General features: G+C 39.9%; 1 protein-coding gene and 1 long non-coding RNA gene across 2 annotated transcripts; both read right to left on the reverse strand.

The window, feature by feature from the left end:
- Nucleotides 1-8151: 8151 nt before the first annotated feature.
- On the reverse strand, nucleotides 8152-10910 carry LOC118166581. Its single transcript, XR_004750590.1, has 3 exons — nucleotides 10691-10910; nucleotides 8776-8862; nucleotides 8152-8284 (listed from the first exon to the last, which is right to left on the reverse strand). It is a non-coding gene; the product is annotated as an uncharacterized LOC118166581 (long non-coding RNA).
- Nucleotides 10911-21128: 10218 nt separating this feature from the next.
- Nucleotides 21129-64005, reverse strand: UGT8 (UDP glycosyltransferase 8). The gene is made up of 6 exons (XM_035325630.1): nucleotides 63627-64005; nucleotides 45218-46041; nucleotides 27643-27785; nucleotides 25628-25704; nucleotides 23916-24135; nucleotides 21129-22308 (listed from the first exon to the last, which is right to left on the reverse strand). Exons 2-6 carry the CDS (start codon nucleotides 46037-46039, stop codon nucleotides 21945-21947), a joined length of 1626 nt encoding a protein of 541 aa, XP_035181521.1. The 5' UTR covers nucleotides 46040-46041; nucleotides 63627-64005; the 3' UTR covers nucleotides 21129-21944.
- Nucleotides 64006-144179: the final 80174 nt, after the last annotated feature.

A 144179-nucleotide genomic window follows, 5' to 3' on the forward strand; every position in this document is an offset into this window, starting at 1 on the left:
CACAGAGAAAATAGCTGCAATGTGCAAAATTGTGGTCATCTTGGGAGACCTGCCAAATTGCTGGGGCTCGGAGCTCCAGATCCATCCATCCTGAAGACCTTGGCTACAAGGTAGCTTCTGTGTCAGATAAAATCTATCCAATGACATTTTATTTTAGAAAGTGCCATCCATCCAGAGTAAATGAAACTTTTCTTTATAATCTATTTGGTTCATCTCCAAGATGTGGCAGAACACCTTGTACATGGGGATATTAGCAAAAACATCTTCCGTGTCAAAGTTTTCTTATTCCCTCGTGAGCTTCTGCTGTGAACGTCACAAGGTCCCATTTCATGAGAAACATGAAATCTCTGGTTCACATTTGTATTTAATTATACATCAACTGTCTTCCTGACTTCTTCTTTTGTAAGAGAAGAGTGACTTAAATTACTCCTGTAATGGAGAAGTGAAGTCTATTTACTTCTTTGTTGTAATCAGGAATTTGACAAAATATTTTTTCAAAGCCTTCAGCCAGTAAAATTATTTAAGCCATCAAGGTTTTGGCCAGGCAGTGTAAGGCAGACTATTTTCCTCACTTAGAGTAATGGCCGGAAAACCCTCCATGCATCATTATTTATTATACACCTCATTTACTTTGATGCAATGTTAATACTAGAGCAAAGTTCAAAGCCTGTGCAAGTCACATTTTCTTACACAGGAAAAGCAAATTTTGCTGGGCTGAAGCATCAGGGAAGGTATAATACAACCCTGGCAGGAACAGATAGTGCATGGACAAGCTTGAGGTGTTCCCCCCAGGATGGTTTCTGTCCTCCCACATCCACATGGGTGTCCCTACTGCCACGCATGTGGGTCTTTCCAAGCAACACCCAAACAGATGGGGAGCCCTTGCAGAAATTTTTTTCTTAAAAAAAAAAAAAAAGGGGGGGGGGGGGGGTGCGGGGGGGAGGGGTGGACAGAGAACAAGAAAATGGACACAAAATGACTACAAGTGCCAGAAGCCCTTGTAAGCAGGGGCCACCAGCTGGCAGTAATCGCCCTGGTCCATGTGCGACTGCGTGCCGAGGAAGCTGTTAAAGCACCGACTGCTGGCAGGAGAAGCACTGACCGTAACAGCCTTGTTTCCTGTTTACTTCCCCCAGTTTTCTGCTACTGATTGCTATCAATAGACAGGGCTGGGCAGAAATGTTGCCAGGCCTAGCTTGATAAGGTTTAGCTTTCTGTGTACACCAAGAGTCAGAAAAGAGCAGAATTACATTATTTTAATATATGCATCTGACTTCTCCAAACTGTGATCTATTTATCTCTGTCCACTTTCATTCTGTACAGGCTGTCTCCTTGCCTTCCTTCATTTAAAACTCTGGGTCTTGATTTATCTGTTAACCAAACTATAGGTCATGAGCACCATGGAGCAGGATTGTTTTTGTTTTGTTTACTTGTAGAATAAATAGAAAAAAAAAAAAAAGATAGTTTTCTTATTAATATAGTAAGATAATAATGAAAAGACTTGAAACTCACCTGTGCAGAACCAAGGTACAGATATGCAGCACATTACAGGCAAAAGACTTGGTAATGTTTGAGACTGGGATGAGCAATTGCCTCTAGCAGAAAGCTGAGGAGAGTAGAGTCCCTCCTCTCATCATCACAGAAATGGAGAAAAAGAGAGCTTGAAAAGACTGCAAGAGGTCTCCCAGTCCATCCTCTTGTCCCAAACCAAGGTGAGTTGCACCTACAGCATTGCAGAAAGGTGCCTTGAATACTCTGTTACTGACACCAGAGCCCTGCAAGCCCATGCAGTTCCTTGATGTCCTTGACGTTATGCAGCTTTCCTAGCTGGAATCTTTCCTGCTGCAAGTTCAGCCCATCATTCCTTGTCTGATCCCCATGGTTCACCCGGGGCGGTACCCCACATACAGGTAAAAGGCAACACACTGCTGCATTTCCAGCTCCTCCACCACTCACAAAGAGCAGTGAACCCACCTGTTTTCCCATGTGGAAAGTTTTGTCAGACTTTACATCACGCAACAGCAAAAGACTAAGGCCAAGAAAGGAGATAAAATGCTCCACAGCAAGACAAGGAGTGAATCTTAAAGCCAGTCTAACAGAACAACTTGAGAAAATGGGGCACAATTCAATCTAACATTGCACATGTAGGATTATGCTGAGCTATGAGATTTGACATGTGTTGAGGAACGTTTTCTGCCTTGTATTTAAGTACAGCATATTTCATACATTTATCCTTCCTGAAGATGAAAAAGATGCACTACTCTATATGTCATTTGGATAACATCTGTATTTCTTGAGGGCTTTTCTAAAGCAATACCAGACTTCTGTGCCCTTTAACCTCCTTCCTATAGCTTTTTTGTGTGTTTGTTGGCTTTTTGTCTTTGTCACAGAGGATTTCTTATCTATTTGGGTGTCTTCATAAATTGAACATGTACACGGCAATGGAACTCCAAGAAATGAAAGGCAAAATAACAAGGCTGCAAAACTATATGCTTAATTTCACAGTCCAGTTCCTCAGTATGGAAGATAGAAATGTCTCCCTCCTGCATCCTCCAGCCTCACAGGCCTCTCTTGTATTGCAATTTATACCCATCAAGCACTTGACACGCACTTTTACAGACTAAGTTTTCAGCCTGAAGCCTATTAAAATGCCATGACAATGCAAGATTTATTAAAAGTTAAAAACTAACAAACAAACAAACAAAAAGTCACCAATTGCCTGGCCCCACACGGATTCATTGCAGGTAACAAAAGTTTAGTAGCTGAGACTTAATACACACAGATACATATCTATGCCCTTCTGAAGATTGACTTTGCTTCAGAAGGGTCAGGATTTCACTTTTGTCATCCAGGAACATCTCTGCCGAGGTCAGCAGGACAATGCCGTGGCAGGAGAATTAGGCCCTGCATTTTTTCATATCTTTACATCCTCTCCCAAACACAGCAATGGACCTGCATGTTTGCAACTTGTGTCTTTGCTTTTCCAATATGCTGTGTGGTTATTTTATTTTACTTTTTGTGAGTTAGAAACTAGCCCCTGGAACTTCATGCTGTCCCTAGGATGTGTTTTAATCTTCTTTGCAATAATTTTCCCTTCGTAAGCAGTCACGTAGCACAGTCTGATATGGGTAAACATCTCACTGTATTAATGAAGTTTGAAACAAAAAGCATTGCTAGAATAAAAGCATGTGACTGCAAACAAAATGAGGAGGAAACATGTCCTGGGGGTAAACTCATCTGTCACATGAATCATCTCACAATAAACTGCACCGATATGGCAGGATGGTTTGTATATGGGTTAAATCAAAATAAGAACTTGGAATTAAAACCCTTCACTCCTCTGATGGTCTGATTCATTTCTGCTGAAAAAAGACCTGAGGTGCTGTTTAAGCTATAAAACCTGCAGTATCTTCCCCCCACTTTGTGGATTTAAATGCATCTGAAATCTCAGAAGAATGATTAATCATGGCAGATTCTCTGCATTTTGCCTCAGAAAGAGGATCTCTCTAAATCCTGGCTGTTGAGATCGAGGCATGGAGCACAGACTGCTGCCCAAAACTGACAAAGCCCCCAAACGCAGCAGCCCCAGCTCTGGTTTGGCCAAATCCTGCAGCAGCAGCAGCAGCCACCTTGCTTCGCCCAGAATGCAGCCCACAGAGACAGCGCAAACTCTGCCCCCCGTTAGCACCAGCTTCATCTGGCTTAACACTAGACTCACTAAACTATGGCAGAAGTTTTCCCCTGGTATAAAATAACAGAGCTTGAGCAGGGCATTTCTCAGAAATAAAACATTCCTGGGTACTTTATAATGAGCAAGAGCCGGCCAAACATACTTCCTCTTGAGCCTTTGAAGTATTGCTCACTTTTTTTCCCCCTCTTTTAAACTATTGCAGAATCCTTTTGGGTTGATGATGAATGTCACAGAAAAGCAATTCAACAGTGCCACTGCTGCTTTGAACAACCTTCAAAAGCACCTTGAGGAGGTCAGTGTGTTAATTTATCGGGAGCAAAATATTATTTGCAATATACATTGAATTTCACTCCACAGCTTATTTTCATCTTTCCTGAGTAAGGGCATAGGGAAGATATACACTAAAATCTTGAAACAGCACCTGTCCTTCTGTATTTAGCACGTGACTTTACAGTGCACTCAATACAATCTACTCTATTTTTGCATCTGACAGCAAGGGAAAATACTTAGAGAAAATGTGCTCATTTCTCAGTTAGGAAGCCAAGGAATTCCTCAACACACACACAAAAAGATGAAGGTGGCAATACAGCTTAAAAACATGTGCCTTTGAGAGTGAGGATCCAGCATAATTAAGGGGAAAGATGCAAGCTTTGGTATCTTAACACCGACCGTCAAAGGAGGCAGCACCGCACCTAGCTGTTCTTCCTAAGGCTGAGAGAAACTGAGAACTTGCATTTGTGCATGCGTGCATGGACGTGACTCCCCTGTCCAAAAGAAATCTCTGCCTGGCTAAGTTTCTGTAGCACATTACTTTGTCATGAGTAACCCCATTTGTGACTGCATTTACATCCAGATCTTATTTTCTTCATATCTATAATTGAAAGCCCTGCAGAGCTGTAGTAGATTAGCAAAACAAGGCCCCATCCTCAGCAAAACACAAGGGCTGCAATTTCATCCCTGAGAGTTGGCTGCTCCACTTGAATTGTGCTTTTGTGCTTTATGGCACCAACAGAAACATCCCCCTGAATTGCTGCCTTGTATTCGGTTTCAGACAGCACTCAGTATTATCCAGCTTTTAGCAAAACGGCATCTGTGAGCGTATCCCCAGTGCACTGGGAGGAAAAGCCTGGATGGGGCTGGAGGAGAGAGAAATGTTTTCTTTTTATTTTTGCAGGACTGGAGTCAACGTTATTTAGACCTCAAACTTGCACATCAGCAGCCGCATCACTCGTCAGAAGCCACAACAAGATCAGGTACATCTCAGGTCAACAGTGTCTGCCACAAGGTGCTGCAGGCTGATGCCAGCTGATTATTTTGGATGAAGCAGACTGGAAACAGGAGTGATACCGTAAGTTTATGCTTCAGAAGGATGGTTGTGATTCATCCCTCTGGCCTGGAAGTTCACCCTGAGCTGTGATTACTCAGGAGCAAGTCTCAGTGAGGATTTCTCACAAGAGAAAAGGCTCCTTCACTCTTTGGAGACGTGGCACCATCCCAGAAAACAGCAAGACCTGAAAACCACATCTGGAGCCTGCAAGGTTTACAATCTCTTGGAAAAGAGGATTATTGCATATTCTGCTACAAATAAATATTATCCTTATCTTTCACCAGCCTTCAACTCCAAAGTCAAGCGTATTAGCTGTGATGATTTTTGCATCTGACAGCAAAGGCCTAATTCAGCACTCTGAGATTTGTAAAACCCAGTTAATTTCACTATGTGAAATTAGTGAGAAAACTAATCCCCTGTACCACAGCGGTCCATTGCCAGAAAGGTGATAATACATGGACATGATGAACACAGAGAGCTCCACTTTAATAATAGCAGTTGTTCACTTGTATGATCTATACTGAATTTTATATTTATTTTACAAGCATATCAACTCTACAGAAAACATTACTGGCCCCAAGTAAGCAGAACAAAGCACTCCCCAGACACTGACCACAGGGACATCTCATCTGCCAGCAGCAAAACCAAAGCAGGGCTGTCTGTACACACACATCCCATGCTGGGACCCCTAAAACCTGCAGTGCACTGCTCTGCAGGGGGCTCCAGCTTGGGGAGCAGGGAGCGAGCAAGAAGAGAGCAGGACATTGGCAAAGGGCTATGTAAACTGTAGGGACAGGGACAGAGACAGGCACAGTGACAGCGATAGGAATAGCTTACTGCAGCAGTGCTCAAATTCCAGCTGAACTATCTAATAATAATATATAAAAAGGGATATATAACCACATCTAATAAAAAATTCCTGCAAATGAGGAAGTTCCAGCCTCTGGGGAGATGCTAGCAATGTAGTTTGGCTCCACATCATTATATTTATTATTATTATTATTCATTTTATTTAATTAACGTGTGTGTTGTTTTTTTTTTTTTTTTTTTCATTTAACTTTAAAATTATTTACTGATCGATTATGCGATTTTTCTATTGCATTTCGTTTTCCTGCCATGTGCAGCCGGGTGGGCAGCAGAGGGGCCGGCCCCTTCCTTCCCCGCGCCCTCCCGCGGCGGCGACGCCAGGTGGCAGCGCAGCCCCGGCCACGGCCGCGCACGGCAGGGGGGAAAAGAAAAAAAGAAAAAAAAAAAAAGAAAAAAAAGAGAGAGAGAGAGAAAAGAAGAAAAAAAGCCATAAACCGGCAATTCAATAAAAGAAGGTTGCAAGATTGCAATCGTTTGAAAGAAGTAACAGAGAGAAGCAGCAAAGGTTCCACTAGGAAATACATATGGGGACTGTTTCGACACCAAAAGCTTTATTTCTAATTTATTTCCAGCCCCAGAAATGCCCAGAAATAGAGGGTGGAAGGAGAGGGGCCCCAGGGCTCCCCACGGCCATCCTGCCCCAGGGTGAAACCGAGACGTATTCCCTTCTCCTAACTGTACCTAGAATCCTGTCCTGCACCTGCACACTAAAATTAGAAAATGAGCAATTTAAGCATTCCCTGGCTAACTTATATCCCTCTATTTTTGCCTCAACATTATTCTTCAACTAAAACACCTCCCCGAGCCCTTTTGTGCTGCGCCACTGCAGAGCCGCAGCTCCTCCTCGCCTTTGTGCCGCGGTTAGGCTGGGCCAGCTTTGTTCCATCCCAGGAGCTAGCCTCTCCTTTCCTGAGATTGATACTTCCTCATAAACAACTTCGGCGTCAACAAATTCGCTTCTGCTGTTTCAAAAAACACTCAGTTGTGAGTTCCCAGCCATGGCAGCTCCGGAGATCTGAGGAGAGGCCAGGAGCAGAGGGCCGGGCACAGGCCTCGCAACCAGGCTCCATGGTCACTGCCTTTGGGATGTGGCCAGTTGGAAAATGCCTATATGCCACACAGGTAACAGAGAAATGGTGCTGAGGAGCCCCAGATCGCTACTTTTGGGGTTGGTTTTTCCCAGGCAGTCTGTGTGGGCAGGACATCAATGGGAGGAGGGTAGGCAAAGGGACAGAGGGGTCATGGCAGCCCCTGGAGCAAGGGTTTTGTCAACACGTGGAGCAAAGAGCAAATGGCACGCAGGTGACATATATGGCTGCGCGAAGCAACGCAACCTTGACCCAGATGGAGGTCAGGCCTCTTCAGCTTTAATAGTGACTATATTGCGGCCCATCTCATCTTTATAGAAAAGCTTTCTTGAGACCTCAGTAACCTCACCTGCCATAAATACCTCAGATACCGTAACTCCCCAGCAACTGCCCCTGGACCACGTGGCCCAGTCCACCGCTGGTCGCTGAGGATTTCAGGGCTCATTTCCTGACAGCTCCTTCCTCATGTAATTCCAGCAAAGCCAAAGATTATATCTCGTGCATCGCTGCTAATATCCTTCTTGCAGAGCTGGATGCTTGCCAAGCACTTGCTTGGCTACTGATCTTGTCTGAAGTTTGTTAAGCAAAGAGCCAAGTGCAAGCTGTGGCAATCTGACCACAAAACCCAAGCAGCACAAAAGATGCACTCATTATTCAACACCTCATTGCACAACCTAACAAAAACGCAGCACCCTTTTCCCCTTTTCCCACCCGTGTAACCTCTCCATGTTTTTTTTTTTGTTTGTTTGTTTTTTTTTTTTTTTAATAAAAATAAATATTTCACAACATTGGTGCTGGGAAGGTAGAGGTGAACTTCCAGTTAGCAGGGACTTTTCTGGGAGGCCACTGTTTCTCCAGATTTCTTATAGAGACCACAGTGAAGCCAAGTATGAGGAAGAAAACACAAATAAAGGCAGCAAGGAGAGGGAGAGGGCAGCAATGCTCCAGTATTTGTTGTCCTATCTGTGTTCAGATAAACTGAATAGGGCTGAATTGGACCCCAGACTCTACTTGGCACTGGACCAGTTTTAGACTACGCCTGTGAGAATGACTACGGAGAAGGAAAGTACTTATGTTTTATTTTTTTTTTTTTTTGGGGGGGGGTTCCATTTAACCAGAAATGCACACAAATTAAATAAGCAGTACACCAGTTCACTTTGCGTGACTGGTATCTCTAACTTGATAATGATCTCTCTAGCGCACCACGTGACATGCCTGCTTGTAGCCCTGCGTTGTGTAGGGACTGGACAAAATGTTCTTGCAGATCCAAGCAATCTTGTTCAAGCAATCCCAGCTTGAAAATGGATTGCACTGCAAACCACACAGATATGGGAAGCTTAAAAGACACATGTATAAAAAAAAGATATGTGTTCACATACATATCTTCACTGGAAACTGAAGATGGACCTACAACGTTGTCTTCATTTAATCAGAATCATGGTGATTCATGTAACTTTGTCTAGCATATTGTTTAAATTGATAGTTGACAGTCAGAGAGTTAAAAGCTTAGGAAATGACATTGCTTACATAAAAAACTACCCTCCTGAAGCCCGTGAGCCTGAACAATGAATGATACTTGACCTGACGAGCAGGGTAGCCTCCAGTTGCACTCACACACTGTTCATGCTTACAGCTCTGTTATTCCCCATACAGAGATTTCTCCAATGCTCCCAACAATCAGAAGAAAAAGGGTGTCTCCTCCCAGCAGCTCTGGGTTTTTGGCAGAGCTAGCCCAAACCCTCCAACTCCTCTCCATCTAGGCACATGCAGCACCGCAGTCTTGGCACCCACACCGTCCTCACCATGCACCCAGTTCTCAAGGGCTGCTGCATGGCACAGGGCATCTGCCTCCTCCAGCATCAACCTTGACTAGGTGGCTGCTAACAACACTGGGGAAAAAACAGAGCAGTGCAGGGGTGTTGTTAGCACATTGGACAATAACGTAACACAATGAGTGAGTTAATTTCCAGGAACAGTGCATCATGCGAGGTACCGCATAGAAAGATCATGTTTTAATAAAGGTGGCACAGCAAGCTGATATGTTGTAGGCACATGCAAAAACAAAGATGTTGCACAGAATGGCGCAGGTCTAAAAGTCAATAAATAGCTCAAGAATGGCAGTCAGGAACACCCTTGGCAATATTTAGATCACAGCTAAAAGCAAAAGTGAGTGATGTGGCTGAGAGAGGGGGATCCATGAGGACCTCTTGCACAGAACATAAAAGCACCCAAGATCAACTGGTGTATGGTGGAAATAGTCCCTTCTGACCTGGAGTGGAATGTGAAAAATTCTTCATGCTGAAGTTTGTTATTGCATCCTGAGATAGCTTGGCCAGAGAAGGGTCACAACGTGTGCTTTTTTGGGAAGACAGGTATCTGAAGAAGGGCTGGAAGGACATCGCAGAAGCATGAGGCAGACAGAGTAGAAGGCGCTCACTGCCATGGTGGGACAGCCGTAAACCTGAAATCCCGTTAGCCTTCACAGACATGCTCCTCACACCATAAGATGGGAGAGGGAAAGAAGAAAGGGAAGAAAGGAGAAGGAAAAGGTCACATGCTTGCTCTTCCCCCTGTTATCTCTGTTCTGTTACAGCAACAGCAGCATTGCACTTATACCAAGGTGTGCCCACAGCTGGACATATGTTGGCTTATATTACACAACTGAAAGTGTCAAAATTACCCACCAGCTTAGCCCTTTCCTCCCACACCCAGTAGAACAGGACTGCCCAGAAACTGTCCTTGTGAAAAGACCCAGTGAAGAAGTTTGGGTAAATGCCCAAAGGGACAGGTTTCTCTCAGAAGATACAGCAGTAACTTTGTCTTTCCTTTCACCCCTGATGGGACATGCCTGCTAGGGAGCCTCATCTGCCCCCCAACACCATTTCTCTGTCCAAGCTATGAAGTCCCTTCAAAATACTTTCCAGGACAGCAGGTTGTATAGGCTGTGTTCACCCAACTAAGTTTCCTGATGGGCAAAGATGGAGAGGGTGAACTATAGCCAGGATCCAGGTGGATCATGCTTTCTCCTCGATTAACACTCCTGGGTCCATCTCCTACATGAGCCCCCTGGTCTCCAGGCTGATAAAGGTGCAGTATTTCTACAAAGGGACCGCTGGCCAAGACCAGTGCTGTGCAGTTAGAGTGTTTCCCTGCAGCTGGTTTCCAGCAGCTACAGCTGATGTTACCAACACGGGAACAGCCCTGGGTTGTCTGCTCTTCCTCTTTTGCTCATTTAAAAAAAAAAAAAAAAAGGGGGAAAAAGGGGGGGGGGGGAGGGGCAAGAAGCCATGGGGAAGGTTGATCAACATTTTGAGAAAAACAAGTGCTCACTTGACCTACTCACTCACAAGACATTGACGTCTGGCCACCCTGACCTGTCTGGGCACTATGATGAAAGGAAAGCAGCACCAGTCATAGCTAAGCAGTTGCTCCTTGCCCTGAAGTTGCCCAGAGGTCACCAGTGGGCAGGCTGGCAGCTCTGCCAGAATATGCCCACAAGAGGAGACAGCATTGCCCTGGCTCCTTTGCTGTGATCTGAGAAGATACTCACTGGAAGCCAGCAACTGTTGGTGGGACCTGCCTGTGGCCCTTCCCCACCCAAAGTAACCTGGCAGACAGCAGAGGAAGAAGAGACTTGGCCTCTCCCATGGACCTGCTCCGAGACCATCCCAGAGCTACCCATCAGCACCTGCTATCACCTATAGCAAGAAACATAACTCTTCTAGCATCAGTCCCCGTCCATCACAGATGAACTGCTCCATATCAACCACAATAAAATGCAGAATAGCTGCCTCCATCCCACCACCCAAGGAAGAAAAAGATGGATCCCAACCCCAACTTTCCCTTCTTTAGTACCTTTTCCTTTGCAAGTGAAATATCAAAAGACTCTGCAAAACCAATCTTTGATCTCCTTTTACTTTTTTTTTTCTTTTTTTGGTAATAAAATTTATTTATATTATATAATTGAATATTTATTTAATGTCACCTCTCAGCCTGTTGAGTATTACTGTCATTTTGATCATGTTACTAATAGTTAAGCATCCTTCCCAGAACTTGGAAAGCCTGGCAGACCCCCATCTTTAGCATGTTCCCCCTTGTCTCCCCAGCTGTTGCAAGTGAATGGTTACAACAAGCCTCAGCTGAAGGTCCTGGAGAACCTCCTTTTTTCAGACCAGCTGGACATGGTGCTTTGCCTCTCCTGTGAAACTCCTGTCTGGCCTGGCTCTCTGTCTCCAGGTACATAAACTGTTTAACAGAGAGTCTGCAAATTTTCTCAGGACCCTGAAAGCCAAGAATCTGAGGATTGGGTAATTACGAATGAAGCTGGTGGCAAAGAAGTTGGTCACAGGACTGGGAATAACCTGCCCTAAAGAAAGCTGCAGAAATACAGGGAGCAGGTATCCATATGCCTAAGGAAGCTAGATATAAGGCAGGAAAGGGCAACATTTCTGACTCCTGAAACCTGTTAATTCTATTGCTGGAATTGTTCCTAGAACTTCTCCAGGTAAAGGCAAGCCTCACCTCTTTAAAAGATCCTCTCACTGATCATTGAGGACAACTTGTTTATGACTTAAAGAAAGAGTTGTCATATAATATTACTTCAGCCTTCTTAAGTAAAAGCTTTTTTTATTCATGAACTTAAAAACATCTTACAGCAATCCCATGAGTGATCCCATGGAAAGGCTAAAATGTTTCCTGTTGGTGGCTTGAGGTGCTTGTCCCTTAATACCCACTAACTACATTCTTTTCTTATAGAAATCAAAGAAAAAAAATAAGGAAGCTGATGAGTCTTTCAGGAACCTAAGTGCCATGCACAGGTGTGGATTCATTTGCCTTTTTGGCAAAAGCAGCATCATATGGTCCTTCATTACATGCCATACCTTACACATTGCATTCTTCACTGCTCCATCTGTTATACTAATACAAATTTTGTAAGACTGTTTTGAAAAAGGAAACAAACAGGGAAATAACCTAGGTTTTGTTTCTGCAGGGTTATTTTTAACCTGAATCTTTTCACCAGTTTTGCTGATGGTGCAGCTCCACCAAAAAAAAAAAAAAAAAAAAGAAGAAGAAAAAAAAGAAAAAAAAAGAGGCAGCATGCTGTAGTTCATGGCTGGTAGCAAGGATTCCTTAAAAAAAGAACATAAAAAGCTCTTGCACCTGAGTGATGTGCTCCAGGAAACAAAAAGTTGCTGTCTTTGCTGTTGCCTGTGATCAATCACATTACAAATTCTGTATGATTTTGTCTTTTTTTAAAAAATCAATATATTAGATTTCTTTTTTTTTTCCAGTAAAGTAATGCAGAATTTTAATGCACGTCTTCTCCGATAATAGACAGACTTGTTATCTTCAGTGTCACCAAAAGACCCAACATCATGCCTTCTTCTGTATCATCAGATAGAAGCTACAGAGCTAAAAGCAGCAGAAAGTAAGGGCAAAATAAACTTTTCTTCCACAGGCTAGGCTCATAGCATTGAAAGGCGTTACCTGCAGTGAAGCCAAAAAAACAAACTTACAGTCTTAGATCTGAGCTTGAAAACCTTCCCCAGGGCAACAGCCCCCCTTGACTGGAAAGCCAACGAAGCCCAGAAAAGATGCAAGCAGTATGTAGGATCTGCATAAGCTTTCTGTACATGCAGAGTCATGATGGAGCTGCTGGGACAGCTTCTTGGCATAGTTACTGCGCCACCAGGAGTGTTATCTAGGAAAACAGTGCCAGTAGGACGGCGAAATGCCAAGAGGCCTTGGTAAAGTGGTAGATCAATGCTTAATATACACAAAAATTATACACACAAAAAATCTAGTTAGAAAAATTGTTGCAGTATAAAGGGAAGATACAGAAGCATGTAGAAAGACAGGCATAAAGGCAACATTGAGACTAGAAAAACAAGGCACCTCAGAGAAGAACCTCATAAATATAGGCAAATGCTTTAATTCCTTGTAGAGCTGCATGTTTTCTATGCATTTGTTTTCTTTATAAAGAGTTTTCTTGGTGGGCATCTGCTGGAGTTCGAAATCTTCTTGCTCTAAATCTCACAGGAGTCAAAGAAGAGAATTTATTCAAAGCCTGTATCTGAGATTATCACATATCTGATATTTAGCTTCAAGAAGTAAACAAGTTGTTTGTGTTTTGAATGAGGAAAACATTTTCTTCCTATGAAGCTCTCATAGGAATTCAGTAAATCTTTGCACAATGAATTTTGAAAATGTCCATAGAAGTTTTAGTGGTCCTATGAGAAGTACAGATAACAGAGGGAAAAAGAGGAGGGGGGGGAACCTCTATAAAAGCATCTGAGCATGTAAAGTGGAGATCTATCACCTCTTTCCTCACTTTATGATGGCTTAATATTTAGCCCAAACTTGCCAAACCAAGTCTGATGAATGATCTTTAAAGCCTGATGCACCACCACTGCAGATCCAGCCTGTAACTGAGAGTTCGAAGACCAAAGCTGGTGAGTTGTCTTCTAAGTAAGCGTTATCTGAGCCACCAGGGAAAAGGACAAAGCTTTGCAGGAACAAAGGGGAAAGTTGCTTCCCAATTTTACCTAGCTATTGCTTTTCTTATGTCTTGTAAAGAGATGGACACCTGCCACCTTTTAACCTAAGCAAGAACCTAAGTGTTATTACCCAACATGTTGCCTACAACATTGATGGCTCTTGCTAAGGCTGTGTTAAAAGGCAACATGGCAGTAGCTCAAATTAATTGCATATTATGCAATGCAGCATTTTAATTCTTGAATCATTTTTAAATGTGTGGCTCTTAAATTTTACTGGGTTCTTTGTCATTGGGAAAGGTACACGGGTGAATTCAATTTTGCCTTCCCGTACCATTATTTTAATACCTCACAGTTACAGTTTTGTTGAGGCAGTGGTTACTGCAGCTTCGTGCTGGTGCAATACAGATCAGGTACTAAGCTTTTTTTCTACCTTTTATTTTTCCTCAGGCTGAATGATTTCCATTCCTCTCTTTATTTGTTCATTCCCTGAACTGTCTTTTGTCCATTTTATCTGTTTAAAGTGGCCCAAAACCAAGGGCTCAGAGAAACTTATCATCAGTTTACTTGTGTTTGTTTACCCCTGAGCACAGGGCTGATACATACATTAAGATGTATGAGTGCTGAAGCTTGTTTCCCTTGCTGCTTGCGGCTTATTTTGAACTAGCCCATGGTTCAAAGTTTTCTTTCTCATATTTCACCTTTGTGCCCAAATTACTAAGCTAGATCAGCAGTTCCTATATGACCTTTGCCATTTCTAGTTTTGAACAATTGATGCAATTGTGCATTTTCTTGTAACACCAGTACAGATAAAGACATAAAACACTGCTTATATCTCTCCCAGGTTAATGATTACACTACACAGCCCAATCAGAGCAACACAACGCAAGAAAAAGTGAGATAAGGAATCCTCCCTGATTTCTAAAGAACCGACAGTTCATACCCACACACCCGCTTTCCTAATCTCAGCTTCACCCCTCCGCTTTCCACAGTGAAATATTTCTCAAAAAGGAGGAAAATAGCTGTATCTATTTAGCTACATTATCTCACAGTCTGCCCAAGTAATTTCCCAGTTTTATGAGAGATGGTAAGATTATTGTTATTATTATCATTTGGAACAGAGAATAGAAGCATAGATATTAAGATTTTGAGCATTAGCTTGTCCTAGATTATTCTTAAACATGAAGGAACGTAGTATTTATTTCCATGAAACCTGGACAATGAATTATCTAAACTTTTGATAAAATCTGGTTTTGTCACACAGTATGCAATTACCTGTCACAAGCAAAATGAGACAAAATGTTTTCCCTGCCTCGGAGAAGAAGCACACTAGAGTAACTCCCTCTCCCTCCCTGTGTCATCGCTGTGGGTAAGGAGAGCTTACCCGAGGCCAAGGAGCGCAGCCCTTCGACAGCTGCCAGGAAAGCAGCAGGATGCGGAGTAGCTCAGAGCTTCCCAGCTCCAGCCCGACATCGCCTCCCTCATCTGAGGGCTGCAGTCCAGCTCCTCCGGTGAGGAACATCAGTCCTCTGCGAGGCGGGGATGCAAGGTCAGGCCCGGCAGAGCTGTGTCAGACACGGCCTGAATGGAATGACTTTGCCACTTGGGCTCTCCACATCGACTTGTCCTCAGGACTTCCACAAGTCAGTTCTGTCAGTGCTGAAATTGCCCTTTCCGAACCAGGCCACACTTTCTGGCCACCACCATTTTAACCCCAACGAGCCTACTTCCCCCACCAGCCCACCCCCTCCTCACCGGAATCGAGGCTATGAACCTGCACAGCAAAATACCAACAGCCTTTGGGAAAAAAGGAACCTCAAAAAAAAAAAAAAGAACTGAGTTTGATCATCATGAAAATATGTATTAATATCTTCAACTGACAGAAGCCCTTGAACTTCCAGGCAAGTTTAAAAATGAGTAACAACAAATCATTTGGATTTGTTAACTAGAGGCCTTCTCCTTTCATCCAGCTCTGTCTCTGCTTGCTAGAGGATGGATTTATGGCTTGGAGTTGTACTGAACTGAGCACTCTGAAAGAGACAACCATATCAACCAGGGATTTTCAGTGCAGAATCACATAACACAGCAAAATACACAACTAACGTATGTGTGGTGTTCCTCTAGCTATGAAGACAGGAGCAAAGGAAAGCACTCCTGTGTCAGAGGATCTTTTCTCCCCATTGGCATCAAGTTGGAGAGTCGAATCTGGTTAGAATAAAAATGTCTGTATGGCGATTTTTTTCAAGACCATCTTAATTTATACTGAATTTTTGTTACATATTCCCTCCCATGCATGAAAGAAAAAGGAAGAAGAAAGGTGGCAGGAATTCTGCATCTCCAGAAAACTGGCAGTACTGCGACTACTGTGTAGTTGGGACATTCCCTTTGGAATGGTTTGCTTCTCTAGTAGGTACCTTGACATTTAAAGTTGTTCAAGTAACATTCTAGTAAAACTATAAGGAGCGACATAATCAAGCCAGATGCTCTACAGTTCAAAGTAAGTTCACACACACACACACATACACACACAAAAACAAAACAAAACAAACAAAAAACCACTCCTATAAAACAACATCCAAAATTATTTCTTTTTCCCTATCAAGCAGTGTTATCCAGGAAAGGTCTCCAAATCTACCCTTGAGCCATGCCCCATAGAAGGCAGAGCTTTGAAAGAACTTTTTTTTTTTTTTTTTTTTAAGCTGTTTCTGGCATATGGTGAGATGGGGTAGTACTGGAAACAAGGTCTGCCCTGTGGACTGAATGTTGGCTGTATCTCCTGTGAAAATAAGAGACCCAAGGCAAGAGCAAAAGGCTAGGAACCAAATTTGAGGTACATCGCAAAAAATGAAAGTGGAAGTTAATTCACAGACCTAATAGATGGCAGGACAGAATCAGAGAAATCTTACAGGGAGATGAAGACACTACATGAATGCTCATTATAATGAGTTAACAATGACATCAAACTGTTACAGAAAAGATGGCTCTCAGCACCTGGGCATGAGTTTGAAAATCATCAAGTTTAAAGATACCAGTGAGAGTGCACAGGACAACTGACTGCCAGAAATGTGCAAGCTCATTTGCAAACAGTAACAATGCTAACCCTAACTCTTACCTGCTTCCAGTTCTTGCGCCTGAACATACGATTATGTCATTAGCAACATATAATCATACTGACATTTAATATAAAAGAAGTATTTTTAAGAGAGCACTTTTAAACTCAATGAAAGTTGCTGTTTGTGGTTCAAACAGCAATTTGACAAACTTTATCCTTCAATCCAAATCTCCCAAAATCATGCTGAAATGTACAGCGCTGTTCTTCTAACGAGCAATTCCTGAATTGCCTCACAATGGTATTGCAAGAAAGCTCAAAATACAGGTTTTGGTATTCCTCATCTCTCAGTTTTTTTAGGTTTTATTTGATACCTAGATAATATAAGCCAAAGGCATCCTATTTGCCATAAGGAGCACATGAAGAGTAACTTCCAGCAAATACATTCCTAGTTTTCCTTAACCGCTGTTCCAGCTTCCAGCCCTCAATGAATGTGAAATACCATCTTTTCTGACAATTTTTGTTTCATTACACAGGAACTAAAATCATCCAGACAAAGATGTGTGCCAGAAGCCTATTTTGGTTACTTTACAATGATGTAAGTCAAATTTAGCAGCTTTGTTTAAAACAGGCAAAAAACCTAGAGGAATCAGTTTCATATAACTGATTTGTATAGTTTTCATTAGGATTAACTAACCCTCATCTCTGGTATTTGCCAAAGTGATCATGGACAGAAGGCTATCTCAGAAGATTGTTTTTTGTTTATATAAAGACTGTTTTCTCTGTTTAGTGCATAACAAACAGCATTGATCAAAGAGGCTAGTAAACCATTACATTTAGTGTCATGATTTGCTATGCAGCCTGGAGCTGCATATATATTTTTACCGTACCTAAACACTAATTTATATTCTGGCTGAGAGCTGATACCAATCTCTCCTGGATTTTTTTAGTCTTGAAAAACAAAAACATTTGCTTGCTATGGCAAAGAGTGATTTATTTTTTCTTTTCCATTTGCCCACAATACAGATTTGGAATATGTACCAAAAAATACAGGTAGGTTTGTGGCTGTTTTTTGATTGGGGCGGTAGATATGTGTAGCACGTACAGCTTTCATCAGGTGACTACATGCTGCCATTGACAATATTGAACTCCACACAGGAATGTGCTGGAATACATCTTCTGCATTTCGTGAGTAAAATAATTATCCCAATGAAGGGAAGGAGTTAGGGTCTTCCCGATTATAGCCAAGTCGCTCCTACCGCTGCTACCGGAGTAAATAATGTATTATTTGAGTATTTTACAGCTCTGTAATGAATAACTCACAGAAAACAAACATGGCATTTCTCTGAGAAAGATCTCTCCTACCCTCTTCTTCCCCTCAGACAATCTTCATCTCCATCCTTCCATCCTATTTGTGAACTATAAAAAATTGAGCAGGGGTTTTCAAGAAGCAAGTGCAATAGGGCAGTAGCTCTCACCTTCATTCTGTGACACACATATACCTTGATTACACAGAGCAGTGATTAAAGAGCAGTGATGTGACTTCAGAGACTTTTGTCCCATATTTCCATAACTGAATCTCCTGAAAGGTGCTGCCTTCTTTCTTGGAAATTAGAGAATATTTCCACTCCAGGGAATCCCAAAATATTTGGGAGCACTACTGTCCATTTTTCATATATATATATATATACACACACACACACACACACACGTATTGGTTGCAAGTATGCAGACCTTGTATCCCAATGCACAGGGTATTTCTTGTACAGAACTGGATTTGCTGTGTCCATCTTTGACCCCTCCCCTTTTCCCCTCCTTTCCTCCCCAAAAAACGCATGTTAAACAAGTAACATCTCACTGCAGGAAAAATTACAGTAGCATTATGTTGAAAATTGCCCTGTGAATGAAAGAACAATCAATCATACCTCTTGTATTTACCGGCCACTAGCCATCTCTAGCACTGTGCAGCAAGAAGATGAAAGTTATTTGACAAGCCACCAAAAACACCTGAAATTTACTGAACATGTTCATGTCTTCCAAAAGCCAGAGAAAATTAAGCACAGCTCACCTTTGTAACAGAATCAAATGCCTGTCTTCTGTTGCTTACCAATACAGCTGGGCACACGTGAGTGGGTTTATTTATATATGAAATTTAATACAGGTAACCCACACAAATTAACAGGAATAATTTAGCACCCTGGAAATAACAGGGTTATACTTTTGCTTAAATGTATGTATGCACATAGTAGAATTTTAATTCTGTCTGCTACAGGTGTACAGATCAGGCTGACTAGAGCAAATACTGTGCCCTCACCGAGCCATAGAATAAAACCAGAAAGCAATCAGCTGCATGAAAAGTAGTATCTTTCAATAAGACCAAAAAGATTAACACAGAATAGTATTAAAAACTTGGTCTTGCAAGTGCTCTGGGGAGTAAGAAATAAATATTGGCACATTTATTGATTTTCCTTAAACTCTGAACACATAACCATCTCTAGAACCTATTTCTGTAGGTGATAATTAAACTGTCCTGCTTTTATGGCTGCTTTATTCTTTAACAGTTGAGCTATACAAAAGAAATAAGAAGAATATCAAAGCCTATGGTGAGTGCCCAAGTCTCAAGCAACTCTGAAAACCTTTACGGCAGCGCCCCACATCTGCTACACCAGTTGTTGTGGCTACTTCTTGGCTGCTGATTTTGCTCATAGAGTATTTTTTTTTTTTATTATTGCTTGTTCCAATTACCTTACTCCACAGATACAAAGCTCCTATTTGGGAGAGCAGTTAAACCCACTGACAAAGCTGCATGAGGGCTATACATTACACAGCTCCGCTGTGCTGCACAGGGGCTTTGGCAAACCTGCCCCAGGAACAGCTCAGAAGCAACTTATTTTGCACCAGTTTTACACTCCCATCAGACATGTCTTGTGGCAGTGTTCCTCCCATACCACTGCCATTAACCATTTATTTCTTCTAATACAGATTCTCGTATTACTGCAGGGGTGAAGTGAAAAACAACTACAGCATCAGATCATACTCTGACTTACAAGAAAGGCAATTTGAACAAAACAGGTGTTTTTACAGTTTAGGTTGATCAGACTGACCTGTAAGTTTGGTAATAAGACTAATATTGTGGTAATTTCCTCTTCATGGAACTGAACTGAAATTGTTTCTGAATAGTCTCTATAAACGCATCTCATCTATCACTGTTCTTGGTTATGCTTGCTAAGAAACAAATATAACATGCATAGAAAAATAACATTCATGAACTAAAACATTTAAACTGACCTAAAGAAGTCTGATTAAGCATTCAGTCTTTCAAGTGATTCAACAATCCTGTAGGAAATAGATCTAAAAATATAATGTTTTGTTTCAAAGACATGTCATGCATCACTGCATATACTGAAAACATGAAATTTGTACATCTTAATAGCCAGTCACATACACACACACACACACACACTCAGGGTACTTCAAATAAACAACACTTGTCTGAATAAAAAATATACTCCCAACAGGTTTTCTCTATTAAATCCATGTTTATTGCTTAAGTTTTATCACAGTGGAGATTAAATTACGCTTAATCATCCGGTCAGTGCTTTTGTACCTTCTTCAATACCAAAAAAACATTTAAACCAAGTCATTCATACACTCGAAGTCTTATTGCCATCCCACCATTCATCGCCTCTGTGTGCTCCTTTAGTTGCCACAAACTGTAAGATTGTAAAAAGGTATAGCTAATAGACTTATTTGTAACACCATTTTCTTCAAGTATTCAGAAAGCAGTACAAGTAGCCGTACTGCATATTAGAAACATATCCGTACGGTTATTTATTGCTATAGGATAGAGGCTCCTGATGGAATGGTAGTGAAATATTGCATCACCGTGTATGAAGATGATCTCAGCACTCTGTTAGCATCACAACTTTTCCCATGTTAGTGAACAACACTAAGTAAAATGGGTTTCCTTCCTTCCTCTTCCAGGCATGGGATTTCAAACTAGAAATAAATAAAGCATACACTCACAACGTGTGTAGTGCAAATTCCAAGTAAACAGAATGACATGGAAATAAACGCATAGTTGCCAACTCTGGTTCGGCAGGGCCATGATAATTTATCTTTTTTAACGCCCAGCCTCCCCGCCCTTGGTTCACACCGCACCGCCACAGGAGTCCCGTGTCAGCTAGAATGATTGAAAGAGATTGTTGCAGAGAGGGGCCGGCTGGAGCAGGGGACGGGAGAGATGGCCACCACAGACCCCGCGCTCGCTGGGCTGGGCTTGGCCTTGCGCCTCCTGCCCGGCCTCGAGTCGGTGGCCAGTGGGCAGCCTCCTGCCCCACGGTCGCAGAAGTGACATTGGCAACTATGGGAAACATGGATTGCGTGGCCCAGACTAAGAGAAGGTAATAGTTTTCCAGATACAACCATTCAAAGAGAACATCTACAACATTGTGATTTAGAAAAAAAACGTAATAGTAATGAGAATTAATAGGAAAGACATTCAACTTGTAGTGTTTTCCTGTTTGCTCGTTTGTTTCCTAAACCTCACACGGTGGTTTGATTCTGCACTGCTCTGGGCCATTATGAAACGTTCTGTTAAGCACAGGGTGGATTTTTTGTTTCATTTTTTCTTAATTATGCATATCTACTTCCCACACAGCCATATTTTAAACTGAAATAAAACTCCCTAATATTTTCATGGCATAAATTACATATGCAGAGAAAGGCAACAAATACAATTTTGTATAAATTATGACTTATTGTAGGCTTGCTCAGTACCCTTTTCTCTGAAGTACTGGTAGCGAGCAGGAGGGTCATGCAGCTTATCAGAGAAGATAGTACACATCTTTACCATTTTTCTTCAGTGCTCATTTTAAGATTTTTTTTTTAATAACTGTTCTCATTCTGCAACGTACTATTTCTTGCAAAAGCATCGGGATTTTTTTTTAAAAACAGCATTCTTATACATGTTGAGCCTTCAACAAATGAAACACAGCTAGCACTAAGTTCTCTCAGCTAAAAGATGGATATATTAAAATGATAAAAAAATAAAAGGAAAAAACTCTGCAAATAAAAAGAAACCTTTCCTCATTTGGGACACATTTAGCTTTTAAAAACTGAAAATTCATAAATACGATCATCATATAACTTTAGAGAATTAAGGCTTCTAAAAACTTCAGTGCCAAAATAACCTCTCTGCATCAGTATTAAGAATAAAGTATCTTCTATTTTAGGTTGTGCTTGCTTTTCTTTCTTTTTTTAACAATGACTTTCCTTAGTTCCATAGAATTTTGTCATGTAATATTACATACTGTAGGGGAGTGTTAGAACTGCTTATTGACGTTTTTAAGTAGTTGTTAGACTAAGTTACAGCGATAAAATTTGATTACTGATCTGATTCATTACTACTTTACATGGGGTGGTTGGCTCATTTCACCTTTTTTTCATGCTTCATGTGGCCATTTCTTCTATACTTGCCATTTGGTATCCCGTTCTGGTAATGTCCATTAACAGTGCTATGTTCATCATTTGACCAAAGATGTTTGCTTTTTTTGCGGATAATTTTTGTTAGCCTGGCCAAAACATAATAAAATAAGGCAGCACCCACTAGTACGACAAAGGCAATATCCAGTAAGAAATACTGATAGAAAGAGATGCTGTAAACAGCGGCACGTAGATGTTGCGCTCCGTTGTGACGGAGGATATAGTTAATCCAGTACACAGTCCGGTTAACGGGATGACCGGGTTGGTCTTTGTGAATTTCAGACAGCCTCTGGGCCCGCTGCCTGTAGCTGGGTAAAAGAAACAAAGAAAATGGAACAAGGTAAAAACCATAGCCAGCGCTCTGAGCAATGCAAGCCTGTAAACACGTAAATGCACTCTAGAGGCCAAAGCATGTCGTTTACTGCGGTACTCTCACAACATACATTCAGAGGAATATACACAAGGGATGACCTCTCTGCATCAATCTTTACAGCTCATTGACAAAGAATTACTAAAAAATACAGACCAATGGATGAGCCAGGTTGAAATCCACCCTTCAGCAACAGGCCGTAGAAGCGATGAAGAACCAAACTGACCTGCTGACAGATGGGAATCCTATCTAATCTCAGAGGAACGTATTTGCCCTTCCCACTCAAAGTGGCAACATACCCTAACACACCGCTCCCTCATGCTATTGTGCAACTGTATTAGTAGGAAAACAGAACAAAGTGAGAATCTTGGTTTGGGTCTAGAGTTCCTCTTAGGTCTTGAGTTCAGCCTAAAACTGATTTTTCATAATGGGCTGCCCCCAGAAGCTGATCACATCAAATTCCTTCCCACTGCTGCAGGGTTGACGGGTTATTTGTGCAGGACTTGCCTTTTACTAGGGATAATTATACTAGAAAAGGCAACTGATGCTACCAAGATGACTTCAGCAACACTCCCCTTCACTGAGATTCTGCTGCTAACGAGCTCATTCATACAGATTTCTCCTTTTCCAAGGCAAGTGCTGCTTAAAAACTTTGCTCCCATGAGAGCAAGAAACATTGTCTTCACTATATTCTAAAATGTCTATTAATATAATACAAGAAGCAACCAGCTAAAACATCGCTTTTTTAAATCTAGAGATAGTCTGTATCTAAAAGATTGTAAATCGACTGTCCTCATACTTTAATATTACTGAGCAAATTGATTTGATGGGATTAAAAATAGTTACAAAACCCAATTCATGACCTTGTATTTATTCCACCTGAATGACAAAGAAAAGTTACAGAAAGGCTGGAGCCCTCATTCATAATAATTTGTTGCAATGACAGTGTTCTAACAAATGGCCCCCATGATCCCAACACATATATTACTGGCCAGAAGACAAAGAATTTTGGGTTTTGGTTTTTTCTTTTTTTTTTTTTCTTTTTTTTTTAAAAAAAAAAGTCATGGGACTTTAGAATAGTCACTTTGAGTACCTCCACATTTTCAGCTACAAATCAAACACATGATCTGACAATCATATAGGTATATTTTTCCCACAAGCCTCCCTAGGGAGCTTAACAGACCTAAATACGTTATTGTGGTATAAATCAAGACACAAAAAGAGGTGTTGGTCTACACCAACACCTAGTCAGGCCAGGTGTGTTTCTATAACCTTGCTGCCCTTCCCATGGCATCTGTCACAATGACAGAAAAGCAAGACAATTGAGTTTTGGTATGCTGATCAGTGAGCTTGGCATCTATACAGGAACACATTCAGTTGAGTAATCTTGTGAAATGGGGACAACTATCCAAATACTTGTCCCAGCTGTACACACAGTTAAATCCCAACACAAACTTTTTCCCTTGTGTGAAGGCTCTGCATATACGTATCTAACCCATAACAGTAACTTACAACAAAAGCAAGAAACAATCACTCATTCCATACCTGGGATCATTAATAACTTTTACTAGTGCTTCATACAATTCACTTTCAGAGACAGTCTTCCAGTTCAACAAGATTCCCATGCCTTTGGCCTGCACTCGGGTCATAGTATCGTAATGGTCTCCAAAAAGGGGAATTCCCACCACCGGGACCCCATGGTACATGGTTTCAAAAATGCTGTTCAAACCGCCGTGACTAAGAAAAGCTTTAATGTTAGGGTGACCTGAAAATAGAAGCAGCATGAAGACAAAAAGAAACTTTTACATCTCCTTAAGGTAAAGTTATCAAAGCAAACAGTACAACACATTTATCACTGGGTTCCTATGACTCCAATTCAGGAAGGTAGAATGAATCCAATTTGTTCTGAAGTTCCCTTCCACTTAAACTCACTCTGCAGAAATTTTGCATGCATTAGATTATTTCCTTATATACAAATTGAGAGGAAATGGCCAAGGCAAAAAAAAATTCTCATGCATACAAGTTGTGTAAAATTATTAATGGATTAATTAATACACTGTGTACTCCTGAGTAACTGCAGTTGGTGACTACAACTGTTATTTACCTATTTAGCATTACAAATGAACCAGGGAGAGAGCATTTTTCCTCATTGTTCAGATGAAATACAAGCTATTCAATGATAGTACAACTCATGTTGCATTGTCCCTAAAGCTTCACATGCCTTACTTCATGCTAGCAAGATATGACAATAATGACAGCAATATACTACTACTACGACGCAATGGAAAAATGAGACTGCCTCAGAGCAATTTAGTAACCAAAACAAATCTACCTGGTTTAGAAGTCATTTGCCTAATCACTACATTATGATAAATACTCTGGTTGACATGTACGTACATTGACGTGCACACATTCTTAATGCATTCATCAGCACTCATCATAGTACAGGAGTTATTTTGCAAACACAAATAGGCATCCCAGAGACAACACTAAGCATTCTGCAGTCCCTAGGATCCAAAATATTCAGCTACATTTCAACACACAAAGAAGGGAAAAAAAGAAGTAAATACATACACTAACAAGCTTTACCAAAAGATGAAAGAATATCAAGCTTCAGCTCTGCATCTGAGAAGTCAGTATCTCAGGATAGTTAAACAGAAAGGTTATTATCAGCTTGCAACACATTCCAAATTTCTGATAAAGATTTAATTGGAGAAATATATATTTTTTCTAATTATTATCAATAATAAACATACATCAGTATGTTCAGAGTCTGAAGACTTGTTTTGGCATGATGTGAACAAATTTCAATGTCTGGTCTGATGATTCTTCCATGAAGAGACCAGTGAAAACCATACCACACTTCTTCGTAACCAAGAAATTAGTAGTTACAGTCATCAGTTACCTAAAACAGCAGATTCTAGAAAACTTCTACTTATCCTTCATGATTATTTTTTATTTGAACTGCATAGATTGCATACAAGATTTTGCATAGCAAACACTCCTATTATTAAGCTAAACAGGCTTTGGAATAACTATGCTTTTCTATTCAATTGACCAAAGAAAAAAATTGATTTTTTTTTCAGGTAAAGAGAAGTAACATCAAAAAGGTGTTTCACTTCAACATCTTGTGTGAATTCTGTATTCTTGCTCTGTGACTACTACAATGACTGCTATTTCAATGGAATGTTGGTTGTTGGAAGAGCAAACTGAACTTGAGTGAGAATTATCGAAGTATCATCATTACAGATACTCACCAAGAAGGTCGTTTTGTGGTAACCATTCTATAAGCTTTGTATTGTTGCCTAGATTCCTTGGTTTGTTCCCTGAAAACCTAAAACAATAAAATCAAAATGAAACTAAGTTATCAAAACCTCAAAAATTTATGAACTCTAAGCAGAGAATCAAACGAAACGATCCATGAGAGCTGAGCACATTTCTAGTTACAAAGAGATACCATTTACTTACCACTAAAAGAAAATAGCCTCAACCAAGACACTAGATAATTAATAACTAATAACATGAAAATGTTTTTTCATTGCTCCATTTCCTTACAGCCTGGTTCAAAATTCAATGTTTTCTATTTACATAATGGCATTGCAGTTATTTCTAAAAGTGTATACAACTTACCATGGTGACTTACAGAAGGTTTTATAACCTCTCTGTGGCTCCAAGTTCATTACTTTACTGAAAACACTGATTAGCACTACATAACTCCACTAAGAACATCCCATCAGCACAAAAATAATAAGCCCTATTATCATTAACACAAGGCACCCCCTTTCAGTTAGCCTGTTTCTTATAGCTTTTAAGAACCGACACCATCTTGTTTTAAGAGAAATTAATACTACATGGAAAGGAAAGGGTGACAGCTCAGTTTGAGTCAAAAAGCTATTGGTAAAAAAAAGCTGACTGTAGACTGTAAGGTGCATTTCTGTTACTTGCTCATCTGCCTGAAATCTAATGGACATGTCTTGGTCACCTTAGGTTGTTGGAAAAGTTTTATGAACAGAATACATCCTCAAACTGTTTTATACATCATCTACAGTTTATATGTAAATTAAATATATTCTAAACAAAATAAAGAGGGGGAAATAAATTAACAGTGACTAGAGAATTTCTCAGTGGGACAGCTCCATCAGAAGACTTAAAAATACTCCTGGTTATTAAACAGCATTAGAACCATAACTTTATAGAGAATCACCTACAAATTCCCAATTACTTGAACCATATAGAATATATAAGCTATTTAGAAAGACAGATCTTTAAAAAAGGCAAATTCCTGACCTTAGATAAAAACAAATAAACCACATTACTGGTTTTGGCTCTAACTAGAATCACATAAGCAGGAGAATATAAAGAACTGCAAAGATTTCCTTGATTTGGCATCCTGACTTAAGAGTTACAAAGAGTACTACCTTTCCTATTCTCAGGAATGCCTAGTACAAAAACTACCTGCTTCCAACACAGATCATAGGTGAACAATCGGAAGAGCAGAAAAAACAGAGTAAAATTGGACTAAATTTCATATTTAGGTGTCTATTTATGGATCTCAAATTCCCACAGATCTGACAGAAAGCCACTCGCTCAGCTCTCCCAAAGGCCATGTCTTGCACCTAGTCCCAAAGACAATGTCCTGTTGTATTAATCATGCTAGAAAGAAACAGAGTTAAGTTTCTTTATCCAAAAAGCCCCTCAACAGGTAATAGATGATAAAAACAGAAGAAGAAATGGGAGAAGTGGGGGAAAAATGTTGCATAGACTGCTAATACAACTCTGAAAGTTCAGCAAGAACAGCAGTCAAATCATCGACCTGAATTTTGAAAGTCCCTGTTTTCAGAGGATGGGGGGGAGGAAAAGAAAGTAGGAAGGCTGGCAGGGGGAGCAAGCCTTGAATCCTTCCTTCCTAAGATTGTTTATCAGCAGAATGTCATTCTCACTCCCTACAGGGATTTCTTTATCAGAAGTGATGAGAGCATGTCACAAATGTTATAACCTCAGAAACTCTTTTTACTGTCCCTAGTCCTTATAGGAGTTGAACTCAGCACAGGCATATATAACCTTGCCTTATCCTGCCACAAAATCGTTGCTCTTGTTTGTTACCAGGGGAATACAGCATTTCTATATAGACCATCTTTCAAAAGAGTCAGGTCCTCTGTGCCACCCAGACTGCCTGAATTTCAGATTCTGCCTTAGATGCAACTCTAAAGATGGCACAATAGGAAGTGACTGTGCTTCAAATTACCCCAAGTACATCTGTCATCACACTTACCTCCAAATAACTCTCTGAGGCAGTCTTCCCAGAGCATGTGCTAACTTATTTGCTATGTCTTCTGACAGATATTTCACTCCAGCTCCAAACGAGACGAGGACAAAGCCATTTTCATTAGCACCATTCACCCATGTCTGGAGATCCTGTTAAAGCAAAATTTGTATTAAGCACTGTAGAAGCACAGGAGTTTACCAACTAAATAGACAGAAACAGATTAAATAAGCATTGCTTAGCACAATCATTTGATGGTCCCTGGTTACTTCATAAGGCAAGTTTCGAAAGTCAAACATTTTGGAAATTACGAAGTACAGTGACTCGGAATACAAGATATAGACTATGAACATCAAAATTCTGCCAGGTTTGTTTTAGCTTCCATATTAACAACTAACTTCCTGAGACAATTTCTTATCAGTTGACATACAAGTTTAAAAACAAACAAACAAACAACAACAACAAAAAAAAACCTCTGCATTTTAACACAGCAAAATATAAATAGATCTTGTAGTACCAGCCTGGTTGCAAAACACAGTTAAAAACATGAAGTCGGGGACTCAGTTGTTTGACTGAGTTGTTTGACTTAAAGACAGCGAGAGGTTATTTTTTTATTTAATTTATAGAAAAATAATAGAACAACTTGACAGAACCCAGAGCCTTGAAAAGGCACCTGCAGGCATCACGGTGCTCCAGCCCCTGGCCCAAAGACAGGGAAAGCAAGCAAGAGAGGACTGCAGCAGTGTTGGTGCCAGCCTTCTGGGTGATGAATGGATCCCAGGGAGCACTGTCACCTCCACCCACACATCAGCTCAGAAGCGAGTTACAACGCCCATCCAGCACGAAGCCAGAGGTCTGAAGTGGCGAGGAGCAGCTGTGGCCCGGCACCTCCAAGTGACCTAGGTCACCGCAGAAATTACAGGTGAAGTTTTCCCTGGGCTTGAAGCAACCAACAAGCCATAAAAGTAGCCTGAGCCTAACTGGCACAAGACGCTTGAGGGCTTGTATGCTTACCCACAATCCAGCCCAAATCCTGCCGGGCACCTGAAGGGCCCGGGGTTTTGCTGCACGAAAACCACACTGTGCTGGTCCAGGCACAGGTAATTCACCCGCAGCTACTGCTTCAGGCAAGCACAGTTAAGTTACAAAGGAGACAGCAAAATCTGAACCCTAGGGCTGACTTTGTGGAAGCAGGGTTTATGTAACTGATGAAAATGCAAGCCAGCAGATGCAACTACCTAACACCACCGGGGCGGCAGAGCTCTGCAGAGTCAGAGGAAAAACCATCTTAGTGTAGTAGATGGAGCAGAGCTGCAAGCTAAACAAGTACTCAACACAAGAACAATGTCATTGGGCTTCAGGAGCAAAAAAAGGTCCAGTGTACCCTTTGCTTGTCAAAACCAATTAAATTTCTAATACAACTGTTCACAGTGGAAACTAAAAAAATGTATATATACCACTGACCTACAGATATGTCAGTATGCCAAACGATATCTTATTTTTCCCAGGATACGACTTAATCCTAGTCTCATCCAAACTAAACATAAGCCTTCTCAGCACCAGTAGAGCAATAGGAAATGAGTAAAAGGAAAATTAAGCACTTGGTTCACAATGTGCCTCTTGTCCCGGTAATAAATAGTGGACCAGACAGTAATAGGGCAATGCTGTACTGTCGTATCTGGGTGCGAAACCACAAAAACTAGCAGGCACAACAAAGAACTGCACATCAGACTGGGATTGTACACTAGCCCAATTACACAGTGAAAAAAGAGATTTCCATTTTCTCTAGAATCCATGCTTCTTCATTTTTCTTCCTCCTCCTCCAGTGCCCTTTCTTTTCTATTTTTTTCCTTTGTCTGCAGAGGGAGGAGGAAGAAGGGAAAGGAGAGGGAGGGAAATGTCCATGACCTGCCTCGAAGCTGAATCATTTATTATTGGCTACACTTCTGGCACAGAAGTTTCCAACCGGTTTTGTGATTTAAAGTTTGTCCTTGAATTTTACTTAAGGACCTAAGGCATGCTCCAAATGTAATTATATTATAGTCGCGTAGCGGTTCAGCTACTTACATCTTGAGCTATTTCCTATCTGTTCTTTAAAGCTACAAAAAAAAATCCACTTTTGCAGGCTCCAAGATAAACTTTTCTGAAAAGCAATTGCCTACTATGTTCTAAAAGACATATCTGTGCCCGTTTGTAATATTTCATCAAGTTATATTCCAGGAGCTTAAGTCACCTATTATGAGGTGGACTTTTTTAGGCTCGCTTGTCTCCCAGTGCATATCCTGCATTCCCTTTGCTAGGAACCCTTTGGTAGGCAGGTTGCAATTTATTTCCTAGGATATGCTTTTAGTACGACTAATCTTTTGAGCTGGAGTTCCTTGTGGCATTGAAAATATAAGACAAAATACAAATTGTATCTGCAGATAGGCTCCCCAGCTACTATCAGCTTAAATTTAAACCAGGTCCTTCCTTTGGAAGACAGCAATGCACATATTAAGCCCACATAAATTTGCTGTGATGATGCATTGCAAGCCCCCGGGTCTCATAAAGCCCTAAAACCTGGCATCCCCTGGCACCACAGAGGTGACCAACAGCATGCCAAAGATAATCTTGGTGTTTCTGAAGGTGTGGAGTTCTGCCTGGGACAGGCAATGAGCCTGCAGGGAGCTGGCAGACGAGGGTCAGCAGAGCAGCACAGGCTGCAGGGTCTATGAGGAAGAAGTGTGAGGTTTGCTTCAGACAACTGGAAGGAGCCTCTTGAGGTTCCCTGATCTTCACATGGGACTTAACACACCGATACCTGCTGAAACCCGGAGGTAACTCCTATGCCTTGCTGCTAACTTCCTGACAGGCTCAAGAAGCCAGTGAGGGGAGACACTCCATCAGACCTCATCCTTACAGACAAGGAGGAACTAGACAGGAGCTTGAAGGTCAGCGCAGCCTCGGCTGCAGTGACTGTGAGATGGAGTTAGCTGTTCAGGACACTGAGAGGACAAGGAAGGCAGTAACAGGATCTCCTGGACTTCAAGAGAGACAGCTTTGGCCTCTTCAGGAAGCTGCTTGGAAAAAGAAAAAGAAAAAAAAGTGAGATACAGCCCTGGAGAGAAAAGGGCTTCAGGAGAACTGATTGATAGTAAAGCATCACCCCTTCCAAGCTCAAGTCCGGCTGGAAATGTGTTTGCTTTAAAAAGAAAAACACAGCACCCAGCACTACTGCTCAAGTATTTCTCATTCAGCATCAGAAATTCCTATCATTACTTACGCTTGGTCAGACATGGGGTTTCTACTAGGGACCAGGCCGTTGCAGCTCAGATATGGCTCCCAAGGCTACTGCTCCTGCTCCTTTGGGCCTAATTAGAAATTCCAGGAGACTTCACAACCCTGTGATCCTCTCACATAATTATATGTCATTACGCATACAGCGAGGACGTGTGAAGTATTTCATTGTAATGGCATTTCTAAAACAGCGTTTGAAAAGCCCCACGTCTGTAACACAGCTAATAGAATTACATTTCTCAGTACCTAATAAGTATTGAATAATGTAGGAAGAAAAAAAAGAGACTACGCCGTACCGTGGCATTCGAGTCACCCTACAAACAGGCTTTTGCATTTTATTACTGTGCAATAGCAAGGCAACCTGCTTTATGTTATTATGACTCACTTCATGGCCAAACTTTTGTAACCCTTCCCTTTGAAACATGTCTGTGGTTCAACAGGACATAGCATGCAATAAATGTATAAACATTACGAAAACCGTCTTTCCACTGAGGAACTCAAAATCTTGACAGGCCAGACAAGAACCTGCCATCAGGCTCCAACAGAACAAGTGTTTGCTGTCTTAAGTAAGATTATAAAAATTAACAGAATGAATTGGTTCATTTCGTGTGAATTGCAGCTTTTTGAAAGGACAGGTGAAACAGGGTTTGCCATGCTTTGAGCTGGGCAGGTGCGGACCAACTCAGATCCTACAGGGGTGTAACTGGTAAACGCAAGCACAACTGGCAGGGGACTCAGCTCAGAGGAACAGCCTACATGGCTACAGCGGGCTTCCAGACCAGAGGAGCATGATGCCTGCTCGACCCAAATCAAAAGCACGGGAACTTGAATTCGTCCTCAGGTTTTCTTCTACAACACAAAATTTTACAGGGGCAAAACTGCTCTGCGGCATCCTACAAAGGATCCAAAGACTTTCAACTCAGTTTGTCGTACTTTGACATCAACTTAAGGTTCTTCTTTCACTCAGATTTGTTCGAGTTTTTCTTAAGCTTTAATTCATGCTGGTAGCGAGAGGAATTGCTTGTCTGCCTCCTGATATGCAAGCTGCTTCCCCAGAGGGATTCTAGAAATCAGCACGGTGCAGGAGCTGCAGAAAAGTAACTGCAGACTTGTCAGAACAAGGGTTCTCCTTGCATATATTTGTATAATTTCTGGCAGAACACAGCATTAATTAAATAGGATCACTAAGCATTGCTAAAACTGCAGGAGTCAAGTAAAAAGGAGGAAATGAAGGGTGGGGGAACTGATATCCCCTCCTGGTAAAGCCACCTTCCCTTTCTCTCAGGTTCCTTTAACTTCCTATAACTATTTCTCAAGACAGTTTTCATTACAGATTTTGTAAGATAAAGTTCTAGCAGAACTGCATCCAAGTGAGTCGTGTTTGTAGATCTTTGGTTGCAAAGTAAATCTGCATGTCCTGCTACATTAACCGGGCCATGGTACAAAGGCTCAGTATTTTCTTCCCCTGTTCTTTGTGTGCCCTACAAGGTATGGAAGCTAAAAGGTAAAGGTATGGTAGCTAAAAGCTAAAGGTATGGTAGATAAAAGGCTGTATAAAAAGCAGTAGTAAAAAGCTGTCTGATCTTGGCACATGGAAGAGGCCACTCTCATTACTATATCCATGTACTTAACTTGTGCAGATACATTCCTAATATTTACTTTATGAAGCATGCAGCAGGAACTGTGATGAAAGATGAGCAGCCCAAAACTTTTGTTTTCCTCTAATCTTGCAAAACCCGAGTCACAGAACACAGTGATGCAACAGGACTTCTTTTTTGCCTAAAATTTCAACATACCTAGTCACTCTAGTCTGTAGTCACCTTCCTACCTGTTACTGACTTCGACCACATTAGCCCTAGCTCTCCAACTACGTGTCAAGAAATCTGCATCAGAACAGAAAACAGAGAAACCAGCTTGGTGCTCAGCTGGAGCGAAAAAGACACACATTGAGTTAGGTTCCAGTTATTGAGCTTGGGAGACAGGTAGCCTCAAAAAAAAGCACTGACTTACACTAGAAAACAACCGAAATCACCACTCCAACTGGCACTGTATGAACTCCCAAAACTGTCTATGAAACTAAAAGCTTGTATAGAGATCAAGGCTTACCCAGTGTGAACTTAGCTATGTCTTCTAAATCCGCTTACATTTTTGACCTCCAGCACACACTGTCTTCCTGATTCAATTACCCACCATATAAAAATTGAGCCAGAATAAGTCATTAGACCCACCTTTGTTTAAGAAAAATAAAGCGTTCCTTGTTTGGGCAGCATTTTACACTTCTCATTTGCAGCATGAAAGCTACTTCATTTTGCCCAGTTTAAATGACGTTCCAATTTGCTGTTAATTCAGCGTGGTTATTTTTCAATGCAAGGGAAAGATGATTAATAACCGAAATTGCAACTTCTGAGGTCTAAACCTACAGTAATGGTCTGGGGCAGGGGGTTATTACATAAAGAGCTGCATTATTGAGCCTTCTTCAACCTTTTGTTCAAACTTCAGCTGAACACAGATGCACCCTTGGCTTTTACGGTTAATTCAAACTTTACATACACGTGGTAAAGACAAACTAACTTTTCCAGTGAGTGTTGTAGAGTCCTTGCCCCCTTTTTTTTCCTTCAGATATAAGTATTTTCCGGTTTTGTTGCATAGAAGGAAAACCTCTTGCCTCAGTTACTTTACCTGCTAGCACAGCCAGCAATTGCAGACATTTCCTTCACTGAGGCTACCCTGCACTCTTGAAAACACAGACACTAAGAAGCACAGACTTTGTTTCCCCAACTTTCCAAACTAGGAATTAAACCCTAAACAGCTAAAACCCCCAAACCGCAAAGTACCTGACAGCAAGGTTCTCAGAAGAAGGTAGTCAATTCTGAATTGAGCTTCCAAAAACTTAAATCAGGCACTTATGCAAATTCCAGCTGAAGATAGATATTTTTTTAAGTTACACAGAAGAGAAGCTGATGTTAATGAAGTATTAACTTAGACACACAGGTGCATTCTGGGATTCCCCTGAAATTTTGTGAAAAGCACAGCTGAAAAGCCTAAAATTGGGGAGAGATTCACAAAACCCCCTTGAGTGAGGGAGGTTGTTCCCCCAGGCTTTCTCAGCAGAGGCTGGCCCAAAGGAGAACTGGGGGTACCTGCCTTGGCACCTCTCCTCCTCTCTCGTCTGTCCCCACCTCTTTGCTAGAGGCAGCATGAGCAAGCGAGAGGTCAGCCCCCATGAAGAACCAAAAACCTGTTAAGCCACCTACTGTAACAGCTGCTCAGTTTCTGGGGAGACTTTTGAACTAAATTTTCTAACTGAATTTTGGTTTTCATCCAATTATAGCTTTATATATTATAACCCCAACAAAACATCATCATCGAGTAAATACATTCATTATTCACTATTTTTACTGAAGTGATTAAAATCCATGCATGCTGAGGTATGAAACATTTAACGGTGTCCCACTTGCAATGCTGGGCCAAACCCTGTCTGGCCCTTGTCTGCTTTCATGTTCATGTCCATGCACATGTATACTCTTTGGGTAAACTAGTACAAAAGTAAAGGGCTGAAATAATAAACTTTCTTTTCAAACTACCTGCCAGTTGAGTCATATCTCTAGTTTCACATACACTGACTGCCCGATCGTGGCAGGCCGAGTCCCAAGGAGGTACCGACTCATGTTCAACACCACCCCACACCAGGTGTGCTTTCTGATCTCTTTTAAGGTGGGAGCTAAACACGCCTGTGGGTTTCACAGGGGGAACGGCACTTGCACAGCCCAGGCAAAGGCAGCCAGTCGCAGTGGCTTCCTGCTCCTTCCTTCTCTAGGGAGGGAGCTTACAGGGACTGCCTGGCCTCGTGCCCGATTCGTCCCTCCAGAAGTCCCACGTTTACCTTCAGAGCACTCCTTGAGCTTGTCATATGCATTGCACACAGGCTGCTTCTTTTCCAGTGTTGGCAATATTTATGGCAGTCAGAGCTTAGCACAGGCACAGATGCTACGACCTTGCCATGTTCTCTTTTCTGAGTTCAGCTGCCTGTGTGCAACCATCCCTGTACGACATGATGTTATGAAGAGTGAAGGGTTTTGCATGTACATCACTCTTTTCCTTAAAGCTTCCCTGTGCTTGTATAGGGAGAATAAACGCTTATTTATCTATGCTCTTCTATAGGCAGGACAGGGGATGGGGGAATAAATAAAATAATTTATTTTTTTTTACCATTCTCAGACAGGAATGTTATTGTGCTGAGCCCACTATGCGAGCTTTGTTCTGTTTGGTTTTCTAATTAGCTATTCTTAGCAGGCTTAGCTGCTAAATGCACAGCTGTGACTATAGAGTGAGGACCCAGCTGGCAGTAACCAGTGGTGCCTAATACTGAGCTTTGCTTCAGATAAACAAAGTACACAAATACAAACATAACCGGGTTTAATATCCGAAGCTTCCCCTGTTCAGCTGCTCGATTCAAATGTGTGATAGCACAAGTGTCTGTTCTCTGAATATGGTTGCGAACCACCACTCTCCAGCGGGGAGCACAGGCCTGCTATGCAGCGCCTGCTGCAAAACGCTGCTCAGGGTAGACAAAACCAGATCTATTTGAAAATAAATAAATAAAATAACCACATGAAGTGATCTTTAGAAGCAAGATACTGTGAAATGAACAGAAAGGTACAGATATTTTTTTTAGTGGCCTAACGTTTTTAGCATCTTCTAAATAGCACTTCTCTCATGGGAGGTATTTAAATATTGTATTAATACATTTTAACTTCATTTCAAATTTTATTTTAAAACATTGCTTCAGCACAGGCAGTTAAAGGCCATATATATGCAATTGTATGACCTGAAATATCACTGAGCAAACAGGGTCCTATCATATTGCCTGAAAGCTATGAAGTAACACATCTGCCCACAGCAAAGCCAGAGCAACACCATCACTTTGGGCAAAGTCTGACGTTTGTATTGACTTGCCATGAGCTTGCAAGTCAGCTTACACCTGATGGCAATATCTGCTGTGACAAGCAAAGGACACGAGACACAGCCATGAGCTTCTTTCTGCCTGCAGTGAGCAGAGGACAGCCCGCACCTCCCTGACTCAACACCACCAGCTGCCTGCTGGCTCAGCCAAATCCTCTGCATCGGCTCATCCGCACAACACGATGAAGGTTATTTTTTGGCCAACAGCCTTCCTGCATTTTAAACGCAATGACCACACGGCAAGTGTGCTGGCTCCACTGTATCGGGACAGCATTTGTATTACCAGGCACCATTTAGTGAACACCAGCCTTGCTGCTCCCAACCAGGACATGATCCTTCCCTCCCCACCACTTGCCTCTCAATTAATTGCATCTCAATTCACTGCAGATTATTTGTTCTTCTTCCTCAGGTACAAGCTGCTGTCGATCACCCACTTCTCTATGGGGATCTTGTAACTAAACTTACTGTTTCTGGTCTGTCCCCACCCTTCTCTCCCTTGATTCTTTCTTCCTGCTGTATGAATTCAAACTGAAACTTTAAAAATGAAACAGAAAAGGTCACATTTTTTAAAACTCTCAACAACCTATGTATCCCCTCTTCCCCAGATACACTGACATCGGCTGACCTGCATCACATACCATTAAACGGCTGACCAACTTCAATCTATTAATGAGACCCACTGTAAGCAAAAGAAGTCCCTCCAGTTGATTTTAATATTATTTGTTTGTATCAGCAATGAATAAGCCAATCCCCAAACCAATAATTTAGGCATAAAAAATGCATATCCAGATTATAGCAGACCAAATTCCTCTATTTTCTTGCTGGTTAAAGCCATCTGTAACGCACTCAGCCACAAAGCAAAATGTAACATCCGAGCTGTTTCCTACGAGGTCTTCAAGCAGCGGTGGGTGTGCTGTTGGCACAAATCACCCAAGAATCCTGCTGATAACAAAGTGCTTCCTTAATAATATTAGGCACAGATTCAGCCTTGCTGAGAAACAGATTCAGCGTTTTCTACCATTTCTCACTAATTATTTGGTATACACCGTATGTTTGCCTCATCAAAAATGCATTGAAAAAAATGTTTTTAAAACCTTGTGAAACTTTTCAATGTCTGAAGGGTTGCATTTTCTTGTCCCTGACCTTTGCCCATTTACAATCCAATACCAGAAGAATGTTTAAGTCCTTTTAACTTTGAAAAAGAATGAATTTCAGTCTCCAAACACAGGTACAAAACACAGCACCACAAGCCTTTGTATTTTATCCTGCATCTCAGCCCTCTCTAGAGTTACAAGCGTATCCAAGTGAAGCCTTCAAGAACACGGTCTACCCAAAACTAGAGGTCAACCAGAAAACTGCTGCACAAGTACTTCCCTGATGCAACATTCTTCATCAAAAATCCATTACTCACCGGACCTCTGGCAAACACCCTGGGAAAGCAACCTTGCTTTGCAAAGGAATGGAAGGCAATTGAAAACAAGAAGCTTGCCCTTCAAGAGAGGTTATTAAGACAGCTGCATACTGGTAAAGGGTACAATAAAGGTATCCTCACCTCCAGGATTCAAATAAAAAATATTGTTGGCACTACCACAGAAGCACTCATCTCTTCAAAAGTAAAATCTGCACGTTCCTTAGCATGCAGCCCCCTCATATGGTTTGTGAGCATGCACAGACACACTTGGGTTTATTAAACGCAAACCAACGTTTTGTCAATCCTGCCATTTCAGTAGTTGCATATATAGCAGAAAGAACAAGTTAAACTCCGTGGGGATTATTTTGTTGGTTGTTTTTAGAAAGACAGCTTTAGGTACAGAGAAATGCTTCTACTTTCACCACCTTTACACTTTCCACCTCCAGAACACTTGGTCAAATTGAACTTCCAGAACTACAGTAACAAGAAAATTGAAGAGAAGATGAATTTTAAACCTCAACCTCTGTGTTACAGCTACTGTCCTATAACCTCTTCCATAAATCCATATTATAAAGTAATTTAGGCAGGCAATTTTGTCCTTCACTGCTCCAGTACAACCCCTGTACTCTGTGGATGGCAGGAGATCTAACTAACCAGCAGCTTTGATTTGGATAATGACAAGTTGTTACTCATTTCTTGTTCAGGTTGAAAAGCCTTTCTCTCTCCTCCCTTCTCCTTGTATTAAAATATGTATGTGTATGTACACACACACACAATGTATTATATAAAACATACACATTTTTAACAAGACAGTCATCACCTCTTCTTTAACAGGCATAAAAACAGCTGGCTTCTGAGTCCGTGCTGAAGCCGCCATCTCTAGCCCTTCATAAATCCTCGCCAAGCCTCTCCACACACACGGACACCCCAGCAGGTACAACCACGGGGCCATAAACTGGGGCAGCTCCTGGGTCCCCCCCACGTCCACCTCCCAAGCCCAGGACTGTTTGTGGCAGGCACGGAGCGCAGCCTCAGGAAACCTGGTCAGGCACAACCGAGCTGCAGGAACTGGCAGCAAAGCAGCAGTGGAAGTTAATGTTTGATTGCAGAGGTTAGCGATGGCAAAACTTCATTTTGACATGTTTTTGTGACCCAAACCAGTTCTGATTTGGGTGAGGTACAAATCAATGCTTTGTTGTCTTTAGTCAGGGACTGCTTACCCTGCCCCTGGCTAAGCAAGGTCATTTGGACAGTCTTCCCAAAAAGTGGGGGGGTTGTCCAAGGAGAATTATTTGCAGCTTTCGTTCATCTCCCTGGAGAAAGGAGGAAGAGCATTCACTGACAGGATTACTCAGCCAGGTAATGAAAGCCTTAATTATTTCAGGACATTTGTATAGAGAATTTACTGAACAATGGACAATGAAAAAGGTTGCTGTACACCAAGTTTCAGTCGAACCTTAATCTGTTCCCCTAAGCTACGACTCCCTTGAAGGCAAGTTTGTAATGAGAATTTGGCAGACAGATGCTTTGTTAGAAGCTGAAGAGGTGTTACCATTTTTTTCCTAGCACTCTTCAAAAGGTCAGAGAAAAGGCGCTTGAAACCACATTGCTGAAGAGGTTGTGTACTACCTACTCTCAACTGCTAAGAACATTGGGGCAATGAAACCATGGGTGACAGTGGTGGGGACTTCTCCTCCCTCACCTGTCCCATCCTGTTCTTCCTCACAAGTCACCGATCCCTTCCAGGTGACCCTGCCACACTCAGACACTTCACTGCCGTCGAGGATGGCTGCCACCTAAAGCTAACCAGAAACAGGATCAATTAACACCCAAGCAGAATATCAGCCAAACACAAGGTATCTGCTTTACCTAAATAACTTTTAAGCAACTAGGACATCTGACAAGAAAAGTTGGCTTGATTGCAATTTTTTTTAAATCAATAACATTATTAATTAGGCTTGCTGGTCTTGAATGTCAGCTCTGAACACATCACTGCTCAAGCTGATGCATGTACCAAATACAAGAGAAAAAAACCTGCATCTGGAAATATGATCTTACCTTTTGTTTCTCCATGATATCAGAAATTATAGTATGCCAGAGAAGACAATCATGGAAATAAAACTAGCTCATTATTTGTCCTACATACAGCTTGGCCTTAAAAACTTGCAGCTGACACTCACCATTAAAGCACTGCAGATTACAAACGTGAATTAATTTTGTTGATTTGTGCACTTCAACATGAAAATGAATAAGACCATTCTAAAATCAGAAAACCTGTTTACAGTAATAGCTTTTATTAACTTTTTTTTTTTAAATGAAGGAAATACCTTCTGCTGCTTTTAATTTTCATAATTTGACCTATGCAACACCCACACTGAACCCTGAATTCTCCATTCCCAGTGCACGCAATCATTTAGCTAAAAAAAAAAAAAAAAAAAAACACATTATATGACTATCCACGAAACAAGACAACTTGCTTTTTGATGCAAGCACAGGACTGCTGAAGGCCAGGAATGAGGACTTCCATTCCCAAACACTTGCAGAGGTTTGGTATTTGCCCCTCAGAGTGCAGGACGCCAGCTTATGTACTCAGAGGACCTCCTTCCAAAGTTTTACTGGAGATACTGACCTGACTTCTGAAACGATCATGGCACCCTCTTTCCCCTCTCTTACTATGTACATGCTAAGACACATTTCTTCCCAAACTGGAAATGCAACACTACAGCTGGAATAGATGTGGTTCATCAACCTAGCAGTACTGCAGCATTTAAGACTGGAGATTATGACAGTGAAAAAAGGTAATTTTTATTTCTGATGGCTGTACCTAAAGAGCTCAGATTACGTACTTCCTTGTGTAGCAAAAGATCAATAGTCAGTGGTGATGAAGCTGTATGTGGAAATATATTTAAGGGACAGAACACATGATTATACGGTGCAGTACAGAATTCACACAGTGGCCACATCTTTATCATCCTCATAAGACTTTTTGCCTCCCCAGCTGATGCATCATGTGCATTTTAAAAGAGCTCTAGAATTGCTTCACGTTGCCAGATATTTATTGTCAAAAGTAGCTCCATAAGAACTATTTTCCCAGTCCTTTAAAACAAAAAATAATAAAAAATGGTACTAGCAATGTGCTCAAATCTAATGCTACAGTTTGCAAGAGCAAGCTGTAAGGAAATTGTCCTTAATATGAATGAAATAAAAATCTGATCTAAGAAATGCCTCCTTATTCTTCCACCAAACTGTAAAGACAAGTCAACTAACACCAGTCTAAACAGGCAACTGTCCGCAAGACTCAAAAAGCTTTTTAATAAAGATATTTCAAAGCCACCAATTTGTTACCTAGATCTAGATGAATATAGTAGCAAGATTAGATAAGAGATCTACAGGGAGGAGCAAATAAATTACTCTAATTACTATTTGATGACAACTATGGCTGAAAGGATAGCTTTTACTTCTGAAATGTGAGCATCCTCTGCAGCATAAATTTACTCAGGTAGAAGAGAATTAAAAAACAAACTGATGTTTGTTTCTCTTTTCATAGCAATAATAAGTGCCATTCAGTCCAAAAGTGCCTCAAGATCAGCAATAAACTAAAGCAGGATATTACAAAAGCAGTTAAGAGGCTTTAAAAGCTGTGCAGGTATGAAGAAAGAAAAGCTCAATTTGCATGTCAGACAGTATGCATGATTTTACTTTCAGTGATGTTTTTGACAAATGTTAATACAGATGATCTCACAGACAACTGTATCCAAACTGTGGGATCCAATCTATGTCCCAACACACCCGTAGAGACAACTGGTTGATCTAAATAAGTCTTTCAAAATAATGTTTACCTTCTTTTCTTGCAGCACAGTTCCCTCCTCATTTTCAGTGCCCTTTGCCCCTCCCTGACTACACAGTTGGTATTTCCTGACATTGCTGCTTAGAAGAGCCATAGGGTTTCTACCCTTATTCAAGGACGTATCTTATCAGGCTGATTAATGTCTAACTACCTAACAACCTACTCACAAGATACCGATGCCACAGTAGAGGTTTCCCCATTGTTTCTTAAAACGTGCGTTACTTCAGAACTCCAGTTTCACCTAGCTTAACAGGATCCCCCTGGAGAAGTGCTACAAGGAGGTGGCAGAGGAGCCTTTTTCTTCCTAGCTGCCATTGCCAGCTAACCAGAAAATACAGGTGACACCATACACTCAGTATTTTAAGTCAGCACTGACCTTAGAGACTGATATTTAGAGTCTGTCTCCAGCTTTGGGCCTTTTAAGGCAAGCCTACCCCTTTAAACAAATCAAAAAGCGCTATTTTTGCAATTACCTGTACAAACCATGGACTCTTTGCCATACATATGTAAGTTTCTATTCATTTATGGGTAACAAGAGCAGGCACATGAACTGTCTTCTCATCTTCCGCAGAGCACAGCACTCATGCAAGAAGCACTGCTGAAATCCATGCACTTTTACCAGTGAGCACAGCTCTGCAGCCACCACAGAAGACAACCTCTAACTATAGGGAGCATTGTGCCTACCCCGAGCTTAATCTACCTGCAGCAAAGACCAGAAGAACAGAGGAGGAAATCTGTCACTGTTGTAAATTTCAGTCACCTCCTGCCAGAGCACCTCTCTGCTGAGGGCCAGGCTAACCCCCTATACCGGTTAAGCTTTCAGTTTAGCATCCTCCAAAAACCATCTAGCTTACGTGCACCAAGAGTACTCCACAAACAGAGCCAGCATGCAGTACGCAGGAGCAGCTGGGGGATTTACAAAACCCTGCCACAGCCCTGAGTCAGAAATATTAGCGTAGATTAAACAGAGCAAAGCAAGAGTCAGGTCTCCCCCTCTCTGCTACACAAACAGCAGGCTGCCGCCACGGCCAACAGCTGCCCCCATGCCTCCCCCAGCAGACCAGGCCTGCCCCAGGCAGCCACCTCCAGCCCTCCTGAGGCAGGCCCTGGCCTCTGGGCAGCCCCCCAATCCTCCTGAGGCCGGCAGCCACAGCCTCTGGGCAGGGGGAGCCCTGTCACCCAGCGCTCCTTCCAGCCCAGTCGCCACTGCTGAGGCAGCTCCGTGGCCGCCTCAGCCTCAGGCACGAGGCAGAAAGCTGCCGAAGCCATTGTGGTGAGGGCTCCAGCCCCAGGACAGGACAGCAGCTGAAAGCAGCCACGGCACCAGCCAGCCACTTCTCATCTGACAGAGTACAGTGAAAGATGTGAGTTTTATCTAGAAAATGAATCCGATTGCCCAATTTACCTACAATACGTGCCACAGGAAGTGGAATTATGTATAGCAGCATAAACGTGGATAAGCGATATGATAAGAGATAAATGCTCTCATTTTCATATTTAATCAAAGCCCACACTTAATATAAGAACGAATTGCCCAGTAGCACTGAAAAGAAGGCAAAAATGTCTTCGTTCATAAATAATCACAATTGGCTTTTGTGTTTTTCTTCCTTTAACCCCACTGCAATAAATATTTGCCAGTACACACGCTACCTATAGGCCCACCTCAAGGTCACTGGCAGCCTGATTACACTGAAGATTCTACTTACGGTTCCGTCTTCTCCCATCACATTTCATAGCCACATTCATGGTTCCAGAGCAAATTCAGGAAGTACACAGAAGCGATTCAAGAAGGTTTAAAAATGTATATACATGTAAATGTTTGTATGTGTGTATAGACACGTGTATGTATATAAACATGCATTTTTATACACAAATAGGTATAGGCATAACCCTATAGTAAAACAGCAAAGTAAAACTGTTCTTTTCATATTCTTCCATCTCATTTTATAGAAAATTTCTGCTTGCTTTGGGGACAGTTGATTTTTCACCCTGAAGACCAATCCAAAGAAACCATAAAAGACAATGATGACAGCACCCAAATTTATCATGCAACAGAACAGACATTTTTCTTCTTACAGAAAAAGAAAATATCAGTTTGGAAAATGAACAGCTGAAATTCAATCCAGTCAGAAAGGCCATCCTGGAGAGAGTATGGTTGAACTTTGTTTAGACAGCACAAGACCACCTTTAATCTGCTATCTCAGGGTATCTGCGTGCTGACTAGTTAGACACTTTCTAAACACATATCTATACATTAAGGGAGAGCTTGTTAAAGAAGCACTGTTTTGTTCACTAATACAATTAACAGGCTACCTGTTATGGGGACCCATCAAATGAAAACCATGCAAAATATGATGTTCCCTAACCTGAATTTGTTCTCCAAAAAACAACAATAGAAGACAATTGTATCCTCCTCCTGTTGCAATACAAAGAGATATGGGTAGAGACCATGCCCTAAATGGAGGCCTAGAATTATCCTAAAGCAGCAGACCTTGCTCCAAGCAGGAATCTGCAGCAGCCATCTTACTCCCAAATCCTCATTTGAGAGTTCACCTTTTTTATCAACTTAAAAAAAAAAAAAAAAAAGACATACACATTTATATATATAGAAATCACGCTTATCACCATATTGATAAACACTCTTTGGAACCACTTTGATGGCTTGGGTAAGAACAGTAGTACAGTGCTGTTAGTACCTCAACACTTCTGTTTCCAGCAAGTTTGGAAAAAAAAAAGAAAAAAGCCAGAAGACTGCTTTCCTGCAAGTTAGGCTACCTACGGGAGTGCCCTAATCTGTGCCAAGACTACACAAAGTCTGCCCACTTCTGAATTTCTAGGAAGATTCACTGGATAGTAGCATACTATCAGACAAGCTCCTGCATGTTCAAAAAGCTCAGCAAGTGCTCAAACACAACGGAAGTTAAGCAGGGGAAAAAAAAAAAAAAAAAAAAAAAAAAGAAAAGAAAAAGAAAAAAAAGGGAATTGGTACAGCGTTCCAAATCCTGCAGCCTGAAGCAGAACTGTCTGATGTTTTCCTGAACTGGTGAAAAAAGGTACTGCTAAGTCAGAACAGGAAGTGTAAAGAAGAGAAAACAACCCTTCCAAGACCAATTGTTGGGGGAAAAACAGATGAAAAGTGTGCCTGCAAGTTCTCATGCAAAAAGCAAAGGCCAAATTAGTCATTTTCAGAAGCAAGTCGGCAAGTGGTGCAGATCTACCTACCTATTGCTCAGCCAGAAGTGTCTATTATTAATCAACTCCAAATCAAGATCTATTTGTTTATGTATAGATAAATAGTAAGTGCAAATGACATGATCTTCTGTGAAATTTTGTTCTGCCTGTCACACTCACTATTGTGTTCCTGCTGCACAAAGGCATTCTTGGCTATCAGGTTTCAAGACCACATGGTACACTGTATTAATCAAGCTTAATTATTAATCTGAGCAGCCAGGATTTCTGGAATCTATCCATCCACTATTACTATTTCAGTCTGAAGTTCATTACCTGATGGCAAATAAGAGTAAGCTTTTTTTATCCAAATACAGCACTGGTGCCTCCTAAGTCAACTCACATCATCTCCATTTGTTCAATTTTATAGTTTCTTCATGCATCTATACAGCTAGCTTAAAGACATTTTTTCCTATCAAACCAAAGGAAGCAAACTTTCCCTAAAAACACTAATATCATGAAATTAAAGATGGTATAACCTATTAATGGGCTTATTTAAGTGTAAATTTCTTCACCTGATCATTCTTCTATTTTAACCCACACTTGGTTAGAAGTAATTTTCAAGTTAGTGTATACTGCCTTCTCCTCTCCTCTATTATTAAGCACTTAACTCCAAAGAAAAATACCTCCTGCAACCACAAAAGACTAATTTTGATGAGTTTGCATTCCAGTTTCTCCCCCCGCCCCAAGCCACTTCCAACTACTTCAGGGGTATATTCATTCCCTCTGAGAAAAAACAAAACGAGCTCTAAAACATCAAGATACCAATCCCTTTTAAAATTCATTGCTTAGAACCGCCACTCATCATATGAGGTAAACCAGATACCACAGGAATTACTGTAAAGCTCAGCAAACCTTACTTCTGGCAGCGGGCTGGCCGGTTTGGTTAGGATTCCTCCCACATAAACAACATTTGGTAGCGTGGGTCTTGGAAACTCCAGTGCTACATCAGTACAAAGCATCCACAGGCTGGATCCATGAACCAAGTCATACATGGACCGTTCTGGCATAACCTTGTATTTCTGCATTATCCTTTCATATTTTGGCAGAACCAAAAAGCTGACTCCAAATCTTGAAATAAGATACACAACAGTATTTTTAATCCTCTCAAATAAGTTCATGTGATCTGTGAGTAGCGAGTTAAACTCTGGAACATAAGAGAGGGGAGCTGGAGCACCCACTTCTGCTGGATACCAAAGGCCAGTGGAAAAGACGGCGTACTTAACCCCTAAAAGGTGAGCTATAACAAATCCACACATCTCATTGGGATCTACCAGGAGCAGGTCAAATTTTTCCTGTTTCAGGGTACGCATGAGGTTTTGGTTGCCAACAATCATGTCACAGTTCTTGGAATAGTGGTCCAGGATATCGAACAGTTCCAGGGCCGTCAGTCTCCCAGAGAAGATACTCCTCATCTTGGACTGGAGAAAGTCATCCGAGGTGCTGCTGTTAAAGATCCCTGGGTAGCGCTGAAGTCTATAGTGATTAGATGGAGGAATCTCTCTGCCCTCAGAGAGGAGAAACACTGTCTGGTGACCTTGGTCATGCAAGGCTGAGGCCAGAGTCTTAAAAATATAAAGATGGCTTTCAAACATAATTGGCGGCACAACAACGATTTTGGCAGCCCTTGCTATCCCAACAGCGCTCCACAGGAGGATGAAAGCTGGAGTGTACGGCTTCATAGCTGAAACAAAAAATAGAAGCATTACATCAACAGAAAACAGGTTGGTACATTACCTAGAAATTAGGGGAAAAAACGTTATGTAATGTAACTCAGTAGACCCATGAAAGGTAATCACATCTCCCTATCTCAAAAATATCTTTGCAACAGTCAAGGGGGAAGAACAGAGCCGCTAAGCTTCAGAATACATGTGGTAGTGCTCATTTTCCAGCAAGGTCTGCTTTTTCCCCCCTTCCTCCCTTTCCATCTGGAACAGAGAGTAGACAAGACTTCTTATAGCACAGACATCGATAGGGCACCTGCAGTACACTGCAGGGGAACCGACACAGACGATGAGGCTGGTACCCTCCACGGAGATACTGCACACGTTGCTTCTGAATTATATATGCAAACCAACAGCTACAAGATCTTGTAGTCAGCTCTGAAAGCCAGATCCTGCTACGTTCGGGATTATATTTAAAATCACAACTGCATTACTGTCATCGTAATATACTGAGTGAATTAAGTATTCCTGATAGCACACGTGAAGACCCAAAGTCTAGAATTCCTCATTTATTCTCGCATCAGATCCAAAGGATGAATGTGTCATTTATTATTCCTTTCAGCATAGGATATAACACTTTTACAGATACATTTCAGTCTCTCACCCTGAACTGGAACTTCTAATATGACAATTCTTACTTTTTAGTTTGTGTTCACTGTACCGAGACCCACACCCCCCTACTGTTGACATGGTTATGAGCACTTCTGCTGCAAGTGCTTCTGATGGACACTCACAGCCTTCAGGCTTCCATTCTAATTTAAGGATGGCATTTTCTGCTGTTTTATTTTCTTATAAGCTAGTAAGAATTAAGAAGATAGGTTTTTCCTCTAAAATGGAAATTCATGGAATGGAAATGACATGGAAATTCAGGCAGTGTTTTTATTGGTTAGTGTAACACTGATCAGCCACATTGGGATGGAAAATTGAAAGCTGGCAGGAAGATGTTACCAATAAGAACCAACGCGACTACTTTAATCTCTCAAAAATTGCACTCTGTGTATGAGAACAAATGAAATAAAGGGAGTTATGCCACATACACAAACATCCACATCAACCTCCACTGAAGCACTTCTACAAGTGCTGGACTCTCCAGCTGCTTTAATTGGCACTTGCACAGATACTCAGGCATGAACTCTAGTCTACACCAAAAACAACATCACTTTAAAGGCAGTTCTTGACAGTAGCAGGCTTCAAGGGAATGGGAAAAGATTTTTCCTTGTGTTTTGGTGAATAAAGCCAGATGAAAACAAAGCTCATGACAAGCATGGAGAGGGCATGTCAGAATGCCCCTCAGTCACATTAACCCTCTTAGCACAGGGAATCAAGGACAAGCCAAACCAAACAATCTGCTCTTTTCTCATGCCAAACCAAACCTATGTGGAAACAGGAGTCTGTTAGAGTGTCCTTTAGAAATAAGCAGTACAGAAACTGATAATGCTACTACTCAGGCCTTGTTATCTCCTTAGTGTTCTCCTGCAACCCTCCTACAGATTGCTTAGTTTTTTTGTTTGTTTGTTTTTGGTAATGTTAGGTGGATTACCAGCTCACCAAAAGAGCACCTGAATTGTATTGCTACAATCTAATGTGGGTCTTTCTGAATTATGTCCCATTTTTTTCCTACTCCAGATTCTGCAGCTTCCTTGACCTCAAAGCTTTTGTAAGCACACGGAGTCTAACAAAGCTGCAGAATTACAACAAGGTACATAGATTATTTAAATCACATCTCTCGTGTAAGAAGTCTTCTTACTGCACTTAAAATCTGTTCCACGCTTGTCTTCAGAGAGCATTAGCCACCACCTAGGAGATTACTGACCAGCGCTTATGAAAATCCTACCAACTTATTACCACCAGCAGCCATGTGCCTACGCACACAGGTACACACGGGCAAAGATGTTTTTTCCTCCTTTTGCTGTAAAGAAGCCCACACCAGGAAGAGCCACAGTAAAATCTTATGCTACCCACAAGCAGGTAGTAAAGAACTGAAGCACGAAGAATTCACTGAGATCCTCCGAATACAACACATCCATGGGCTGAAGTACCACTCTGGGAAGAACTTGGAGAAGCTTCACTGTTTCTAGGCACAAAGCTCAATTTTACAAAGATAACACTTACGGGGAAGAGAGAGGAAGTTACCTGCTGCAAATATTACCAGTGGCTTTTAAAATCTTTACTGCGTTGCATTCTTTTCTGACTTTGGATGAGATCAAGTTGTTTGCTAAGCTGCCTCAATTAGGGTGTCAGAAGTGACCCTAAAACACCTCCTCCCCTGCAAACAGCAGTAATTAAACAAAACAATAGCCCTATTTATTCTCCAAAGTTCAAAAAAGCATTCTTTCTACGTGAGAAACAGCTTGCCTCTCCATTTTTTTCCTAAAAACTATTAAAGCTTTGACAAAAAAATGAATGATAACACCAACACTGAGAAAAAAAACGAGTCCAGTACTGCATGGCTTCATTACTTCTCACTGGTTACACTTCCAGCACAAATGCCACATCTCACAGACCACTTAAAGCATTAAATTGCCTTTTGGGTCCAGGCCTTGGCTTCCACTGGAGGCTTTCTAAAAAAAATAAAAATAAAAATGCAGCACCCCACGAGGCTCAGCTGCCCACCCGGAAGCTCCCGATTTAAGGATGTGACTACCCAGGCCCCTGCTAATTACCTCACTACTCCCCTTGTTTCATTCCCACCTGTGGGACTGACGGATTTTACAGGGCAGCAGGGGGCTGTGTAGGGGAAGGACGAGCCCGTCCCGGTGCATGGCTCACTGCGGGCACAGACACTGCGGGCTCAGCTATCGCCATCAATGCCGCTGGAGGACAGCATGCACTACGTAAGCTTGGTTTTAAATAAAAATGGTTGATCAATGAAATACGAAAGGAAAGTGATCAGTCAAACTTGGAAGAAAAAACTATTGATTACATCTCCTCATGCTATAAGCATTCCCGTGGTATAAGTTACTGCTTCTGTCAACAACAGGGATGTTACAAAACCATAAATGGATTGGGAAACGCAGAAACAGTTAATGTTTCTGAGATCACTGGGAATCAGAGGTATCAGAAGCCTAAGGGCACTCCGTGATCCAACCGGCTGCCAGATGCAAGAGCCCCATGCTGTACTTTGATCTCCTGACCTGACGCAGGCTCCAAGCACAGCACGACTTAGTGAGCATGCAGGTACAATACTTAGCCCAAAGGCGTATTTTCCACTGCTTCATCTCTGCACGTGCCACCAAAAGCCACCCAGAATTACCTCTGCACTTCCTTAGGATGCTTACAGTACCACACCACCTCTTCCGATCCCCGCTCTCACTGCACAGCGCTGCTTTAAATGAGAATACATTGAACGACAATCTTTATGAGCCTCCCATAAAGCACGAGCTAGCTAACATGGAAATATGTCAATATAATTACAACCAGTTATGAAACATTAGTTTTTCCTCTCCTGCTGTGTATTGATGATAACAGATGACACTCCTCTCTAGAAGCCTCGCAGCACCTTCACTACTCAGAACTGTTACAAAATGCTGGTGATGGAGCTCCCCTTTTCAACACAACCATCTTCCACAGGGACAGGAAAATATACGTACAGGGCCTGCCAAACCACAGAGGTAATAAACACGGGACACTATTAGACAAATGCCCACTAAGGGACATTTTTTACTGGAAGCAATGGCATTGACCTTGTATTGCACTCAACCGAAGTCTCCACCTGTGGTGGGAGCCCCCAGGATGAGGCCTCGTAACTTCATCCCTTGGCCAGCCCCAGGCTGGGAGCTTGCAAGGTCTGCATCGAGCACAAGCAAGGGCAATATGCAACAGCACTCAGTTCACCAACTAACCATGCTCCCAATTCCCATTTTGCAGACCAGGTAGCAGACACTGAGTGAGCTATCACTGGCAATAACACACAATTCTGTGTGTTCAGCTCCCTGCCATCAGCCAGGAGTTCTCTGGAGACCGTAGGTACTTCCAGCATGGCACAGAGAGCTGCTGATGCCCATCTTGATGGGAATTTCCAACTCGGCTCACCTCCAAGAGCCACAAGGCTCATTTTGATGCCAGCCCAGCGAAACTGGAACATGGTGCCTCTCCCTGCAACCCATCATCCACAAACTCCCGGAATAAGCCATCGGCAAAATATCTAAAAGGGATCAACATCCAGCACCACTGTGTTCTGCTGCTGGATCCGAGGGATCCTATGAAAAGGAATTGTCAAGTGTCTGTATAGTAGGAAGGAAAAAAAAAGCCAAAGCCAGAGGATGACATTTCTCCATCATAGTTAATAATATAAAAAACATTTTCTACCTCTGTCCTAAATCTTTCTGCCTAGAATTTTCCTGCATAGAATAAGATTTCCTTCTGGTGGCATATAATGGCCTTTTATAGCAGAAGGCATAAAAATAAGAAAGAACAAAACCCAATTTTATTATTATTTTTAAAATACTTAAGACAGTTACCACTGAATGGAAACCCTTTACTCCTCTCAGCCAAAAAACAAGAACAGTTATGGAGAAAAAGGAGATGTCAGGAGCAGCTTTATACAAGTAAAAGCAACTGCTGTCTGTAAGGAGTTCAGCTCTTGGAAGAAGTTAAAGAAACACCAAGAAGTTAAACATTAAACCTATTCCAATGGCTTCTCATAAAGTTAATGACTTGCATGCCGTTTTACAAATGCAAGAGAAAGTACAAGTTTTAATGTGGGCTGCAGAAAACCAAGCACCTACACAGAGGACTGTTGAAGGGATGTTTCCAGCTGATTAAGAGTTCTAATTCCTGGTTTATTTTTACGTTAACAGAACATGTTACTATTCACCCAGAAAGACAAAGCAGGACTGAGAACAGGAAATGTGACTGTGCAGATAAGAATTCCGCGTTTTATTCGTGAAGGCCCTACACAGGAAAATTTGGAAACAGAAATGGAGTGACGTTTAAGTTTATATGAATTATACAAAAAAGTCTTAATGCTTAAATTAGTATTTTAAAACTGAACTAATACTATGTTTGTATTTCAATCCTAAAAAATATTTTTAAATCATCCATATTCATAATTTATGCAAGTCAGTTACAGCACTGAAATACATACCGAAGGGAAGATTTACTGCCAACCCTTAACAATATGCTAACCACCCTGTAATTAAAACCCGGACTTTTCTCTGGTTTCTTCCGCTGGCTGCCTACCTGCCTATTTCTGAATCTCCCAGCAATACCCATTTTCAAGCCAGCAATACTGTTTTCAGTGTGGTTCTGTTTTTTTTTTGTTTGTTTTGTTCTTTGTTTGGGGCGGCCCCCCCCCCCAAGAGCAGTCCGTTCTAGAAGCCAAAGCAGCTCTCAAGCACCTTGGCACTCAGCACAGCTGGAACTCAAACTGTGAGAATAGATAACACTGCTCAAAAAAGCAAGCAGTACTTACACATAGTAGTAAAGCAGTACTCTTTAGTCACTAATAACATAACTCTCCCCGCTTCCAAAGAAGTGAATAAAGTTTACAGACGTGGAGTTGCGTGACAGGAGCAAATTTTTCAAGTCCTTTCGTTCCTTTCAACCTTTCTTTAGATTTGCTATGGTTGGCTGAGTTTACCTGGGCAGTTTGGTCAGAAGACTGGGACCTAGAAAGGTGCCCTTCATACCAAATAACAGCACTGCACTGACAGCAAAGGAGCAATCTTTCCAGCCACTGATCACTCTCATCTTACCCGAAGGTTTCCAATTTCTCATTACAATTTAACAGATACCAGAACGCATTAAAAAAGCAGGCTTACCAACTAGATTTTCACCTCTGCAAGCCCAAGTGCAAATGCTGATTAGCACTGAAATGACTAGCTGCAAGTGGGAAGCTAATGAGGTGCGTCACAGAAGTATAATTACCAAAAATGGGGAATTTGAGATTTATGTGCATTTCAGCAAACAGCACTCACTGCAAACTGCTAACAGAGTCCTTGTAACATACAGATTTATCACCTGAGCCTTGCTCACAGTATTGTCCTCTCTCTCTACTATCAATTAGTTATATAAAATTCAGCATTTCAGAAAGGAGAATAAAAACCTTACTTTTAGAGCTGTCAACTCATGAATGACCTGAATGTACTTGAAGAAAAGGCAGGAAAACAGAAAACTTTTCTGGACAAAGAAATGAGGCATATTTATCATTGAATAAACTGAAATACAAGTTGCAAATCTTATGCAGGTTCCACATCGGGATACACTGCAGAGCAGGGTGCTTTCCATCACCGAGTCAGATTTGACATCACCTAACCCACCAGCTCACATCTTGCCCCCACCTGGGGGCAAGAAATCAGAACCATAAGCAAGACAATAAGCAGGACAGCGTCACCTCAGCAGTCAGTCCCACTGAGGCCAATCACAGGTATCAACACACGCAACATGGTTTTCAGATAGTGTGCCTTCTAGCTGTAGAAAAAAAACATGTTGTGGAAAGCACGGTGCGTTAAAGGCTGCTCTAGGCTGTGGCTGAAAGCCAACAGGTTACTGAGAGCACCAGAAGCTCCCCGTAAAGCACTGGCAGCTACCGACTGTGGGTTACTACTGCTCTTCATAAAACTGAAGCATTAAAGAGGAGAAAGAGCGAGCACAGGTTATCTTGGGCAGTGGAGCGTGAGCCGGGCCAAAAAGCAGGTTGTTACCTGAAACGTTACCCACGTTACCCAATTTATTGGAGCCCCAGTGCTGCACTGCCTGTTCAAAATCCCATCAACATCCACCTATTTTATGTAAATCTGTTTGCTTTCACTGTTATTAAACAGTTTCACAGATAAAAAATGGTATCCAGCCTCCACAGGCTTGTAAACATTTCAGTTAAACAAATAGAGAGCCAAGCCCTACAGAGCCAGTTGCATGACCAAAGGCCCTGTAAGCAAAGCATTTTATCAAGCCCAAGATAGCCAGGAATGACTAACAAAAACCATTTACACTTAAGTGTAAAGCTGAAAGAGGAAGAAGATATTCCAAAACAAATAAATGGTTCTCTAACACTACTCACAGAATGATTCAGTAATAAAATATATGCAACCAAAGCAAGCCTCAGCTCTATCAGCCACAAGCAAATTGGTGGTATTAACAACAAAAATACAAAATATATATACACACACAAGCATGAATGCAGTGCATTACTTATACCAAGGAACAAATAAAATAAATGAACAAATTAAAAGCGAACAAATAAAAGAACAGGTCTTCCTTTCTATTTGTGATGTCCTCCAGGACATCACTTGAAAAAAAATAAAAATAAAATTTCAGGTTCCCCTCAAAACATTTTCTTTAACGTTTAATACCAGCCCACTTCAGTGTTTCTTGTCAAGCACTGGTATACAGAAATGCCACAATTTGAAGATACTCACTGACCAAATCATATGTAATAGCATATTCAGAAGAGGATCAAATCATCACAGACACACGAAGATTTTTAAATAAAGTGACATAGCAGATAAGGGTAAGACAAGACCCCGTTCTTCAGTCTGAAAGTTGACTCCTACACCTTTAAAGCTGGCAATTGCAAAACACACTCAAACCTATAATCCCACTCACTGTACTGTATGTATTCTGTAGGTAATAGGAAGTATGATGCCATAATCCTTTAGGAGCATTAAAGGAAATCAGGCCCACAAACTGACTGCAGGCAGCACACTGCAGCTTAAGATTAGGAAGTAACTGCTACTCAACACCCCATGTGCTCTCAGAGATGAAAGCATCAGAAATTTGTGTACGTACAGAGCCGTGGAACAGCGAAATACATTGTCTAGGAAGAGATGCTGTTAACAAGGACTGCAGAACTTTCAGATTTATATTCTTCAGTTTTTCCTATCATAGATCTTGCAACAAATTACTGAGGTAGTGCATGCTCTGGTTGTTGTTCTGTGTTGCAATGTTTTAGATAAGTATTGAGATTTGGCTTGTAACTACAGGCTCCTGTTTCAACCAAATGAATAAATTAAGATGTTATTGGAAATGATTAGAAAGAAATGGTGTGCACACAAACAGGGACCGCCTTTGCACTTACTTTGTGCAGTTTATTCAACTACTGCATTCTTTTACTCAGTGACTGAAGCATTTCCATGACTACAGGAGTGCCACATCTACAGCTGAGAGGAAGTTTTACAGACATGACGAGGTTGCTGTAAGCGTCCACCACAGACCCACTGTGTCACTTATGCAAACAGCAAAGCAGTTATGAAGGAGTCCACAAGCTATTTGATTTATGAAGCCCTTTCAGTGAGGGCTCGTGTAACAGGTTTTTGGGTTTTTGTAACATTTGTGTAATAGGTTTTATTAAAGACAGGGTTATACCTAAGCTTTTTAAGAGCTCTGCAAAAAAAAAAAAAAAGTAAATTAAAAATGTCACTCAAAAGGTGATATTCAAAAATACAGGTTTTAGAGTTAGCAGGCAAAACACTGAATAGACATGCTAGTAGGTAGATTTTATTAAAAAGATGACATGGGAATAGAACTCGTATATAAGACAATGCCTTATTAAGATGAACATAGACCAACAGTGACTGAGGTCACATTCCTGCTAGCACTTCACCACCGGCTTTCTGAAATAACTGCTGTAATTAGAAACTTCGTGGCCATGAAGAATAATCCTAAACATCTGAAAAGACTGATTATCTCTAAAAAGATCATCTATGAATATATTAAAAATTCCTACAAGACTGCTAAGTTATTAACAGTAATATATTCAATCTTTTAAACAAAGTCACTCATAAACCACAGCAAGACCGACACACCTCAGCATGATAATGCTGCAATATTGACAGCATTGGCCACGAAGAGATTCACCTCAGGATAAACGATTCATAGAATGGTTCTGGTTGGAAGGGACAGAGGCACCCGCCCAAATAACTGCATGAAAATGAGCTCCCTAAAGATTTTTCAGCCTCTGAAATACTCATGTTCCTAGGGCTAGCCGACAAGCTCGATCAACAATTCACAGCAACTCAAGAATGGATTTTAATAACTCCAATGAGAGCAAAGAGGGCAAGAGCAGCAAGTGGTCTTTTGTTCTGCTGTGTGCCGAGACATTTACACGGGACCTGCAGCCCACCGGAGGGGTGAGGCTGGAAGGGGACATGCAGAGACATCAGCAGGCAGCTCATTGTTTTGAGCCCGGACCGGAGGAAACCCAGCACATGTGGTGTGGCAGTAGAGCTGACGTGCTGCCCTGGGCCTCAATACAAGAAGGAAGCACAGCACAGAAACCTGAGGAAGCAGCAGGCTGCTCCGACACCCCTGCGCCTTCATCTGTGCAGATGGCTCAGGTTCCGCTGCAGTAACACCCCATATTATGCAGGTCTTTTCTGTGCTGTCTGGGGTTACTTCACCCCCAGCTCCTGTGCTGCCTACGCACAGCACAAGTCACCTGCTTTGAAGTGCAACACCTATATTCCTTGTGAGTGAATCTGTCCCTAAAAAGTGAGTGCTCTCCCAATGGCACGGTCCTGGTGTAGCTTATGGCAACACATGCAACACTGTGCCATCAGGAACTGAAGCTGTAAGTCAGGGAGGAAAACGAATAAATCCTGTTACCTGCGGAGAGAGAAGAGAAAGGGATGCCTCCACCAATGGGCCGAGCATTTCACTAGGAGGGAGGAAAAGTCACCCAAAAATCCTTCCCTTTCTCACTGACACAAGCTGAAATACTGGTTTCACTAAGCATCAAAAAAGAAAGAAGGGGGTGAGTGAAACCTACCTACTTTTAAACACTTATCAGTGCCAAGATTCTTCTTTGGTAAAATGACTCTTTAAAGAATAGGGTGGAAGAAACTGCAGTGCACTGTTGCAAACTTGATGTGATCAAGCCTAGGTAGGCTATCACAGAATCATCTAGGTTGGAAGAGACCTCGGGCAAGCATAAAGTCTGCCTCAAACAAACCTCACTATCTGAAACAATATATTCCTTCTAAACAAAGATTTTATGGGGATTTTATTCCAACCTTGATAATCCTTTGGAAGAGCAGGGGGATGCTTCATCTTTCACTACAGCTAGCTTCAGCTTGGTACAAGCTCTCCCTCTCCCTGGTCACGCCATCACATGACACCTAGAAGCACTGAGTAACTCTTTGTTCTGTTTGTGATTTCATCCTATAGCAAATAACTACATTTTAATAAGCCACACAAACAATCACAAGGGAAACCATGGCTCATTTGTTACTGCAGTGGGAAATAAAACTTTATTCAAAGTTAAAATACTTTATTAAAAATGTTTTCCTCTTATTCAGCTCAATTAATTGCATTGCTGGAGATCATATGCAGCAACAACTTGTACTCCAACGAGATCCAGCTTGGACAGTCTGTTCAGCATTAGGGTGCTTTGAAACGTTTGCATCGACAGGCAGGTTTTTGTTACTTCTTTTTTTAATTTCTGCTTTCAGATATGTGCATGCTTTGTGGTGTCCACTTTGAACCAACTCCTAGTATGAGTCGATAGTTAAAAGAGAAAAAATATGCACACAACTGCTTTTCTCCTATTGAATACAATGCTCATGCCCCCGATCTTAAAGGCCTATCAGAATGACAGAAGACAAAAATCAGCTCAGGAACCTTCTTAAGAGGTACAAACTGCACTCCAGCAAGGGTTAAGAAAAGACTCAAGCTTATGCAGCTACTGCATAAGCAATTTTAAATACACAGAAGCTTCCTGCCAGTTTCTAGTATCAGTAGTGGCCAAGAATTGTATTATATCTTCAGACTGTTTCCTTTCTGAAGCTAAGTTTTTTTTTTTCTCTTAAAAAACAAGATTGAGACAATCCAAGAATTAAGTATAACTTGTTAATTTACAAATATTAAAGAAAAATGGAACTTGGATCCAACCCAGAGTCAAGATAAAGATGCCTTGCAGCTCTAAGAACAAGAGTCACAGAGGTCAACCTGGGTATAAACCCAAAACAAATCAAGGAGCCATCCAGATACGCACCAAGTGCTGTACAAGTGCTCATGCACCTATCCTTACCCAGTGAAATTCCACCTTCAGGAAGATGGGATCATCTTAAACCACTTCTGGAAAGCAACTAGGACTTTTTGAACGCTACCACTGTGTAATAAGGAATAGCTGATGGTGGTTTATAACAAACATGCTCTCTTAACTACAGCCCTACTGTTGAAGTAACTTGAGAGTCTACAGTAAGTTAAAAATTATGGTAACGATGCAAAATTGACTATTCCATTAAAAAAGTGAGATTACAATAATTTGGAGTCTTCTAATCTTCTTGAGTGCTTTCACGAAAATAAAGTTAAGTAATAAGCTAAGCAATTGCCAAAGTATCACAGGGGAGAGAAATTAATAATATATCACTACAACGGTTAAAGATTGTAACTTAAAGCTGCTATATTTCCAAGGTAGACATAGCATACAGAAGAGTAGGATCCCTTTTACAACATCCTCAAGCTTCAAATGAAAATTCTCATAGTCAAATGTGGGTGAATTTCCATGCAAGTCCTCAGGATTTATACTAATAGCTCATGTACAGACTTCTAGACTCCACAAGCAATGGATGCCCCAAAGAGCAGGCTGACCTATCCAGTCACGTTACTAAAATCACCTCAAATTTTCCATCTCTCTAAAATGAAGAATTTCTGTAAACAAAACTTCCCACGAGTATTATATGCTCTATTTCATGTGAGACTTCTGTACCCAAGTAACACCATACATAAAGGCACAGCTCTGAAGGTTCAGTTTCTTTGACCTCACTGAAGTATCCCAGGGACAGGCAATAACAATCTTTCAATGACCAGCAAGGTTTAATCAACGGTCTAATTCTACAACAAGTCTTTCTTTGTATTTATATGGCATACACGTTTTATTTAGACTGCTGTGACCTCCAATTTCCCTCAGGTGTAACAGGCTTAGTGGAAGGGAACCCTAGAAAGAAAGAGAAGAGATTCAAATCTCATTTTACAGCAAGGTACAGAATAGCAGCAAGATTTACATGGCCTGTAGCTCACTTCAGAGTATCAGTGCAGCACACTCAGTGCATTAAGAACTGATGCACCTCTTATACCACAAGTATTTGCAGCCAGCACTACCCGTGGCCCACAAGCAATAAATAGAATTTCAGCTGATACCCTAAGACCACCAGGAACACACACACATGTGACTTGGCAAACATGCAGCAACCTGAGAGGTACAATGGTTTAAAAAAAAAAAAAAACAATAATAATGCTGTGATTGGAGTATGCACTTGTTTCTATCTTACCAATCCACTTGTTCAGATGTTCCCTTTTAGCTTCCTAGCCAAACTCCTTAGCTATCTGTTTGCTCTTACCACAGGGAACAGCAGCCACAAACTGCAGCTTAACAAGTGCCAGTATGACACTGGAAAAGGTTACCAGAGAGCATGTGGGATTTCCATCCTTGGATCTGTTCAGGATTTGGATAAAAGAAACAGCCACAGCTGACCCAATCTTATCCTGCATTGAGTGGAAATTTGTGTAAGAGCCTCCAGAGATCCTTCTAGCCAACAGTTCTGTAATTCTGTGCACCTGCTGACTCGGCAGGCACCACAGCCTTTCCTTCCCCCAAGGGAAATTCCTGCAAAGGCATCACAATCTGCAGCACATGCCCTATCCTGAGTACTGCCACTGCCAAACTTCACCCGCGAGATCTTCACTGGCAGCAACCTCCTGGTCAAGAATGCACTTCAAGGTACTGCCACTAAGGTCCAAGTTTAAGTCTCAGCACACCCATGCTATACAGAAGTAATTTTCAGCACTTGCTTACATTGTAAGTTGGCAAAACTGGCTTCCCAAGAAAACGTACAGAATAAACACTAACTACTTGCACGCAACATCTACATTCTCTAACGACTATCCCATAAAAAAGTTCTGAATCTTGTTAGTCTGAGACAGAACAAACTACTTCTGCAGTGCAGTAACAGCGAGTGAGATGGGGGAAAACAGAGTTAAGTACTCATTTGAAGGAGTATTTCACTATATCGTTTCCAGCAATATGAAATATTAATGTATTTGGCACATCTCCTGTGTTTGCCTTGTTATTCCTTGCATCTTTTTCCCATGTTTCATCTTAGACAACAGTATTTAATCAACTGTGATGGGGGTAGGAGGTACTTTTTTTTTTCATGATACAAAAGAGATTCAAATGAATAACTATATCTGCAGTCTCAGCAAGTTCAAGGAAAGGTGTAGCCGAGAGGAGAAATGCACAAGTGAGTTGAGAAGAGTACATTCCCTCTCCAGGTGCTGCAAGTTGCAGAGAGCACATCCAGCCACACTGCTGAGTTGTCAGGCACTGCGGGCTTCGCAGCTCTACTGCCCATTCCTCCTCAAAAGCAAGCTGTGCACCTCCTCGCTGCTAAGTTCTTGTAATGTTCAGAGCACTACTCCGGCCAAAATCCCTGTTCCTAACCCACATTTCATTCAGACCCATATGCTTCTTTCACAGTGTTAGCTAGGAAGTATCTGACTTTCCTCTGAACTTGAAATCTCTCATTTTAAACATTAAATCGGGGGGTAACACAGAAGTACTGAAAACAAAGTTAAGTACAAGTAAGTAGCAGTGCAACTCCTGGCCATGCTTTTGTTGAAAATCAATACAGCCCTTTTTTAAACACCCAGACTTTATGAATCAGTGTACTTGGCATTAAATTACAAAACCTTATTCGTGTGACTTATGTGAAAGTCAAATGACTTCCAGGTTGGTGAAAAAACAAAAAAAAAAACTCCAAATTCAGCAGATGTGAAGGCACTGATTAAAATGCAGCTACAACCTAGTCCTTGAACCAGGGATTTAATGTGTGAAGGTTACTACAGCTATGCAGTCAATTCCCATGTGTAACACAAGTATGAAATGTCAACTTCCAAAGGACTGCTGTTAATGTATAGGTGAAAACAATTTTTCTAGTTAAGTTGCCTTAATTTAAGGAACTCTACCTTTTACATTCACATTGCTACCTCCCCTTAAAGAGAGGGCTTTACCCCACCAAGAAAATTCTGTCAGTTTTTGTTCTTTTACAAAGCACACCATTTCAACAGGGCTCATTTCCAACTCAGTGGAGAACCTGAAGGTGGCTATTAAATTCCTGACTTCCCAGTAAATTCTCCCTTCAGTTGTTGAGCAGGAGGGGAAAACACTCTAAGATCACTCACTTCTCATGAAGCTGAACCATCCATTCACAGAAGGAAAGCACAGCAGAGAACAAAGAGGAAAGCTCTACTTGTTTTACTATAGGAATAAAGTTATGTGCACGACAACTGTGCTACTTACAAGAAACTGTAGTAAGGAGCAACTCTGACCCATAATGCTTAGAAAACTACACTGTCTTTCAACTCCTCTCTAACCCCTAAATCATAACTGTTATATTTAACGTTTTTTTTAAAAAGCAATCTTTGGAGTATTTTTTTTCCCCATTTTGGATTACTTCCCACAGAGAGAACTTTTTTGAACTGAGCTAGTAGCTATGCCAGTTGTAGAAAGTGTTAAATACTATTTCCAAGAGTTCAATATTCAAGCAAGGATGTTGCATGTGTTCTTTAGCCCCAGACACAGTTATGTGCATTCTAACAGCTAAACAAGTACATTATTTCATAAAAGCATCTGTAAGAATACCAACATATTTAGGGGTTGAGAACACATTTTAACATTGTATGTTAAAACATCACAATTTTAAAAGCTTCCAAAGGGACTCTACTTCTCTAGTACACTGGAGCCAAGTAAAGAACTGCAATAAAAAAAACCTTCCATGTAATCAGAAAAAAAGAAAACACATGATTTAGGAGCAAGAATTCTATTAAATGATGCTACTGTATTTTACTTCCTGGAAAACTAGCAGAAGAGCCCTCTAAAATGCCTATTCATAAACAACACTGTGGTCTGTATCAGAATGTCAGTTTTAAGCCCAAGATACTTTCCAAAAAAAAAAAAAAAAAGCAACCACCTATGCTAAAAGTTCTTAAAAGGATAAAACTCCAAGCAAGAGAGAGTGAATGATTTCAAATGCTTATCACGTATCAGCATTTGTCAGCCAGTTCTAGTCTCTCTTCTTAAATATCACTAATACTGAAAGGGCAATAAAAGCATTTCTGTTAAGTTAGGAGCTGCAGGGAACAGATTCTTACTTTAGTAACCATCTCTTCAATATGACCCTACAACAAATGTCTCAAGAGCTTTTAAAGCTGTACTGTGATTTTTCTAGTAAATACGCAATAAGGGACTCGTTCAAGATAAAAATAAACTGATGTGAGTTCTTGGTACTAGTCTAAAGCAAGACGCCTGACAAAAACAGAGATGTGGAAAGATGCGCCTCAAGGAGCCCAAAGTGGAAAACACAAAGGAAGTTAGGTGTTGGCAACAAAATACTCAGCTGTTCAAGTCAGAAGTTAACTCAGTTCAGGCTCAGGAAGGTCAATTAGAAAATAAAAAAGTCAGAAAATGATTTTTTTTATTACAGTTATTAGTATAATTGCAGAAGGCGCTTGAAGTGGTAGGAGTGTTTCAGCAGAGCACATCCTCCGCACAAGCCTCAACAGGCCTGTGCCATAAAAGGCCATACACAAACTGATGCACGGTGGCATCATTTTGGGGATACGAGGCTTGCCACAGCACCTTCTTACTCAAGGTCTGCATGTGTTGTAACACACCACAGGGAGAAGACACAAATTTGATTGTTTTTCTAGTCCTGGGAATAAAATATATTTCTAGAAATCCATCAAGTCAATCTGCATCATGTGACATTTGGAAGAAAATTCTCTTTTTTCTTTACAAACTAATTTATGTTGTTACAGTCCCAAAGCACCCCCAGCATTCATTTGCTAGCTCAAACACAACTCTCCAGGTGAATCCTTTAATACGCTTACCGTTCCAAATGGTCGACCAGGCTTAGAGCATAACCTCTCAAGTCTTTTAGATATGATAAATATGGCACCGAAGTCTCACAGACTACATTCAATTTCTCTAGACAGGAACTAATTTACCTAAGTGCCTTACAGGGGACCAATCCACAGTTAGAGCAGCATCCTTCCTGACCTTAGACCAAGCCCAAATCCAGTGGCAACTCCATTGAACTGCAACAGCAGCCTGCAGCCACGCTCCAGACCGAGCTGCCACCAGCACGCAGAGCTGACCCACTGCCCTCTGCCCTGCGTGGCACAGCTGAGCCCAGCCCCACACACAACCAGGAGGCCAGGATATCTCCGAGGCTCTTCCACCTGCAGGTCTCTTGGTCCGTATCCTATTTGGGAACAACCTAACTGAGCTCAGTGTGCTTTAAGAATATAAAAACTAAGGGGTATTAATGGAGACCCTAATGTGATTAGACATGTTACAGTGGACTCAGACTCACCTTAGAGTCCCTATACTTAATATACACATGACACAGTGAAATGGATTTCTTGTTTCAAGCATATGACTTCTCTTGCACGAAGGTCAAGAACAAAATGCAAGCAATGCATGCCCACTCCCCACTATTTCACAGATAACTCTTTCAACAAAGACAGCTCACAACGGCATGAAAGCCATTTGGAAGAATTTAAGACCCTAGCACAAACTTGTTAGTAGTTCTAGGAAAAAAAAAAAAAAAAAAAACACATCACTGCAGTACCCAGTCTGGATCAATGACTAGAGCAAGGGAACAACAACAAGGAAATGTGAAGTAAAGGTTAATTGCATACAGTGTTGTGTCAGTGCTATAAAACTAGCTCAGCTATAATACTTTAAGTGACCTTGGGTGATAATTGCTTGGAAAACCAAGCAGGCAGTTTCCAATAGGAAGCATAACTCAGGCCATTTTTAGAATAAAAATCTAGAAACAACTGATATCATGTTAATTACTTTGAAAACTGAGAATCCTAGTCACGGCATGAAGAGCAAAAATACTACTTTCAAGGTGTTTGCTTTGGGGGAAAGACCTTTAAGATTATCTTCTACTAAACTTATCCACTGCTGCTCTTCCTAGGCAATCCCAAAGAGCACACAAAACAGTTTTTTTTTTGTTTTATGATTTCCTATTGTTCCATACTACGATGAGTGTGTAAACAAGCCACGAAAGTCACGATACCGTTTAATACCTGTCCAAACACCGTGACTTTTATTGACGCACTCCCTTCGCCGTTTAACTCCTTCCCTCCTAAACCCCACAGAGGTGACGGGGCAGGACATCACCTGGCACCCACCGGGAGCAGGGCAGCCCAGGCCCCTCGTGGTAAGGTCTCCCGACCCCAAACACTTGCTGTGGCCCCCCCCCCCCCCCCCCCATTTAGCCCCCAAAACTTCTCCCGGGCGTCTGCCCTGGGCTGAGGAAGCCGGCGGCCCGTCCTCACCGCCTCTGGGGCGCTCGACGGGCGCCTCCGGGTGGCTGGGGCTGCCCCCTCCTCTCCTCATAGCGCCAGCCCGGGCTCACCTCAGGGACGAGGGGGAGCACAAGCCCCTCCTCGCCCCAAAACGACGCCCCTCGGCAGTTTACCAAGGGCACGGCGCTCCCCGGGGGACGCCGCATAGCCGCTGCTCCCTTCCCCTGCGGCTCCTGCCATCCCGCTCCCTGCCCACCCGGCACCCCGGGGTGCTTCCCGGCCCCCTCACCGCTCTCTCCTCGGGGCCGTTTCTCCTCGTCGCTGCCTCCGTTAACGCCGCTGCCCCCCGCTCCGGGCTCCGCTCGCCGCCCTTCAGCCCAGGCCCTGCTCCCCGCGGAGCCCCTCCGCTGCGGCTCCGCTGCACCTGCGGCGGGGCCGGGAGGAGGAGAGGGCACCCCCGCTCCGTCCTCCCTCAACTTCTCATCCCTTCCCTCCGCCTCGCCGCCCCGGCTCTGCCCTCGACCTTCCCGGAGCCGGCGGCGGCCCCTGGGCCAGACGAGCGGAGGCTCCCCCCTGGCCGGCACCGGCGAGCCGCTGTCCGGGTCCCCGGGCGCCCTGCCGCCCCATGCACTGCCCCCTCGCCCCGGACGGCGGGCAGGGGCTCCCGGCGGGGCAGGTGCCCTGGGCACGCCTCTGGCGGGTGGGACCGGGGCTGGGCTCCGCCAATCGGCCCCGCTGCGGCGGGAGGAGGAGGAGGAGGAGGAAGAGGAGGAAGGAGCGGCCCAGGTGGCTCCTCGCAGCCTCCGGGGGCTCCTCGCCTCCTCACGGGGCGGCTGGGTCCTGCCCCAACGCCCGGCTCCCTTCGTGGCGGTTGTGTAAAAACATGAGGCACAAGCGCTCACGAGCTCCTAATTTTTGTCTTCCCGGTGCGTTAGAGTTAATTACGGTTGGTTAATCGATCCTAGCTGCCTTGAGCGATGCACGGTCCCTTGTCCTGCCGAAAATGTGAGGTTCCTACTGCTTGTGACCCCTGCTTGGGGAAAGCTGACTAAAAGGGCATAGAGCACTTCTACTCCCTCTCCTCTGTCATCCTCAAACCTTACAGCAGGCTGCCAACTACCACCTGGCAAAATGTAAATGCTATTGGTAATTCTCCAATAATTATTTTTGTATGTGTCTGTGGCTTTATTTTAACTTACATACCTAACAAAACGGTAATTTTCACAGCTGACAGAACAAAATTCTGTGAGTGAACGGGACACGCACCCCCACCCACCACACACCTTTTAAAAACAATTTTTTCCTCATGATTGAGCTGCAAGTTAAAAAGTGTTTTTTGGGGGGCCTATTGAGGTAAATGCTCCTTCCTGATGAAGTTCCTATAATGACCTTCAAGGGAAAAGAAGTTTCTGGTAGCCTTTCTGATGTGACTGAAGATCAAGTTGCTCCTTTAAAAAAGTGGAGGTTTAAGTCCTATCAGCCAAAGCAAGAAAGTTAATGAAATTTATCATCCATCTTTAGGTAAGGTGGAAGAATGCCACGATAAGAAAACTCAACATAAGCTTTAAATTGATCTCCATTCTAGTAAAGACGGCTTACAAAAGGAAATGAAAGGTTAGTTTATTTAAATTAATCCCATGTATTTGGGACATAGAGCTTCCTACGATATTCATCATGGCACATCTTAAGAGCTCTTGCATTTCCCACATATAAAACCAATCATTAAAGTTACTCAAATCTCATGCCCCATATGACATCTAGTCAAGATTAAATCAGGTGTTAGGCTTTAGTGGGCGATACCCAGATCCTACAAGCTAATAGTGGCATTTAGCTTTAAGGTAGGTGTTGAGGAGCATCTACAAATCAGGTTCTGAAGTTAAATGCTCTAGAATCAATCATATAGAGACATTATTGTATTGAAAGTTTTTGTTATTTCCAGGCAAAATAAAATTCAAATTGTAATGCTAGTTAAAGGCAGAAGGTAATGGTTGAATAAATTCAGTTTCTCTGAATGTCTGAACTACTGTCTTATTCTAGTGATAATTGACTTAGTAATATCCAAATTAAACAAATCCACTTTTAGGTTAACAGTGGGCCTAAGACTAGATTTGAACCAAATGTAAATTTTGTTGAGGCTTCCCTGAAATGTATTCATATTTCCTGCATGTTTCTGAGTGTTCTTCTCATTTCTTCGTTAGCAACTTCAATAAAGCTGTTCTCGCTGTGGAAATAGAAATGCCCAAAAGTAGCTATTGGTGCAGTTATCTGGGGAATTTTAATAAAGTAACTTATCTGACCTCGGTAAAAAATCATTTAAGAGACTTTTCATGGAATTTCTTACTGAAAATGTCTCACAGCTATGGTAACATTTTGAATTTAATTACTACATACTATTTAATACTAACTAAAGAGAGAACGTTGCTTCCACAGTTCAGATCTTGGAGAGTGCTGTTTTCTGTTTGCAGAACTGTGTTGTCTTTCTGCTGGAGTTTATGTCATACTCATAAAAATACAGAAATACTGCATTAATTCCAGATTTGTTTTTCTTCAAATCTGGTTGATTAGACTGGACAATGCATGTACATTAAATAGAAAATTATGTCTCTTATGATTTTCTCCTGATTTGCACTGCTTTCTTGGTAAAAGAGAGAGTAATTTCCTAGATTTCTGGATTGTGATGATTAACGTACAGTTCTTTAGCTATTTTTTCCTAGTGTCTCGATTGTTTTGACTATAAATGCCTACTTTAAGGATTTCTATAGGGCAAAATAGAATTATAACCTTGTAACTTATGCAAGATAGTGTTAGCTAATTTTGGTTGTTAATTGATATGAGATCATAAGTAGCCAAACTAATTTATTTAAATAAGGTTTTTAGTTCTATTGCCTTACCAATTTGCCAGATGGATCTAATTATCTAAAATGTATATTATCTAATTTAATTGTAGTGTTGCTGGAGAACCACCTATTCCAGATCTACTTCTCACATCTTGTGATGTTTTTCACAGATGCACATGAGCCCAATAAAGGTGTACAGAAGAAGGGTCTGCCTTTACTGTAGGCAACTCTTGGCCTTATTATCTCACATAATTGACACTATCACAAAAGTGGTGTTTATTCTACTGGTATAGGTCGCTACCATAACCATATGCTATAGCTTTGAATGGTGGTTTCCAACAGACAATAAATATTGTTTCATCATGCTGCATTTTGTGGATTTTGTAAGTATGAAATGGTAATTTCTAATTGACTAATAGATATCTGGGTAGCAGCAGAACATGGGGCTTCTCTGTCATTTTTTCACTTAGAGGAGAAACGTGTGGCGCAGTTGTCTCTGTGCAGCCTGTACATTTACAAAACATACGTTCTGTTTCCTTGAACAGTAATTTCAGTAAAGGAAGAAGGAATCATTTATAAATAAAGTTAGGTAAGATCTTATCTTTGACTACTGCTTGCCTGGCAGTACTGTAACTTTCTGAGGAGCCTTTTCTCCTGAGTGTTTATTTGTTAACCATAAAGTCAGAACACTTCCATCTTTAAAACTGTTAAAATCATTAATGCTGCTTCATTGTTGTTATTATAAAGTACATACTATGGTTAGAGAAGGTACAGGGTAGAGTGCTTGAAGTGTGTAAGGGGGTAGGGCATCTGCCTTATGAGTAGGGACTAAAGAAGCTGGCACTCCTCTGTGTAGAAAGGAAAAAGCTGAGGTAAGATATGGTCAAGATTTATCAAACAGTGAAAGAAGTAGAGAAGATAGATACACAGCTCTTATTCATTAGGTCCTGTAATCTAAGAACAGGCTGATGCTCACTGCAGCAATTATCCAAACAGACCAAAGAGATTAAAGGAGCAGCTGAACTTGGTTATTTATTAACAACAGAAATTGTGGTGGCATACAGTTTCAGCATGTTTGGAAAGGGGGTAAGCATCTTTATGGCTACAAGTCCATAAATGACTATTACAGGGTAGGGTTGCACCTGTAACTGTGGCAGTACAATCAGTGTTTGACCTAGGGAAGAGAGAAGAATTGATTACTGGAGGTGGCTGGGCTCTCACGTTCTCTCTTAAGGTGTTTGTTTTTTGTTTTGTTTTGCTTTGTTTTCTCACTGGCAGAAACTGAGTGGTGACCTAGAGGGGCTTGGTTCACCCATAGTGTATTTCTTATGTTGAGAGCTCAGCTCAAAGGCATGTGAACTCATGAGTCAAGTTTTTTTATTTGATTTTTTTTCCACTAGCTTAGTATCAACTTTAAAAGAGATTAAAAAATTTAAAAAGTAAGATTTGAAAAATCTGAGGACTCTTTTGTTTTTTTTTGTTGGTAGTAAATTGAAGTTAGTGTGTTTCTACAAGGTTTAAGCTCTAGAAAATTAAATTGTGTACTTATTTTTGAGCACTTTGAGGTATTAAGTTAGTATAGATGTTACTCTGAAATGTAATATTCAGGTAGGAAGGCTGGATGTGTAGATATTTCTTAATTGCTTTTTTGTTGTTGTTGTTAACTACTGTGATATTTTGTTCATTTGTTTTACATTTAGCCATAACTCACCGAAATCAGTTCAGAGCCTGTGTAACTCTGTATATTGTTCTCACGTTGTAATGCTATTTGGACATCGCGTGCTTGAGTTCTTCTTTAATAGTGCAATAACCACTTACCCTTTTTTTAAAAAAAGGTAGAAATACCAAGATTTGGTGTTTGTGTTTATATTTCCACTAAGTTGTCTTCTTTCAATGATGCTTCTTCTGAAACTGAATTTGAGTATATAAAAAATCTGCACGTGAAAAGTCAGGCCCAAAGTTTTATGAGTTGAGTTATGATGCCTTCTTTAACTCTTTGGGAAGTGAAATGGGAGCCAAAAATTGAAAAGTTACTGGTATCATTCAAATGAAGTTTCAAATGACAAATTATTGTTACATCTTTTACCACGCTGTTTCATATAAACTCACAAACCATCTGTATGGCTTTAAAGATTGTATGTTTAGCTGTAGTTAGAAATGCTTTGTTATTTACAAATGTAACTCTTTATTTTTCAGGTTTCCAAACTGTGTGTGCAAGTAATGCCACTTATAGCCATTGTTATCCTGTTTAAAGAAGGTAAGAGCTATAATTGAAGAGAACAAATAACAGACACTAGTGATAGCCTTTTGTCATTTTAAAATATCAAAAGGTATTACAAAGTCAAATATTCAGAGTCTATTGTTATCCTGTGAGGCTTACTTAATCTACTTAGTTTCTTAAAGATGAAGAAGGGGTTACAAAATGCTGTGACTACTACAATGAAAAAAAAGTCTTCTAAAAGCATGGAGATGGTACTAATTTTTAATCCTAACAGATGCAGGCTGCTTTTTCAGAACCAAATAAGATTGTTCTGGTTTGTTAGCTTCATATTGTAATAAGTACTGAGTTAAAAATCTGACTGCAAACAAGGTGAAAATCCAAAAAAAGGAAAAAGCCTGAATGTGCTTTGGTTTTATACTACTTTGATATGTGATTTTAGGAAGTACTGGTTAGCTTACAGATAGAGTTAGAACTTCAAAGCTCACATGACAATAATCTGTGGTGCTGCGTTTGATGTTATCTTTATTATATAAGCAGAAAAGGCTAGTATTGTACGACAATAAATAAGGTACCTAATAGTGCTCAGAGGTTCTACTAAAACACCTTGCTGTTTGAGAAGAAAAAAAGGCAACAAACAAATGTATTACTCTAGTAGTATTTTATTTGGTTCTTGTAACATTTCCCACTAATAAGAGTATTGTCTTACTACACCTTCTAAAAAAAACACCAGACCCAAAAAGCTTTGTGAATCTCGTTTGTTCTCTTTACCTCACCTGAAAGGCAGGAGTAAGTAAGAGACCTAACATGTCCATCAGTAAGGACTCAAGGAAATAGTTAACTGAACTGAGATCCAGTTCAGTTAATTCAGTCATTCGATACTGGGGTAATTGACAGGGGTGTGGTATGGTGTGTTTGTGTGTTCCGTTTTCTGTTTTATAAATGGGTGTTCATAGTCTTAATTGTGGAGTGGCAAAAGCCTGACAAAACAAATACTTACTCATATGTGGTTCTACATTTCCTCATAGTCTCATGAAGGTGAGTAGATTTTTTTTTTTTGGTTCAGTTTTGAGAGGGTAAGATAAGATAAATAAACCACATTGGTCTCATATGTCTTTGTTAAAGGTCACACTTGGCAGTAGTCTAAAAAATATGCTGAACAATGTTTCAGCCTCCAGAAAACAGTTCAGGTCCTTCCTTCCAAGAACACACCTTCTATCACCTAGGACAGTTCTCTAGCTGCACTCATTCTCCTTGGTTAACTAATAATGACTGTAATTTTTTGCACCTTTTCCATTTGTCATAACAATACTGTTTTTATGATGAGCTTGATAAGTCTATGAAACATACAGTTCCTGCAATAGTAGGGTAAGAGTCTCAGTCCAGGAGGTCCCTTTCAGTCCCAAATTGTTGACTAGAGACTTAGAAAATGTGAGAGAGGGAGAAAAAAAAAAAAAAAAAAAAGAATAGGACTCTTCAGCATTCTTGTTAGGACATTTGTATGGGGAACAGGGCAAAGATCCTGAGTTCAAGCTTCCAGTGCCAGGTGACTGTTTAATATAAATACTCTGTCTTGTTTACACAGAAAGCTAGGAGAGGCTGTGGGGGGCAGTGATCCAGCAACTGATATAAAATAAAACAACAGTGCGATTAATCAAAACGGCTAGGGTAATAAAATATGGCCACTGATTCAAGTCCACAAAGCATGAAGAATATACGAAGTTTTAAGTGCCATAAGTATATCTCAGCAGCTCTGCAGTGCTTTAGTAAGTCAGCAACTTCTAGTATTAAATTCCTTGTGACATCTGTATACCTTCACTAGCAGTGCCTGTTAATCTTGTAAGCCTTGCATTGGGTGTGATGGGAAACATACCAAAATCACTCTGTGTACCAGCAACACACCAAAAAGAAGTTTACCAATGTTTAAGTAGCCACCACCAACTCCCAATGTCACGTATTCTAAACTAATTATTCCCTTGTATACCTGTGTTTCAGCCTGCAAACACCAGTATACTCTCACAGAACGTTGTACTGAACTCATCACCATCCATTTTAAAACTCAGCAGAGGAAATTTTTGTATTTCATCTAGAGAACTAGAAAGGCATTCCTTTTTGTTCTTCGGTTTCTAAAGTAGTAAGTATCTTCACTGATTTTTCTTGTCCCTATTTCGTTTTTGCATGTTGCAGTACATGCTTTAAACTACTTGCCATCTTCCTTGCTTTTAAGCAGCCCTGGTAACAAAAGCATTCTGTCAGGTTCTGTTCTGAGTGCTGCAGAAGCCTTTTTCCATCTTACACCTATTTTCAATCTCCCTTTTTATAGCACATCTACGTGTTACAAGCGTCATATTGTGTTTCCTTTCTTCCATTCACTTCTAAGAAATGTATCCATACTCTGCAATTCCACAATCAAAATCTATTTGAGGTGCCAGCCTCAACTAAGGTTCTCTCTTGTTTTTAACTGGCCATTCTGGAATACAAGCTGTGCAATTTTATACTGCCTCTTCTGTTATAAGTGGCTTTACAATTTCTTATAAAAACACCATGTAATTATTCCAATATTCATTCTGTATTTCTTTATCAGTTTTTCAAAGTATATCTGCTGACACTTCCTAAAATATTTTTTCATGTTCTTCCACCTATTCTGTGTTACCACTGGGCTTGAAAACAAGCAGAAAGTTTGTAGACCTGAACGTGTGGAATGATTCACTTAGGGCAGGGGATGTGCTTTGGAACATGCTGAAATACATTTTCTCCCCAGACTACTCTTACTAGTTAAGTTTGTAGTGTGGCCTTTTCTCATTTTTAGGAAGGGGCTAAATACCTGAAGGAGGATGGAGAATAAACTTCCAAGAAGATCAATTCTTGATTTCCCATTCTCCCAAAATCAGAGAAAAGAACAGTCGTAGCAGAGTAAGCTTCCAACAACCCATGAAAAAAATTGAATATTTTAATTACATATTTAACATATCTAGAGGTAGTGGAAATCTGTTTCCAGTGCTAGCATACTTACTATTTTTCTTCTAGACCAGTGGTATGAAATGAGTAATCATCGATATGTGTATTTGACTATGTTTTTCAGATGAATAACCCATGCACTAGCTTTTGAACTTACTTTTTGTATTTAATAGTTTAGATTAAATTCTCAACAGCTTAATGGCAAAAGGCTATGTAAAATAATGTCAATCAGAACAAGGAATTTATTTTTAAATAGGATTTATGTATCACCAATGCTGATATTCTATAGAAACAAATTCTAGAAAATCTACTGTAAACAATTGCAGGAATTAACTAATATTTTACATTATTGAGATACACATTATCCCTCCTTTTTGAATAAGCATTTTGTTTGCTTTTGTTTTCTAGGTATCTTTCCTCACTTTCTCCTTCTGGAGGGGGAAGTTTGTTTTGTATTAATCATCACAGTTTATTTTATTTGTCTTTCTACAAATATTTTGCAAAACATAGTTCTCTGAATATGGAGCTATTTAGCTTGTATCTTGTTTGCATCTATGAACAACGGAGAATGTTGTTAATCACTTTTAACAAGCATAACTGTAAATCTCCTACGCTGATTACTACTAAGGATTTCCTTGAAACCACAGCTTTTCCTATAACTTTATAGTTGAACATTGCTGTAATAATGTTATCAAGAATCTCAGGTGCTGTTTGTTACCTCAATTTTTCTTTTGATAAACTTTCTTAACTAATACAATTTGCTTGTGTTTGTTTCTCCCCTAAAAAAAGTCACAACCTTACATTTTCTGTTCCTTACTTAGGGAATAAGATGAACTGTATTCATTGATTCGAATGCAGCGAATACTTAGATTTTACATCTGAGGTACTTAATATCTAGAATGAGGAAATCTGAACTCTATTTCCTTTTGCTTGAAATCAGATGAGGAATGAGAATAATTTTCTACCCAACACTGTCATCTCTGCTTAGAAACAGTTAATAATCATGTAACCCTGTCAGTGCTTATGAGCTACCAAGGAAACTGAAATTGGACAGGATTAGTAGAATGAATAGAAAACTGCTGACAGAGGCATGTTGGCCCAAACTTGTGATGGAGGGAGAACAGATGAAGCATTTCTTTATACAGAAATCTTCTAGCTCCTTTGCAGTCATGCGCTGATGCTGTCTTACGATGATACATTCCATGTGTTGTCCTGCTCATATGAATGATCTTCTGCATGACCCTGGATGAACCTTTGGTGATTTAGTTGAAGCTATTATATGTGACTGTGTACCTTTATATTAAATTTCTCTTGGGAACTTTGAATAATATATGGAACATTTTGCTAAGGGAAATTGATCCTTCTTAGTTTTGTTCCAAGGCTGTGTAAATTATATGCAAGTGGATCAAGATATTTGGGGTAGTGATCCGTTAGACTGTAATTTTTCCCATTATCCTATTAATCTATTAGGAAAGAGAGAAACTTGGACAATTATCTTATGAGATTTTTGGCTCTATGTACTTTATTTTTCTACGAACAGGGAAGTGTACCAAAATCCATTATAGAAATGTTCTGCATTTTGGTTTGATTATTTGGAAGCCATGATGACTCTTCCTTCTGTGGAAGAGAAGTCCGGTGCTTAATGTTGACCCAGTAGGAGCTTTAGAATGAAGTCTGGAGATTCTGTTTATCTACAGTAGCTATGACCAGTAACAGAGTGATCCTTGGTCATGAGAATCAGAATAAATTAAGTTGAAAGGAATGTCAGGATGTCATCTAGTCCAGCCCCCACTGAAAGCAGATCATACTAGTTTTGCATGCTCAGGGCTTGTCCACATGAATTTTGAGCACTTCAAGGATGGAGGTTTCACAACCCATCTCTGAAACTTTTTCCAGCATTCAACCACTCTCATGGCAGCATTTTTTTTCCAGATAACTAACCAGAATTTTCCTGTGGTGATGATCTTCATGTCCATTGTCTCTCGTGCTGTCACTTCATCTCCAAAAAGAGTCTGGCTCACTCTTCTTTATACCATCCCATTAGGTAGACATCAGCCTTTTCTCATCAAGGCCGAACAAGCCCAGTTCTCCCAGTTTGGGAGTATTGGTTGACAGTCGGCTGAATGTGAGCCAGCAGGGTGCTCAGGCGGCCAAGAAGGCCAGCAGCATCCTGGCTTGCATAAGAAACAGCGTGGCCAGCAGGTCCAGGGAAGTGATTGTCCCCCTGTACTCGGCTCTGGTGAGGCCGCACCTCGAGTACTGCGTTCAGTTTTGGGCCCCTCGCTACAAGAAGGACATGGAGGTGCTCGAGCGAGTCCAGAGAAGGGCTACGAAGCTGGTGAGGGGTCTGGAGACAAGTCTTATGAGGAGCGGCTGAGGGAGCTGGGACTGTTTAGCCTGGAGAAGAGGAGGCTCAGGGGCGACCTTATTGCACTCTACAGGTACCTGAAAGGAGGCTGTAGCGAGGTGGGGGTTGGTCTATTCTCCCACGTGCCTGGTGACAGGACGAGAGGGAATGGGCTAAAGTTGCGCCAGGGGAGGTTTAGGTTGGATATTAGGAAGAACTTCTTTCCTGAACGGGTTGTTAGTCACTGGAATAGGCTGTCCAGGGAAGTGGTGGAGTCACCATCCCTGGAGGTCTTTAAAAGACGTTTAGATGTAGAGCTTAGGGATATGGTTTAGTGGAAGATTTGTTAGCGCTAGGTCGGAGGTTGGACTCGGTGATCTTGGAGGTCTCTTCCAACCTAGACTATTCTGTGATTCTGTGTGATTCTCACATGTCATGTGAACATAGACTATAAACTGAATTCTGCCTCTAGGAAGATGAACCAAAGAGTCATTTATCACCATCTGTAGATATGTTGCTTGCTGCTGCATTTTGTACCAGTAGAAGGAAACCTTTTAAGGCTTGTTTTCATTCATAGGTTCAAGATACAAGATGTTAGACTAGCTATCCATCCGTATTCTTTCCATCGTTGTTGAAGTGTGGATTTTGGGCATAGCACACAGATCTCTCACTCCATCAACCCACATCTTGGTCGTCTTTTACAAATTTGGGGTTACATTGAACTGAAACAGTTACCATAAGGATAGTATTTTGAGAACAAATTTAATTCATATGTTCATGGCTCAGATCAGTTCTTGAAATCTGCCAAAGGCTGGAGTGAAGACAGAAGTGGTTCGTCTCTTTGATTTATTTCATCTCTGGAAAACAGCTGAGAAAGCACTCTTGAAGGAACTCATTCCAATAGAGGCAATTTGAGAGGTGGAATTAAAAAAAAAAAAAAAAAAAAAAAAAAAGATGGGATTGGTGGAAATAAAGGCATTGGTAGCAGCAGGGCATGACTGGAAGTTAAGGATAGATCATGAAAATAAAAGAGCAAACTGTAATTACTGTGTGACGGGCAAATGGTCACAGAAATCACTGTGTACATCTTAACAGGCTCAGGGTTTTGTGGATCTAAGTCATCGAGGAACAGGAAATTACTTCTTTTTAGCTCCACAGTAATTTATTTGTGGGCAAGATAAGAAGAAAAAATAATACAAATATTGGAAGAGAGGAGTCCTGGAAACCATTGAGTTGCATTTCTGTGGAGTAGCAGGGGGAAATCATTGGTAGAAAGGGGAGGAGAAATTTGCACATCAGCCACTGTTTTGAATAATGAAATATTTATTCCCTAGGAGAAGAAAAACAGAAACAATAGAGCTGTGTTTATAGTAAAATGGTCATTTGTCCGGACTCTGATTTCTGGTTCATCAGTACCTCTTTGTGAGAGGTACTTCCGTGAAATATGCCTTTGTTTCAAATGGAATGCATACAGGGGCGTATAGTGCAAGGAGTCTCAGTTGGACAGGCTTAAACAAACAATAAGACAGTGCAAGGGCTGAAATTAAAATGTGTATATACTTTTATTTCTGTGCCATGTTCTATTCATTACCTGATTAAAGCACAAACCAAAACAGTACGTCTTGAAGCTTCCAACCAGATGAGTTACAGCTATGTTAAGTTCTTTTAAAGCAAAATGCAACATCTTTCAAAAGGCAATTACCACACTTTTCATTCTGATTGTTTGACTTGGTTCTAAATGATGGAAATAATCTGCAAAGCTCTTTCTATTTTTGTTTGTTCACAAGGACGAACACCAGTTTTTTTTGTCGTTTCCCAGACCACTGAGCCCAGCAATCCAGGGTTATACTTAGAGGTGGTAACAGAGATGACTTCGGGGCACTTTCAGTGCAATACCTCTATGTTCTCGACAGGCCATCTGCTTGCCCAGAGGCTGCAATAATTTTTCTTCTCTCCATGCCGCATTATTATTTGTTGGGAGCAATTAGGAACTGGGAATCTTGTATTAAAACATTTTTGTTGGTCGTGTTGTGATGGCAGTGTGTTTTAAGGCTTCCTTTCTCTGCCACAGAACCACAGCATAGCCTAGTCATAGCAGAAGATTTTGATCACAAGGAGACCTAGGAATAGGGATTTGTTTCTGCTTCAGTGCCTTTTTTCCTGCAGTAAATCTTTTCTCTTCCATTTGCTAAACATAAGGGTCAAGAACATTTCTCCAGATTCCTTGCCAGTTTAGTTCACGTTTGGAAACCAATTGGCTGCATCCCACCTTTCTGTTTCAACAAAATGAAAAAAAAAAATATAACAAAATTTAGCTGTTCATAAACACTGACAACCACGGGGATGAGCAGATGGTGTCACATGCTCTCTGGCATGGATCGAATCCTTCCTCTCACCAATGGGTCTTTAAAAATCTCTCTCTCACTCCCGGGGTGATGCTACCTTTCCTTCGCATCATCACAGTATACTGTGAAGAATACTAGTGTTGTCTTTCAATATCATTCAAAATATCAAGGAAAAGCAATGTTTTCTGATCATCAGCAGGTATGGACATACGTAAGTGCAACATCTTAGCAGATAAATCATGAAAGATTTGTCCTGCAATATGGTGGTTTCTGCTTGTTGGAACAGTTAGAGAGGAAGTTATAAGCTTGAGCCTCTTTAAATAGAAAGAGGTTTGAAATCCTTTATTTTTTTTTAACCAAGGAAAATGGCATATAATTAAAAAGATTATGAATAAAATAAGAGCTTTAAAATAGTTGATTTTAGAAATATTTTCAGCCTAATTCACATTCAGTTTTGAACTAACAGATATGTTTTGAATGAAACAAAATGAAACAAAAAAGTTGCTGTGTTTTAATTGTTGTGCTGTATGCAATACATCTAAAACGTTGGGAGCCAAAACATTCCTCAGTTTTATGCTTACATATTACAGCTATTTGTTACAACAAAGGCATAATGTTAAGATGGTAATTTAGACATAGGATTCATTATTAGCATTAAAGGCCTCACTGAGGTCTGCAATAATGCTGTAAAATTATATTGCTGTATAAGCTTCCAAGCACAGATGTGGGGAAGAAAAGGATGAAAGCTGCAGGTATCTCATCCTGTTTGGGTGAGGTGCAGTACTGGTGGAGTTACTTGTCTTTAAAGCATACAGCAAGAGAAACATTACTAACAGGCCACTTTATATCTGCTGTGCGATAAAGATCCTGTAAATGTTTTTCTTAAGTTATAAAAGAGGGTGTATCCTCACAGCATGAAACCGTGAGCTATCACAAGATCTTAATTCTTGTCTTACCCGTCAGAAGGGATCTGCTGGAGTTCATTTGCTTCTTTTCTGCCAGAACAGATGGCACAGAGGCAAAAGGTGCTGGAATAAGTGAGGTCAAGTCAGCAGAGCAGTCAGGTAATTGTAAAGACACTGTTTCATTATGTGACAAGTAAGGACATGATACTGATAGTGACTCAGAAATTGTTTTGTAATCCATGCTGTACTGCAAGTATTGATTAGAAATAACCCTCAAAAACTTGACTCCAAATTGTAATTAGGTGTGAAATATCATACAAACCCTGAGGCATCTGTGAAATGGTGTGCAAGTGGTATTAGTGTGGCTGTTGTGTAGAGAATAGCAACTGAGTTATACACAGGAGTTGCTGAAATGCTTTTAAGTCGCATAGTAAACATGAAATCAAACATACCTTACCCTGTGACTTCTGGTGTATAATGTGTGGTTATAGCTTATGTTGATCAAACCATGCATTTAAGGAATTACACGATTAGTGTAATCAGTAAGAAAGCATTGTCATCTGTTTCTTAAGCATCGTTGATGAGCTTCTCACAAAGTGAGTGTCCCACATCTACATAGCTGGAAACATTTACATAGATACCTTCCATACGTTGTATGCCAAATGAGTGAGTATGGTGCCTAGCACACGTAGATGTCACCATTTGGGGTGTTCTGCATGGTCATGATTGACTCCACTTTTAAAGGATATTGTGAGTTTTGCTGGGTCACGAAACTCTCTAAGTGCAGGAAACTGAATCTTAAATTACTCTGGTGTTCTTGATCATTAATGTTGCTTGCCTTATGGGAGTCTAAAAAAGGAGTGTTCGTATGAGAACAGACCACTTTTGGACTAGGGTCTCTAAGGCTCCTTATCCCAGAGGCAAAAACCTGGAAAACTTCTGGTCCCAGGCTTTGAGTAGAAGTACGAATGAAAATCTTTGTCCAGTTTGCCCTCGAGAAGTCAGTCACATTTCCATTCCCTGTAGGTTTCAAAATAAATTTTAAAATATTTATACACTATCACAAAATACTTTGTTTAAAGGAAATTGGTATTTTTTCAATGCTAAAACTTCTGAACATCCCCAGCAAGTCTTCTCATGTATAGGCCTTAATCTTGCAGTCTGATACTGGCTTCTGTTTACTTCAAGACTGCCGTGTAGTTTCACTAGTTCTGACCAATTTTACAACTGCATTAACAGACAAGAAGATACATGTGTGTGTATGTATATTCTCTATGTATAGGCCAGTCAACCAGTCACACAGGCTTTGTCTAGTACAGAGGATTTGTCACTCCTAGTTAAAGTGGCATCAGAATTCTTTCCCAAGAAGGGCATTAAAGCTTGTCAATTCTGTTACAGCTGTGATGTAAAAAGTGACCATGAAGGTCTGTGGAAATTGTGGTGACTTTATAGGGGGTATTTATTGTGCGTAGAGAGGAACTGCACAATATGGTGGTTTTTTTTTGTTTGTTTTTCTTTTTTTTTTTTTTCTTTCACCAGACTTAGGCAACAAAATTCAGCCAGACTGGGTTTATGTTATTTCTCATGTCCTTTTGGTAATGGTTGGCCAAGCACGTGCCCCTGGGGAGGCTTCAGAGGATGGTTCTTGATCATTAATGTACGTTTGCCAGAAAGTGCAGCTATCCAGGAAATTTTATTTGGCTAAGAGTGCAACAGTTTCTTGGTGCTGTAGGTGCTTGATTTACTCGTCAAGAAAACTACAGTTAAGGCTCTGACTTGTCTGTTGTAGACTTATCCCTTGGAGTTTAGTGGTTGTGTTTACCTCTCAAATTTTGACTAATTTGGGGTCTGCAGCAATGCCAACTAGCACTGAAAATCAAGGAACTGTACTACTATACTGCTTTTCATGCACTGCTGCTGTGAAAAAAAAAGCTAAAAGACCTACTATGGTATTATTATTATTTCTACTAGCTAACATTTCATACAGTTGCAGATTCTAATAAGGTTAAAGACCAAATAAAAAGCAAATCAATCATTCAAGGTTTAAGAGACTCGTGATTTATGATTCTCTCTTAGGGCATTGCATTAAGAAGTTAGTTAATTCTTCTGTGCCATCAAGGCAGAGGTGGAGTAATGAGTGTTGATGTCTTATTTGTGTTTGCAAGTCAGCCCTCTCATTTCGTGTGATTTCTTCTTTTGGCTGGGTTGACTTTCATCGCTGAGGTAGTTTGAAATACCTGACTGATGCTTGTGCCACAGTGCGGTGGTTGGTGAATAACCTAATTTCCCAATCATAGTTGTAGTGATGCTTTCTTTTTTTTAAAAAAAATAAAAAATAAAAATGGTGAAATTAGGATGGGAATTTAACCACGGAATGAAGAAACTGGTAGTGACTTCCTAGAATCACAGAATAGTCTAGGTTGGAAGAGACCACCAAGATCACCGAGTCCAACCTCTGACCTAGCGCTAACAAATCTTCCACTAAACCATATCCCTAAGCTCTACATCTAAACGTCTTCTAAAGACCTCCAGGGATGGTGACTCCACCACTTCCCTGGACAGCCTATTCCAGTGACTAACAACCCGTTCAGGAAAGAAGTTCTTCCTAATATCCAACCTAAACCTCCCCTGGCGCAACTTTAGCCCATTCCCTCTCGTCCTGTCACCAGGCACGTGGGAGAATAGACCAACCCCCACCTCGCTACAGCCTCCTTTCAGGTACCTGTAGAGTGCAATAAGGTCGCCCCTGAGCCTCCTCTTCTCCAGGCTAAACAGTCCCAGCTCCCTCAGCCGCTCCTCATAAGACTTGTTCTCCAGACCCCTCACCAGCTTCGTAGCCCTTCTCTGGACTCGCTCGAGCACCTCCATGTCCTTCTTGTAGCGAGGGGCCCAAAACTGAATGCAGTACTCGAGGTGCGGCCTCACCAGAGCCGAGTACAGGGGGACAATCACTTCCCTGGACCTGCTGGCCACGCTGTTTCTTATGCAAGCCAGGATGCTGCTGGCCTTCTTGGCTGCCTGAGCACACTGCTGGCTCACATTCAGCCGACTGTCAACCAATACTCTCAGGTCTTTCTCTGACAGGCAGCTTTCTAACCACACATCTCCCAGCCTGTAGCTCTGTTTGGGGTTGTTGGGCCCCAGGTGCAGGACCCGGCACTTGGCCTTGTTGAACTTCATACCGTTGGCCTCGGCCCATCGGTCCAGCCTATCCAGATCCTCCTGCAGAGCCTTCCGACCCTCAATCAGATTGGCACACGTACCTAACCTGGTGTCATCTGCAAACTTGCTGAGGGCGCACTCGATCCCCTCATCCAGATCACCGATGAAGATGTTAAAGAGGACTGGCCCCAGTACTGAGCCCTGGGGGACTCCACTAGTGACCGGCCTCCAACTGGATTTGACTCCATTCACCACAACTCTCTGGGCCCGGCCATCCAGCCAGCTCTTAACCCAATGAAGTGTACGCCAGTCCAAGCCATGAGCATTCAGTTTCCTGAGGAGAATGCTGTGGGGAACGGTGTCAAATGCCTTACTGAAGTCAAGGTAGACCACGTCCACAGCCTTTCCCTCATCCACTAAGCATGTCACCTTGTTCTTTGTGAGATAGTGGGAGGACTTCAGTGAGGCTTAAATAGAGGATTAACTCTGTCCGTCTCTACAGGGATAAACTTCCTGTTTGTCATGCATACTTTTAAACATCTCCTTCTAAGAGAGAAGGAAAGGGTTGTAGATACGTGACCCTGCGTAACAAACCCTATAGTAACAAGCTCATGTGGAGGGACCTGTGCTGAGCATCCAGATTTCCTGTGTGATGTTTGAAGGGCATCAGGCGCTGGGTGCCACACAACTCTCTGGTTTTCAAATGACCCTCCAGCCCATCTAGTCTACCAGCCATCTGTATAGAGAAACTGCCTTTGAAGCCCACTAAAGATCTGAATAAATATTTCAGTTCTTCTTATCACTGGTATAAGAACAGATGCTTGATAAAGACAATTCCCTTCTTAATCTTCATGCTTGATTCACTCTTAGGCAAAAATCACTGGATCATGTCATAGGCTGAAATTTGCCTTGGCAATCCATGCAGTTTTCGTCTATTTACAGTGGCAGGACTGGATTCTCCCCCAGCCATGCCTGTAAATGTCAGTGCACTGATATTTAGGTGTCATCTACCCAAAACGTCATCAATTGAAGAGGCTTTAGCTTTTGCCTATATGCAGACCCCTGGATTCATGAGTACAATTTGGAAATCATCTGTACGTGTGACTAGGAATGGTAAGGGCTTGGGGAGCTGAAGAAAACAAAAATTGACCACTTATACTGTGCATGACTACTTAGGAAGAAGGTTTCTTAATAGCATATACATCATTTTTTTTCCAGCAATAGTTGCCTGGAGGATGGGAGGTATAGATTATGTGTCAAAATGAATATACAAATGTCACAAATTACTGTGATGCAGCCATGATTGTCTAAGTATTCTATAAGGAGATAAAGATTTTTTTTATTCCAAAAATTTTTACTACTTTGTATAGTTTCCCTGGAAAGATTAGGAACTTCATGGACACAGAACACTGGCTGTTCTCTGCCTTTTGAGATACACCTCGAAAAGATGGTATAAGTGAACTGTGGACCACAGATGAAGCAGTGTGTTCCAAAAGGGATATATTAGAAAAAAGCAGAAGAGGGGAATTTCAGTTCAGAGCAAGAGTACGCTGCCCTCTTATTGTATAATTTTACATAGTTTGGATCAGATAATATTACTACTGGACTTTATTTCATTGCATACACAAAGTCAAACTCTTTTCTTTGTCAAATCTGTGCTATTCCATTAATAGATGAGCAGGAAGATCTGTAGCAAAGTGAATGTTTGTAAGTGCTAAACCCAGCTCAGATGCGTGGTAAGGCTCATCATGGGATGAGTGTGAATCCTCATTAAGGTAAAACTCATCTGTTAATAAAAATGTATCTCAAAGAATGCTGTGTGTTGAACATACGTGCATAATAAAAACATTACAGAACAAAATATTTGGGGGCATTTAAATCATACTGGAAAATGTGGTATCTTTAACAGCATTTTATATCAAATGAAGCATCGGAGGTATAACTGACAACAAAATGTGGTAAGATCAGGGCAAATCAACTCTGTCTCTCTACCTATCTACTTTCACTCATAAACCAAAGTTTTTACAGGTCCATCTTAGCCAGGTAGAGAAAGCAGGTTAAAAAACTGCTTTGTCTCACCACAAGTGTATAAAACAGCTGAATGAAAGTGGTTCTGTAAATAGAAGTAAAACAACAGATGAGCACAACCTTCAAATTACTGGGCTACAAAGGAGTAAATGAACAAAGATTTTATTACTGAGATTATTGTAGAATTCAGTCTGTATTTTTTTTTTTTTTACTCTTGCTGACTTAAGAGAAATATGAAAATACACGGCAATTTGCAAGAAATCTATATAACTTCTGTAAGCTGAGATTCATAATAAGTTAATATGGGTATAATGTGAATGAGAATCCCTAGCATTACATATTCCTACTGTATATCCATTGATGTTGTGCTTTGCTATAAATGTTTTTAAAAAGCATTGGACTTGGAAGCTTAATTATGTATTGAATTAGTATGTCCTTACTCAAGTCTGTTGAACTTGAGGCTGCTTGAAGTTTCCACAACAGAAAAGTGATCCTAACAATGAGTAAGTCAGGGTAGTTAGAGTAACGTGATAAATCAGGCTAGTTACAGCAGTGACTATCTTCCCAGCATGCTGCTGTTTGCTTGGTTGTAGCAATGTCTTCTAAGAGAAGTCCGTGATCCATATCAGGATTTTCCAACTGAAATCCTGTATCGTAAGTACATTGTTCATGACACCGGATTAACAGCACTGGCTTTATAACTGGCTTTTTGGTTCACCTCCCTACAAAAATGTAGTCTGTGAAATAATTTTAGGAACTTCTCTGCAATATGTATTTGAAAGGATTTCACATTAGAATTGGAGTTAACCATTTTTTTAAAAAAAAGTTTTACTGCAATGCAATCATAGCATGAAGAAATCTTAATGAATTTGATAGAAGTTATGCAATTCAGGTTGCTTACGCCATGTACTTCTGCATATATTGTCTTTTGTGTATTTAAATGGTCAATAAAATCAACACATTTGTAATTTAAGTTCAAAGGGCTCCTGTGAGTCAGTACTCAGGAGATCTAGTTCCAGTTGCTTCATTTGTCAGATTTTCGTGACCTCATTCACATTACTCTATCTTTTGTTGCCTCAACAGAATGGCTTTGAAATTAACATCAAACCAGTTACTTCTTCCCCAAGCTTTATCCACCCATCTTTGAGGCCTAAGGGGTAATTAATTCTAAATAATCCTTGTAGCGGGGTTGGGAAGGAATAGCATAGATTTTGCAGCATCATTCAGAAAAAGCTACTGGGGAGAAAAATGCAAAGGTTTCACATTGAAAATAGAGGTTGTCTTGACACCTTGATGTTGAATAGCGATTCCTCTCAGTGTGTGACAGCAAGTTCCCCAGACAATCAAACCTATGTAACCTTTGTTGAATAGACTTTTTCAACACTGGAAGATAGTCCTAGCTATGCAACCACTTCATAGGCTGTTTATTTATGCTGAATGGCATTTGTTTGTGCAAACCATAAGGTGACCAAAGCTAAAAATCCAGAGTTCTAGGTTTCTTATTTTTAATGGGAAGAAACTTCATGTTATAATATCTTTGACTTAGTTGAACTATGTAGTTAAGGAGTAATTTGTTTTTATCGTAGCATAAAATCTGGGTCAGCAGTGTAGTAAAAGATCTTTTAAGCCAAATCAGAGAATGGTTATATGCTGTGGTATTAAAAAACCCTCTTGGTGCTAGAATGCTTTAAGGAAAATTGGCACTGTTCTTTTGCGCAGTTCCTCTGCACAGACAAGCCTCTCTGACCTTGTAGTAGCTTTCGCCAAAGTGTTAATGATTCAAGAACTGTAACATTGCAGGATCAAATTAGTTATGCTTTAATGCCTTTGGAGGGTACTTTGGTTCTGTACCAGGCTCTCCCAGACCTGCCGCTCTGACATGGCTACGCATTAAAGTAAGGAGGTGTGACTTAGAAATGTGTTATGCGTAGTTAAAATTGTACTAGGACTAGGGCCTTCCAGTTAAATTATCCAAACTTCTCATTAAATTATCTATCTTTTTGGAATCCCTGTGTAAATCAGTAGTTTGTCCAGCTGTATAGTTTGAACTCTTGATCTCTGAAGGGCAGAATCCCAAATTCCTCAGCAGGAAACCTGGGACTGTATTCTGGCTCTGGCTGCAGGGACATGCTCCAGCCGCATCCCTGCGAACATCAGGGCAGGCCTGGGGGGCACACCCACCCTGTGCATCACCCTGCTCCATGTTGGAGGAAGTTTGAGGAAGGGGAACAGGGAGGCAGTTCTAGAGGACACTGCTGGGGAGAGCAGCACTACAAGGTTTTTTGAGAGCGCTGATCAGCCTGCTCTGCAGCTTAGATGTATCCAAAGACAGGTAGTATGTGTAGAAAACCTGGCTATTCATATTCCCTACATGAAACCTTTGAAGTGCTGCTGGGCCCCTTCAAATATCTAGTTTAAAATCTAGATACAGTTTTGACCTTTTCTTACTATGTTCTATATTTTAATCATAGCAAAGTCTTTTCTGATCGTATCTTTGTATATTTACAAAGAGAAATACTTATTTTTTAATGCTTATTGCATGAGCAAATTAAATTGTTCTTTTGATGAAGAAGGATGATGTCAGGGCAATGCCACTAACAACTTTGTTGCTGTTATTTGTGGAGCTCTGGATGCTTTCCCTTTCACAAACTTAGTGTGGATTCTAACACTTTTTCTTCCTGTTAATGTAAACTGCACACATTGTCTAGGCCTCTTTAAAGAATAATCAGAAGAACCTAATGATCCAGCTTCCTCCCTGTGGAATTCAGAACTGAAAATATAAAATATAAAATAATATAATAATAATAATAATAAAAACCTGAAATATAAAATGGCCCATTTTCTATATATGTTGTTTTTATTTTGATGTGTTGCTGTTTTGATTCATTCTTAGATTAAATTAAAAGCCCTTTTTTGTACCTGTCCCTTGTTTCTGGCTTCACTATGTCACTGAACACAGTGAGTTCCATGTTAGATAGCAGGAAGTTACACTTTTCAAGGTTTTACAAACAGCAGACTCACTGTAATGTCATTCATTAACCAGTTATATGAGCTGTTTTATGGGAAAGCCCACTTTCCATTGCTGTACTGCTCCTGCCAAGCAGGACTTTGAGAACCCTTGACTTCACCCTAGCTATGGCTGGATAGAATAAGTATGTGTTGTTTATGCCTGTTAAATAAAAGGCTATTAAGTAAAGAACACAACTATAAGTATATTTAGAATCAGAGAATCATGTTTATGAACATAATCCAAATATTGACATATCATTGAGACCTTAAAGATGTAGCTTTAAGATGGGTGAGAAATAATACAATGAAATAACAAAAATGGATTATATAAATCTTTAATCCCTTGCCAATGTATTTTTATATAACTTACATACTTGCTGCTGTGATCTATGACAGCATCCAAATAGCACCCCTAACGGCATTATAGGTAACATGCTGTTTTTTAATGCAAGTCACAAGCATGTGCTCTAAGGATTCGCTCAACCTTTCAAGTCAGAATCTATGCAGATTTCTTACCTTTGAAGAGGATGCTCTCAACCTTCCCTCTAAAGTTAGTTAAAATTTCTTACTCCTCAAATGCATCTTTTGCAGCTTTGACAGTATAGTTACTATTTCACTAAAAGGATAATACAGAGAGTTGCAGTGTCCTTCTGTTGTTTCTGCCAATTTCCTTTTATATATATACACATATATAAAATCTTGTATTTGGTTATTCCAAATCTATTCTATAGTGATTGCAGTAGTAATAAATATGGATAAAAACATTATGTTAAATGTATTAATCGGTAAAGGAAAGCTGAAATTTCATTAATATCCACAGGAAATAATGGGTATTGTTATGATTAGAAAACCCCCCAAAAGCCCTATTTAGCCAGGCAGTTTGTAGATAATGAAGACTATTGTTTAGTTTTCATTAGTGCAATTGTTTATATAAAGACTATTGTGGTACTGCTGCCACGGGTGCCTGGTTTTGTGCTCACATTGCTTCTTATGTAGTACATTTATCTGTTACATGCTACAAATTTGGGAAGCTCCTAGAACTAATTTTGCACTTCGGGTAAGTAAAGTACCCGCATTCCCTCAGATCCAAAGCTGCAAGTGCTTCTGTCTTCTCTCAGAAAGAAAAGCTTATAGCAATGTCTGCAGTATTGTGGCAGTAAAGGCATTTTCTTTTTTCCGTAAAGGAGTGGTAATGAGATACCATTCAGCTGATCTAATAAACTTGTTCTTTGGAACAGCTGCCAACCAGCAGCCTTGTAGAAGACTTTCAAATGAATGTGAATACAGAAAAGATGTTTAAAAGTTTTAGAGGTACCCTTAGAAAGTGAGAGGATCAGCAATCAGAATAATGAGATTAAATACTCTAAAGTATCGCAAATTCTTTTTGTTTCTCGGAGCTCCCCAGCGAATCACTGGTGTAAGCAAAACTAAATGGTTATTGGTTGGGGGAAGCAATTTAAACCACCAGCAGCTTTCTTTGTGATGGCTTGTTAGCTACGATATATATATATATTTATTATGAAGAGCCTTTATGACAGGAAAAATTGTGTCCTGATGCTTACAGTCATTACTTTATTAAATTGCCTGTCTTGCAGAATATTTAGTATCTGTCTCCTTGGTTTTACTCTAGTGAGTAAACCCACAGAAGAACATTTGCTCCTAGACAGAAATGAAGAGTCAGTTTTAGTAGCAGAGGATCAAAGAGCGAGCTGTTAAATCCTCCTCCAAATTTCCACTTCTGTAGACTTACCGAATCATAAAACAGCCCAGGTTGAAAGAGACCTCCAAAACATTGTCTGACCTGGCCTTTCATGGAACATGAAGCCTAGACAAGATTATCTTAGCACCCTGCCCAGTTGAATCTTAAAGCTTCCACTAATGGGAACTCCACAACATCCCTGGAGAGGCTGTTCCAGTGATAGCTCTCACTGTTAAAAAAAAAGTTTCTTATATCAAGATGAAACCTCTCCCAGCCCAACTAATTCCTGTTGCCCCTTGTCCTGTCGATGTTTCTCGTGAAGAGAGCAGCTCAGCCCACTCTGCAGCTGCCCTTCAAGGACTGGAAAACTGTGCTCAGGTTCCCCCTGAGCCTTCTCCAGGGTGATCCCTGTGTCATTTTACAGCTCTGTCTCTGGCCTTGCAAAGTGTTTTTCAGTTAACTCTATAGTAGGGGAAAGCAGCTAGGAATGTTTTAATATTATATCCTACATATCTGTGCATATAGAGACTAACAAAAGTCTGTTTCTTTCAATATTTGGAGTCAGATTCATGGCGAAGTCCAAATGCTCCTTTGTGCTACATTGTCACCAGATGAACTCGAGGGGCTGCCACTACCCCCTGTGCTTACTGTTCTCAAAGGTACCGAGTGAGTGTAGTTTTTCATATTCTGCTATAAGAAACTCTGAAAGTCCATGGCAATGCAGCAGCAGGGAACAACATATTCCAGCTTTAGCCTCCTACAGAGCCTGGAACTGCATGCTTCATCAGCACTGTTATGGCTGTCACAAAGGTTTTGAAAACCCAATTCCAGCATTGTCATTTAAATACTCTAGATGCAACAAAGGAAGATACGCACAATAAAGATGATTTGCAAAACAGGGTGACTACATGCTGTCAAAATCATAAAAATATTTGTCAGACGAGTATAGAATAGGAAAAATAAACATTCTCTCCCATTTATCCCCAATAAATTAAATTCTCATGAGGTATTAATGACCAGACCCCTTTGTGATTAACGTTCTGTGTACGTTTAGGACAAAAATTGATAACTTGCCTGTTTACTTCTTAAAAGAAGAACAGTCTTGGGATAGTAATTTGGAAGAAAAGTAGTGATTGGGGAATAGGTCTAGATTTTGCAAGGAATCCTCCAAACCACAAATAAATCTTATTTAAAATGACTAAGTTGTGGTTTAGGATAACAAGAGAGATTATCACCTCCTAACCAGCTCAGTCAATTCGTTTAAGGGTTCTTAGTTTACTATTTTCCTCTGAAAACTGATAGTGACCTTAAATTCTGGTAAAGCTCCTCCTTTTTAGAAAAAATAATTGCTTTGCTACTGCTGTGAAATAGCCAATGTGCTGGACCTTGCCTTTGAAAAGCCGATCACATTCTCTGCACACTTAGATTTGCCACTGCATTAATCTTACCTACTTCTAAACCCTCGGCATATCCAGTTTCAGAGCCCTTCATTGCTGCTGCTGCCGTGCTGGCAAGTGGACCAAGCAGAGAGAGGGCACCGATGTCTTCTGGCTGTTGTGTTACTTAGAGCCTGCTGCTGAGGGGCCACAAGTAGAGTTTCTGTCCATGGTTTAAACTATAACGAAGATGAATCCTTGACTCTAAAGATAGATAAAAGGAGGAGGAAATATGTTGTAAGGAAAAGTGATTTCTGTTTAACTCAGCAAGGCTTTTAATAATCTTTATAAATGTTAAAGCACTTTCAGGAGGTGACTGCTTTATTCAGACACGGTGTTTACCTTTTGAAGTAAGCAAAATAGAACTAGTTTCATTGTGTAGGCTGTATTTGACTATTCATAATCTCTGCTTCTGTGGATGTTGCCACCGTACAGATGAGTGAGCCCCTAGGGGATGTTCTCTTATCTTTTACGTTTGTTCTTAGCAAGTTATTGCAGCTATAGCATGTGGCTCTTCAACTTTTCAGGTCTAGTTTGGGGAGTTTGGGGATATCACAGTTTGGAAATCAGCTGTTAAGATTAACAAGTAGATATCGATAATGAGACATTTATGTTACTTCCACTCATGTTGTTAAGAACTTTGGCATTCCTGTGACATTAGTGGCCCAGAGCTTTGCTGTGCTTCTCCTCCTTTTTCATTACTCGCTGCACAGTAATCAATAGCCTGACCTGGTTACCTTGCATATCCTGTCACGTCACATTAGCCTCCTCAGATCCATATGCGTGCGTGTGGACTTGCTCACAGGATTAAGGATTCTGGGTTTGCCAGAAGTTTTCTCACTCATCCGTGCTCCTTTGTCTAACAGCGGGCAACCAGATAAGCTGTAGTAGAAACAAGCCCCAAAGAGCTGTGAGGTTGTGCAGTCACGAAGGTTTTACAGAAACTGAGAACCCAGGCTGATAGACTTGGATCAGTATAAGCAAAACCAAAGGATTGCATTAGTGGGATTATTCCTGTGAAAAGGTGTTTCTTGGTGGAGCTCAGTCTTGTGCAGCGGCGGTGTGCTAAAGCGTGGCTGATCAGAGCTGAAATGACGTGCTGTGTGGCCTAAATTGTGACCAATAGGAGGAGTAAGATGCTGTAGGCAGGTGGTGGAATTGGGCACTTTAGTTTACTTCATAGCAAGTCAGAGAGGATTACTGAAATAATGACTGCCTTTCATTTCAGTGCAGTTTGGCTGAGAAGTTGAATGTGCTTTTGGTTTGCACTCTTTGGCTTTGCACCTGTAATTGCCAAAATTGCCAAGGATCTTTTTATTATTATTATTATTTTCTTCTGTGGCCCTAAAAAATCAAAATGAATTGTTGTATTGATCTGATAAGCAGGACAGCCACGTCTAGGAGAACAAGCTGTACTTAAATGTTTGATGCCTGAATAATATTCAGGGGTGGCGGGGCAGGTTAAAAAGGAAGAGGTAGACTTCTGTATGAAATGAAGCTTCCAGAACTGACAGGGCATGCTGCCAACCCGAGGCAAGCTGTGTATGTGGGGTCTGCCTACGTGTCCTTTTGTACTTCCAGATCGTTCACATTGTAGATCTGCTGGAGCAACAGCGTTAAGACTGCAGAGGTGGTTTGAAGTGAAGAAGAAATGAAGAGAATTCTAAAGATGATTAATCCTAGCAAAACTAGAAGTGTTTCAATTACCTAGTTTTCTGTTGGAAGCCTTTTGCTTTTGCTGGTTAAGTTTGGGTTATTTATATTTCCACTTATGTCAGTGCATGGAAATTAATGAGTAGAGACATATTCGATGTGAGATATAAGATCACACTTTAAAATGAGTAACTTACTGCACACTTGATCAGCAGCAGCAGCAACTAATCTATCAGTCAGAATCCAAAGTACAACTCATGATTTTGTATAGGACAGCCATGTGTCTCTGATCTTATAATAGACTTGTAAACCTTTATTGATCAGCATAGAGGTTTCCATGTATTTATCCAAAATGTGTTTGTCATGAAAAATGATATGCTAAAAGTGTAATTTTCTCTATTTCTACAGTTGTATCTGTAGCACATCCAGTTTCAATGAACCTGACAGTCTGCAACCACCATTCAGTTCATGCTGAGTTGACTCAGTTTCAGTTACAAAAATTGCTGCTGCAGTAAAAAGGGCAGGCAGCTGCTTGCTGCCTTTTAGAACAAGGAGCCTGGTGAAAATAACAGATCTAGTTGACTGTATCAACAGGAGCATTGCTGTTAGGACAACTGCAGCTTTTCTGTCTGTGTTTACTCTAAGGACTTCAGCATGAGGCTAACTCATGTTACACTGAAATAGCCATTGAATTCTCATGCCAAGTCAAACAGCAGATTTCAGGTTTGAATGCAAAAACTTTTGCTTCAGGAGGACAGTTTATTGTGTATTTCTTTTTCTAAAAAGTTTTAGATCATGTTTTTGTTATGTCATGTTTGTTGAGTAGGGCTGGGGTGGTTAAGGGATGCCCTTTGGAATTTTGACTGTTCCAAAAAAGAACCAGCAGTTGAATGACGGGGGAAGGCAAACAATAAAACAGATACACAAAGTAACTAAGACTACAGAGAGAGTTCAGAACTGTGACTGAGTGCTTAGGAACAGGTATCAAATTTTAGATTGCCAAAGATATTAAAATCATTCATGTAGAGCTGGCAGATGGCACAAGACCTAGAAGAGGTCTCTGCTTTCCTACAGTGAAATCTGGAAGCTGGGCAGGAGTTCCTAAAATAGCTTTAGGTTGTCTAATTGAATTATAGCAATCATATCCATTGGTTTCAATGGGAGATGAATATCCAAATGTTTAGGGGCACTGGGCTTCAATTCTGGCTGTGTCCTGGTATGGACATGCTTCCAGAGTTTTGTTCCAGCTCTGGAATGCTCTTACAGTGTGTTACATTATGGTCCTGCAGAACAAACCTGTATAAATGATCACAGTTTCAGTTTGCATCCATGGGAATAAGCTTGGGCTCTATCTGAGGTATTTATTATTAATTAGCTAGGGGAAATAAAGAGAAAATGGGCTTAGGTGGAGTATGTTGAACATCGCTTGCAAGATTGCTGTTTGATCCCAGATGGGACTATTAGAAGGTGCTTTATTTTCCTCCAGTGTGAGGAGCTATTCACCTTAATTTAAGATCCAGAAAGCTTCCTTAATACTGAATAGTTATTGTAAAAAACAGCATTAGCCAAGTTAATAGAAAGCTATAAATGTAGCTGCACTTTTGTTCCAAGCACAACTGATCGGTGTAGGATAGTAAAAAATACTGTGCATACCGAATTCTTAAGTCAAGTCCTACTTGTTTCCAAACGGTCCACGTTTTAAAGAAAAAAAAAAATCATTCTGAAAGTTTAGTCATGCATGCACCCTGGAAGTGCTGTCACAGCAGGAAGAGCCTAATTTGAACAGCTCGAGTAGCATGATTGCTCACAGCATTGCAGCAGACTGTAGGTCAGTCCTCTCAAGGTCTCACAAAAGCAGTTTGTTTGTTTATTTTCTTCCAGAGAATTAGGAAGTGTAAGCTAGTTTTTCTATATTGTCCAAGCCAATAGCATCCAGAAAGCTTAGCAAACTGATTTTAAAATGCCTCTTGTCTTAAAGTCCTTTAAAAACTACAAGAATTGTGAAGCAGAGTCTTCCAAAGCTCACAAATGGGAACATAGGGATATTCTGAAAATAATGAAAGAATACAAAAATTTGTATAAGTACTCACCCTTCTTTCAGCTAAATCACTTCTGACTAGCAGTTTTACCCAGCAATTTTATTTCTGCCTAGACCAAGACTCCAGTCTGCTTTCTTTACTGGCCAGCATAACATGCAATATCTGTACATCAGAAATGCTGAAAATAGTGCCACTAGGCTCCAAATAGACAGCAACTGATGAATGAGAGAGTTTGCATTAGTTTCTGACAGCTGTAGTCACATTTGTTAATTTCCAGTCAAATTTTACAATGCATAAAGTCATGTTTGCATGCAGATGAGATGCTTCCTTCATCCCCCATTGCTGACGAGAGTACACCAGCACTTCTAGTGCTTATAGAGGCTGGCTGTGGGATTGAGGGGAGGAAGTCAGCGTAAGAAGCACCATGAGTAATAAAAGATTACTGTTCTTATCTGTTCTAAAACAGATATCACTGTTAAGTGTCTCTTAGGATCCTACATCCAGTCATTGGGTGGCCTTTCTGAAATAGGATTTTTTCTGTTTTAAATTATAGGTTTTTTTTTTTTGTGTTAGTCCAACATCAGGTACATGAGATAGGTCAAAATTGCAAAAATAATTAAATGTAACTACGTCAGTGATTAATGCATAAGTTACTGTATCGGCAAAGATCACAATTATGTAGTATTAAGGATGTGTGAAGTCACAAGGTTGATAATTAAATGGAAGTTGTTTTCTGTGTAATTAAATGGGCAACATTAATTTTAATAAGTAAAATTTGAACCCCAAATTAGTCAGAAGCATCATTTCCTCCACAAATTTGATTATACAACTTAGCAAAGCATTATTATTTTGCTTCTGGAAGATGTCTGAATATGTAAATGACAGCAAATTACATCTTAATTATTTAGCATTAGAAAAGCAATGGTCTGATCTAGTTGGTCTTTATACTTTGGCTTTAAATACAAATATGTTATTTGAATAATAACAAGATGATCTAGGTTATGTTTACAAGATATAAGGAATTGTAGTACAATCAAGATGCAAGTGTCTAGAATACATAAGCAATGTAAATTTTTCCTCAAGAACTTAATCTGTTTTTGTGGTGGTGGTGGTGTTTCTTTTTGTTTTTAAATACTGTCTTGAGTATTAATTTTCTTCCATAGCACATCTCACAGGCGTGCATGTTATTAGTACGCTCATTTCAGTAATAGCAGATGTAGCTCGTTCTGTCTCTTAAAAACTGGATTTCATTGCAGTGCCAGCACTGCTCCACCATCCTATATATATTCCTACTGTATTTCCGTGCCTCTCAGGCCTTATAGAGTGTCCTGCAGAAAGCTGAATAGCCCATGAGGGTGGAAACAGAGGGCATCCTCTCAGGTTTTTCTTTTTGTTAAACATATGATGTAGATAACCTGCTCTGTCCTTGTATTATGCATGCATTATCGTTGCAGGCAACGGAAGAAGCAAATAGCAACAAAGACCCAAACACTAACTGTGCTGTCAGCACTCCACAGAAAATATGAATTAGAGCTATTATGCAGTAATGTATTTCTAAATTACCATTCTGAAGTCTACATTTCTAAGTCCAGTCTGTTCCATTTAGCCCACCTGGAACTGAGGTTGCTGGGAATAGAGTTAGCTCTGTAGTTAAAAATAACGCCCTGGCATTTTAACTTTTTCTCTTCCTCAAATAGGAAAACAAATATATCATTCAAAACAGGCTATATAAATAATATTCTATATACAAGGACTTATCTATTTTATATGTATAATATTACAGATAACAATAGATAACATAGAAAATATCGTAGAATGCAGGTTTAAAAAAAACTCTGAAGGAAGTTAAGATGGATATTTTACACTTCTGAAAGGAAAAGGGCAATCCTCCTGGCATCACGCACTTAACCAGCCATAGACATAAATACAGATTTTTTTTGTAAGTCATAGTTCAGTAAACAAAAATATTCTGTATTCTCTTTTTGACGAAAAGTCAGCCTTACAGTATTTCATCTGCCACCCTAAATAGGTGTTCAGATTTTGTTGTTGTTGTCATTAGTTGGGACTTCTTCCTTGCTACTGGGGAATGGATGTGAGTCAGAAATACCAGTTTTCACGTAAGCCTGAGTTAGGTCTAGGTTTGTGTTGAATCTTCTTGTTGCATCAGCTTAAGACAGGATTGGCTTCTATTATCTTCAATTCTTAAATTATTAGAACTTCAAGCTTGTTTGTATTCTTCTGCCTCGTATTCAAGCTAATTCATATTCTTTATTGATCAGATAGAGACCATTAACTATAATTAAAAATATGGAGCTCTGTTTTCTAGCAACAGTGCTTTTAGAGCATAAGTGTTAATTGAATCCAGTTCGGGTGTGCTCAGCATCACAGCAGCAACAAATTCCTGGCCACGATCTCTACTCAGCCTGTTGTTGGTGTAGCCACAGCTATGTTCATGGGGAGTTGAATAGTTCTCAACTGTATTCGTAAAGACGGCTTGCAAATACTGTTTTTAATTGTCACCTCAGTAAAACCAGCCAGCAGTAAAAACCCAAGATTTGCTCTTCGAGGACCGTGGTGAGTAGAACCAGTGGTGAGGCTTCCGTAACTCAGAATTACTTTGAGGAATACAAAAGCTGGCCAGGGAAACCAACGCAGAGAAAGAAGTAGTAATCAGCTCGCTCTGTCTTTAGTTGGTGGTTGTATCCTTTAATTAAAAGTGAGCAGCTTGAACATTTAATGTATCTGAAAGGCATATTTGCTGAAGATGTTTGGTTATACTAGTACACCTTAAAAAAATGTATTTGGAGATGATTTCTGGCACTGACAAAAGTGTGATCTGAAAAGCTTTAATAACTTTCTTCTAAGCAGCTTTAAAGCCCTGACAATCAATCAACAGGAAGACCACATTAATCTTTAACATAGGTCTTTATGTAGTACTTAGGAAAGGACTCTGTTTTTGTTGTTGTTTTAACAGCAGGTAACTGCTTGCCTTGATTATGGTTATATACCAAGTAACACAAACAACTGACCTGAAAGGAGGCAATACTGACAAATTTCTTAAAGGCAAAAGGAGGATCCAGGAAAAGCCATAGATTCTGACCAGGACTGGATGGACCTGGAAAAGAGGAAGCCTAAAAGCAGTGAAGGATGGCTACGTGCTTTTCCTCAGAAGTTGTTATTAGGAGGAACAGAGAAAGGCAGGTTTTCTGATATGCGGCTGTTCTGGTAGAATATGTGCTATGTGCAGTTCTAATCTGTTTTGATTGGGTTCTAATCAATCTCACTTCACGCCTCCTTCATTCACACGTAACTTTGACTCTAGCTCCAGAGTAGTTCATTAACTGAGGAACCATAACGTATGTGCCTTGTCCCTGTGATCTGGAGAATCTCTTATTGCAGTGTTGGTTATGACTATACTGCAAATGATTTACTAAATCTGTTTCTTTTTCCCCCGTTGTGTTTGTCACCACCATACGATTATGAAAAAGAAGAGTTTTTTATGAAGCGTGGCAAGTCTGCAATACTCATTTATCTGTAGTAAAAACATTTCAGGCATTCAATAGTATGTGTGAAAAACGAGAAAATCTGTGAGGCTGGTCCATCCTGATACCAGTGCTGTTGGATTACTGTCTAATCAAACATTTGGACATAGACTAGGATTGTGGTTTCTGCTCCTCATATGTTGTAGGGTGGAAAAACAGCAACATGGGATTCTGGTAGAACTTGGTGGTTATATTTTTTCATTCCTTCCACCTGCCAACTTCCTGCCACCCCTAACACCTCCCAGAACAGTAAGGGAAAGACATCTCACTCTCTTCAAAATAAATATGGTAAGCATGGAGGCAAAGGGTGAGGCAATGGAACTCGGCACTGGTAGGAGGCTGCCTGGGAAGACGTTCTAATATCTCCTGTTGCCTGTCAGCAGGGTGGTCCTTGTTGCTTCCTTGATAAATAATTGCTTTCTGAAAATATGTATTTCTCCATGACTAACAGCTGGCTTATTACCAGGTAACCTGATATATTAAGAGCTGAGTACTACTTTCTTTTTCTCTAGTTTGTGAAAAGCACCTCCTCCTACTAAGTTGCCTGTTATTTTAGAGAAGCTGATATGTCTTGCCCTGCTATGGTTCTACTCTGAAACTGAAGCCATTTCCAGCATTTTTTTTGCTTGCAACAGTATATAAAGTTTTTTAAAGAAATATTTATTTTTGAAGACTTGGGAAAAAAAGAGAATTTAATGATCAACTTCACTCTCATTAGGAAATACCAGAAAACACATTAATGACACAAGCCACACCATCTCTATATGTCTTTCTACTCTATTTTGCTTTATTTTTGTGCAGTATCCTAAAACCATAAATAAAGTGTTTTTTTGTTTGTTTGTTTTTTATTTTATTTTATTTTATTTTTATTATTTTTTTTTTTCCTGAAGAGTTTGTGGAAATGGCGCGCATGATGAGATTTTTGTTGTATTAGATTTGACAGTTCTATAGACAGTCAAAGAGACAGTCAAGTGGAAATCTATTATGGCCTGAAAAATATTTCAAAAGCAGAAAAGGAACACTTTATTGACAGATATTAACATCTAGAAAAAATGTGAGTTCTTGTTTTTAAAGCATTTGACTGACTGGAAGTACTGACGTGTTAATGCCTCGCCACTTTTATTCAACCAGAAAAAGGTCATGAAGGAAGGATTCGAGTAGTTTTATTTTAAAGAGCCAAAGCTAAAAGGGGAACAAGAAATGAGTGTGTTCCCATGTTCCCATTTTGATTAAATCTACCCCAGTGCCAAGAGCTTCACCAAGGCAAGTGTGCTACATGTAATCTATTGCAGTGTAATTTTTGAGACGTGTATGTGATGAGAGTTGGGAGTCATTTGCTGGGGGGGGGGGGATAATTTCTTCCTCCAGAAGTTCAAGATTTAGAATGTACGCTAAGTGAAAGCAGCATGGAACAAAGTGCTTTGATACTGCACTGTTTTTTTTGTCTAACAACAAAGCAACACATTCATTGTGTATAATGAATTTCTCTCACAGTTCTGGAAAAGCTCATTGTTTATTCATGAAGGAAGGTCAGTAAGGCCTGGCCAATCCAAGTATTTTTATTTTTATTTTTTTATTTCTTTTCTAAAAGGGATGATTCTTGCCTCATGAAACAGAAAGATTCATAGGAAAATGTGAGTGGCTTGCAGAAGGGAAAATGAATGGGAGATGCAAAGTGGGGTATGTGTTTAGAGGAATTTTAAATCAGACCAGGTTGTATTTTTTCAATTGCATTTTTTTGTTCTTCATGACCACTGACACTGATATCACTTGCATTTTAATTCTCTTATCTGCTTTTTAAGTAGCCTCTGATTCTACCAAATCGTTTAGATATAAGCCTTTTGTTTTGCAGCTGACAGGGCTGGGTCCCGTGACAAAAACCTGTAATTTGAATCTTCCAGGCAAGGATTCTGGTATAGAAACTGGCAAAACCCCAGCAGGATGTGAAAACCAGAAAGACTGGAAAAGTGCGTTAACAAATGTTCAAAATATTGGTGGGTGAAGAGGAAAAAATCACGCAGCAGGGGGCAGTTCATGTGTTTTACCATTTCAAATTGGGAGAGCCGGTTCTTGAAGTTTTTCTCTGGAAGCGTGACCTTGAGGCTATGCAGATGTTATCTGCATCGTTTTAATGAATGAGGAGCACTGATTCCATCAAGTAGGAAGAAGGAGAAGGACGTGTATGCAGGAGATGCTGTGGCCTCCCAGCCACTTTGCACACTGTTTCCTGGGCTGTGACTCTTGTGACTGGTACACATAAATCAAGTGCAAATTTAAGGGCCATAATTTCTCCAGCAGCCTGCCTTGGACTGCCTGTGAGTTGTCTTTTTTTTAACCAAGTTTTTTCTTACATTGTATTCTGCCCTTGAAAAAAATTAAAAAGCCTAATAGATAGCTGGAATAATTTAATTAGAAGCAAAAAAGGATCAGAATTCCCTCTAATCCTACTGAAATTAAAATAAAATGCCAAAATAAAGGAAATTTCAGCTCCACAGCATTTCACCCTATCCTGACAAGGTTCCACTGCACAAAGACAAAATTTTCCCTCCTCAATTATTAAAATCCACTTAAGCAGCAATTCATGAGCAATATGGTACATTATCTGCTTTTAATAATCTGGTTCTAAGAACATGCTGCAAGACTTCAGTGTTAAAGGAAGACTCGCCAATAAATGCTGATTTATTTTTTAAGGCAGCACTGAAGCCTTTTTCTTATTGACGTTGTTAGTGCAGCTGCCTCTGATTTAGAGTTATTGTTCAGTGTAGCTGAGAGAGTGAACTGAGACACGGACAGGGCAGGAGTATGCCTCAGCAGCGGAGATATCAAGTGAGCTATTTGAGCTGGTTATCAATTGTTAATTGTCTACTGATCCTTAAACTAGATACCTAAACTGAAAAGACCACTATCAGCGACAGATGCAAATTATATGGATCCTGTAGGTGTGCCGGCCCTACAATATAAGTGGGATACTAAATTTTTTATTGCCTAATTGAGCTTTCATATCTAGGCAGTTCTAGCATGGGCCTCTGAACCCAATGTTGTCCTAATTTCACCTGTAACTAGGAGATATCACTTGACTTTGAAGGCACATTAACGGCTGCGTGTTGTCCATAGACATATTTATCTCTGGATTTCCTATGTCAAATGCACTTCCTCGAGGATAGCCAAATCCAAAAATTGATTTATTTGGTGAATGCCGTGAGAGCAGTCTGTGCTGCTCTGGCTTGTCAGTGTATCTCTTGAACAGCCTGCCCATCCTTCTGCACGGTTCTCTGTTTTGCATGTGGTGGTGGGTTTAGAACTTGCCGCTGGTATGTCTCCAACCAGGTACTGCCTGCCATTTTTCTGATGTAGCATTTTATTTTCCAGAAGGCTTAACATCTTCAATCTGCAGAAGGAAACAAAAGAAATAGATCCCATCTGAATATTGCCCTTTGCATGCAGCAGCCATTACAACCCCAAAAGCAGAAAAGATTTTTGTCTCTTTGGAGGTTCTGCGACCATAGTTGTTTAATGTCAAGTATGAGACTTCCTCAGGCTTCTTGGGCATTTCTTTCCTGGGCGCTCCTTGAGCCCCAAAATCAGCCCTGCTTGCCTTGTAGTTACAGAGCTAGTTATAGAGGTCTCTGCTGAGTGTAATTAAAAATCTTCAAGGATCTTCAGAAAACGTGGCAAGTCAGCCATATAACTATCTTTCGGTTTCTGTAGCTTGTAAATGATTTGGATGGGGTAGAGAAGCAGAGCAGACACCTGCAGACTTGAGTCAACTTTGGGCTTTAAGGTAGAGTGAAGCAGGTCTGGGCAGGGCTTCTCTACAGTAATTCTGTGGCTGTCTGTGTGCTGTGTGTGGAGCAGGAGAAAACATTTACTTCACGTCCCCTTCCATAACAGCCAAAATTATTAATCTGCTTCCAAGGGTCTGTAGCCCAAGTGCCCAAGTAATGGTGATAATAATTGGGAAACACGCTTTGCTGAAGAGACGGAGAGCTGGTAGATCTTTCCTTAAACTGGAACTTCTAGGTGCAACTTCAGCTATATTAACTTATTAATAATATTTATTAATACTTAAGACAAAACAGTGCCTCTGTTGCTCATAGAGGTTGCTAGTACTATTGTGGTTGAGGTGGTGGTTGTTTGGTGAAGGAGTTATCCGTATTCAATACGCTATGGTTACTGTCATTAATGTTCAAACTCTTCAGAATGTCACCTGCATCAAGGGCAGTCCTTGACTTGGTCTGTGTAAGCTTTCCTTGGTTATTGAGTATGCCAGAGAGAAGATGTAACGCTGGAAATACAATGCAGTCTTGTGTCATGAAGAGAAGTAATGTTCCCCTAAAGTGCAGCTGGTTTGTTTGATTGTTTTTAATAAAATCTGGGCATTCATCTACCTGTATGCCAGATTTTCTGGGACATTGGCGTGCCGAAGTAGGACCTGTGACAGCTTAGAAGAATGGGAGTGAAGAGAACACCCACTGCAAGGGATGGATCAGGAGATGATCTGTGTTAGGGTGGAGTCAATCTGGGGAGCCTGAGTCAGTCTCAGGCATCGATGGGTGGGCCACTTTCCACCCTTGGACATAATTCTTCTGCTACAAAGGGTGGTGGCTCTTCAGCAGTTCCTGAGGCGAAGACACCAAAGTATGTGTCTCTCCCTTCCATTCATTCTCTCAAATGATCTCTGAATTGTTGGCCAAAAATTTGGTGCTGTCACCTCACCTGCCCCACAGTAGTCTGTCAAATATGAGCCCAAATGGTTTAGTAGTGACACCGTTGTGGTTGTGTTACACAGAGAGCTGAGGACAGAACGATAAATCGGGCACAGCAGTGCTTTTCCTCAAGTCACAGCACACGCTGTTGTTTCCTGCAACACGGTGTCCTGACTGAGGAGCATACTTTCCTCGTGGCGTGTTAGAAGTCTGTAGAAATACATAAGCACCATGGCCTGAATACAATAGCAATCTGACATAAGCTGGGGGATATTTTTTGTTTTTCTTTTAATGATTTAATTAGAGAGGTCCTGGATGAAACACGGTGTTGGGCCAGAGATAGTATGTATTTTTGGTCTGCCCTTTTGCAGGTGAGGTATAGATGTGTTCCGTGCTCTGGAAGTTACCAGCTGCCAGCAATTTGTTACAGCTTCATGTTGATAACATTTTTGGTGCTATCTCCCACTAAGTTAATCCTGTTTCTCTATTCAATTATACCTAGTATCGTAAACTGTATTATCTGTGAGGGGGTCTGTTTGGTTATTTTTCATTTCAAATTATGATTCTGTGTTTAACTTGTATATTATAGAAGACTGTTCTGGCTTTGACACAAGAATGTTTTTTAGTGCCTGAGATTCCAACTGCCAACCCTATCTGTCTTCTGCATTGCCTTTACCAGTCTTGCATAATGGCACTGCAGCAGTTTCAGCCATTCCATTGTTCTTTGATCCAGTATATCCATGAGTCGCCTTTTGGAGACAAACCTTGGTTAGATAATTAGGCACTTAATTTTCATGCTTATGTTTTGAGATAAAGCATTTAGCTAGTGAAGGGAAGTTGCATTTTTGCTTGTTTGCATGTTCTGTATTAACTGGTTTGGCCGTGTTTTCAGCTTGGCCAAAGACATCCTTGAATCCTTGGAGGATAAACCAAAACTCAACAAAGACCTCCTGGCTATGGTAGCTTCATTCAGCCGGGACACCACCAACAATTCAAATGTCTTGTTTCTTATGCATCTGTTACTGCTTTCTCATGCTGTAATGCCCATGTTTAGTCAATGCATGGCTTTACATCCTCTTGTCTGTTTAGGGAATTGCTAGAGAGCTTTTACTGCTTTAAAGAATTAATAAAATCCGGTAAGCTCTTCTTCTCTGACCCATAGCCATTTGCATGTTCGGTCAGAAGTGGGGCCTTCAGTATGAAGCTTGTTTCTTAGGCCCACCCTGCAATACACTTTCAAGGGGGATTCTATCAGATGTAGTGTTTGTTGTTTCCCTGGACTTGCTTTGTTTCTGCTACAGTTAATATCTATTTTGTCCTTTACTATTTTTTCTTTCAGTGTTCCAAACTCTGTACAGTCTGCACTGTTCTTCTATGGTGTTTTTTTTTGTTTGTTTGTTTGTTTGTTAATTAGATTATTGAGGCTCTTCCCCCATCGGAATGGGCAGATATTTCTCACCAATTAGGATTTTAAAATAAGCAGACATCTTCCACAAGCCTTACACAGATGCCCCTGTGGTTTAAGACAGTTTGTTAAGAGCCCTTTAAAATATGGTGGTAGTTTTTTCTTATTCACAAAAGCTGCAAACTGTTTCTTTTCAAGAGGGATAAGTGCCAATCTGCTAATTGCCTTCCCTGCTCCTTTGATCTTCCTGACCAGTTTTTCTTAGAACATTGCAGGACTTCTCTGAATTCAGAAATGAAAGGAGGCATCTTCTAATCGGCCTTAATGCTCTGCATAATTTTTTTTCCCTGAAGAAGCCAGTTCATAGCTCAGCTGAACAAATATGTTTAAAAACACAATCTGGGTCATCTAAACAATAAAGCAGCTGGATGGTAGGCAGTAAGTTCCCTTCCAGTTTTCTTTGAAAAACACAGTTTAAGAAAACAGACTTCTGCATGTATATTTAGGGTGTGTGTGAGGGAGTTTGTTGCTCACTGAATAGTAGTATATCCTGTTCTGATTATACCCTTGGTGGTGAGGATACAGGCCATCAATAGGTTCCACTAAGACATTGTTGACCTGATTGTATTGGCATGGGAGTATGCAATAAAGATGAAGTGGTAAAGTTGCTGACAGATGCACCTCCTACCATTCACCTGATCCGAAGAGACACTGAATCAACAGAATAAAGATCTCAGGGCTACCTCACTGCAAACAGCTACGCCCTTCAAAATGATACCTTTGTCCCTCAGTGTTCATTCAAGTGCTTTAGGGAAATGATAGCCTGAGCATTAAAATAGCACAAAGCATCCAAGCCCTTGAGGAGGGGGGGAAAAAAAAAGTTACCATAAAATGATACAAAATTGGTTTCTTCTTTTGTCTTTGATTTCAAGGTGTTTTCATTTATTTACTTATTTTTAATTGAGAAGGCTGTTTGTTCTCTGACTGCAGCATTTTATCTGCTTATGGTCCCTTTTGCATATAAAATCTAAATCTATGCAAATGCAAATTCTTTCTCTTCTGCAACTGCAGAAACACAGTTCAATTCAGATTTCATCAGTAATTATAAATGAAAACATGAGAGCTTACATCTCATAAGTTGTTCCTTTTAAATCCCTGTTTGGTCCAAGTGCCCAAGAATTTAAATAGTGAAATAAGTGCACAGGTAAGAATCTATTTCTCTTATATTTAGTGTCTTTGAGCCTATTACTCATGTAAATGATGCATAAGTTAAAAAAAAATCTAGTTCTGAAAATCAAATAATTGTAATGATTATAGTCCAATAATAGTTTTGTTAGCAATTTTTTATTCAAGCCCCTTCACTAAATTTTCATGCGCAATTGTTTTCCAGATGAGTCTGGATGTTTATTGTATTTACAGTGTACTGTAAATCCCAAATTATAAATGTGAACTTAAATTTTCTTAGGTTCTGTCTCTTTCTATTTTTTCATCAAGGCACCTTCTTACGGGTGAAAGGCAATTCTAGGATTAACATTTTGCAATCTAATGAGAGGTAGGTAACACTGCCGTGTGGTGTCTTCTCTAGAAACAGGGAACTCAAGTTTGACAAGTAAACAGTTGTTTTGCAAAATTCCTAAGTGACTGGCAATGAATGTTCCGAATGCAGCTGAGAAAAACTGGGTGCAACTTCCTTTAAAAATAATTATCATCTGCCTTTTAATACGCTATAGTTATCCAGTGCCATAACAGTTGCCCCATAATGGGTATTGCTGAGTGATAAGTTACAATGGCATTCTTACGTGATTATGTAATCTGTGTGTGTTATATATAGAATATCAATATTCCATGTCCTAAGGAATGCTTCAACAGTGGCATTTAATATAGTTTTAAATGGGATTTACCAGCTTGACGTTTCTTGTATTTTATAAAAGGGAGCACTACTGAGACTGGAAGTGTGGAGTGGTTAATTCCCCCGGACATGCCGCTGAGTTGTATATCTAGTATTGCACATTAACATATGTTTCCATGCAGGTCCCTAACACTAAGCATTCCTGTTGTTTGTCGTCTCCAGAAAGAGTTGGCTCCTTCTAGCTCCTTGCTTGGGTATTGTTTAATGCACTAAAAATTGTGAAATACGATTATCGGCTATCGAAAAGACTTTTGTATGCTGATAGTATTACCTAAATAGATTGAAGTAATTTGACGTTTCCCATTCTGTGGTGCAGTCAGCATATCTCTAGCAGAGTTAACACGTCCCCTCCAGTACGAGTACTGGGGCATGGTTTTAAAGAGTGGTGTGGCACTTTAGTAAATCTTTTTGACAACAAGCATTTCTACTTGCTACTCTTTCTGCAGGATTCAGTCTATAAATCAGACTTCACCAGAAAAATTGATGCAAGAATGAGAGTAGTGTTCCTTGCTGTAGGCATCAGTCTGAGTTGTGAGTTATTTAGGCACGTAGTGTTTACGTGTGTGTATCCTGTATGATGTTGGTAATGGGTTTTAAGTTGGAAATGCAGTTTGTATGGTTGCCTTGACTGAAGTCCTGTTTCTATCATTAAATTATCCAGTGGACAAATGAAATGCTGGGATCTATTGTTGCTGTTCTCGTATGGTAACACGTTTGAGATTTTTCTAGCTGATAACTAGATTTTGCTTTCGTAAAAACTGGGCAGTGGTTCATCTTAGACTGTACCTCAGACAGAATGCTAGGTAATTTGTGGTGGTGTTCTTTCCGTCTTGCAGTATTTTGAGATTAAATTAAAGTTTATCCCTGCTATTTTGTTACGCTACCTTGAGATTTAATTTGTTAAGTGTCCACACATTTCTGTGCATTCCCTCGATAACTTTTCAGGCTTCTAAGCCATAGTCACAGGGAGCAGTGTTTTCCTGCACGGCTCAGTGTCTGCAGTGAGGCACAATAAGAATATGGCTTCAGTAATTAAATCACCAAACTCGCATGATTCCTCATCTTGCGTTTTGTCTAGGTTACTTTCAAACAGTTACGTGACACAGGGAAGAGGTATGGCTGGTGCCCATGTCCAGTTGTGAATGCAGATGAAACTTTGGTGCATTTGAAGCAGCAACAAGCAGGCGTGGTGCTGCCATTTCGTAGAGCTTTTGCTACCTAATAATATGAAAAAGGAGAAACAAGATGATGGTAACTTTCTACTTCGGTGTGCAGAGTAATTTTCAGGAAGGGCTGTGCTTTTTGTGACTTGCAAAGTTCAGGCATGTGCTGGTGTAAGTTAGCAGCGTAGAAATGGAGTAATACAGACTGATGGAACTTTTTGGTGTTCAACTCTCCTGGCTGTTTCTTTTGCCTTTATTGGGTTAATTTTTCATTAATGTTGGCAAATGTTGAAGATGAAACTGTAAGCCAGAGCAGGTTTCCTAGTACCTTCTGTTCTGGACAACGCAATAGACCTGTACGTCATGGAACGTATTTGTGTTTTTGCCATCTTTGCAATGCCAATATTGAGAAAGGGCTCAACGAGGCAGAATGCAGAATAAAGACTGGAATTCAGCTGGGTAAATTAAAGTGGCCAGAGATGTTCAGGGTCAGTGATGGCTGTCAATTTGATAGAGCAGGAAAAGAAGTTGTACATTGTGAGTCTCTAGAACCTGTTTTGAACATAGTGATGAGAAGGAGGGGGTTAAATGGTAAGGGGAAAGAGCCTTTTGGATCCATACAGTCTGGTAGCAGGCAGAAGTGGGGGCTAGTCGTGTAAAAATACTTTTAACTTTCTCCTTATAAATGTGAATACAACACATAACACTAACCAGCAGGCCTCTCTGCAGGGGCATTTCCTAGTTGGCTGCTGACCTTCCTTCACAGCAGCTTTTGCAACTATTGAAGCATAGTGATTGAAGCCCTTTTGAAATCTCCTGTTTAGAAGCAATGTCACTAAAGGGTTTCTTAATAGATGTGAGTTTTTGCTGTGACCTTCACAGCTGTGTGAGTAAACAACCCTTGCAACTTTCTTATGCTGCAGGATGGCACCACAAACATATAGGGAACCTATTCAATGTCTTGACCTCCAGTACTACAGGTAGAGCTCCTTTCTTTGGCTTGTCATTAGAAGCAGCTTAGGATACATCAGGTATTGTTAAAATGCACAAGCAGGAAGAATACAAGAAATTATCCCATGAAACAGCATCAGGCAAAACAGAATATCCAGGTGGTGATCTTCCAAAAGCTGAGGAGTGTGCATGTTTTGTATGGGGGGGAAAAAAAAAAAGTGGGATCTAGGGTATTTGGAAAATCTTCATGGATTTTGTTAATGTGATCTGAAATCAAACATCAATGGCATTGTTTTGAATAAGGCACAACCATCCTAGCACCCACTGTGTGAGAAACAAAGTTGTGTTTTTGCAGTAGAGAATTATTTTTCTGTACTCCAAGGAAGCTGTGTAGTCATAATAAGGAGAATTGCTAAGTAGGTAAGTGGACAGTAGAAGGGTTGAAAAAACAAGAAAAATTGTACATATACGGTATAGAGGAGCATTGAGTACCTTGTGAACCTGTAGTACTCAGCCAGTGAGGAAACGGGAGATGATCAGGCATGGGATAATAGGGAATAAAAGGTTATGATTTGTTTACTAAAATGTGCTCCTGATTGACAGGACACCCGCCATTGCAATCGCAAATAAAATAACTTCACAGAAGATCCTGCCTGAAGAAAATTGAGATTTTTCTCACAACTGCAAACCTGTTACAAGTACTGGCTATACTATGCCATTCTGTATTGCCACTGTGAAGTGCTCTTGAGGAGTGCTTAGTGTTTAATTTTCCAAAAACTTCTGCAACTTGCATTTCTTCCATACTTTCTCAATGCATCTACTAGCTTTATGTTTTTAGGTTTATTCACCAAAGCATTGCCAACTCCTATCTATAGCTTCAGCACAGAGGAATGTACTTCTGGATGCTGATTTCAGTAGAGCAGGAAATGTGAGCCTTGAATGAGTAGAGTCACAACCTTCCAACTTCATGTCTGGTTTTTCATCCTTCATTATGTTTGTGCCAAAAAGGTTGCTTAATCACCTTAAGTGAATGCTGTAATTTAAGGCAAGCTTCTCCTCAATTTAATGTTAGTCAAATGTTAAATATTTTCACAATCTCTTTGGCTTCTGTGTGCTTTGCTGGAGAAAAAGGTCTTTTGTGTTTTCTGTCCACTTGTGCTTTGTACTGTTCGGTACTGATTTAGTTTCCAAAAAATGACTTCAATGAAATTGGTTTTCCATTCTTTTCTTCATTTAAGCTACATTTAAATCAACTCTGTGCAGTCATTTACTGAAGCTGGTGCTATTCTTCAGTGTAGCAAGAGAGAAATGCTTAGCATGCAAAAAATCTATATCTGTGTCCTGCCTAGTGTCCAACAAATATACATAGATCATAAGTATCAATTTCAGAAAGACAAGATAGTGCCATCTATTGTTAAAACTGCATGGTGCTTTGCATCCTAAAATCCTTTGTAGCATGCTATGGCATTTCTTGTCCCTACCAGTTTGCTCTGAAATTTTCCATCCATCTTTCCCTGCCTGGGGGCTAATGACATTGTAATTTTGGTTATGGTATCAAGGGCATTTGAAAAGAAAGATGAAAAGGAAGATGAAGGAAGAGGAAGAATACACTGTTTTCCTAGTGTTAAATAAACATTAAAGATCAGTTAAGCTTTACTGTCTCTACTCTGAGAAGCAAGATTTTGGTGTGCGATAGAGGAATAGTTTATTGAAGAAGCAGATCTCAGAAGCATCAGAGATCTGTACATGCTTAGTAGAGACTTGTTAGAGTTTGGAAGTTGAATTCTGCTAAAATTGTGTGTGTGCTGTGTGTACCATAGTGCAGTATTGCAATCTTTAAGAAACTCTCCTGCCATTTAATCTCCTAATAGGTGGAAGAGATTGTGGTGCTGATTGTTCCTGGAGCTGAGAACCCCAGGAATCAGTTTCTGCCTGTAAATGTAGACTGTACTGTAGTGTATGCATACAAGGGAGAAAGATTTAAGTTTAGTGCTCTGTAATTCAACTTTGACTTTGCAAATTTAACATTTTATTACCTACTTTCTGGTAGTAATTCATGTCTTTTCTCAGGAATGTACCACTTCTACTCTATCATTAGTATGCTGGAGAAAGTAATTGAGAGAAAATGAGAGTTCATGAAAACCAGCACGTACTCAAAAGAGGAAAAAGGTTCAAAAATGATTTTTTTAAAAAAGTTGGAGATCTTTCACTGTTATTATCAGTGTCAGTGGCTTTCTTGCTGGCACTTTGTAGCACAATTAATATCAGGACATTATTACCAGAAGCTCTCTTCTCCAAATGGAGAAACGAAAGGAAAATGAGTGGGCATGCCACAGAATTTGTTGTCATTTTTGAGGTAGGGTTTACCTCTCGTGAGGTGTTGCTAAGGAAAATTTTCTTTGCGGGGTGTGCCCTAGCATAATGGGTGACAGTGACTGTTCTATTGTTCTTGTCCTGCCCAGAGCTTTCAGTACTGTTCCCTGCAGGCTTGTGTGCAGTGTGACGTTCCAAATCCCAACTAATCCAATTACAAGTAAAAATATAAAAAATATATATGTCTAAGGGTGATTAACTATATTTGCTTTTATGGGTGGGGATTTGAATCGAGCCTTTCTGTTCCTCAGCTGATAGACAGAACAGAACTCAGAACAGGTTCATCTGTTTTGAAGGTAGGAGCATCTTCCAAACATTTACAATGGAAGTACACAAAACATATAGCAACATGATTTCTACAGGCAGAACAAAAGATAAGCTAGTAGGAATAATCCATTCATAATGTTAGTTCCCTAGTATAAATGAAATGCTGTATTAACTGCACATGAATTTTACCACAAAATCACATGGATAGATTTTCTGCTGTACCTTCAGAATTTTCAGGTGATGTCAATCTGTAAGCTATGTTTGCACTACAAGCATAGTTTGATGTCACCCTACGAGCTTCTGTAGCCTGTGCTACATAGGAGGTCATACTGTACTTTTTTTCTCCTCCAAACCCATGAGTAAGGAAGGGGAGGGAGAGGAATACTAATTAAGGTAAGAATTTTATATACCAGAAACTCAGAGATGCTAACAGTTAGTAAGGAACATTGGGAAGTCAGCCAAATTCACAACTTAGGTGGTTACTTTGAGAGGAAATATGGGATTTTCAGGTATCTGATTCCATTTATCTAGTAAGATATCACAGTATATAGGAACTGTATCATGTACCTGTTTGGTTTAATTTTTGTTGAATTAAATACAATTTTATTTTTAAAAACAACAGCAACAACAACAAAACCATTGTTCAATAACTTATGCAAATATAAGTAATGCTGCAAGGCAAGAGGAAAAAGGAAATGAAATGTGGAGGTCTAAATAGTGTAACAGTGACTGAAAGGAACACGGGGCATGTCTGTACCAGCTGCAGAGGAGCGGACGCTGGTCTTTCATACTAGCTAGATGCACACAGGCTGCAGCCTAGAAGCTGTCTCTGTTGCATCAGGAAGCTCATCCTGCCATCATGGCAGTGTGAAGCTGGGCTCCACAACCTGCATCCTGCACTGCTTTAACAGGGTGACTGCACAGGGAAAAGTGTCTGCTAGCTCATGCTGATTCCTTGCTGTGTCACCAGAGTGGATACTGAGACCCCTGGGTTCCTCAGTCAGCCACACAGCTAGGTGGAACCTGTGTTAGGGTAGGACTTCATCACATAGCCAAAATGAGCTTTATTTTGTGTCTATTAAAGATTGGAAATCGTTCTACCTCCTTCTTCCCCTATTTAAGTATCTAATATACTTAAAGTGCTGAAAGTTGCGCTCATCCTTAAAAATGCCTGGTTCTGTAATTCTGAGGAAAAAACAAATACCATTTGCATTGACCTGACCTTCAAAAGCATTTTTGAGCCACAGATTTTATTCCGGCTCTACGTGCTCATTTGCTGTCCATTACATAATTGTGACTCATATAGTTAGCGTTATACAATCATCACCTGAAAACATACATGCATAATTATTTTCTTTTTATTATTTTATTTTTTTAGCTAACAAAATAATTGGAATTGTTCCTCTGAGTGGTGTGTGGCCCTCTTCTTTATCCCCCTATTACTACCCTACATTGTATTCTGTTACACTATTGTATCCAGTTGAACTTGATGGAATACATTATGCAAATCTGTGCCTGCTTCTTGTGTATCAGCAAGAGAGATCTCTGAAACGTAAGCACTACTGCAGAGTTACTGATTAAAGTCAGACACAGTCGAACGCTAGCCCAGCCCATCCTTTGTGAGGGGAAAGGGTGATGTGGATAATACGGAGCCTTAACTGCTAACTTATCCTTAACAATGCAGAACGATTAAAATTTACTGATTGTAAAGAGCTATCAGCAGTTTTCAGTGACCAACGTAGGTAATGCTCTCTGAGAGTGGGTAATAAATAGTGATGCTCAAGGGGGAGGAGAAAAAAAGCTAACAGTGTCAGAGGGACAGACAGAGACTGTGGGGAAAGCAGTATGAGAGAGAAGCAGGGCAAACCTTACCATACTACCTTGATCTTGTGTTCAGTTTCCTATCAGTGGACAAGGACAAAATGTAAGGATGGGTGTCATTAGGCAGAGAATAATACAGCTGCAAGGTCAGAGAACGAGACTCAGAGAAGAGGTGTCAGGCCTCCCTGGGAGTGCAGTAAAGGAAAGAGTTGGCTTAGGAAAGGGGAAAGGCAAAGCCAGGGTTGTGCAATGCACTAGAGCTGAAATAATTGTTGGCTAGGATAGGCCTGCTTGATTTCAGCTGAACTGTGTCTCAAGGAAGACGACAGGACTCAGACTACGTGCACAGCTGAGCTTGCCTGAAACTCTGTTAGAGCTGCCTGTGATGGCTGTTATCTGGGAGAGGGGGCTGGGGGAAGGAGGATGATGATGATGAAAACGAATCCATGCTTTCCATTTACAGACGGGTAAATCACAATTCTTCTGCTTTAGAATTCTTCGCCCAAGCTTGATGTTGCAGGTTTGAGGACTTTGCAGTAAGGGATGTGTTAACTGGATGCTGTTACAAGCCACAGCTTCACTTGATTTTAGGAGAACACGGCTCCCAGGTCAGCCATGAGCATACTGAGCTGTGGTATATCACTTCTCGTGTAGTGTCATAAATACTTCAGGTGCTGTTGTCTTTGAAGATATTTGTGTCTGCAGTCTAAAATCTGGCCAGGCAAAGTAAAACACTTTGGTTGCTGTAGCACATCAAATTGTTTGTAGTTGATTGTAATCAAACACTTTGTTCCAGTCTTGTAGTTCCTACCCTCCTTGAGATCACAGTAAGATAATCTGCAAAGGAGCTAGATTGTTCTTCATCATGCACTTCCATACAGACTACACCTAGTAGTGTAAAAAGAAGAAAATAAGAGATTTTACAGAATGGTTTGGGTTGGAAGACACCTTAAGCATCACCCAGTTCCAACCCCCTTCCCACCAGACCAGGTTGCTCTCAGCCCCATCCAACCTGGCCTTGAACACCTCCAGGGATGGGGCATCCACAGCTTCTCTGGGCAACCTGTGCCAGTGCCTCACCACCCCTGAATGAAAAATTTCTTCCTTATGTCTAATCTAAACCTACTTTTTAAAGCCATTCCCCCTTGCCCTATCACTCCACTCCCTGACAAAGAGTCCCTCCCCAGCTTTCTTGTAGGCCTGCCTTTTGGTACTGGAAGGCTGCTGTAAGGTCTCCGTGGAGCCTTCTCTTCTCCAGGCTGAATTTGTGACTTCTAGGGTCTAGCTACCTTCCTTGTCCCAGACTGAGCAACGAGTCTGAGTCAAACCTGCATTCTGAAGGCCACTGGGAGTGCCATTCTGTGGGGGCTTGGTAAAGTTCAAGGATCCAAATATGAAGGTTATATCTCTCTCAGGTGGTGATAAATTTTGAGTTGACTTTCAAAATGAATTCAGGATTCTAAAATAAATAAATAAATGTCAGTTTGAGATTCTTACTAATATTTTGGGGTGATTTCTTAGCTTCCACAAAGGCCCTAAATGTATCATACTGAAAATGATCTGGAGATATACTCTGTAAGTCTTGCATGTTTTGTTTGCGTATTCATTTTTTATGTATTGTGAGATACTAGCTAAGTCCTAGCCAGCACTGATTAAAAAAGGAATAATTTTGGGTTTATTAACTTCTTGAGCTCTTTAACAGAAATAAAGTTGAGTGTTTGCATGGCTATAGTAGAGAGTATTCTTAAGAAATGTACTGGGGGTGTGTACTTCATGATAAACTTGCTCGTCATTCAACTTGAAGTCTTTTTCTGGGACAGCATGCCTTGCTTTCTGAGATTTTACAAAATAGAAAGTACAATGCCAGAATTCATTACTGTGAAACTCTAAATTGCATGTCAAAGCAGACGTGGAGGTGACTGTTGAAAATGGACAAAAACAAATCAGTTGGCAAAGCTGTGGGTAGGTCATATTCGTAAACAGTTAAATCACATTCATACACCAAACAAAATATAGGACAATTCTTAATATTGTATAATTGTGTTCTCAGTTTGAACCCTTCAAAGTTGTCTTGGGCCACAAACAAATGTTGTGTTCAGACAAACAAATTCATTGGAAATTCTTTTCCTCCCTAGCTCATTAACTATTGTCAACAATTGTGACAAGTTGGTTGATTCACACCTACCTAAGCGGTTACCCAAAAAAAGTGGGAGCAGGGAGCTGTACAAAAAAGGTATTGTAAACTTGATGCCCTTTGTGGGCCAGATATTGTCATTCACAGCAATCATCGTCTGCTGTGCCAAAAGGTTTCCTTGGCTTTTGACCAAAACCTGCTGAAATCAGTCTCCTGTGCTTTTTCTTTAGTGGGGTTCATCTGCTTGTTTTGCTGAGCAGCTGTAGTACCAAGGAGACCCTTAATGCTCCGAATGTGGATAGTGCTTTCATTTTTATTTTACATTTTCTTCTAGTGTTTATCCATAAGATAGCCAATGTGTAAGCACAAACTTCTCAAGAATATGCAAATCTTATGAGGATGTAAATTAAGTGCTTGTGAGGAAGAATTGATTTTCTTTCTGCTTGTCTTACCTATTTCCTTGTGTATTAGGGAAGGTTTATTATGGCTTCAGAATCTCATTTCACAAGGAGGTAACGTGCCTGAGAAAGGACAGAACTCTTTGGCATTCACAGTGCAGCGCTGTCCTCATTCTGCAGAATCTATTTCCTTGAGCACAAACCAGTGCTGGCACTTAATGCAAAATGACACGGAGTGTCCGTGCTGTGTATGTGTTGCAAACAACCCCGAGGTCCCAGGGCGCGTTCTGTTCTGCACAGCCCGCTGGGTTGCCACAGGATCAGAACAACGGGGCATGGTTCTGACGTTAAAAGTTAACCGGTGGTCTCAATAACACCATTGTCAAAACAAATATGTTTGGGGAAAGCTGGCAATATCATTCTTGCCCTGAGGAATGGATTTTATATCCCCTCAGAGAGCAAGTCTTTAGATGTAGGCCCCTGTGCTAAGGTCATAACCACCACGCTGTGGATGTAAGGGTGCCATCCCCATTGCTGTTCTGATTCCACACAGATCCTATCCCTAGGAAAAAGAAATGAGTCCTGAATACGTGGGGAACTCTGGCCAAGATCTCAAAGAGTTTCAAGACTGATTGCATTTGCATTTCTACATGCATGCGTGTGTGTGTGCGTGCGCACACACACAGGCTTTTGCTTGGATGCCTGTCATTCTTCTGCAGTTCATTGCAGTAGGCTGTAGGTGATGCTGACTCTCGGAGGCCTGAAGAATGTCTTAGCAGCATGCATTCCCTCCGAGCCAGTCGGAGTGGGCTTTTATAGGAATGTGTGCAGACCTCCTCCTCCACTTCGTCTTCCAGAGAGTACACAATGTCTGTACTGGGGATAACTCGCATACTTAGGCACAGCTTGCCTTTTTGTAAAGGGACTGATTATATTTCCAAAATTTGTCAGTTCTTTTAAGAACATGAGCATATATGTTGTTTGATGTTTTGACAGACTTTGAATATCGAGTCTTCACAACTGTTGGTGACAGCATTTTTTTTAAGCGGTTTAAAATGCCTTTTAGTAGCGTTAGTTGCCAGAAATGGCTGCCCACCGCAGCATGTAGGCTGCATTTTTGTAACTTAAAAAAAGAAAGAAAGAGAAAGGGAACGTATTGACCATAGCTGTAGGAGTAAAGCTCTAAGCTATGTAGTAATAACTGTTTATGAGAGATTTCTTTTGTTTACTAAAACAAATGTTATGTATCGTGGAGTTAGAGCTAAAAAAACGAGTGGGTGTCCTGGAAAAGAGCTCTGTGTTGGTGTTTAGAGTGGAGCAAATGAACTCCAAAAAATGTGAGTAGGCCACCTGGTTATCTGGGGATTTGTTTTCATTTTTCTTCGTCCTTATATGTTGCTCTGTTGTCAGTGTCATGTGATAAACTGTTCTTCTGTCAGCAGGATGAAATTTTCTGAACAGCTGACTTAATCACGCATTTATTAGTTTGTTTGCTTCTTGAAGATGAGAGGATTAAGAAATTGTGGTGGTAAGCACAGCAAGAGAGCCTGAATGGATAAAATGGCAGGAAGAAAGGGAGGCAAAGGGTAAAGATAGGTATTCCAGCCTGTTCCCCCAGAAAAACCTTACCTCAGCAGTCTGTACACATACAACTCTATAGCAAATTTAAAGTTTCCTTTAGGACATCTGCCAACCTGCATATTTTAATGTGGTTTCTGCAGCTGCACGGTTACTATATTGCTGGATATAACCTTTGCTGTCACCCTAGCTGTCGTCTCATGGGGCTGGGGTTGTCTGTCTGCTTTCTTTTACTAACCCGCTCACCCAATTTATTGCTGATGTCCCTTGACTGAAACCTCCTGTGTGTTAAAAAATACCTGAAGGAGGGATAGAAAGAAATAAAGAGATGCTCAGTGATGTTCCTCGGCATGCTGTGTTGGGACCTCTAAAGGGTGACACAGGGATCCAGCAGTGTCACATGCTAAATTGTGGTTTCTGTTAAACTGCTCATATTCTGGTACTCCACTGCATTTCCAGACAAGGAGGGCCAAGGCTTAACCAGCAGTGACTCGTTCTGAGTTCAAACAGCTCCATTGTTAAGGTAGTTTTGATAGGAGCAAATACAAGATTTAAATCAGATATTTTTTCTGATCTCTGGTGTTTTGACGACCTTGCTCAACAGCCTGGTAAGGTCATCTGCTGCTTCTGCTGCATTGTGACAAACAGTACAACTTCCAATAACAAATCCCTTATTAAAGTAGATATTAAGGAAATAAATTCAAGTGTGCAAGCAAAGAAATAAATTCAAGTGAGCAAGCAATGGTTTGAAGTAAAATGCCACAGTTATGTTAAACGGTTTGTAATTCAGAATGCTATCACCCCAAGTTGGGAAGTCAATTTTATTGCAAATATTTTTTTGAAGAAGCCAAATCATAACTTCAGATATAAGCAGAGAGTGACTGAATAACAACCTATCACCCAGGATGGATGTCCCAGTAAGAATTAAAAAGATCACAGGACAGTGTTGGTGCTCTCAGTCTTCTTATTTTTTTCCCTGGCTGAAGTTGCAATGGTACTAGCAGCTCGAGGAGGAGACGAGGCCTTTCCCTAGTGGCACGGTGTGGCACCCACTGCGCTCAGGTACCCAGCTCAGACACCTGCCTGTTCCTTCTGGCACGACCTGGCCGGAGAGCTGTTGGTGTGTTTGTTCACATGGAGGTCACGGCGCAGAGTACGTAAGGAGGTCAGGTTACAACACACTGGGGATGCAGGCAGGGTGTGCATCCAGTATCTGGAATCTGCAAGCCCTACCAAATTCCCTAAGCTGGGTGATGTCATAGGACATGACACCCCTCAAATATGTCACAGCTCAAGAAAACAAATTACCATACCTTTAATGCAGCATATGTTACTGACCAAGATCTTCCGATGAAGATTTAACCTGCGTGTTTTTTCCTCCGGAAAAATCTGCTGGAAGTGCCAGAAATTTGCACGTGTCCTGTGGGTGTGCTCATGTGTACCACAGGCTGGGATGCAGACCAACAAGTAATGGGCGGGGTGTTAGAAAGGTTGGTGACACTTGCAGATGTCAGAAGGCAACATGTCACAGACCAGCCTGAGAATGGGGACAAATCATGCCCACCCAAGAAAAAAAAAGGAAGACTAGTTTATGAATGCACTGGAGAACAGTAAAAGGAGCTAATACAGTGACATGATTCTCTGGTAGTGTTACAAAACATGTAATGAGCTATCCCAAGACTTGAAAAGCACTGTTATGTAGGAGGGAAAATTTTGACCTGCAGCTATACCTCAGGAAATCATCATTCACTATTCCTGAAACAATACTGATGAAGGAGGATTAGATCCTAAACTGCTAACGGGGGGAACAGGGGGGGAAAAAAAAAAAAAAAAATGGAGAAGCTCATTTTGTATACTGTTTTCTTTTTTGTCTGTTTATTCTCTTACTTTAGGTCTTTTTTTTTTTTTTTTTTTTTTTTCCAGAAGGAAGAAGAATGTGTGAATATCATACTAGTCTCTGGTAACATTGTTGAATATGTGCCAGTTTATACAGTATTTAAGAACAGGTTTGAACAGGAACCTTGAACGTTTGAGTTAGCTTTTTAAAATATAGTCTGCTGCTCTAGATTAAAAAAAGCATGTTTGTGTTGTCTCAAATGCACACACATTCTTCAGAAATGGCATTGAGATATCTAGATATTCTTGCAAATCCTAGGATTTCCTTTACTCTATTTCTGTGCATGTTCCTAAATCATATAAAGTGTAGTTCCATCAGCTTATCAGAACTGCTGACAAGCTTCCTTTTGTTAGGAAAGGGCATGCAAAATGCAAACAAGTTAAACACTGTGCTAATTATGTCTGACTGCTGGAAAGTGTGTGTGTATTTGTGCCGTATGTGTGTTACGTAGTTTTTAGTCATCAGCACTTTTGTAGTCCTGTAGCTGGGATGTCAATTTAGAGAGTAAAGAAACAAATCACATTGCTTCTTTCATTTTGTTTTACGAGAGAGGCTGTTCGTGTAAAAAGGTAGATTTGAGAAGTTTCAAACCAGTAGTTACGAAAGCGTTCAGTTTGCACACAGGTTTTAACCATTTGAAAAATGATTTCCTCATTTTTGAGAACTGTTGAGTGTCGTGCATTGTTTCACAAAGAGGAGCAGTCTCAGCATCATCCAAGATGAGGTCTGCTATCATTATGGAAGATGACAGCTTTGAACTTGTTGAGCTTCTGTTAACCAAGCAGCTCTCTATCCAAAAAGCAGCATCCAATTGTTTATCTACTTCCTGCCCCTACTCAGCCTGAATCTTGGAAAATATCCCGCACGTGGGTAATCTGTAATCCTCATCCAGGAGTTCTCATGTCAGCGCAGACTGGGAGCTATTCTTCCATTGCTCTGAATTAATATTTTGTGAAGCAAAACTTAGCTGTTGTGGAGCATAATGGGCAAAACCAGCCATTCTTTTCTCTCCCGTTCCTGGAGAAAACGGTGTAACCATTTGTATTAGAAAAACTATAAACTCTGTGCTGTAGATTTCAGCGCTATATATACTTGGTGAATGCTAGGTATGATATTTGTTTTGTAGTAAAGTGAATGTGGTATCAGCAGCTGTATCCGTCGTTGTGTTAAACGTTTACACAGGAGGTGCTCCTGCTGACGAGCTGTTTAACCACTTGAAGCTTCAGTGATCAAAGTTAGGTTTGGTGTGCAGTGCTATAGCTCCCAGCACTCTTTTCCTCATCTCCTGCCATTTCATCCTGCCTTAGTGGTATATAGCTCACTGCTTAAAACAAACACAACAACAACAAACCACACACACACCAAAAAAAATAAAAAAATAAAAAAAAAATTAAATGGTAGTACCACATTTGTTTTAGTAGCAGAAGTAGGAAATCGGTGTTACGACCTTTTTAAAGTTTCTTTTATTTGGCACATTCTTTACACATACAAATTATTGATTTACTATATTTAAGGGTAAGCTCAGATGTATTCCCTGCACAGTCTTGACTCTCATAGGTGCCCTGGGGTAAGGATGGTTGGTTATGGGAAAATGTTGAAAGAAATGCCGAATGCTATTAAAAGTATCTCAGGCTGATAAAGCAAATCAGCAATATGAAAATACAATGCGAGACAGTTCTTAGAGAGGACTATCAATGGTGACTCTGTTGCAGTTTCTACATCCAACACCTCTACTTTAGCCAGTTACTGATAACCCAATATTCCGCATAATCTTTTTCTAAGATAATTATTCGTAATAGAGTATAACATCAAAGTCTGAGTTAAGCTAAGTTAGGCTTACTGTATTTCCTTGATTTCCTTTGATATTATCAATGAGCGATTTTGCTTTACATGTGCTACATTTCCTAGGTTCTAGTGGTATCATGCTACCACTGCATTGAGAGTGTTAAAAGGCTTTGCCAGAGTTTTGTGGCAATTTGATGATTAATTTCTTTCAAATGGTTAATTTTGAAATACTGGAGTCAGTCAAGAAAACTGATTTTTATTTTTTTTCCAACTTCCCATTGATTTTGTTTGCTTTTTTAGTTCTATAAAATTTCTTCCATATTTACATCTGTCCTTTGTACCCAGAGTTAGTATGTGAACATCTCAAAGACCAAAACTACTTGCAAGTCATAATGAATCCATGCTCACTGCACTTCTGAGAGGCCACAAATAGTGTTTCAGTCTTTCCAGACCACTGCCACCAGCACATGCAGTAAGCACTGAAGTGACAGCTTCAATCCAAGTATTTACTGTGCTTCACACTACTGTCTATATGACAGCTGACAGGTTCACAACAAGAAATAGTGTCCATTTTTCATCCAAAAATAAACAGTAAGCAGACTTTTATTTAATGTGCAGTTATCCTGAGGATACAATCGTCAATGCCTATGTGTACATATTAGAGAAAGATCTGAATCTATAACATTGATATAAGGGGACACTGCCATACGTTACAATAGTCCCCAAGTTTGACTTAGTGTGGAGTATTTAAATATTTTCTTTCTCCTTTGATTATCTATTTCGGCAGTTAACTAAGCAACTTAGAAATGAGAAGTGTAAGAAAAATATAGTTTTGTCAGATTACTGCAAATCCAATGTGTTACGTGTGGTTATACAGTTAGCCAGATTTCATTTTAAAAGGTCAAGAATGACCCTCATTTTACGGTGACTCAGAAAGAAGAAAGAAAATGATGTTACTTTAAAAAAAAAATCATGACAGTGTGCATAGAGACAGGGATGGGCTATACGTTGTCTAGTTGTAGAAGATAACACAGAAAATAGTTGACAAAGTTGCCTGTGTTTTTAGAGTATAAGAGGAGGGGGAAGAAATTAACGCATACATATATTACATAATTTTTAATCATAATGTATACTTGTTATAAAATACGCATCCATTTGTCTATTTTTTTCTATAATGGCTGTGATGTAGATTTCTAGGGGGTTTTGTGTTTTTAATTACTTGTTGATTTCAACTGATCCATAAAACTAGATTCAAAATGACACTTGTCTGAGATACATTTTGCATAGTATTTTCCCATTAATCAAAGTATTAATTTGTAAATGGGGATGATGGAAAGAGGTGCAGTGCATCCTATGTTGTGCAAGCATGGGAGAATACATTTGAGACTCAAAGTCTGGGCTTATGCATTTACCTCAAAATAGCATGATGGAGTAAGTGTGTTTATGGATATTTCTGTGTTTCTGTTCTATCTTTCCATTTTAGGCAAGACAAGATAGCATTTGAAAAAAAAAAATAAAAGCAGTATCTTCAATAAATTTTAAAGTTCAAAGAAATGACGGGGCAGGTCCTGGCATCCAAACTTAATTGAATTTTCTTCCTTTTAACTCATCAAATGGAGAGCATAAAAAAAAATTAAAAAAAATATATTCACTCTAATATATAGGCTTCCTTTGATTGCACTGGGAGCAAAGTTGTCTCCCTCACTCGACCCTCATGTTAGGCAGGGTTAAGGGTTGTGCAGAAATATGAAGCCAAAAGGCTGGATTTCTGTCCCCAGCATGCCAGAGTGATGTAAGCCATCGTTTCATAGCACTCTGTTTTTGAACTGTAGTGGGATTCTTAATTGTTTCATCAGGTCCTTGCCCTGCTTTTTGACCAGATTATAAAATTAAGTCTTACAAAAACTTGTAATAAAATTTAATCTAGGCTTCATGTGTAATTAGTTGAAAACCACTTCAAATTATCTACATGAGCTATTATTTCTACAGCGCTCTTGTACAATCACATTATTCAGGCTACTCATGTAGAAGATATGGATTTAGCAGTCCTACCCCGCTTTAGATTTTCAGCTCCGATAACCGATTGCTCCTTTTGTATTTTCTTGTAAATAACCAAGCGCACCCAGAGAATTCTTGTTGAGTAGGCTAGCGTGATACAAAGTATACTTTTGGGATTTCACCAAGTCACAAATGTCAACATCACAAATATTCCACACCCCCAGACCACATAAAAGAAAGCTTGTTTGTGAGAATAAGTGGATCTATTTTACAATCTGTTTCTTGGAATGTGTTAGATATTCTATGTTTTAGAATTAATGAGCAAGTTAAAATGCTTGAGGGTACTAAGTCTTAGAGTAAACTTCTGCTCTGTTAGTAATAAGGATAATTAGCTTCAAAGGAATATAGAATGAGATTCTAGCTCCTTTGTTCGCTGATTATCTAAGATAGGTGTGTTCTTCAAATTAATTTTGAGTGACATTGAAGCTCTGTTTCCCTCAAGAGTGCATGAGAAAAAATGCTTAGAATTCATTATAGTTGCTTTTAGGTAGCTTTCTACATATGTTGGTTAGGTGTTACAACAGGTTTGACAGTATTTAAATTGAGCCATATATATTTCATTGCACAAGGTATTTATTATCCTAACTGTCAATGACCTCTTGTTACAGAACACTGCAACAGCCAGCAGTATGAGCCACCTCTGAAAAGAGGGATCAAAATCCTCTGCATTTCAAAAAACTTCAATGTAACACCAGTCATGAGGTAGTAAGTGATGAAAAAGAGTTGTTTTTTTTTTCTTTTTTTTTTTTTTTTTTGGCTATCAAATTAGCTTTAGAGATCTGTCAGTGCACTATTTTTTATTTATGTTTTGTACATGTGTGTTTTTGTGTGTGTTTTTGATTTGAAGAACGGGAGGAAAAATAAGCTGAGAATCATTACTGGTGTGATTAGTAATTTGCATGTCCTAGCAGCTTGCTTTTGAGGCTGTCTTTTAAAATTTGTAGTATCTGGGGGGACAGTCTGATAAGCATACATGAATTCATTGACAATTAAGATGTTCTTTCAGTATTGGTACATATCTAGAAGACAGAGCGAGACCTGCGCTCTAGGTATATTTTCTCATGGTGTTTTCTCCACTTCCTCAGCCTTTACACCTTTGCTCATATGATAGCCGTGCCATTAAGTGATGACTTTGAGCAGTTTGAACCTTTTTGAAGGCAGAACACAGCCTTCACAGACTGTAACGTTTGCAGGGGCTAATGTTTCCATCTAGTAAAGCTGTCGTTTACACTGAATGGTCAGAACTAGTTTCCACAGGTCTTAGTCAATACTTGAATCTCGTATGAATAAGCATTGGTGCACTTGTCAATGCCATGGGTACAGCTGCAGGAAGAGCCAGGTCAGGTAATTTTTCTTATCCTGAGAGTTAACCAGATGTGGGGAAAAAAAAAGTGTTCATTATTCAGCTGGCGGCCATGGTGTGATGAAGATCACCAGGAGAACATGTCTCCACAGGTGAGAAGGTGAGCAGCAGAGTGGAATTAAATCACACGGAATTGTTCATAAAATTGCATGGAGGAAGAAGAAGGAAATGAATAAAAGGTTAAAACAGTTCTAAATTTTTCTGCATCATTTTGTTAAAGGGAAATGGCTTCTTTACCCCCTGCTCCTTCTTCCCCCAGATGAAACATTCTGAGCTGGAATGAATTGGCTTATTCTTAACTAACAAATCCTGATATGAAAAAAATCTTGACCTTTATTTGTGGAATTGCTTTGATGTTTTGTTTTTTCTTTAGGTGATACATGTAAACAGGGAGTGGAGAACTGACAATAAAACTAAACCATACTAATGCTCCTTAAGAAGGATTATAGTAAAGAAGTAATGCAGAATTAAGTCCTTACATTGAATTTTTTGTTCAGACATTTGGTACAAAATCTGTGATTTATACTACAATACTACAGTTTCTTGTAGTAGTCATTTTTATGACCAGAATCTGCCAGTATAACAGTTGAGGTTAGTTTATTAATTAAATAGAAAAAGAAACAAGGTTTGGATATAGTTTGCATTATTTGAGTGATCTTTTATCAGCTTATTAATCCTACCTTAAATATTTTATGTATCCCTTGAAAATAAAGTCATGAGAATCAGTTATGTGATTAAAAAATAAAGCTATATATGCTAATGTACTGTGACATCCACTAAATCATTTTATTAACATCTCTGTTAGAAGGAGGTTACATTTTATAGGTTATTTAGGAGCACAGGTTGTCATTTATATTGCAGTGACACCCAAAAATCAGAACCGGGATCCAAGCATGCAAGTTCTTGTACATGGCGAGACATTGCCCCTGACACATGGTTCCTCCCATCTAATTAAACATGATTTATGATTATGACACATTATAGATTGACTTGATGAGATTGAGGATAAGAGTAATTGACAGTGAAATCAAGTTAGGTTACCCCTGTGCACAGAGCAAAAGGCTATAATTATCATAACTCTTAGCAAACACAGGCCAGAGGAATGTCCGCCCCACCACCCAAGAAGCAGAGAACCTGCCTGTATGCTGAAAGTCTGCCAGCTGACCAGGGCAGAATTTATTGCTCTTCCAAGCTTCTTGTTTCTCAGGTTGAGATTCTGTACTATTATGCCAGGGGAGAAATGTCATAGTGCAGAACAGTACGTCCAGTGGCTTGCCACAACTGGCACTACAAGACCTCAAGTGGGGCTCCTGCTGTGAAGCTATGAATGAAGCAAGTACATCGATGGGGAAGGAGGAGGAGTTAAGAGATTGAGATTAAAGCTTCAAATTCCAGACTGGCAAAAATGTTATTGAAATTATTATTGTACTTTCAGAGTTCAAAATGTCTACATGAATGAAGCCTTATTTTCTCACACTTATTTTTTTTTTCTCCCAATGTTTTTGTATGTATGCACTTCAAAAGAGCAGATGTAAGTTAATGGTGCTGTGCATCTCCTTTAAAATGACTGTTGAATTCCACTTATTTCTACTCAATTAGTGATGGTGAAGAGGAGAGTGTTTCCAACAAGTCTGAGAAAGTGGAGCCACCTGCTTGCTACAGTGCCTCTGATATTTTTGTACATCCTTGTGCTTTAGTGGAAAATGTCCTACAGAAACAGCTGGTTTCCTATCAATTCCCATAGTACTGGAATTGGTGATTACAGAGGCAGTGTAGGCAGTACCCTTAAGATGAGTTTTGGCTACTACATCCCAAATGCGTGACAGAAGAAAAAGTGACTTTGATATCAGAAACTTAGAAAGGAAATGAAATCTTAAGTAACCTTAAAGATAGCAATTAGTTTCTGTATAGATAACACTGCAATGCATGTGAAAGGAGGGCATTCTCTAAAATACAAAAGGCAAAAAAGGGATTCATTAATGTTCATCAGCTCTTGACGGCCAAATAGCTGTAGTCATCAGATAATAACCCATGGAGACTGTTGGCTTTGTGGCATTTCCCGTATCTAGCTTTACAGCCTTTAATGGCAGAGCAAATTTCTGTACTGCACTCCTTCCTTCTGTCTCTTCTAAATCTACCCTTGAGTACTCCTGTTGAAATTCATTCAGAACAATTTCCTTTTTTATATCTTAAGTAATTTTTTTTCCTAAGCAGCTGCAGCATGGGATTTTTATTCTGTGGTATCCGCAGACACGTTTGCTTGTCAGGTAGAGCCATACTTTCAGGCTGATTTCAGCAGGGGCTGTTTTGAGCTGCAAGAAGTGAGGCAGGGCCAGAAACCACCAGTGTTGAAAGGGAGTTGAAACTGTCTTCTGTATTAGTGATGACTGCTACTTGGGGATATACCTGTGATGACCCATGATAGTCATTCTTACAATTGGTCACTTATTATGCAAGTGTGATGAGCAGTTGTTCACGTAAGTGCAGAAAGAGAGATGGTATCTCGTTATGGATGAGATAGGCACGAAGTTGCAGGTCTCCTGATGCCACACATCAGCGTAAGTCCTTACAAGACCTTGAAGCTGAGGCAATTGCAACTGGTGGAGGACCTCTGGAGAGCAAAAGTAGTATGTTGTCCTTTCTCTGGAGAGAGGAAGTGAGTCATGTCTCCTTGTTCTGTGTTTATACAATACATGGAACAGTAAGTCAGGATGCACAGTACTACTGTGATAAGAAATTCATGGCATTGAAGGGCTTTTTTGTATTAACATGGCAGTTGAGCCTCTTTGTCTAAACCTGATTTTTATAGTTCATGCATTCATGCACATTTTAAAATTGTTTTCAATTGTGTTTGAGCTTTTAAGCAGCCTTTCCCTTTACTTTATATTGTGATTGTCCAGGATTTTGGACGCTACCCTTCTGTCATTGGTACTTGAAACACGTCCTTCATGTATTGCTAAAATGTACAATATATACCGGAGGCTTTCAGTGAAATCACAACTTATATTAACCATTATCATCTACCTGTAGTTAGCATTTAATCATCGACCCTTGGGGATTAAGAAGGATACATCTCTGCAGAATGCCACAGAATACTATCTTCTGCATTGCGTATACAATCAAGACTGTTTATATTTGTTTTGCAAACAGTCACAGTTTACACTTGACTTTCTTTGTCTGACCTTCCTCAAAGCCCTAAGTAACAATAGTAGTCTTGCAACAAGTTGCCAGAACAAATAACTACCTAATGGCACAATGGAGCTCTGAAAGGTTTGGCTGAGTACCGCTGCCAGATGTGAAAGCTTTTTTTGCTCTCTCTTCCCTCTGGCACATTTAAAAGTAGGAATAAAACATTCAGGGAAGGATGAATGAGCACAAATGTAGGGGCATTGGTTTTATAGGGTGAGTGATTGTTATTTAGTTTTCTCCTTGAAAAATAACCAGATTAATCTTCACGTGCTTTCTTCATGGTCATGCATTTTTTATGTGTGAATTCAGAACCTTCCAAACACCCAAGCTTGTAGATTGTGTCATTGGAAATAGTGTTTTGTTCTGCTGTCAGCTATAAATTGAAGCCAGGGGTCAGCGATGACCTACTGTGCCTGGCTGGACTGGTTACTCCTTAGGGGATGGTCTGAGTCTATGGGTCACCAACCTCATTAAGCATTAAGAGGAATCACATCATCTAAACAGGGAAGCCAACGGGTCACTCGATTCCTCAGTAAGAGGAAAACCACTGTTAAAAGTTTAAAGAGGTTTATTCATTTAAGCATCGTTTGCTCAAGCAAGTCCCCCCATGTCCTTTTAGGTGCCGTGGCACAGAAATAGTGCTCCTTTCCAGGTGTGCTCCTCTCCCAGGTATTCCTCTACGGACTGCCCTGTGCTGCTAACACCCTCTGGTGGCTGCAGGGCTCTCCGATGGGAACAGTCTGCGATGTGCATCGTCTTGTTTTTTGATAGCTTTTTTGATTTTGATACTATAAAACAAAATTATTAATTAAAAAATAATAATAATAAAAAAAAAAAACGAGGAAAATCTCCAGAGTTTTTTTCATTTTGTAAAAATTAAAAATAAGTAGAAGTATCAGAACTTGTTTAGCCTATTGGGCCATAATGGTCAGATGCGAAAAGGTAACTTTTCTTATGTTTCTTGAAGAGGTGGACTTCTCTTGAATCACCTATTCCTAAGATGAGAGCCATCTCCTAGTTTCTTTCTTACACACTTAAAGCCTTCAAATCCAAAATAAAATTCACCCAAAGTCCTTATTATGAAGACTCTATTTTTTCCATCAACATCTGCCCAAAGTGTCAAATAAGCATCTGTGTATTGTCAGTGTCAAAGTCTGTATCGAGTTCTTTGGATATACCGAAGTTTGTGCTGCTGGACAGACACCAATTTGGGGATGAAATGGATTTTTTTTTCCCAAGTAGGCCCAGATTTCAGAGATTGTTCACATTCTGCTGTAGTTCCCCCTAGCATTAAACTAGCCCATATGGACTTTTTGCTACAAGAGCTAGATATCTTTCAGCACTTGTTCCAGATGATGCAGAGCCAGTCTGAGTATCTCAGTACGTGATTGCAGTCAGTCAGAATTGTGGAAAGTGGACACTAGTTTCGATGGTATGTAAATAAAGGGTAATGATCCCTTCTGGTATTGAAATCTACCAAACGCTATGAAACAGAAGACAACAGTAGGACCTCAAAGTCGGATTTTAGTTTACCAATCACCAATGTATATCCAGCATTAGTCTACTCACTTGACTTTAATTTCATCCAAATATAGAGCACATGATTAAAAAAGTTTCTTAGACACAGGTTAAGTAATTAAAGGAAAACTGTTTTTTTTTTTTTTTTTTTTTCCTGCTTATACCAATATCATAAGTTGATTTTAATTTTTTTTTTTAAAAAAAAAAAAGTTGGCTTTTCCATAAGAAGTAGCTCCTTTGAAAAGTTTTCATAAATAACTCTTGATTTTATTGACATTTCCTAGGATATTTTGTTAAGAGCTTTCATGTGCACCTGATTACAACATTACTCAAACCACATATTGAAAAGGCTGCAGGCATTTAATAACTATTTTAACATTTTGAAAATGTATATCTAGATAGATATATTTCATTCAAAATAGAGAAGAGACAGAAACAAATGTAAGAAAGTATCCTGCTTAAAGAATTATTTCTAATTTCAATGTTCTATATTTAGCCCATTCTACTATTTATGTACTTCAATAGCTCTTCCACCTGAAGATGTCAGTATTTTACAATTGTTGAATTAGTGAATTGTTAGCCCAGTGAAACAGGTTAATTTTCAGGCTTTAGTTTTTACATATATTCTTGTCAAATAAAGACCTATTGCTTTTTTATTTTTAATATGTTATTGTACTGGGTCTGGCTGGGATGTTAACATGATTAGTATGGTTTAAATGACTTCTTTGATTGTACTTGCTATATTTATTCCAGTTTTGTTATTTATTTTGCTGTAGAATAATACTTTCGATATCTAAGATACTTTAATATAAACTTCAGCTTCAAAAAGCAGAATTGAGTATTTTTTAGCACCTGCTAAATGCCTTTGATGATCTACAAAATGCATAAAACATGAAGAAGCTGGAAAAGGAGAAGCAAATCTAGAAGGCTGTTATCAAGTATGTTATAACAGCTGTCAGGTTCCAGAAGATTGTCAGCTACCAAATAACTTCTTCCTTTGCTGAGACATCTGATGGTAAAGGTGACCACGATATATTGATGGGGAAACTGGAGAGCAAAGACAATCTTGTTTTCTTCTACTTAGAGCGTTATTTTTTCTTCTATTTCAGAAGAAATTTATTTTCATCTAGTGATTGGTGGTTTTTTTTGGTTGTTGGTTTTTTCCTGCTTGTGGTTCAGGGTACCAATAATGTAATTGCCATTCCTGGATAGCATACCTTTTAAAACAGAGAGAGAAATCATTATAACCTGATGTTGTACATAGACTTTGTGGCCACTCAAATTCACAGCAGTGGGAAAGGTTGAAATAATCATGGGGAAGTCCTAAGTCGGGTCTGCTAAACTAAAGGAGAATTTTTAATTATTTGGTTCAGTGTCCAGGTGCTCTGTTTTACAAACAGTGCTGGTTTTAAGGGTATTGTATCAATATGTGGAGCACATAGTTGTTACCAGGTATGTCATCTATTTTTTTTATATCTATTTAGCTGATAGCTGCAACGTTCTTGTAAGAATATCAAATAATCATTATCATCCCCATCTTATGAGTGAGAAAACTGGAAATCAAAATAACAGATTTAGCTGTTAGTATGAGGGCTTCAGTTTATTCTCTTCCAGAACTCAACAGTGCTCTTTTTCTATAGTGTCATGCTGTTTATTTGCTGAAGATTGCACGTGGAACAGCCAGATGAAGAAGAAATGAGATGTCACCAGTTAGGTGAATATCCAATAATACTCTTGCTGATCCAAGTGTACTAGCAATGTCCAGTAGATGACACTCCAGCAACACAGATAATGTCAAATCATAATTAATTTAGATACTGTTTCATAGAATTACAGGAAATAGTAAAATAGTGCTTTTAAATCAAAAATGAATATTTTAATTAATAAAATAGACTTTACATATTTTTTACTGAACTATAGTTGCTCATGCACAACTATTTTCTATTAAATGCATCACTACCTGTCACAATAAAAATTATAAAAATATTATTTCCATTACTCACTTTAGTAGTTGAGAATTTAAAGAAAATGCTAAATTTTGTGAAAGGCCTTCAAAGAAGAGAATTGTATTTGTTTACCACAATAAACTTTTATAGCAATTTCTGAAAGAGAGGGTCATCAAATGGATAAATCAGTCACTGAGAAAATCCCAAATGAGAAATGTAAGGTGGAGAACCAACAGAGATCTTCTGAATTGTGCTGTTAAATTCATCTCCTTGTGTGCAATATAGCTGTGTAAGCCTGTCCATACAGTTTGTTGGGATCCCTGCCTAAGCCGGTTGACTACTTTGTCCCCCAAGCTCCTATGAGGCACTGTAAAAGCTTAATTCAGTTTCACATATTGAATAACTTAAACTTTTTTCATTTCCAGCCTCAATTAATATAACCATTAAAAAACTATTTTTCCTTGTTTGTGCTTGGTTTTATACAGTCTCCATGTTGCTTCCTGTTGTTTACGTAGTGAGTTACTCCCTTAAAGTGGTCATGTTTCTTGTCAGCTTTGTTTTAGAAATCAAAACCACCTGCAACCTGTATAGAGTCCCCTTCCTTTTAGTTTCCCTTTACAGTATAAAAAGAGTGGCTTTTTCATGGTTTGCTATTGGAAGCATTTGCAGAAACAGAGTTAATACCTCATTGACCCCAGAATGCTGTATCAGGTGTAAGAAATAAATTAAGGGTTGCAGCTGTGTAACAGGAACATAAATGCAGGATTGAATGTAAGAGAAAATAAGACATCTGCTATTCAAATACAAGCTGATTCCAAAATGTATCCGTGACAGAAGAGGAGAGCATCCCATTTCTCAAGTACCATACATATGCTGAAGTTTTGATCCCTGTGATTTAACTGGAATTTTCCAAGAAAATCCCAGATACTCTGTGCTTACTCCCAAAAACATAATTGCTTTAAATTTTGCATATGCCATAGCTAAAATATTTCCATGTCAGCAATAAAGCCCACTTGTTTTTTCTACTTGATGCTTTACTACCCAGTTTGTGGTGGGACTATGACAGTAACGAGACCTAGCTGCTGTTTCAATAGAAAAAGCAGAAAAAAACGCACGTCCTAAATGTTCACTGTTCTGGTCTCAGAGACCAGACTTTACTAGTACTTGAACATTTTTGAAATTACACCAATGATTTACACCAATAAAATAGCGAAAGAAGTTGTCCAGGTTATATATCTACTGTTGTTGGAGTGTAAAGGAATAAAAACAATATGCACATTTACTAATGTATATGTGCCTTGATGTAAACTCTGATTCAAGCACATTGAAGCGAACGTGATTCTTCCTTTTCAGTTCCAAGGGTATTGGAATAAGCTTTTTATTCTATGTCTTTTGTTTTTCTTCAGTATACATTAAGAAAGTGTAATGAGATGCAGTGAAGAAGATTCGTCCTTTGTGAGGAAAAATTCTGGACAAATGCCAATGAAGTTGAGTCATGCAAGACTCATGAGTTGGCTAAGTGTTTTATGACATTGTTCACTTTTCTTTGGTCAGTGTTCATATCCCTTATTATCCTTTTTCGAGTGCTTCATTTAGGTTACTTTTCCAGACAGTGGTCTGGGAGAAGAAAACATGTTTAGGAAAGGAAAAAGGACCTGGGTGGCAATTAAAATACATGGCAGCTGCTTCCTGGGTTTAGATAGTGGTTTTGATTACTTTACCTGTTTGCGATAATTAGGTCCACGTGAGTTTCTGCTTACAGAGTTGACTGAAGAACCCGACTGCCTGATTTACAGAACTACTACAGTTTGAGCAAGAAGAAAATCCCAATCCAAGATGAAAAGCCAGAAAGTATAACATTTTTGTAGTACCAAAAATCCCTCACAGGATTTTTTTTCACTTCATGAAATCCTTGGAATCTCAGCAGTTCCCTGAGCTGTTCAAATTCAGATTTGCAGGGCTAGGTAGTGTGGAAAAACATGCTTCATAAAATAAGGTTTCCTAAAATGAGCTTGCAAAATACAAAGTCAGAGGTTAATGTCCTTTTGTAGAAGATACAAGCAGCTTTAGTGAAGATCATTTGGGATTGGTGGTATTTTGGATTGTTTTTGTTTTAAGCTTTATCATACAGGCAGAAAAGCTTGGCTTTTGTGTGTCAAATGTTATATTAAAAATAAAAACATAATGATCCTTACTATGCGCTTAGTGAGAGTAGAGGTTTACCTCATTGTAGTTCCCTAAACTTCCCTTTCTTAGAATGGCCAAACCCAGTTTGCACAAGCTACTTGGTAGCTTTCACTCAGGTATCCATCCTTAATCAACAGCCAAAATGTATTCAATGCAAACCTTTGAGCTTTCAAAATGTTTCCCTATGCTGTAGAAAAAAAAATATTCTGGCGTATTAATTGTGTAGATTGTAGTTTCACACCGCCCCCCCCCCCCCTCCCCCCACTGCATTAGATTACTTCGATATCTAAGTGACAGCCAAAATAACAGTGGGAAGCAGGGGATTTAGAAAGATAGCTCACTTCTGAATTCACTTCACATCAGAGAGGAATGTTCCATCTATTCCTAAAAGAGAGAGAGCCTTTATAGGCTAGCTATGGTTTCTCAGCCCCTAAAACTGTGACAGCTTTTAAGTCTAGGCAAATACCAGCAGGACTTGCCAAACAAGTACAAGTGCCTTTATCTCAGGTGTGGAAAGCTCAAAATTGTTATCAGAGAAGCATGTGGATGTTGTCTGAGGCTACTGAAAACTGTGAGGTAATATAGTGAGGAAATTTATAATTTATCTAGTGCACAGGATCATGTCAGGTACATCTCAGGGTAAATAAGAGGTCCATGGCCATGTAGATTAAATACAATTATTCATGTATGTGTGGCAGAATCTTACTTATGCATAGCAGTATCTCTGAAGAAACATTATAAATATTAAAATAAAGTCCTGTTGTTTTTTTTTGGTTAGTTGGTTGTTGTTGTTGTTGTTTTTTTTGTATCAGGATTCAGTGTTTGGGGTACAGAGAGATCTGCTGGCACAGTGAGAACTCACAGTTGCATTATATGACACTATTAATAGATTTTACTGCTATGGAATGGCCTTAGTTTACTAGCCCCTTTGATTCTTACACACAGGACTGCTTCTGAAAATTATTATTTCTCAATTCATTTGTTCTCTCTCTGTTCCCCAGCTGGCCTGGATGCAGCTCCATCCCCTTTGTTCCTCTGGTTTGGGAGTTCCTTTTGAAATGCTAATGGTACATACTACAGCCTCTGCTCTTCCACTGACTCCCTTCCCTTGGTACCTCGGTGCCTGCCAAAGAAGCAGTAAGTGTGCAGGTAGCATCACGTGTACAGTCGAACATGTCTGTCAAAAGTCACTGTGACCAGGAAAGCTCATCAAGAATTCCTGTCACGTCAAAGCCCTGAGGGATGAGGTTCGTGTCAGTTACTGAGCAAAGATTATGTGAAAATGTACCTTCCCAGAACATCCCCAAGCCTTAATGAGAGGAAGGATTCATTCTCAAACAAGTCAAGATGCTGTCAAGTTCAAGGAAATTCAAATTCAGCTCTTTATTTGAGCTTCTCGGCTCCTATTTCAGACTTTGCTTTGCTGCTGGTCATGATCTCTATAACACCTCACAGGATGTGTATGTTCTTACCTAAAATCTGCACATGCTGATTTTGCATAAGGATCAAACTTCTGTAAAATAGGTTCTACTCAATCATAGGCTGAGGTGGAGAAGTCAAATAGTGAATTTCTTCTTTGCCCCAACTCCTAAAGCAGGACAGGAAACAGAATTAGCCAAACTTCTCAGTGGAGGAAAAAAAGATGATGATTTGCTAGAGTAAAAGCATGCTCAACTGGCAGTGTGCTGTCCTGAGAGCCTGGTTATGTTGCTTTCTCAGTACTCAGTGTATGCTTAAAAAATAAAAAATAATAATAAAAAAAATGTGGAAGAAAACATTCAAAATTGGCCCGAATTATGGATTTTGAATTTTTGATGTTCTGAGTAACCCTCTTGGCAAAGCATTCTTCACGCAACGCAAATCTGTGTGGAGTAGGTCATATGTGAAAGTATATTCAAGGATGTACGAGTCATCCCCAACCCACATTTGGTGAACAGAAGAAAATTGAAAACTGATTGGAACATCTGGACAGACTGCTTTTAAATGCCTGTTTGCAGGAAGGCAGAAGCAAGAATTTTGTGTATTATGGTTTTAGGGCAGTTTGCAGACAGGAATAAGGTTGGCAAGAGTTTAAGACTCATGAACATTCTTGTCATTATTTCCAGTTTTAAGGTAAAACAGTAGCTAGCAGAACTGACCACCTTATTGTCAAAGCTAAGTTGGTCTCATAGGCAGTCTACTGTATTTGTTTGTTTGTTTTTGTTTTTGTTTTTTTTTTTTTTCTTCACAGTTTGCTGGAAATTTTTTATTTATTTTTTAATAGAAGTATTCTTCCTATATAGAAAAATCATTGAAAACTCTCAGACACTATGTGTTATTTCTTCCTTGTAATGTGTGAAATTGAGGAGCTCTTTTGAAATCATCAGTATGAAGAGAAGTAACACAATAGCTAGAGTCCTAAACATAGGAAGATCTGTTTATTGGACAAAGGATGTGTGCAGTCAGGCTTCCAACATGAGGACTCTCCCCTTCTGTCATTAAAACTTACCTGACTTCTGTACAAGTAAGCCTGTTCAATTCAAACACTGTTGTTTGCCCAGTGATTCTGGCTGAGGCGAACAAAGATCTTGTCATAACAGAATAATTTCTTTCTCTTTAATTAGAGAGGAGGCTTAACAATAGCAGAAAATGTGTGCAGTATGAAATAGCAGCTGGGATAAATCTGATAGTTTAAATACTATTTTTTTTTGAAAGGATTAGAATGTAAAGAACGTGTACAGGAATGGTTTGGGATTGATTTTACTTTCTGCAATGACTTCATGCTCAATACAAATGAATTTTTCTGATGACCATGTTCTGCTCACTAATAAGATATAAGCAACATCCAAAACAGTTCATGTACACAAAAACCATGAAGAAATGCTGTCTTGTGGGGTTGTTTAGTCTGGGGAAGAGAAGGCTCAGGGGAAGCCTCATTGCTCTCCACAACTACCTGAAAGGAAGGTGTGGGGAGATGGGGGTCAGCCTCTTCTCACAGGTAACTAGAGATAGGACTAGAGGGAATGGCCTCAAGTTGCACTAATGGAGGTTCAGGTTGGAAATGAGGAGACGTTTCTGCTCAGAAAGAGTGGTTAGGTATAGAAATGGGTTGCCCAGGGAGGTGGTGTATCAGCGTCCCTGGAGTGTTCAAGGAAAGGTTGGACATAGTGCTTAGGGACAGGGTTTAGTGGGTGACATTGGTGGTAGGGGGATGGTTGGACCAGATGATCTTGGAGGTCTTTTCCAACCCATATGATTCTATACATAAATACGATATAAATATAATAAATGTAGTATATTGAATTTATAAAGTCATGTGTGTTGCTCGCTAGTGACCACTGACACATGAGATAGTGGAGCCTGTGAAGGTGAGGTGAATTTTCTTTATGGCATAATAATTTTCTTTATTGGCATAATGGTTTGTGTGCTCGCATGAAATGTGAAAGAGTCATGTTTAAAAATCTGCTATGCCCAATTTGCAACAGAGTTTTGGATTCAAATATGCTTGAAGTATTTTAAGGAAGCCTCCTATTAAACAGTAACATTTTGTACAAGTAATCAGTTATGGATAGGAAAAGAAGGGAAAACAGAACTGAATATTTTAATGCTGCAGTCATGTATGAACAGCTTGACTTATGTCGTTGATCTGGTTTATATTCTATTTTTTGTAACGTTCTCTAGCTTCACGAGCTTTTTCCAGTACAGCCTGTTTGCCTGAGGTATGTATATATCACCTCACCTTCCAGTCAAGCAGATCCTCCTGTGAATATTCAAAGCGATTTGAGACAGGAGGGAGAGGTTCGCAGACTGCTGAAAAAGCACTGACACTAAAGAAGTCCCTAATTCCATGAAAGGCTCAGAGATAAAATGCCTGTGTAAAGGCAGGCATTACTTGCTATTACTGAATTAACTGCTTACTTGACTTTGAAGGGTGGGACCTAATGCCACCTCTTCTCCTTGGCATTTCTTTTCCACTCCATTCTCAGCTGATGGAGTTTCCTTAGGCACGACCAGAGAGTCTGGAAGTTCAACGTGGGTAGTGTTAGGGCTGGAAATGGCCCACAAGCAGCCAGGTAACCAAATCCCACTGCCCCTGGTGTCTTCTCTGTAGTCTTACTCTCAATTCCTCAATTCCTCCACATCAGACAGGTGTAAAAGAATTCAGATTATAACATTTATAACATTGGGTTTGTTGGTTGTTAGGCTTTTTTTTTTTTTTTTTTCTTCACCTTTGTATATCTGTTTCACTGGGACAGGCTGCCCAGGGAGGTTGTGGAGTCTCCTTCTCTGGAGATATTCAAGGCCCGTCTGGACACTTACCTGGGCAGCCTGCTCTAAGGAACCTGCTTTGGCGGGGGGTTGGACCTGATGGTCCCTCGAGGTCCTTTCAACCCCTACAATTCTGTGATTCTGTATTGTGTAGAAGAGCTTTCCTTTGACGAGCTTTTTTTCTAGTTCCTGAGTAACATCCAACCCAGTCTTCTAAAATCATGTCAGATTGTTGAAACTGTGATTGAAAAATAACCTTTCTGCCTAATAGTTTCCACAGTTCTGCTTTGTTTGTTTGTTCGTTTTCCAGTGTCTATATAAAGAAGGTTATATTTATGAGTGACTGGAGGAAAATTGTTTGCCTATTAAAACTATATGCATGACTGAAAATGGTAGTAATTTTCAGCCTGGGAAAGAGAGGTCCTTCTGCATTTGTGCTTTCTCTCATCATCCAAGGTCGTCTGTGTATTCTACCAGTGCTAAAAGTGTTTGTGTCCTGACTACTTAGCATGGGTGCATTTGGTCCTCATGGGAGTCTTAAGCTTATGCAGTCTTGAAGGCAATCTAGTGAAGCCAGATAATTATTTTCTGAACAAAAACAAAAATTTAAAACAGAGAGAGAGAGCTAGAATTCCAAATTGCACAGTTAATTGAAGTCAACTAAAACATTAGGGTTTTGCAAGCGTCACTAGGACTGCAGACCTTGCCTGTTTTAAATGTTTTCTTTCCTCAGAGGCTCTTTACTGGTCTTCTCTTCCATAGTATAACATTCAAGGTTATTCTGTTCACCCTATCAAAGCTCCATCCTTAACTACAAAATAAAATAAAAATCCTTTCTATACCAGTTCCAATGAATGGGATGAAGTTCCTCATGTTCTTTGTGTCGCTGCCCCTCAGATCTTTACTTTGTCCTTTGATGTTTGTTGAAGACAGGCAGTAAGTGGTTTTGTAGATCATCAGGAGAGATGGTTTGTTTTGATTCAGTTTAAGAAGTTTAAACCCTTCTGTATAAATAATTTTAGAAACCCTACAAGTGACTCAGAATAATGAGTTATATATAGCAAATTAATATAGAAACATCTGGTTATAGGGAGAAATTAAATTTCATTTTTCCTTTATATTCAGTTACATTATTATTGTAATATCTTGAGCTGTCAGCACTTACTCTCATCTGCTGATGCCAAGGGCTTTAGATTCTAAATGGACCTCGGTAGAAAGAAGGGTGTGGAAAATAGCAAGTACTGTGTTTAGTGAGGGGTCATTTGCCAAGTATGTGGGTTTCCACTTTTTAGTTCTTCAGTGTAGACATACCACTTCTAACTGTATTGCTTCTCATACACTTTCAGAAATAAATCTGCTCAGAATCCTCCAGTAAACAGAACCATTGGGGATGCTTGATCTGACAAGAAATAGCATGAAACTGTTGTGAGAAAATGCAGTGCATGTTTAATGTTGACACAGATGCCTGTATTACACCTTTCAAGAACACTTATGTCTGCTTGAACATCTCAACCTTAGCAAGTTTATTTGCTCTAGTGTTAATAAGGAGAAGATATACCACAAACCTTTTTTCTTAGGGATGGAGGAAAATAAGTGAGAAACCATACGAGAAATTATTTAAGGGTGAAGTATTCTGGCAGATAATTCTAGGTGGGTGCATACTAGCTGCTGTTTTTCTTCTTGCCATCAGAGAAACAGTTCTCATTTTGAACCTTTTACCTGGTAGCTACAGTAAAGCATATGATCGTCGTTTAAGTGATCGTTTCCTCACTCTTGCAGATAGAATTAAGCTTCTATGCCCAGTTCAAGGTATTTTAGTCCCATCACTCAAACACACGTAGAGTACTATTCAACAGCATGTACACAGAATGTTTGATTTGATGTGGTTTTGAAAGAATTTGTTAAACCTTTCACTTTCTCTTACATGAATGGTAATTAATTTCAAATTAGCAGTACAGAAAACTGAAATGTAAGAGAGAGTTGAGTGTTTTGTTTTGATTTACCCCCAACTCCATGCATATATGGCAATATTACTGTTTTACCATATATAGGGAGAGCAGATAGAAATTGGCAAATCTTTTATTTCAAGTTGAATTTCCACCTACAACAGCAGTGAGTCAGGTCTACTTTCCATTGTAATGGCTTCTGAAGTTTAGAGCAAAACAAACTTGAAAAGCACCTGAATTTGAGATTGTTAGGTAAAGCTTACGGATAGTATTTCTATGTGATCCACAAGGGCCAATTCTGTCAGCATACCTTCACCAAGAATGCATCTTCTGTACATTGCAGAGCAGATCTATCATATATGTTTGAAAATTATTTTCAGAGTTCCTGTTTCTGTCTTTTGAAATATTTGTTTGCTCCTGTATTCTTCAGCCGTTTCCCTGTGCCTCACTGTGGTAGTATTGTAAGCCTTCAATTCGCATTTGATCACTGCAGAGAATGGAGGGCATCTGGTACATCCGACTGGAGGGAAAAACAAACAACACATAAAAGACAAGCATGTTAGCTGGCTTTTGAACCTTTTACATATTAGGAGGCTGTTTTTAAAAATCCACTGATGCTAATAGGACTGACTCTACTAATCTTACTGGGTTTTGAACTAGACTTCAGTATCTTTTCTTATATTTGCCAGTAGAAAAAAAAAAAAAAAAAAAAAAAAAAAAAGCTGTATTTTTTAATGTGCTGCCAGCAGATGTCTCACACATTTTCTTACAAAAGAAGGATTAATGCTTTAACTCACTTTGATCATGCAGTTCCAAGAAAGTGAAAGTAGATGAAATGTTTCTCATTATGTTTTGGACGTATCTTCAGTAGCTTCGGCACCAACTATTTTGAGTCCTTGTGTAAGAAACAATTCTACATATGTCAGGGGTTCTTTCAGTGTTTTCATGCTCAACATGAAATTTAGTGTGCCTGAGAAAGTATTATCCTCTTTTATTCTGAGACTCTAACTCTTCATGTTGATTCCAGTTTGTATTTCAGGCTGTGAGAAGTGTCCTAAATCTCATTTATTTATTTATTTTTATGCCCTGCACACTGGTCATGCAAAGGGACTCCAAAATGGCCTGGAAATTGCCATTTATAGCAAATGTAAAGAGTTTGGCAGTGTGCTGTTGATGCAAATGAGGTTGGCTGCACTCTTCCATAATAACCGCTGGCATTAATTATGCCTCCCGCTATCAGAGGAACACTCAGAATCACATTGTATTTTACGCTGTTTGGCATTATACAGCAATCGCTACTGAAAGCCTCGGAGATCCTGTTCTGCTGTGCCACATCAGCCATTTTCCCAGGCTTAGCGTTTATGCTGTGCGAGTGAAGTCTGTGCAGACTGCAATCTATTTAGTTCGCTTAGCCATGAAGCCAGGGAACGATTCATAAAAATATCCCTGCAAAATCCTTATTAGCCTGATTAGTCTGATTTCAGAGATGTAATGTAGCAGTAGCAGTGGACCAAATAAGAGAAAGGGCTATATCTGTTCATTTGAGGTACAAGAGTGATTATACAAAATTGAGAGGTATTTTCATTTTCTATAGAAATGAAAGAGATCTGCCTCCAGAAAAAGAAAAGCTGTTAAGGTGCTTTTGTGCTGTAGTAGTTGCAGGAGGGAGGCAGAGTTGTTCTTCTGCATTCAGACCCAATAAGCCTCCTGTATACCTGCAAAAACCAAGCTGTGTTACATAACCCAGCTGTCTTTATTCACATGAATGCAGGTGCCACAGTAATAATGATTACTCTGAATATATTACATTCGCTTGTTATTCCATATAAAGAGGGAAAGTAAATGGGAGCGTGCAATGAAAATGGCATCCCCAGCAGTCTGAGAGGTGCATGTAGATAGGCAGACAGATAATACCTTTCACGGCATTTCACAACTGACTAATCACTTTAGTCTTATTTCTTACATCCCAAATTGAGTCCAATGTTTGTAATAACAGAAAAAGAAAGGCCTGGGTCAGGGAAAAAAAATAAATTAAATTAAATTAAAAAAAAAAAAAAAAGAGGGAGGAGGGAAATAAAACCATGTGCAGGAAAAAAAAAAGTGAGAATGATGAAAATGTAGCTCTGTTGGTTTGCTTGTATATTAGCATCCTTCTGTCTGTCCTCTTGTGTCTCTATTTACACAGTAAATTCTGTATTGTGAGCTTGATAAGTAATAACAATTTGACCTAAAGCAGACAAACAGAAGGCAAATAGACTATAGGCTGTCACTCTTTGCTAAGCATGTTTGCCTTCTACAACAAGAACAATTTAAAAGCAGCACAAAAGCTTACAGGAGCAGTAAAGAAAATGGTAGAAATGCAGACAATAGGTCCTATATATTCCTCAAGGGCAGCAGGGAGCAGTATCAATTCAATATATAGTTCAACTATCACCTCTCAAAGACCACAAGAGAAATCCTAGGTGTTTGTCTCATTCTTGTCTCATAATGCTATTCTTTACGTGTGCCACCAATATAATAAATCAGTCAGGGATTAAGTTTTTAGGACCTAAGACTTTGACACTGAGCTTTAAAATCTTAGCTTTTGTAAATATCTGCTTCTGGATTGAAGCATGCTGAGCTGCCTTAAAATGCAAATATTTGGGAATGCAGCAACATCAACTGTTTGGAAAATAATTGTCCTTGCAATATTCTGGCTGGTTTTATAGGCAGCTGGATTGAAAGATTATATGAAGACAGGAGAATAATGTGCAACTTAAACCCTTTCCTTCATTCTGCAGCAAATTCGTAGATATTTTATTCAAATGGAAGTAATAGCTTCAAAACTCAGTCAAGTCTGTATCTGACAAATCCTACAGAGGTCTCTCTCACCCCTGTTGTAATTTTCCATCATTGTTTAACATGTAGGTTATAAATAATTGTTACATGCTTTGTACTTCCCATTTTAATTTGGCATTCTTATCTACAATACAGCAGCGTTGATGAATTCCTATTAAGCGAATAAATCCCTTAAAAATCTAAATATTTTCAGTTGAATGATTAAAAAATCAAAAATAAAACTAAGTTTGTGTGTCTCAGCAGTGCAAGAATGTAGTTGTTTTTGCCAGTGGCAGGTGCTGTCACAAGCTAGGGTACTGGCTCACCACTGTCAATGAAACTAAAGAAAAGGAAGCATATGGTATATAATGGCCTAATACAGCCCTTTGAATTTTATTCTGCTTTAATAAGGGTTATGCACTTAGCTTGCACTTTGTGGTTTGGCATCTAAGCCTCTCGCACTGTGTTAGAAGAGCTGCTCTCCCCATCCCCGCCCTACCCGCCCTGGTATGAGAGCTATGCTTGTGGAGCAGACACACCGCATTTTCTGCCCAGCATGTTTTCTAATAAATTTACTTCAGGAGAAGTAATTCATCAAAAATACAGCCTCAGGTTTGTATGCATAAAGTCAAATATTTTCATCTTATTCTAGCATTTCTTTACTGCTCTAACCACCCTTCTTTCATGGGTGCAGCATACCTGAAAGCAGAACCTGACCTACAGACGTCTCTGTTGCTCACGTCTCTGCTTGCAGCCAGGTTCCATTTGGGCTTTAGCGACGCCTGGACATTAGGTCTCCAGTAATGAATCGGTGACAAAAGCAGTAACTTTGAACCACTGAAATTTATCGGAATGATTGCTAGCTTTCGAAAAAATGTGCTGAAATATCTGGATTTGGAACAGGGTAGGGATTATGGCAACAAGCAGGATATAGTGACAGAACAATCCAACAGATTTTTTTCCCGGCACCCACCCTGGGAAGGGAATGTGGCATGAGCACACCTCTCTCTGCAGATTCAGCATCAAGGGGACTGCAGCTACTTGATCTGATTTAAGCCTTTTTTTGGGCTCAGCCATTTTGCAAATGCGCTGAAAAAAAAACTACAGGTATTTGTAATCCAACGGTAAAAAACAAAATGAAACAAGCTAAGAATGGATTGCATGCTGTCTTCCACCTATTCCCCAAGTAACCGTGCACCAGTACTGATGTGAGCTGATACTGCCTGCGCTCGGAGCATGGTACTGTCACGTTTGGCATGCATTACACCTGGAAGTGCCATCCCAGCTATCGCAGCCCCCTGCCCACACGGCTCAGCCTGGGTCAGCTCCGTGCCTCCTCGGCGCAGCTACAGAGCTCCTGGCGGGGGCTGGAGCCAGGGAAAACAACACCAGACAGGCTTCCGACAGACCTAGCATGCAGTTTGCTTTGTAAATCAAAAGAAATTAAACAGTTCTGTCAAACAGAATTGCACTTCTTCTAATGATACTTTATTATGTTCTGCAAAAGAGATGAGACTCTGATAGGCTCTAATTAGGGGAGAAGGAAATATAATTTCTGCATGCCTTCTTCATTGTACTTCTGCACAGATGTTTTCTAGGGTGGTTTCTAGGTAACTGCTGAAATCATAATATAACTGTTGGATACTGATTACCTATATTGTTTAATTATCCTTTGTTTATATATCACCGAGGGCATATGTTATACTATGAAAATACTATTATAAAATATATGACGGTAAGAGGTGATGTCATATCCCTCACAGAAGATAAACAAGCTTAACATTTGTCTTTCGAATGAGTATGGATACTGCCTTTACCTTTCACATACTTCTAGAGGCAGAATTTTGTTGTTGAAATGCAATTGTTATCGAAGTACTGTGTATAAGGCCAATAATGTAGATTTCCTCAATATTACAAATTCTTGCACTTTCTGCTCTAATTCAATATCCCCTGCCTCCCTTTATTTGAAAATCCATCATGGAAATTATTTTACTGAGGGAAATGGAAGGGAAAGAATCTGAGCAAAGTAACATTTTTGCAGAACATTCATAATAAAAATGCACTCAAGTTTTATGAAAGATTTGTGAAGGCATAAATACTGTTATATTGATAACACCGTTAATTTAGCAAGGAATCCTAAGGATCTGTTGGGCTTCTGGTTTCTCCAATAGGCTTTCCATTATATGAGGACAGTTAAAATTACAATTTCTCATTTAAAAAGAAATACTTTTCAACTGTGGTATTTAAAAACACTTTCCCTTCTCAGTCTTCCCAAACTCTTTTGTTACTTTGATGATGATCTCTATGGTATTTCTTGCTTTAAAAATCCCATCAAAATATATCAATTAAAAAAATAAAAAAAAAAAAGAAAAAAGATTTTGAATAGACTTCTTCCAGGGGATTTCCTTGAAGATAAAGGTAGAAAATGATATCTTTGTTCTGTTCAGGAACAACAGTTTGAAATAAAACTTTTTAAAAATCAAATTTGATATATTAATGACTTGTGGGACTTATAAAATCATGTATTTTTTCTTAAAAGCAGACTAAAGAATCTATTTGCTATTCAAAAGAAGGTGAGAAATAAGATAATTGTTGAAACTCATAATCCTTACTGATTCAAGTATTGCATAAATATTTAAACATTGAATGTAATACATATTTAAACTGACAAAAACTTAAAAAACTGATGAAGTGGGGAACTGTTTTGAAGCCAAGCTTTTTAGCCAGCTTGGCTCTGCAGTGGTATTATCTGTATGTAGCAGTCATGGCATCCAGAAGTCCCCGAACATGTAGTGTCAGAGCTCTCTTCATCTACTGCAGTAGTTGGTGGTACGTACCTTCAGAAACACCCTGGAGATAAATTCATGCCAAACCTCAGCTGGTCCCATAACAACATGACTTTACCATTTGCCTAAAAAATTGAGCAAACACCAGGAGTGGTCAGGTCTACAAAACCCTGCATTTATGACAATGTTCCCCTCTGAGAGGACCAAGGACCTTTATTTTCTTCCTGTCCTAGAGCCTCTTTGAGCCCAGAAGTTTAATTCTGGGAAGAATGACAGAATCCTATCTTAGCCCCACTGAAATCCTGGGGAAATTTTGTCATCGGTTTCAGTATAGGCGGTAACTCTTCAGGAATGTTTTGGATTCGTGTTGACCACGCAGACTAGGCATACCCGGCATTTCAAAGGGTCAGATTGCTTGATGGGTACGTAATACTCTGCTTTATCATCTAGCATATACTAACCATTTACGTATCTGAAAAAAAATTACTGTTCCAGAGACCTTACAGTTCACTGGGCATATAATTTGACAGTCAAAGGATTGCATGATTGTTCAGCCAAGGCTTTTTGGAATTTAGTATCTTTTCCAGCTATTGTTTGACAAACAATATTGTATCGTTGGTGTTCTGGTAGATCAAAGGTAGGAGTCCACCCTTCAGTCCTCGAAATGGGAGCCTTACTATAGTTTGAATGACTACTATATTGCTTCATGTTTCTTTGAAGTCATGGCAGCATTTCATTTAAAAACTTAATAAATTACTTTAAGTGTTGAGATGAAGTTGTTCTGGAACTTTGTCTTTTCAGAAATGCAGAATGATATTACAAGCTTTCTCTCACGTTACCATTATAGGAGAGAATATGAAACAGATTTTTTTATTTTTTTTTTAATTTAAGTAGTCCTGAATCTAGGCAATTCACTTGCAGCAGTTTTGAAGCAGTTGGCTGCAGATCTGTCCATGCTGTTAACATTTATGTGTATGTCTTGCAACACTTAGAATATTTCAGAGGAATCTTTAGATAAGGAAAAAGAACTGACAGGTAAATCTAAAGCTGTCAGCCCTATATAGATAGTAGAATTATTGATATGGAATTGCATAAAAGAGGGAAAAAATAATACAAAGACTTGGGGAAGTAGTTGGTATCTTTATGCATAGGAAGAATTTTGTTGACAAAAGCTAATAGTGGTAGAGTAATATGCTGAGGAACCACATGTAATTTTTATGTTTAAGAAAGTGCGATATAGAATTAATATGGATTTTATTTAAATGATTTTATATTATTTCAAATAACTGCTTAGTCTGAAATTTGAATGAGGAGCAATCACCAAATTATACGGTGCTAGTTTCTCTGGGTTCAACGATTGTCCCTGCAATTGTGTAGGGGGTACTTACATGCTTATAGAACACCAGAACAGAAAATATATTTTATCTGAACAGTGAGAGAAATACTGTAATTTGGGGTTGTTGTTTTGTTTGTTTGTTTGTTGTTTGCTTTGTTTTTGTTGTTGTTTGAAAAGTCTGAGCCAAAACAGTTATTTCATGGAGGAAGAATAATTTTAAAACAAAACAAATTTTTTAAATGAAACATGTTTGGGGAAAAATCAAGATAATGTACCTAGAGATACTGCATAAAGAGGGGGGGAAGATCTGATTTTTACCATTTTTATCTATTTATAGAACTTCTCTTTCAACTCTAGATACATTAAGTCTGTACATAGGAGGTGGGGAGCAGGGAAGCTAGAGGTATGGTTGACTTGTTCAGTTGCCTTTAGTGAGTGATTCTTCTGATTAAATCCTGCACTTTGAGTCCTTCATTTCAGTCTGTGTAGGAGATGTAACTACTAAAATATTCTCTACTTCAAATTTTTCTGGGCTTGCCTTGTGTGTCATAATTAAAACTAACATTATTTTTGAATGCATTAATGTGTCTGTAGACCATTTTAGAAATGCCTATTTGCTTTAAAATGCTTATATTGCTATGAAAATTAACATTACAAGTTTCTGCTTTATTTTTATTATTAGGTAAACTCCAGATACCAGCTAACATTTATTGACAAAATCCAAGTGTATCTCTAGTAACTGTATTTTCATCAGGTCTGAAGCAGCAGTCTTCAAGTCTGTGCTGAACATTAAGCAAAAAAAGTACTTTTTCTTTGTTTTGGTATAACAGCTCCACTGAAACAGCAGGTCTTTTCTGTGTAACTATTAACAATCTTTTCTTAT

Source organism: Oxyura jamaicensis, chromosome 4 (genome assembly GCF_011077185.1).
Source record: "Oxyura jamaicensis isolate SHBP4307 breed ruddy duck chromosome 4, BPBGC_Ojam_1.0, whole genome shotgun sequence".
Lineage (NCBI taxonomy): Eukaryota > Metazoa > Chordata > Aves > Anseriformes > Anatidae > Oxyura > Oxyura jamaicensis.

Excerpts from the sequence above, each read along its gene's own strand:
- UGT8 (XM_035325630.1), bottom strand. The coding sequence starts at position 46,039 with ATGAAGCCGTACACTCCAGCTTTCATCCTCCTGTGGAGCGCTGTTGGG. Across the intron at positions 24,136-25,627 it reads ACCACAAAACGACCTTCTTG|GTCACCCTAACATTAAAGCT; the intron begins GTGAGTATCTGT and ends TTCTATTTTCAG. Across the intron at positions 22,309-23,915 it reads AAAGTTATTAATGATCCCAG|CTACAGGCAGCGGGCCCAGA; the intron begins GTATGGAATGAG and ends TCTTTTACCCAG.